Source organism: Salmo salar, chromosome ssa09, assembly GCF_905237065.1.
Source record: "Salmo salar chromosome ssa09, Ssal_v3.1, whole genome shotgun sequence".
In the NCBI taxonomy this organism is placed as follows: Eukaryota; Metazoa; Chordata; class Actinopteri; order Salmoniformes; family Salmonidae; genus Salmo; species Salmo salar.
In genome coordinates this window covers 86775060-86919238 of record NC_059450.1, presented here as the reverse complement: position 1 = coordinate 86919238, position 144179 = coordinate 86775060, and the positions used below count along the sequence as shown (strand labels likewise).

The 144179-nt window shown below is 44.3% G+C and overlaps 3 protein-coding genes, 1 long non-coding RNA gene and 2 pseudogenes across 7 annotated transcripts; all 6 read left to right on the top strand.

Annotated features, from left to right (window-relative positions):
• The first annotated feature begins 6673 nt into the window (after positions 1-6673).
• On the top strand, positions 6674-11629 carry LOC106612209 (ribose-phosphate pyrophosphokinase 1). Of its 2 annotated transcripts, none has more exons than XM_014213175.2 (7): positions 6674-6979; positions 7557-7746; positions 8683-8781; positions 9310-9434; positions 9787-9960; positions 10265-10424; positions 10868-11629. In XM_014213175.2, the coding sequence occupies exons 1-7, from the start codon at positions 6858-6860 to the stop codon at positions 10958-10960; spliced, it is 963 nt and encodes a 320-aa protein (XP_014068650.1). In that variant the 5' UTR covers positions 6674-6857; the 3' UTR covers positions 10961-11629. The 2 variants fall into 2 exon arrangements, with proteins under 2 accessions (XP_014068650.1, XP_014068651.1); XM_014213176.2 differs by having other exon boundaries at positions 7557-7740; positions 10868-11628.
• A 7695-nt stretch (positions 11630-19324) lies between these two features.
• On the top strand, positions 19325-20696 carry LOC106612205 (solute carrier family 25 member 53-like; annotated as a pseudogene).
• A 982-nt stretch (positions 20697-21678) lies between these two features.
• Positions 21679-27201, top strand: tmsb1 (thymosin beta 1). Its single transcript, NM_001140583.1, is given in 3 exon segments — positions 21679-21732; positions 23418-23532; positions 27154-27201. Coding segments are annotated over 2 exon segments (144 nt in total). The 5' UTR covers positions 21679-21732; positions 23418-23429; the 3' UTR covers positions 27195-27201.
• A 23538-nt stretch (positions 27202-50739) lies between these two features.
• On the top strand, positions 50740-77383 carry LOC106612211 (SLAIN motif-containing protein-like; annotated as a pseudogene).
• Positions 77384-77583: 200 nt separating this feature from the next.
• LOC106612210 (zinc finger protein 711) lies at positions 77584-99819 on the top strand. 3 transcript variants are annotated; one of them, XM_045724156.1, is made up of 10 exons: positions 77584-77844; positions 84865-84944; positions 85167-85254; positions 85509-85813; positions 85916-86129; positions 88222-88371; positions 90158-90295; positions 92494-92631; positions 94278-94444; positions 96975-99819. In XM_045724156.1, the coding sequence occupies exons 3-10, from the start codon at positions 85176-85178 to the stop codon at positions 98115-98117; spliced, it is 2334 nt and encodes a 777-aa protein (XP_045580112.1). In that variant the 5' UTR covers positions 77584-77844; positions 84865-84944; positions 85167-85175; the 3' UTR covers positions 98118-99819. The 3 variants fall into 3 exon arrangements, with proteins under 3 accessions (XP_045580112.1, XP_045580111.1, XP_045580113.1); XM_045724155.1 differs by having other exon boundaries at positions 85509-86129; XM_045724157.1 differs by lacking the exon at positions 90158-90295 and having other exon boundaries at positions 85509-86129.
• Positions 99820-110857: 11038 nt separating this feature from the next.
• LOC106612213 (BTB/POZ domain-containing protein KCTD12) lies at positions 110858-117849 on the top strand. The gene is made up of 2 exons (XR_001330257.2): positions 110858-116976; positions 117036-117849. It is a non-coding gene; the product is annotated as a BTB/POZ domain-containing protein KCTD12 (long non-coding RNA).
• The last annotated feature ends 26330 nt before the right edge of the window (positions 117850-144179 follow it).

Genomic DNA, 144179 nt, shown 5'->3' with positions numbered 1-144179 from the left:
GAGATAAAAGCTGTTTTTCAGTCTCTCGGTCCCCGCTTTGATGCACCTGTACTGACCTCGCCTTCTGGATGATAGCGGGGTGAACAGGCAGTGGCTCAGGTGGTTGTTGTCCTTCATGATCTTTTTTGCCTTTCTGTGATATCGGGTGGTGTAGGTGTCCTGGAGAGCAGGTAGTTTGCCCCCAGTGATGCGTTGTGCAGACCTCACTACCCTCTGGAGGGCCTTACGGTTGTGGGCAGAGCAGTTGCCGTACCAGACAGTGATACAGCCCGACAGGATGCTCTCGATTGTGCATCTGTAAAAGTTTGTGAGTATTTTTGGTGACAAGCCACATTTCTTCAGCCTCCTGAGGTTGAAGAGGCGCTGTTGCGCCTTCTTCACCATGCTGTCTGTGTGGGTGGACCATTTCAGTTTGTCCGTGATGTGTACGCCGAGGAACTTAAAACTTTCCACCTTCTCCACTACTATCCTGTCGATGTGGATAGGGGGGTGCACCCTCTGCTGTTTCCTGAAGTCCACGATCATCTCCTTTATTTTGTTGACGTTGAGTGTGAGGTTATTTTCCTGACATCACACTCCGAGGGCCCTCACCTCCTCCCGGTAGGCCGTCTCGTCGTTATTGGTAATCAAGCCTACCACTGTAGTGTCGTCTGCTAACTTGATGATTGAGTTGGAGGCGTGCATGGCCACGCAGTCATGGGTGAACAGGGAGTACAGGAGAGGGCTGAGGACGCACCCTTGTGAGGCCCCAGTGTTGAGGATCAGCGGGGTGGAGATGTTGTTTCCTACCCCCACCACCTGGGGGCGGCCCGTCAGGAAGTCCAGGACCAAGTTGCACAGGGCGGGGTCGAGACCCCGGGTCTCGAGCTTATTGACGAGTTTGGAGGGTACTATGGTGTTAAATGCTGAGCTGTAGTCGATGAACAGCATTCTTACATAGGTATTCCTCTTGTCCAGGTGAGTTAGGGCAGTGTGCAGTGTGATTGCGATTGCGTCGTCTGTGGACCTATTGGGGCGGTAAGCAAATTGGAGTGGGTCTAGGGTGTCAGGTAGGGTGGAAGTGATATGATCCTTTACTAGTCTCCCAAAGCACTTCATGATGACGGAGGTGAGTGCTACGGGGCGATAGTCATTTAGCTCAGTTACCTTAGCTTTCTTGGGAACTGGAACAATGGTGGCCCTCTTGAAGCATGTGGGAACAGCAGACTGGGATAAGGATTGATTGAATATGTCGTAAACACACCAGCCAGCTGGTCTGCGCATGCTCTGAGGACGCGGCTAGGGATGTCGTCTGGGCCGGCAGCCTTGCGAGGGTTAACACGTTTAAATGCTTTACTCACGTTGGCTGCGGTGAAGGAGAGCCCACAGGTTTTGGTAGCGGGCCGTGTCATTGGCACTGTATTGACCTCAAAGCGAGCAAAGAAGTTGTTTAGTTTGTCTGAGAGCAGGACATCGTGGTCCGCGACGGGGCTGGTTTTCTTTTTGTAGTCCGTGATTGACTGTAGACCCTGCCACATTCCTCTCGTGTCTGAGCCGTTGAATTGTGAGTCTACTTTGTCTCTATAGTGACGCTTAGCTTGTTTGATTGCCTTGTGGAGGGAATAGCTACACTGTTTGTATTCGGTCATGTTACCGGTCGCCTTGCCCTGATTAAAAGCAGTGGTTCGCGCTTTCAGTTTTGCACGAATGCTGCCATCAATCCACAGTTTCTAGTTGGGGAAGGTTTTAATAGTTGCTGTGGGTACAACATCACTGATGCACTTGCTAATAAACTCGCTCATCGAATCAGCTTATTCATCAATGTTGTTGTCCGACGCTATGCGGAACATATCCCAGTCCACGTGATCAAAGCAATCTTGAAGTGTGGAATCAGATTGGTTGGACCAGCGTTGAACAGACCTGAGCAAGGGCGTTTCCTGTCTTAGTTTCTGTCTATAGGCTGGGAGCAACAAAATGGAGTCGTGGTCAGATTTTCCAAAAGGAGGGAGGAGCAGGGCTTTGTATGCATCGCGGAAGTTAGAGTAACAATGGTCCAGGATTTTTTCCGCCCGGGTAGCGCATTCGATGTGCTGATAAAATTTAGGGAGTCTTGTTTTCAGATTAGCCTTGTTAAAATCCCCAGCTACAATGAATGCAGCCTCAGGATATGTGGTTTCCAGTTTACATAGAGTCCAATGAAGTTCTTTCAGGGCCATCGATGTGTCTGCTTGGGGGGGATATATACGGCTGTGATTATAATCAAAGAGAATTCTCTTGGTAGATAATGCGGTCGACATTTGATTGTAAGGAATTCTAGGTCAGGTGAGGAAAAGGACTTGAGTTCCTGTATGTTGTTATGATCACACCACGTCTCGTTAATCATAAGGCATACCCCCCCCGCACTTCTTCTTACCAGAGAGATGTTTGTTTCTGTCGGCGCGATGCGTGAAGAAACCAGGTGGCTGTACCGACTCAGTCTTGAGTGATCCATGTTTCTGTGAAACAAAGAGCGTTACAACCTCTGATGTCTCTCTGGAAGGCAACCCTTGCTCGGATTTCGTCTACCTTGTTGTCAAAAGACTGGACGTTGGCGAGTAGTAAACTCAGGAGCGGTGCGCGACGTGCCTGTCTACGGAGCCTGACCAGAAGACCGCTTCTTCTGCCCCTCCTGCGGTGCTGTTGTTTTGGGTCGCTGGCTGGGATCCGATCCATTGTCCTGGGTGGTGGTCCAAACAGAGGATCAGCTTCGGGAAGTCGTATTCCTGGTCGTAATGTTGGTAAGTTGACGTTGCTCTTATATCCAATAGTTCCTCCCAGCTGAATGTGATAAAACTTAAGATTTCCCGGGGTAACAATGTAAGAAATAATACATAAAAAAACAAAACATTGCATAGTTTCCTGAGAACGCGAAGCGAGGCGGCCATCTCTGTCGGCGCCGGAGCCCATGAAAAAAATAAAAAAATATATTTCTAGTTTAAACTGACAGATCTTTATGGGGATTTTTGTATTATGTTACTTAGATTGACGCACTGGTGTGGTTTTTAATGTTCAGACCGATCGTCACGGCTCTTAATAAAACTCCCCCTACAGAAGACATCTTCGTCCAATGACTCTTACAGTATGTTTCGACAAGAAGCGGTGTCTCCTGTATTATTAGTTAGTTAGCTAGCAGGCCACTGTATGTTGGCTGCTTGTTAGACAGCTAGCTAGTCAACTTTACGTACTATAGGACAGGTTGTTGGATGACATTATGAAAATATTCTCCAGTTCTAGTCCCTAGAGAGGAAAACTATGCAGACAGACAGAGAGATAATATTCAGGGCTGTCAAATTGTAGTAAGATGAAGCCTGTTTCTTTGTGATGTCTGTCCTCAGATATGGAGAACTGCAAAAGCCTGTCTGCAGATGAAGAGGTCCCAGTGAATGCCCCAAGAGATTGCTGGCACATTATTGTATACCAAGGGTTGTATGTGTACTGATGTTATCACATGTTGTATATAACAATACAGTTAAAAGTCACATATAATGTAGGCTACAAACTTAATACAACTGTAGTAAGCCAATCCTCCTAGAGGTCTGCTGGGTGTGCAGGCTTATGTTCCAGCCCAGCACTAAGACACCTGATTCAATTTATCAAACCGAATAAGTTGATAATAATGTGTATTATTGCAGGACTGGAATAGATGTCTGCTCACCCATTTAGATCAGGGAGTGGAGCAAGGTTGGACTTTTATGTTCACCAGAAATTATGCTTTAGTAATAATAGCCTACATACTAAGATGTCTATCATTTACAAACAAGTTAGATTCTCTCTATATTGTGAAATTATATTTTGATTCATTCAAGTGAAGTGTTTAACTTGTTTTGATTCATTGAAGTGAAGTGTTTAACTTGTTTTAATTCTTAACTGAAACATTATTCAAGATAAACTAGTGTCAATGTTCATTCATCACAGATCACAATTCTGCAATAAAAAGGTGTAAAAATGGATCTGTCTCTAATTTGTCTGTTTCTGTGTTGCTTTAACTTTTTGTCCAGTTGTGAGCTTTCCAATCGGTTTAATGTGATTGTCATGAAATTTCCTTAAAATTGTTTAGTGCGACTCCAACCCTTGTATTATAGGTAAAGCACTGTACATGAAAATAAGCAGCTGGCAATGGGTAGGCTAATAAAAAATATAAAATAAAAAAAGAATGTGGTGTGGGGAGCATTGTAATTCTACCTTGTTTATTTTCTGAGAATAATTCTAGAATACAGAGACAAAATCAGAAGGTCAACGGCCTGGAGGAGGATTGCAGAGATGTTGGTGTTGATGGTGGGTAAAGATAGATTTGCACAACAATGTTTGCAAGTCAAAGCCACAATTTCCTTTACCCAAAGTAATCATTCATTGCAGGTAGGCCTATGTATTTACAGGAAGTGACCTATAATCATCAGTGTCATGACACCAGTATAATGAAAGAGCCATAAACTACAATATATAGTAGAATGATGTTACGATACCGTAATCCAATTGGTAGCATATTACATTGGAAATTCATGCTTAGTGTATCATGTACAATGTTATGTGTGTTACAGGTGATTTCTACCCTTTGGTGGGAAAATTTCACAATTTAATTTACTCAACACATTCACAAAAGGTGGCTTTGATCACAGTTTTGAGTTTTAGGTTGCTTGATGTTCATAGCTAGCTAGCAGCACAAGCAAACACTGTTGTGCAAATCTCCCTTCACCCACCACCAGCACCAACAATCTCTGCAATCCACCTCCATGCCATTGACCTTATGATTTTGTATCTGTATTCTAGCAAACGCAGAATTGGAAAACCAGACACGGCCATGAATGGCTTTCCTCCATCTTTTTTTGTTTGCGCTTACCCGGAACTAATTACGAGCAGAACAATGTTTCATGACGGGAAAAATTTCACGCAAACATCTGCTCCTCACCTGATTGGTTACCGGCAGCGGTGTCCACGTGCAATGTGCATAAAGCAGAGCAGAGCTGAACTTTTTCTATTGCTCTGCGCCGCTCTCCTTCCCACAATCCCCTGCGCATTGCAACCGTTGAAAATGAATGGGGGTGGAACTTCGTCTGGTGAATTCGGAAGTGGTGGAAACTCTACGTTATGACTAATGTAATGGAACTGAGAGTCATGATCAAGGGCTAGCAACACTAGTCGCATTAGCGTGTCACGTTACAATGCATAATATGCAACCTACCAACCTATGCTGGGTAATTGTAAACCTAAATTCTCGTTGTAGTTATAAACGTATCAATGTGTCAACAACAAATGCATGACCTTCAATCAATAGATAGTCATGTAAGGATAATCAAGTATCCGCAGATAAATCATCATCCTCAGTGCAAGAGCAATATAGTGAGGAGAGAGACTCATTCTAGTCCACACTCGTTTTTTCAGTGCATATCTATTTTTGATTTTTTTGCAGGCCATCTAATAATTTGTTCTGGTAAAAATTTATTTGAACTCACATTTCACTATCTGACAATGGTAGGCAACGTTTTAGGCTTTAAATTAGAGATGTACTATTTGTTCATGTGTTTTCCCATTTCTACGCCTTACTGAATAAAGAGCCGTTTAGGAGTCAAATGAACAGCTCATTTATTTGAATGGAGCCAAATGACCTGGCTCACAAAAAAGATTCGGAATGCCCATCACTTGTGCCGCGTTCAAGATAACTGGGAACTCTGAAAAATACCAGGTCAAGTCAGTGATCTTCAGGTCGGAAAGTCGGAGCTCTAGAGGCCCGAGTTGGAGTGCCGAGTTGGATAACCGTTCAAATCGATTTCTCCAAGTCGGAGCTTGTTTTTTTCCGAGTTCACAGTTGTTTTAAATGCACTGAAGTCGGAAGTCAGAGGATTTCCGAGTTCCCAATTCCCAGATGTTTTGAATGAAGCATTGTAGACTTAAGCAATAAGGAGGTTTGGGGTATATGGGCAATATACCATGGCCAAGGGCTGTTTTTATGCACGACACGGAGTGCCTGGACAAAGCACTTAGCTGTGGTATATTGGCCATATACCGCAAACCCCAGAGGCGCCTTATTGCTATAAACTGGTTACCAACGTAATTAGCGCAGTAAAAATAAATAGTTTGCTGCACTGATGGTAGATTGTCTGATATACCATGGCTGTCAACCAATAAGCATTCATTTTCACAGGATTCATGCATTCAACCAGAGAAAGAGTGGCCAATTTCGGTAGAAAATCTGTCCTCTTCCACAGGTGGCGGTTTCCGTTGTTTCGCCCACCAAGCGAAGAGTTTTTGTGAGGTCAATGAGTTGTGAATTTGGTCAACAACAAAAACGTATGGCTTATTTGCTACGTGAGGTTTATTCTATCGTAATGCATAAGTTATGAGTACACTGCTATAAGTAGGACACGTGACATCCCAGCAACGTTGAGAGAAAAAAAACACTTTATATCGGAATTGTCTCGAGATGGCTATGCATATGCATATTCGTAACACTCGTCGAATATTCAAAATAGGATTAAAACAATGCGATCCACCAATCTAAAGAAATTATAAAAGGGAGCTAGACTGCCCGCCGTGCTGCTTTGTGGACAACGACTCCCGCGGAGAGATATGTAGTATCTTGTCAGTATATCTATTATCTTTGATTGAACAAAATAACGTGAAGTGGGCGGTGCGCGCCATCAGGAAGAAGGACCGGCGCACGCGTGAAGAAGGGAATGATGATGATGATGATGGTGGATAGGTAGGCAACGCATCACGCTTGATGATAGCTGTCGATTTCGAACAGTTCACTAGAGCTAATAGGTCGTACATCACTCAAAGGTACTTGCTGTTACTAGCACTATAGCTAGTTCCCGTTGAACGACATCCTGGAACATAAAAAAATGCCGAACATTAAGATATTTAGCGGTAGCTCGCATCGGGAACTGTCTCACAAAATCGCCGACCGTCTTGGGATGGAACTCGGGAAGGTTGTGACCAAGAAATTCAGCAATCAAGAAACATGGTAAGTGTAAACTTTTAATGTATAAAAAGCTAATCTGTTTAAATCTTATGTTACAGAAAGATGAGTGAGCAACGTTACGTTAGCGTGCTGCTTCTGACGCTGCCTCGCAAAGGTGCTTGGAACTTGTAGTTTGTCACGCATCTCTTGAGGTTAATTTTGGCGCTCAGTTTGTTGTCTTTAGGGCCAACTACACTTCCCCATACATTTCAACAAATTTCTGGATATTGTGAGAGCTGACAACCCATACAGGTTATAACCATGATTGAGTGACACGTTTTGTTAAAAACACACGTGAAACAATTGTTACTTGTAACATTGATGCAACAAGCTGTACACTTCTCATTTTGTGCTGTTCAGTACTTTGCTCATGCCATAGTTGTATTGTCACTGAACATAGCCTACTCACTCAACTTTTCTCTTGTCACTGCACTTCTAAGGCCCCTAACCCTAAACACCTGTAGGCTGTGTTTTCTCTGTCTCATGATTATCCATCATCACTAGTGTCATGCTGTGTTAGCAGAGAGTGTTGTTTACCCTGTCCTCCACTTCACTTTTCCTCTCCACTGGGCCCTAACAGTGTTGAGATCGGAGAGAGTGTCCGTGGAGAGGATGTCTACATCGTACAGAGCGGCTGTGGGGAGATCAATGATAATCTGATGGAGCTGCTGATTATGATCAATGCGTGTAAGATCGCCTCGGCCTCCCGGGTCACAGCCGTCATCCCCTGCTTCCCCTACGCACGGCAGGACAAGAAGGACAAGGTGGGGGTGAGGGACAGACGCCTAGTTACTTTACTGTTACACCACCAACCATTATACCACACCACCATTTCAATTCAGAAAGTAAGCCAAATTCCAAATGTTCTAATTGGAATTTCAGTGTACTTCCTGAATTGAAATGGAATTGACCCCAACCCTCCCATTATACCACGTCACTGCCTAGTGACCCAACCACCCATGTTGTTGCCACTGACTGCATGGATGGACTCCAGCAGGCAGCTACAGCAGATGGATGGGACTGGGAGCATGCCTGGGTTTAGATTCGATTTTATTTCTCACTGTTTTAGTTTTTGCCATCTCCACTGATTTTAAGTTCAACCTCTGTGTGAACTCTGAACCGAGTGAGCAGTCATTGTGGGATCCGTTTGTCACCTGCCTGCCTCCATTCCTCTGATTATTTATATTAGTGCATGTTCTTGTCCTCCCAATATAATGTATTGCATGTTCTATGTATCTGCCAAAAATATACTGTACAAAGTGAACAGTATCACTTTTCTGTAGCAGAGTAGTTTGAAGTTGTTTTTCATTGACTTGAAGTTGTACGTGTGACTGTAGTTTAGAATAGCCTGTCTGTTGATTGTAGTTTAGAATAAATAGCCTGTCTGTTGATTGTAGTTTAGAATAAATAGCCTGTCTGTTGATTGTAGTTTAGAATAAATAGCCTGTCTGTTGACTGTAGTTTAGAATAGCCTGTCTGTTGACCGTAGTTTAGAATAGCCTGTCTGTTGACTGTAGTTTAGAATAGCCTGTCTGTTGACTGTAGTTTAGAATAGCCTGTCTGTTGACTGTAGTTTAGAATAGCCTGTCTGCTGCCCCTTGTGGCTTAGGAAGGAAATGTAGTATGGACCAACTTTTAAGATGGAAGACTCAGCTCATTTCATGTGATGTGAGCACAGCAAATGAGATGTGTGTGTTCGCTTGCAGAGTCGGGCGCCCATCTCAGCCAAGCTCGTGGCTAACATGCTGTCTGTGTCTGGGGCTGACCACATCATCACTATGGACCTGCATGCCTCACAGATCCAGGTAAGGAGGGCACTGGGGTCTGGCAGTAGAGGTCAGGAGTAAGGAGGGCACTGGGGTCTGGCAGTAGAGGTCCGTCCCTCTCTTCGCCCCAACCCGGGCTCGAACCAGGGACCCTTGCACACATCAACAACTGACACCCCACGAAGCATCGTTACCCATCGCGCCACAAAAGCCTTGCAACGCAAGGGGAAACCCTACTTCAAGTCTCAGAGCAAGTGACGTCACTGATTGAAATGCTATTAGCGCGTACCACCGCTAACTAACTAGCCATTTCACATCGGTTACACAGGGAGGACACTGGGGTCTGGCAGGCTATAGAGATACACTGAGTCCGTCAGAAGTAAATTCTTCTTTTGCGCCCCCCCCTAATCCAACAGACAACACAATCAGCAAACACACACCACACATGGAGTTCTATAGGGGTTAAGTGACTGGCTCAAGGGCACAATGACTAGAGATGGTTCCTGGGATGTGAAACGGCTAGATGGCAGCCTCTGACTCCTGTCTGTGTGTGTCTGGTATCTCCAGGGTTTCTTCGACATCCCGGTGGATAACCTGTATGCTGAGCCTGCTGTACTGAAGTGGATCAAGGAGAACATCGCAGAGTGGAAGACCTGCACTATCGTCTCTCCAGACGCAGGGGGTGCCAAGAGGTGAGACAGGACAGAGTAGTCAAAAAGCTTTTGGTCAAAATGTGATGCATCAGAGAGAGGGGGAGGAGACAGAGGGGGAAAGAAAGAGAGAGGAGTACTGTCCACGCTAGACAACCTCTTTAAGGACTTCAACTTTCTCTCTTTTTTTACCTCAGGTGGTTTTACCCTTGAACCATGCCTTTCTTTAACTCTGCCTTATCTGTGGTGAAATGGACTTTACATTCACACGTTTGTGTGTCTAACTGCTCCTTCACACTAACAAATCTTTAAGCGATAACAATGAACCGACTTGGTGACTGTTGTGCCTCTGACTTGGCTTCCTCTTAACACTGTATTGTGTTCTGTCCGACAGAGTGACGTCCATAGCAGACAGGCTCAACGTGGACTTTGCTCTGATTCACAAAGAGAGAAAGAGGGCCAACGAGGTGGATCGCATGGTGCTGGTCGGGGACGTCACGGACCGGGTAGCCATCTTGGTGGATGACATGGCAGACACCTGTGGTACTATCTGCCACGCGGCCGACAAGTAAGTAAAGTCTCACCTTATGACCTTGACATATGTATCTATGCCCAAGTGTCTGGGCTGAATCTTAACCACACAAAAACAAACATTGATTATGATCCTATACATTAAACTGAATCACTGATTTGATGTCAAGACATTCGTATTACAGAGCTGTGGAAATACCCACTACTATTTCGCGTTTCACTTCTCTTTCATCCAAATGAGAGTCCTTGCAGCAAAAATCAGTCTATCCATACAGGTAAATGTGGAGGTTCTATATTCCCCCACACAGTTTTTTAAGGAGATACTGTCCCTTCACCATCAGGCTGATCTCAGCTGGTGCTACCAAGGTGTATGCCATCCTGACCCACGGTATCTTCTCTGGCCCGGCCATCTCCCGCATCAACAACGCCTGCTTCGAGGCCGTGGTCGTCACCAACACTATCCCTCAGGAGGAGAAGATGAAGACCTGTCCTAAGATACAGGTCAGGGGTCACAGCACTGTCCTTGGATACAGGTCAGGGGTCACAGCACTGTCCTTGGATACAGGTCAGGGGTCACAGCACTGTCCTTGGATATAGGTTAGGGGTCAAAGGTTGTATTAATGTCCTAAGTTACAGGTCAGAGGTTATAACAGGGTCATTCACCTTAACATAAGTAGACTGTCATACTGTCCGATAATGTAATGGTAGTTTAAGCTGAAATTCTGTTGTTGCTACTCTGATGATGTTTAACATCTAAGACAACGGCAAGTAGTTTGAATAATCGTATCACCTAAACAGTTTGAATGCTATAATCATTTAAAAAAAGTTCACTCTATAAATGAGAGAAAAACACATGTTTCTGTTTTTAACGGTGAATAGTCTGGCATGTATCTGGAGGTTACCTGAACATAGTTTGTGTTATTAACCATCTGTTTCTCCTCTAGGTGATTGACATCTCTATGATCCTGGCGGAGGCCATCCGCAGGACCCACAACGGGGAATCTGTCTCCTACCTCTTCAGCCACGTCCCCTTGTAACGCCACACACACCGCCTCAAACACACACACACACACACTGAGTCACCTGGGGCACTGTTCAGGAGGACACAACACCACAGAACTTTCAGATAGAACAGACATGGCCATCTCTCATGCAGAATAGGGAATTTGGGGAATAGATATAATCGTCTTTTAGGTAGAATAAGGAATGCAGAGTCGGATCTTCATTCCATTTCTATGCCCAGTATTCTGGAATGTTTTTCATCACTGAATAGAATCCAGCCCTAGTGTTCTGTTATGCCAAACAGAGGAACAGAGGGAATGTCCTATACAAACACCAGGGTTGGGCTCGATTCTATTTCAATACCAGTCAATTCAAGAAGTACACTGACATTCCAATTCTCTTCAATGATTTTGAATTAGGAAAATGTGGAATTGGATTTGGGTTTACTTTCTGAATTGACTGAGATTGAAATGGAATTGTCACCAACCGGGGGAATCACAATAGAGGTCGACCGATTATGATTTTTCAACGCCGATACCGTTTATTGGAGGACCAAAAAAGCCGATTATTTTATTATAATTTTTTTTACAACAATACTGAATGAACACTTATTTTAACTTAATATAATACATCAATAAAATCAATTTAGACTCAAATAAATAATGAAACATGTTCAATTTGGTTTAAATAATGCAAAAACAAAGTGTTGGAGAAGAAAGTCAAAGTGCAATATGTGCCATGTAAGAAAGCTAATGTTTAAGTGCCTTGCTCAGAACATGGGAACATATGAAAGCTGGTGGTTCCTTTTAACATGAGTCTTCAATATTCCCAGGTAAGACGTTTTAGGTTGTAGTTATTATAGGAATATTTCTCTATACGATTTGTATTTCATATACCTTTGACTATTGGATGTTCTTATAGGCACTTTAGTATTGCCAGTGTAACAGTATAGCTTCCGTCCCTCTCCTTGCTCCTACCTGGGCTCGAACCAGGAACACATCGACAAAAGCCACCCTCGAAGCAGCGTTACCCATGCAGAGCAAGGGGAACAACTACTCCAAGTCTCAGAGCGAGTGATGTTTGAAACGCTATTAGCGCGCACCCACTAACTAGCTAGCCATTTCACATCGGTTACACCAGCCTAATCTTGGGAGTAGACAGGCTTGAAGTCATAAACAGCGCAATGCATTGCGAAGAGCTGCTGGCAAAACGCACAAAAGTGCTGTTTGAATGAATGCTTACGAGCCTGCTGCTGCCTACCACCGCTCAGTCAGACTGCTCTATCAAATCATAGACTTAATTATAATATAATAAACACACAGATATACGAGCCTAAGGTCATTAATATGGTCGAATCCGGAAACTATCATCTCGAAAACAAAACGTTTTTTTCTTTCAGTGAAATACGGAACCGGTCCGTATTTTATCTAACGGGTGGCATCCCTAAGTCTAAATATTCCTGTTACATTGCACAACCTTCAATGGTATGTCATAATTACGTAAAATTCTGGCAAATTAGTTCGCAACGAGCCAGGCAATGAACGCAAGAGCAGTGACACAATTTCATGTTAGCAGGCAATATTAACTAAATATGCAGGTTTAAAAATATATACTTGTGTATTGATTTTAAAGAAAGGCATTGATGTTTATGGTTAGGTACATTGGTGCAACGACAGAGCTTTTTTTTCGCAAATGCGCTTGTTAAATCATCACCTGTTTGTCGAAGTAGGCTGTGATTCGATGAGAAATTAACAGGCACCTCATCGATTATATGCAACGCAGGACACGTTAGATAAACTAGTAATATCATCAACCATGTGTAGTTATGTTAAGATTGATAGTTTTTTATAAGATAAGTTTAATGCTAGCTAGCAACTTACCTTGGCTTCTTGCTGCCCTCGTGTAACAGGTAGTCAGCCTGCCATGCAGGCTCCTCGTGGAGTGCAATGTAAGGCAGGTGGTTAGAGCGTTGGACTAGTAACCAGAAGGTTGCAAAAACGAATCCCCCCTGAACAAGGCAGTTAATCCCCGTTTCTAGGCCGTCATTGAAAATAAGAATGTGTTCTTAATCTGACTTGCCTAGTTAAATAAAGGTGTACAATTTTTTTGAAAATCGTCAAATCGGTGGCCAAAAATACAGATTACCGATTTGTTATGAAAACTTGAAATCGGCCCTAATTAATCGGTCGACCTCTAAAACACAACCATTTATATTAGCGACACTCTGCTGCTAATGCTAACAAACCATGTAATAATTACAATTAGTAGGATCAATGATTATTAATAACACGTTCATTTTGAGTCTCTCTCTCTCTCCCCTAAACAGTGGTAGCATCCCAAATGGCACCCTTTTCCTACATATTGTACTTATTTTGACAAGTGCCATACGGGCCCTGGTCAAAAGTAGTGCACTGTATTGGGAGTAGGGTGCAATGTCTATCAGGGGGGTAAAAAGGTAAGCTTTGATTATTTATTTTAAGTGGGTATACATACATACATACATACATACATACATACATACATACATACATACATACACGTCTTTACCTAATGTGAACATTCTCCTCCTCTTCATAATAATGCTGTTACAGTACTTCTGCTATGCTACAAAAAGAGGGTGAGATAGATGATTGGATATTGACTGACTTCAGGTCAGTGGAGGCTGCTGATGGGAGAACGCCTCATAATAATGGCCGGAACGGAACAAATGGAATGGCATCAAACACCTGGAAAACATGTTGGATCTATTTGATACCATTCCACCAATTCCACTCCAGTCATTACCACGAGCCCATCCTCCCCAATTAAGGTGCCACCAACCTCCTGTGCTTCAGGTATTTTATTATTTTGGTCATTTAATTTGATCAGTTTGAAAGATGAGGTCATAGTACGTTAAGTGAATCAGAATGAGCTATAGTTTACAGTGCCACTGATGTTCCTCTGGGTGATTCAACATAGTCTGTAGAGACATAAGTATTTTAAAGGGGCAATCCAGGATTCATACTTCTATTTTTGGTCTTCTACATTAATTATATATAGCCACTGATTCTTGAAGAATATAACGTATAAATGCCTCTTACATGACCTGCATCCCTAGCTCTGTCTAGGAATTTGAGTGGGTAGAGTCATTCAACCCCATCCCTCAGCTGTTAACCTAAACCTTAACCTAAATCGCGGATTGCCTCTCTTAAGACTATTGGGAATCATTCTCTCAGTGTGGGTGCAGAGGAGGCAGGTTTTGCTCTTCGAGGTTGTCGTTTTGAAGTTGTCTAGAAGCTGTTGGTTTTTAGCTGGAGGTTTTAGCTCTGCAGGATGGAGCTTCCTAGAAAACACAAGTCTATCTGCTATTTTACCTTTTATTTACTTCATTTTTTTTCAATAACATTTGTATAATAAACTCTCAAAAAAGTGGTATCTGTCTGACTTTAAAGTTTTATGTATGTGCTTATATTCTGTTTAGCATAAGATGAATCAGTGCACCAAATATCTGATGGCTGAATGTGATCTTATTAAAGAGATGGTGAAAACGAATGAAGCCTGGATTCTGGTTTGTTTATTAGGCGTCTGCTGCTGGTAACATTCCAGTGACTATACAGGCTACAGTTGCATAGTAGGCTATGTGATTCATAACATTTATAACAGTATAGGCTAATTCATAATGACAAGTTATCAATACTGTACACACTTCAGTTGTGGGTGTAGTCTCATACCACAGCTTATTGCTGGTACAGGAGCTCCAGTGGCATATTTAACCAATACGAGTCTAAGGGGGGGGGGGGCTTATAAACTACTGTATACGGAATTGTTTAAAGGTCATACCAAGTATAATTTTTCATTTTAAGACCCCTTGAAGTATACAACAATTTGGCCTTACTGCTAATCTAAAGGAAGTTTGTTCTGAAGTCTGTCCTGGAAGTTTGTTCTGAAGTCTGTCCTGTATCTGAGAGATAAAGATTGGGACACATTATTGTTTTTTAAACATGTATTTTTGGTGCTAAACAGTCTCCATATATAGTATACTTCCATTAGTTTTTTTTAGAACTGGTACCGGGACCTTCAGATGAGTCTTAAAGCAAAACATGTAGGTGTTCGTGAGAGTCTCATCTTTCCATAGAGTGGTCATATTAGTGTGTTGCCCAAATTGTTCGGACACAACAGACGATTTTGTGAGAAGACCTTTTTTCTGGATGTCTCATGGTCTGACACACACCTCCATTGCTCTGTTCACCTTTCACCGCAGATGTGAAAGTGCGACATAGGCGGATGCGGTGGATTTTTTAAATTTATTTCATTTCACCTTTATTTAACCAGGTAGGCCAGTTGAGAACAAGTTCTCATTTACAACTGCGACCTGGCCAAGATAAAGCAAAGCAGTGCGACACAAACAACAACACAGAGTTACACATGGAATAAACAAACACACAGTCAGTAACACAATAGAAAAAGTCTATATACAGTGTGTGCAAATGGCGTGAGGAGGTAAGGCAATAAATAGGCCATAGTAGCGAAGTAATTACAATTTAGCAAATTAACACTGGAGTGATAGATGTGCAGATGATGATGTGCAAGTAGAAATACTGGTGTGCAAAAAAGTAAAAAACAATATTGGAATGAGGTAGGTAGATTGGGTGGGCTATTTACATATGGGCTATGTACAGCTGCAGCGATCAGTAAGCTGCTCAGATAGCTGATGCTTAAAGTTAGTGAGGGAGATATGTCTCCAACTTCAGCGATTTTTGCAATTCGTTCCAGTCATTGGCGCAGAGAACTGGAAGGAAAGGCGGCCAAAGAAGGTGTTGGCATTGGGGATGACCAGTGAGATATACCTGCTGGAGCACGTGCTACGGGTGGGTGTTGCTATGGTGACCAGTGAGCTGAGATAAGGTGGAGCTTTACCTAGCAAAGACTTATAGATGACCTGGAGCCAGTGGGTTTGGCGATGAATATGTAGCGAGGGCCAGCCGACGAGAGCGTACAGGTCGCAGTGGTGGGTGGTATATGGGCTTTGGTGACAAAACGGATGGCACTGTGATAGACTGCATCCAGTTTGCTGAGTAGAGGGTTGGAGGCTATTTTGTAAATGACATCGCTGAAGTCGAGGATCTGTAGGATAGTCAGTTTTACGAGGGTATGTTTGGCAGCGTGAGTGAAGGAGGCTTTGTTGCGAAATAGGAAGCCGATTCTAGATTTCATTTTGGATTGGAGATGTTTAATATGAGTCTGGAAGGAGAGTTTACAGTCTAGCCAGACACTTAGGTATTTGTAGTTGTCCACATATTCTAAGTCAGAACCGTCCAAAGTAGTGATGCTAGTCGTGCGGGCAGCGATCGGTTGAAAAGCATGCATTTAGTTTTACTAGCATTTAGGAGCAGTTGGAGGCCACCGAAGGAGTGTTGTATGGCATTGAAGCTTGTTTGGAGGTTTGTTAAGACAGTGTCCAAAGTAGGACCAGATGTATACAGAATGATGTCGTCTGCGTAGAGGTGGATCAGAGAATCACCCGCAGAAAGAGTGACATCGTTGATATATGCAGAGAAAGTCGGCCCAAGAATTGAACCCTGTGGTACCCCCATAGAGACTGCCAGAGGTCTGGAAAACAGGCCCTCCGATTTGACACACTGAACTCTATCTGAGAAGTAGTTGTTGAACCAGGCGAGGCAGTCATTTGAGAAACCAAGGCTGTTGAGTCTGTCGATAAGAATACGGTGATTGACAGAGTCCAAAGCCTTGGCCAGGTCGATGAAGACGGCTGCACAGTACCATCTTTTATCAATGGCGGTTATGATATCGTTTAGTACCTTGAGCGTGGCTGAAGTGCACCCCTGACCAGCTTTGGAAACCGGATTGCACAGTGGAGAAGGTACGGTGGGATTCGAAATGGTCAGTGATCTGTTTGTTAACTTGGCTTTCGAAGACTTTAGAAAGGCAGGGCGGGATGGATATGGGAGCTTTCTAATCTTCAGGGATCTCGGACCATACGAATTGACGATTGACACACATTCGATGCAAAAACCAAGATATATCTAGTCTAATGGATTTTTATGATGATTTTTGTATTATGCTAATTAGATTTCCGCGGGGAGCGGGCATTGACCTTATTAAGAGATCAGCCAACAATCCGGTTTTCTGTGATAAACGCTCCCTGCCGGACATTGATTGATATGTGATGCTCTCCAATCGACGGAGACCGGTCGAAGAAATTCATTCAATGGTAATTCTAGAAAGGGCGTGAACCCCTCAACCCCGTAATGACAACAGCAGTGCTCCCTACACCGTTATTTCCTGTCGGTGTTGTAATGAATTATTCTTAACCCTATACAACACATATTGTAATTAGTATATAATTTCCATTCATTATCTTAGGCGTAGTCGAGTCGGTTTATACTTGCGTATACCCTCCACTACACCACTGTGTTTTACAAGAAGTGCACTCCTACATGAGTGCGCTGGTATTACGGTTGCTGTCCTTTCAGGATCATGAACTTGGCTGTCACACTCTGAAAGACTATAAATTCGCCACTGAGCAGACATGTCTATAATAAATATAAAGGCTGTTAAGATATTAATGTTTCAAGAAAGGAGTGTATATATTTATCCTGGTGAATCGGTTTGATGCGCTGACTGAATGGAAACTGATCATGTAGAGTTTTTCGAGTCAAGACCGAGACCTTAAGTAAAAATACATTTTCGGGGTATCTGTACATTACTTTGACAATTTTCACTTTTACTTCACTACATTTATAAAGAAAATTATGTACTTTTTACTCCATAAATTTTCCCTTACTTCCAGAATTACTCGTTACATTTTGAATGCTTAGTAGGACATGAAAATGGTCTAATTCACACACTTATCAACCCTGGTCATCACTACTGTCTCTGATCTGGCGAACTCACTAAACGCATGCTTCGTTTGTAAATTATGTCTGAGTGTTGGAGTGTGCCCCTGGCTATCCGTAAATAAAATAAAACCTAGAATATGGTGCTGTCTAGTTTGCTTAATATATGGAATTTGAAACGATTTATACTTTTACTTTTGATACTGAAGTATATTTAAAACCAAGTCGTTTTAGACTTTTACTCAAGTGGGATTGTACTGGGCAACTTTCACTTTTACTTGAGTCGTTTCCTATTATGGTATCTTTACTTTTGCTCTAGAATGACAATTGGATCCTTTTTCCACCACTGGGGGATTTCTTGTAAGTGCTTGTGACGGATTTGCACAGCCTGGTCTCATAGACTAGACATAACATAGTAAATATAAATACGGAAATTCTAATTAGTGTGATGCAGTATGTTACCTTTGGTATGGTTACATAAGACATGGTTACTTAAGGCCAGAACAAAAGTAGGATGGTTGGTCAGTGTGAATGGGTGGGCGCATAAAGCAAATGTTTAGAAACCCAAAGGTTGCGAATTCGAATCTTATCATGCGCAACTTTAGCATTTTAGCTAATTAGCAAATTTAACTACTTACTACTTTTTAGTCATACATTTAACTTGAACACTTTAACCTAATTCCTTAACTTAACCCTAACCCCTAGCCTAGCTAACATTAGCCAGCTAGCTAACATTAGCCACCTAGACACTTAGCTAGAATTCGTAACATATCATACATTTTGAAAATTCGTAACAGAGTATGTATTGCAAATTCGTAACATATTGTAAGTTTCGAAAATTTGTAACATATTGTAATGTAACAGCAGGGAGCAGGTCTCGAACCCTCTGCCTTCTAGCCCGAAGTCCAGAACGCTATCGACTGTGCCCCATAAGCATGCTCAAGAGGCAGAGTCGATATCCGCGCTTATAAACCCCGGGTTGTTACAATATAATACAAATTGTAATTCGTAACATAACATACAGAATGGGTGGTGGAAATCCACAAATGAATACATACCTTATGAAATGTAACATATCATACTAAATGTAATTTCTTGGATATATGTGTACATAATAATACGAAATGCTCTGTGACCAGATTGCACATATCTAACTAGGGCTAGGCTACAAAATGAGATAATCATCTGTAGGCTAATTAAATCCTTTTCGGTGTTCTGGTAAGTAGGTTAAAATGTATTCTTTAAACTGTTTCTCAATGCATGTTTTAATTCTCTTAGGTGTAATTCATCATAGAAGTGATTCATTAGGGCATATAGCTGATGAGCAAGTTGAAAGATTGTCCCACAAGCTATTATTATTGTAAAGGGATTGTTGAATTGTGCAGTGTTATCAAGAGTTTATTAATGTGTTTATTATTCATATATTAAAATAGAATATTATTATAAGCTATATTTTTATGATTGTATTGTCCATTTAACTAGTCTGCATCCAGCTGTCTCTCTATAATATGGTGCTTCTCTCATCTGTCAGAGTGATAGGGCGGGATCCTGGAGATAACCAAGACAACCAAGACAACAGGGAGGACAGAATGGTTTGGCCCCTCAGCTTTCTGCATGGTGGGACTTCCAACCTGGTGTCCACTCTCGACATATTCCCTGTCAACAAGACTGTGTTCCGCCAGCAGTTTCACAGCACCGTAGTCAGTCAGGCTATAGGCCAACTCAGGAAGGAGGGTTTCCTGAAGCTCTACAGGTGGTGGTGCCCATTCTACTGATGAGAACCCTGAACGGGACACTGATATCTGGGCTATATTGCACTTTCCTTCACCCTCTCTCCTTCTCCACCAACCCCTGCAGTGTCATCCCTCTCTCCGCGTTACCAGCTGTGGCTGGGCTCGGCACGGGCGTGGTGGAGGCCTTGGTGTTCACGCCGTTTGAGCGTGTGCAGAATGTGTTGCAGAACGGGGGCAACGACTGCAGCCTGCCCACCCTGAGGAGTGTGCTGGCCCGTCTGGGAGCAGAGAGGCTGGGGATGGGGTACTACAGAGCCTTCATCCCCATACTGGCCCGTAACCCCCTGGGAAGCTGCATCTACTTTGGCTACTTCGGCCTGAAGGACCCCGTCAGTGCTGCTCTGAGGGAGAAGCTTCCTCCTACAGTCTCATCCTTCCTGACAGGAATTGTGATTAGTGTGGTGATCAGCCTGCCCCTGCATCCTCTGTCTATGCTGGTGTTAAACATGCAGGCTGGGCTGGGGGGTGAGGTAGCGGGGGTGAGGCAGAGCTGGAAGGCACTGTGGGAAGGTGGGCTGAAGAGGAGCGTCCATCTGCTGTACCACGGGGGTTCCCTGGTTATCCTCAGGAGCTGTATCAACTGGGGAATCAACACAGCCATCTACGACAAGCTGCAGAGACGCTCCGCAAACTGAAACACCACACCTCATTGCTCCAGTCATGAAAGGGATCACTGCGTCCCAAATGTCACTCTATTCCCTTTGTAGTGCACTACCTTTTAGGGCCTTGAATGCTGATGTCTTCTGGATCTGTTCTGTTCAGGGATGCAGCATGTTCTCAGGGATGCAGCATGTTCTCAGGGATGCAGCATGTTCTCAGGGATGCAGCATGTTCTCAGGGATGGTGCCGTTGTGCACCACTATTAGTCAGACCATACACATTTTATTAAATGTTTAAAAAAGTGAAAAGTACAACTTGACATTTTTATTTTACAGATATGAATTGTATTTTTGAGAAAAGTGAAGAGGGACAGCCATTAAACATTTACTAACATTTGTACTGTATCTCTGATATCAGGTTTTTATGAGTCAAAAGATGACTGTTCAATGATGTTAATGGTTCTATTTCTTTCAGGTGCCTCACTGTTTCCTATTTTTTTTAAAGTCAGGAATGTATCGGAGCCTAGGAGATCCATTTATGTTCACGGTGCTCTGTCAAGGTTCGTCAACAGGTCCTTGATAATATTTCAACCAACAACTGCATATCAATCAAATACGATATGTATCACTCAGTAAAGGTCTACCCTTCTATTGTCTTATACTTCATTGGATACCATTACCAATGTCCGTTTCTCACAAAATGGACTATAAAGTATATCTATTCTATTCTAATTTATTCTATTCTACTCTGAGAGGAATACTTGAATGATAATATTTTGACATCAGAGAACATATACTGTAAGTACCAGACTGTACTACTACTATACAGTGTTGATCCACAAGGCTGCATTATGACATGACATGCCTGAGCATTAATACATGTTTTATCAAACCACACTTGAGTTTCACTTTGCAGGTTATTCTGAATATGTGTATGCACTTTATACTTAAGCAATAAGTTACGAGGGGGTGTGGTATATGGCGAATATACCACGGCTAAGGACTGTTCTTACGCAAGACGCATTGCAGAGTGCCTGGATACAGCCATTAGCCGTGGTATATTGGCAATATACCACAAACCCCAGAGGTGCCTTATTGCTATTATAAAGTGGTTACTAAAGTAATTAGAGCAGTAAAAATACATGTTTTGTCATACCCATGGTATACGGTCTCATATACCACAGCGGTCAGCCAATCAGCATTCAGGACTGGAACCACCCAGTTTATAATGAACTTTATATGATGAAGATTCTTGCATTGCCCTCCACTCAACTCTGGACCTGTGGGCTGTGCTCTATGTATCCACAAGGTGGCGTTGTGGTATCACTGTCGGATTTATCAAATCAACGCTGCACAACATTGTCCCCCTCAACATCTCAACTCATGGATTTAACCTGGCCAATGTTATCCCTCCTCTGGATGGATTGGGCCAATGGCGTAGCTCAGATTGGTGTCTAGTTGGTGTAAAAAAAAGGGTGCGCTTTCCCTATTTAAACCGTTTGTCCTACACATATGCACACTACATACACCCTGACGTAGTACCTGTAACGGACATTCTCACCGCACATCATCGCACCAGGTAAATATTGGTAGATTTAGTATATAAATGAATTAAATTCCATATCGCTGTCTCCCTCTATGTGTTCGTTAGTTTATGGATGCCACCTTATGTTGCCATCATAGCCTAAAAACGTTATTCTGATGGGCGGTCGTGTTATTATGCAATTATAAAAAATAGAAGACGGAAGGAAGGGACGGTTGTATTTGATTGTCAGTAAAGAGTAGACTATATATTATTTGTTATTATTAGGCGATATGATTTAGTGTTAGGCTTTTTAAGGATTGTTTGTTGTTGCTGTGTTGACAGTTCTACAATGCATGCATTTAACGCACCTGCACCCCCTACAGCATTCCTTTGCCAACTAGGCTATTTAACGTGTCTGTGTTTCATTGTTGTATGGTTAGGTTAGACGAATTGTCATCATGGCTCTATCTATATCATAGTTACAGGCCTTGGTGTGATGACATTCCGAGTACATTTCTTGTTTTCAGTTGTCGCACTGTTACCTAAAGCCCAATCAATGCATGTGATGCTGACGGTTGACATGCTTCCAGCCTACAGTCAGCCTTTTGGTTTGGCGGTTCATTGGGGTGCCGTTTATGATTAGAAACATATTCTAACAGTGAGCTCAACATGACAGATCCGTCAAATTAGCGAATTTTACTGCAGATGACGTTGACGCCTATGAATGAATCTGCGGTTGACAGAAAAAAAAACAACGTCACACCCAGCTCTTGCACTCACGGGAACCTAGATAAGGTCTGCCTGCAAGCAGATCATGAGACCGTTTTTGAGTTCTGCGTTTGTGGAAGTATAAATTAAATATTTGTTCAAATAAAGCACCAGTGTGTGGAGGTGGAACATGATACACCATTGGCCCTTGCATGTGAAATCACACTGCAATGTACTGCCCTACCAAGCAAAAAGTCAGTAACTGCTCATAGCGTGGAACTGAGAAAAAGGGCTTTTATTTACCTTGGTTTCGCAGTAACTTTGTGCAGTTACTGCTAACATGACCCCCATTTTCTCCAAAACACAATACAATAGAGGCAGGATACTTGTCCACATGATTAAGCATGTATTTAATGTAGCAAAAATGACATGAACTAATTTTGGACCAAATGAGCAGTTACTGCCTTTTTGCTTGGAAGGGCAGTGTATACTTTATATTAGTATGCTAAGAATTGTATTTGTGTTTCAATGAGTAGACTACAGGTCTAGACAGATCTAAAAGACTGGGAAGTAGCACCTTAACATCCTAATGCATGTAGGTTCATTCATTCACATCCTTTCATAGATTTTGAGAATGCCATTCTTCCATCCCAATATGCTCTTTGTGCAGCCTCTCTCTCTGAACCAGAAAGTACAGTTATGAGTTCCTGTATACTAGAACCAGTGCATTGCAGCAGACCTGAGTGCTTGGGTAACATAACGCCATAAGAACAGCTCTCTCCTGGCTATTTGTTCTCCTTTGTTAGATGGTAAAGTCGTGGGAGTGTGTGTTGATTCAAGTAACTGAATTACGTAACTAGCTAGAGAGTCTGGATTATACGTGTGTGTGTGTATGAGTGTGAGGTAAGGTGGATGTGGCTGGATTCACCTGCATCCACTCACCTGTATTCTAGATTACATATTTGTCTAAGGACTCTCTCTATCTCTCTCTCTCTCTCTTGACATTTACATTCTGACTCTTTCTCCCTCAGACATCATCTAAGATGGGCGACAACAACCCAGTGAAGCAGGGAGTGGAGACCTTTGACAAGAAGTGTCTAAAGAAGACCAATACAGCTGAGAAGAACACCCTGCCAACCAAGGAGGGTATGTCTCTCCTACCCTCCTACCTATCTCATTTTCTGTCTCCTACCCAATCTCCCTTCCTGTCCTGTCTCCTAACCTGTCTCCTCCCCTTATTGCTCATACTCCTACGTCTGCCCCACCCTGTAACTGTTAGTAGTGTGTTTGTGCCCTTCTACTGTAGTGTTAGCAGTGTGTTAGTGCCCTTCAACTGCAGTGTGTTAGTGCCCTTCTACTGTAGTGTTAGCAGTGTGTTAGTGCCCTTCAACTATAGTGTGTTAGTGCCCTTCTACTGTAGTGTTAGCAGTGTGTTAGTGCCCTTCAACTATAGTGTGTTAGTGCCCTTCTACTGTAGTGTTAGTGCCCTTCAACTATAGTGTTAGTAATGTGTAGTTTCTCTTTATTTGACTGTATGTAAAGTAGAGGGTAAATCTTCACCATCCAGCAATAGTACAACACTGTTAAGAACACTTACCGTAGGTTACATTTTTACAGTTACGCCCAGTGCATTCCAGTTATCAAGTACACACTTGTCTGACTGCTATCCAGCTGCGTTGCAGAACCATGATGATATTTTAGTGGCTCTGAGGCCTGGCAGCCACCAGTTATTTCTTTGGTATTAATAACATTATGCAGAGTAGTCATATTAAGCTGGGCTTTCGGGGCCTGTGCATTGAGCATTGCAGTCAAGCTGCATTGGAGACGCAGTCTTAGTGCAGTTAGGAGGAGAGGCTGCCTTCTGGTGCAGAAAGGGAGTGTACTAGTGATGGGTTTAGTGCAAACCTAAAGAGGTCTTAGTTCAGACAGGGTGGACTAGGCTGAAAGCCATAGGTCAGACAGGGTGGACTAGGCTGAAAGCCATAGGTCAGACAGGGTGGACTAGGCTGAAAGCCATAGGTCAGACAGGGTGGACTAGGCTGAAAGCCATAGGTCAGACAGGGTGGACTAGGCTGAAAGCCATAGGTCAGACAGGGAGTGACGTGACAGAGAAGCAGGAAGCGAGGAGTTGAGCGGTCACCATGTCAGCAGCCTCATCAACACAAACGGATTCTTATCACTCCCCTCCATCAGATACTCCCTGATTCCTCCTTTCTCTGGTTGCGTCCCAAATGGAACCCTTATCCCTACATAGTGAGTGCCCAGTTCTGGTCAAAAGTACAGCATTTTAAAGGGAATATGGTGGCATGTGGCCTCTCTGTCCTGATCCAATCCTAACCTGAGATACTGCATGCCCACATCTCAAACTTCATACATTTTGTTTTTTTAATTTTACCTTTATTTAACTAGACAAGTCAGTTAAGAACAAATGATTATTTTCGATGACGGCCTAGGAACGGTGCCTTGTTCAGAGGCAGAACGACATTTTTACCTTGTCAGCTCGGGGATGCAACCTTTTGTAACCTTTCGGTTACTAGTCCAACGCTCTAACCACTAGGCTACCTTCCTCCTCTAACCACTAGGCTACCTGCCTCCTCTAACCACTAGGCTACCTGCCTCCTCTAACCACTAGGCTACCTGCCTCCTCTAACCACTAGGCTACCTGCCCTCCTCTAACCACTAGGCTACCTGCCCTCCTCTAACCACTAGGCTACCTGCCCTCCTCTAACCACTAGGCTACCTGCCCTCCTCTAACCACTAGGCTACCTGCCCTCCTCTAACCACTAGGCTACCTGCCCTCCTCTAACCACTAGGCTACCTGCCCTCCTCTAACCACTAGGCTACCTGCCCTCCTCTAACCACTAGGCTACCTGCCCTCCTCTAACCACTAGGCTACCTGCCCTCCTCTAACCACTAGGCTACCTGCCCTCCTCTAACCACTAGGCTACCTGCCCTCCTCTAACCACTAGGCTACCTGCCCTCCTCTAACCACTAGGCTACCTGCCCTCCTCTAACCACTAGGCTACCTGCCCTCCTCTAACCACTAGGCTACCTGCCCTCCTCTAACCACTAGGCTACCTGCCCTCCTCTAACCACTAGGCTACCTGCCCTCCTCTAACCACTAGGCTACCTGCCCTCCTCTAACCACTAGGCTTCCTGCCGCGCCTCCTCTAACCACTAGGCTTCCTGCCTCCTCTCCTCTAACCACTAGGCTACCTGCCACCACATATCATTGAAGTCAGTGGGAGGAAGATGTTTTGGGTGGATTCTGAAAAGGTCCAACGCAGCCGTTTTATCTCAATATCATTTTTTTTCTTCTGGGCAACCATTAAGTACCTTATTGTGATTGTTTTCAGTTAAAATGGTCAAAAATAGCTTCTTAGCAAAGAGCAATTTCTCAAGCCAGAATTTTGCACGTTTTGAGTGGGGAGCGCAAAACAGAACATTAGCTGTTATTGGCAGAGGGGTTTGGAACTCTCTTTCTTATTGGTCTATTAACTGCATGGTGATGTCACCATGGCAGGCCAAAACTCACTCCCACCAAAACAGGCTTACATTTCAGGTGGTCTTTTCAAACAGCTCTTACACTGAAATGGCATCATCATTTTCACAGTATTATTCCAAACTCAGAGTGTGGAAATGTATATAAATGTTTGTAAGTAGCAGTGTGGTAGGAGGTGTGATTTGGGTGGATATTCAAGTTGTTCACTGTCAGTAGCAGTGTGATTTGGGTGGATATTCAAGTTGTTCTCTGTCAGTAGCAGTGTGATTTGGGTGGATATTCAAGTTGTTCTCTGTCAGTAGCAGTGTGATTTGGGTGGATATTCAAGTTGTTCTCTGTCAGTAGCAGTGTGATTTGGGTGGATATTCAAGTTGTTCTCTGTCAGTAGCAGTGTGGTAAGAGGTGTGATTGGGAGTGCAGTAGTAAGCATCATGCATGTTCACTGCTCTAGAAATATCTGCTGCAATAACCCCCACCCCAGGACAGAGAATACTGCAATGCAGGGAGGAACCTCTAGTAAAGAAATCTTGACCCCCCAATTGAAGTTGGTTGGTTAGGGTGTCTTTTCACTTCTCTATTTACCAGGTATTTACATCAGTATTATATGGTCATAATATTAAAATGACAGTTACTCTGTTACCATGTTCTATTGTGTAGTCTTCCATTTTATTTCTTAAAGCACAATTTCCATAAACCCTGGCAAGTACCAACTTAGACAGGGCTGTACAGTATTACCAGCAGACATACCATATAGCTTCACTCAGACAGCTTCACACACACACCTCTTGAAGATTTACAGTAGAAACCTGACGAGAGGGTTGTTGATAGCACGGTTTATAGTAGAAACCTGACGAGAGGGTTGTTGATAGCAGGGTTTACAGTAGAAACCTGACGACTGACGAGAGGGTTGTTGATAGCACGATAAAAGATGCTTGACTGGTGGTTTTGCCAGCCAGGCTGATAACGAGCCAATGACAGAAGAGGAACCATCTGTCTCAGAAGCAGCCTCTCAGCCAGCCCCCCTCTTTATGAGAGTGGATTCATCCTGTGTTCTATTGCCCAGTGATAGCTCATGATTTTAACGTTCTGTATGATGTACTGCCATTTTCTGATAGTGTCTTCTATTTTGGATGGGTTGCGATGTCCTGTTTTGAAATAGATAAGGTGATTCAAAAATATATATGATAGTTTGATTACTCAATATGCCATGTATCCATCACAACAGTGTTCAAGACATAGACTAAGTCTCTCTCTCGCTCTCACAGATATCGAGCAGGAGAAGAAAGCTGAAGAGGGCTCCAAATGAAACGCCATGATTCCTCTCCTCCAGTCATCCCTCTCTCTTCTCCTTCACTTAAGAAATATGTCTATCGCTTCTGCTTCTTTGCGTATCACCATGTTAGTTAATCACAATGGCATTGACTCTGATGCTGTGGGGTTAGGGGTGCATGATTAGTAAAGGGAAGGCCAATACGATTTTAACTGTGAAATGTTTTGACTTGTGCTTTTTTTTTATGCAGTCTTGGTTGGAAAGGGGTGAACTAAGAAAGATGGATGAGCCAGGGTTGAACAGAAGGAAGAAATGAACATGTGTTTGTGTCAATGAGATATAATAGTCACCGTCTGTTCCACTGTCAACTATGCCCAATGTTCTGCCTATACACAGTGCCATTCTGGATAAGTTCTGGAACAATAACATGAGAGAAGATATTTTTGTTTTAATAAAATTTGTGTTGTACAACTGAATTTGGGTCTTAATTGTTTTGACTTCGGTCAATAAGTGTAATCTTGTGATGTTTTTATCATAATATTGAGTATACAATCCTACTAAGATTCATTAAAATATGTACAGTACATTTGGAAAGTATTCAGACCCCTTGACATTTTCCACATTTTTGTTACGTTACAGCCTTTATTTTAAAATGGCTTCATTTTTTTCCCTTCATCAATCGACACACTATACCCAATAATGACAAAGCAAAACAGGATTTTAGAAATTTAAGAAAATGTATTAAAAATAAAGAACGGAAATATCACATTTACTTAAGTATTCAGACTCAGTAGTTTGAAGCACCATTGGCAGCAATTACAGCCTTGAGTCTTCTTGGGCATGATGCTACAAGCTTGCTACACCTGTATTTAGGGAGTTTCTCCCATTTCTCTGCAGGTTCTGTCAGGTTGGATGGGGAGCGTCGCTGCACAGCTATTTTCAGGTCTCTCCAGGGATGTTTGATTGGGTTCAATTCCGGGCTCTGGCTGGGCCACTCAAGGACGTTCAGAGAATTGTCCCGAAGCCACTCCTGCATTGTCTTGGCTGTGTGATAGGGTTGTAGTCCTGTTGGAAGGTGAACCTTCACCCCAGTCTGAGATCATGAGCTCTGTGGAGCAGGTTTTCATCAAGGATCTCTCTGTACTTTTCTCAGTTTATCTTTCCCTCGAACCTGACAAGTCTCCCAGTCCCTGCCACTGAAAAAAATATCCCCACAGCATGATGCTGCCACCACCACCATGCTTCACTGTAGGGATGGTGCCAGGTTTCCTCCAGATGTGACTATCACGTTTCAGGTAAGACACAGATGCAGACAACGTCGAAGGAACAACAGTTTTGTTTAGGCAAAAAGCAGGTCAAGGCAGGCAGAGGGTGGTAATCCAGATAGGTGGGGCAAAGGTACAGGACGGCAGGCAGGGTCAGGGCAGGCAGAATGGTCAACACTGGGAAAACTAGGAAAACGGGAACAATCGAGGAAACAGGAGACAAAGGGCTGTGAGACATTGGTTTAACTCTGGACACATGAATGGTACGGGGCAACAGCAGAGGGGCTAATGACTTTGGAGATGGGAAATGGCCGATAAACCGGAGGGAGAGTTTGCGGGATTCAACCCGGAGGGGCAGATCCCGGGTGGACAGCAATACCTTCTGTCCTAGCCGATAGTGGGGAGCCGGGGTCCGGTGGCGAACTGCTTGTCGTCGATACCTGGAGGTGGTCTTGAGGAGGGCCGACCGGGCTCTCCTCCAGGTACGACGACAGCGGCGGACAAACATCTGGGCAGAAGGTATGCAGACCTCTTCTTCCTGCTTAGGGAAGAGCGGGGGCTGATACCCCAGGGAACACTCAAAAGGTGATAGAGCAGGGAAGGGTGTTGTGGGCATATTCAACCCACACAAGCTGCTGGCTCCAGGTGGTGGGGTTGGCGGAGACCAGGCAGAGTAGTCTGGTTGGCTTGCTCCGACTGGCCGTTGGACTGGGGGTGGAACCCGGAGGACAGGATGGCCGACGACCCAATGAGGGTGCAGAACGCCTTCCAGTACTGGGAGGAGAACTGAGGACCCCAGTCGGAGACCATGTCTACTGGTAGACCATGGATCTGGAAGACGTGCTGCACCATGAGCTGGGCCATCTCTTTGGCAGAGGGTAGTTTTGGGAGAGGAATAAATTGGGCGGCTTTGGAAAACCGATTCACCACGTTCAAGAGGGCGGAGGAAGACCCGTGACAAAGTCCAGGGAGATGTGAGACCAGGTACGGTGAGGGAAAGGCAGAGGTTGGAGGAGACCAGCCAGAGCTTGCCGAGGAGTGTTGGACTGTGCACAAACCGTGCAAGTGGCGACAAATGCGGACACGTCAGGGAACATGGTAGGACACCAAAAGCGTTGTCGCACAAAAGCCAGGGTCTGACGGGAGCCCGAGTGGCAGGCAAGCCTGGAGGAATGGGCCAACTCCAGTACCACGAGGGGACAGCGTCAGGAATGAACATCCGATTATCAGGGCCCCCCCAGGGTTCAGCTGGGAACGCTGCGCCTCACGGACCTGCTTCCCTATTCCCCAGCTGAGTGCCGTCGCCAGGCGCGAAGTGGGAAGGATGGTCTCGGGTTCCCGGGGTAGTAGTCGTGGAACTATAGCAGTGTGACAGCGCATCCGGCTTGACGTTCTTGGATCCCAGCCGATACGCAAGGGAGAAGTTGAACCGTGTGAACAGCAGGGCCCACCTAGCTTGCCTGGAATTGAGGCACTTGGCGGTGCGGAGATACTCCAGGTACTTGTGGTCAGTCCACACGATGAACGGATGTTCCGCCCCCTCTAGCTAGTGCCCCCATTCCTCCAACGCCATCTTTACCGCGAGAAGCTCACGATTCCCCACATCGTAGTTGTTCTCCATGGCGTTGAGGCAATGGGAGAAGAAGGCGCAGGGATGTAGCTTGAGGTCCAAGGCAGAACGCTGGGACAGGACAGCCCTCTCTGACACCCGAAGCATTGGCATCCACCACGAACTGACGGGATGGGTCAGGATGAATCAAGATGGGAGCTGTGGTGAAGCGATGTTTGAGGTCCCGGAATGCCTGGTCAGCAGCTGGAGACCATGTGAACGGAACCTTGGGCGAGGTGAGTGCAGACAGGGGGGAACCCAGGGTGCTGTAATCCCGGATAAAGCGGCAATAGAAGTTGGCAAACCCCAGGAAACATTGCAGCTGCACCCTGGAATCCACCCTGATCCACTACCGCTCTCACCTTCCTGGGATCCATTGGTACACTCCCTGCAGCGATGATGTAACCCAGAAAATGGATGGTGGAGCGATGGAACTTGCACTTCTCTGCTTTTACAAACAGCTAGTTCTGTCAGATGTGAAGCATGTCATCGAGGTAGACAAAGACGAACCAGTTCAACATGTCGCTGAGAAGATCATTAACCAGAACCTGGAACACAGCAGGGGCGTTGGTAGACATGGTAGCCCCTGGAGCGGCTCGAAGGCCGAGGAGATGAGGGGTAGCGGGTAGAGGTTCTTCACCGTTATGTCGTTGAGAGCCCGGTAGATGATGCATGGTCGCAGGGTCTTGTCCTTCTTCTTCACAAATAAGAACCCTGTGCCGGCGGGAGAGGAAGGACGGATGAATCCTGCAGCTTGGGAGTCCCCAATGTAGGTCTCCATCGCCTTGGTCTCTGGTCCCGATGGAGAGTACAGTCATCCCCGGGGCGCAGTCATATTGTCTGTGCGGCGGAAGCAAAGTGGCCCGGGACTTGTTGAACACCTCCCGGAGGTCCAGGTACTCCGCGGGAATGGCGGAGAGGTCGGGGGCAACTGCCGAGCCCCCAGGTAGACGTCTCGGGGCAGGTTGTGTTGACTTCAGGCAATTGGTGTGGTAGAATGGGCTCAAGCCCATGATGGCACCAGTAGACCAGTTAATGAGAGGATTGTGTCGCTGGAGCCAGGAGAATCCCAATGCCAGGCTCGCCAATATCCAATGGTAGCGCCTGGCGCGAAATACGAAAAACCTTAAAAATGCTATAATTTCAATTTCTCAAACATATGACTATTTTACACCATTTGAAAGATAAGACTCTCCTTTATCTAACCACATTGTCCGATTTCAAAAAGGCTTTACAGCGAAAGCAAAACATTAGATTATGTCAGGAGAGTACCCAGCCAGAAATAATCACACACCCATTTTTCAAGCTAGCATATATGTCACAAAAACCAAAACCACAGCTAAATGCAGCACTAACCTTTGATGATCTTCATCAGATGACACTCCTAGGACATTATGTTATACAATACATGCATGTTTTGTTCAATCAAGTTCATATTTATATCAAAAACAAGCTTTTTACATTAGCATGTTTTGTTCAGAACTAGCATACCCACCGAAAACTTCCGGTGAATTTACTAAATTACTCACGATAAACGTTGACAAAAAACATAACAATTATTTTAAGAATTATAGATACAGAACTCCTTTATGCAATCGCGGTGTCCGATTTTAAAATAGCTTTTCGGTGAAAGCACATTTTGCAATATTCTGAGTACATAGCCCGGCCATCACGGCTAGCTATTTTGACACCCACCAAGTTTGGCCCTCACCAAACTCAGATTTACTATAAGAAAAATTGGATTACCTTTGCTGTTCTTTGTCAGAATGCACTCCCACGACTTCTACTTCAACAACCAATGTTGTTTTAGTTCGAAATAATCCATAGTTATATCCAAATAGCTCCGTTTTGTTCATGCGTTCAAGTCACTATCCGAAGGGTGACGCGCCGGCGCGTTTCGTGACAAAAAAATTCAAAATATTCCCTTACCGTACATCGAAGCATGTCATACGCTGTTTAAAATAAATTTTTATGCGATTTTTCTCATAAAATAGCGATAATATTCCAACCAGGAGACGTTGTATCCGTTCAAACACTGAAAGAAAAACATGGAGACGTCACATGCACGAGCGCTCCAGTGTCATTTTTCTCAGAAGGACCACTCTCCAAAACCCCTGCTGTTTTTCGCCCAGAGACTGCAGAGCTATCATTCCACGTTCTGGCGCCTTCCTAGAGCCAATGAAAGCCTCAGAAAATGTCACGTTACAGCAGAGATCCTGTATTTTTCATAGAGAGGCTACAGAAGGCCAAGAAATGGTCCGACAGGGCACTTCCCATATAGAATCTTCTCAGGTTTTGGCCTGCCATATGAGTTCTGTTATACTCACAGACACCATTCAAACAGTTTTAGAAACTTTAGGGTGTTTTCTATCCAAATCTACTAATTATATGCATATTCTAGTTTCTGGGCAGGAGTAATAACCAGATTAAATCGGGTACGTTTTTTATCCGGCTGTGAAAATACTTCCCCCTATCCCAAACAGGTTAATGAGCAGGAACTGGATAGCCTCGCTGTGGTTCCCTGACACACGTAGGTTGATAGGAGTGGTGTTGTGGGTGACCTGGCCTTTAGAGCACCCGTCCAGCACTCTAACGTCCATGGGAATGGAGAGGGGCTGAGTGGGGATGCCCAGCTCGGAAGCCAGGGAAGAGTCCAAAAAGCTCTCATCGGCCACAGAGTCGGAGAGATTTCGACTGGTTTCCCAACAATGACATGAAATGGAGTGTGAGTAAGGGAAGCAGAAAAGTTCTCCATATGGCCCACCAGAGTACTCGCTCCTACCGGTGAGCCTGGTATTTTAACTGACAAGAGGACACAAAATGACCACGAGTCTTGCAATACAGGCAACTCTTAGTATTGAGATTGTAAAGCCATTCCGCTGGAGACAACCCAGCTCTGCCTAGTTGCATAGGCTCAGGAAATGGTGTCTTGGACGTCTTCGGCGACTCTCAGGGAACCTCGGGTAGCCTCGGGTTCTCTCGGCAATGGGGCCATAGGGGACTTCCGGGATGCCTCGGAGGCGAAGTGGAATCCTTGGACGGGCGAGCGAAATCCAATCTCCTCTCCCTCCTTCGTTCCCGTAGTTGCCCATCGATCCTGATGGCCAAGGCGATGAGGGAATCGAGATCCATCGGTAATTTCCAGGTTGCAAGCTCGTCCTTGACCTCCTTCGAGACATGTTGAATAGTGCTTCCTGGTTCCAGGCACTCTCAGCTGCCAACGTGCATAGTCTGCCACACTGCAGGAGTCCTGCCGAAGCTGGAGTAGCTTCCGGGCAGCCTCTCTCTCGGAGAATGGGGCATCAAATACCTTCTTGAACTCTCCCATGAACTCCTCCAGACTGAAGCATATGGCTATTGCTCCCATACAATTGTAGCACAGGCGAGCACCTGCCCGGACATCAGCGTGATAAGGTACGCTATCTTAGAGCGGTCCGAGGGAAAGGAGGAGGGCTGAAGCTCGAAGATGACGGCACACTGAGCTAGAAACGACTGACTGTTGCCCGGCTCTCCATTGAAGCGTTCCGGGGAAGGTAAGCGGGGCTCCTGGGTAGGCGGAGTGACCGGTGAGGCGGCGCTGCTAACAGCCAAGTTACTGAGGGGCTGTCAGTTTACTGTCGTAGTAGGCTGCCTCCCAGCCAACCCGCGGAATTGGTCCAGCAAAATGTCCAATGCCCGGTCATGGCAGTCGGCCAAGGTGTGGACCCCCTCCATAAGGCCACGAAGCAATTCCTTGTGCCTACCAATGGTGGCTCCTTGGGAGGAGATGGTGTTGCGCAGCTGGTCTGAGTCTGCTGAGTCAGTCATGGCCAGTTCGTACTATCACGTTTCAGGTAAGACCCAGATGCAGACAACGTCGACGTAACAACAGTTTATTAATCAAACAGGGGCAGGCAAAAAGCAGGTCAAGGCAGGCAGAGGGGGGTAATCCAGATAGGTGGGGCAAGGGTACAGAATGGCAGGCAGGGTCAGGGCAGACAGAATGGTCAACACCAGGAAAACTAGGAAAACAGGAACAATCGAGAGACAGGAGCAGAGGGGAAACGCTGGTAGGCTTGATGAAACAAAACGAACTGGCAACAGACAAAAAGAGAACACAGATATAAATAAACAGGGGATAATGGGGAAGATGGGCGACACCTGGAGGGGGGTGGAGACAATCACAAAGAAAGGTGAAACAGATCAGGGTGTGACAGTGACGCTTGTGTAACGGTCTTCGTTGTCCTCAGATGAAGGGGAGGAGAAATCAGACCAAAATGCAGCGTGGTAAGTGTTCGTCATTTTTAATGATAAAACTGAACACTAAATCCGACAAGCAAAACAAAAGAACAACCGAACAGTTCCGTCAGGTGCAAAACACTAAACAGAAATTATCTACCCACAAAAACCAAAGGAAAACAGGCTGCCTAAGTATGACACCCAATCAGCAACAACGATATACAGCTGTCCCTGATTGAGAGCCATACCCGGCCGAAACAAAGAAATACCAAACATAGAAAAAAGGACATAGAATGCCCACCCCTAACTCATGCCCTGACCAACCCAAATAGAGATATAAAAGGATCTCTAAGGTCAGGGCGTGACAGCTTGGCATTCAGGCCAGAGTTCAATCTTGGTTTCATCAGAGCAGAGAATCTTGTTTCTCATGGTCAGAGTCCTTTAGGTGCCTTTTTGAAAACTCCAAGCAGGCTGTGATGTGCCTTTTACTGAGGAGTGGCTTCTGTCTGGCCACTCTACCATAAAGGCCTGATTGGTGGAGTGCTGCAGAGATGGATGTCCTTCTGGAAGGTTCTCCCATCTCCACAGAGGAACTCTGGAGCTCTGTCAGAGTGACCATCGGGTTCTTGGTCACCTCCCTGACCAAGGCCCTTCTCCCCCGATTGCTCAGATTGGCCGGGCGGCCTGCTCTAGGAAGAGTCTTGGTGGTTCCAAACTTCTTCCATTTAAGAATGATGGGTTAGGGTTAGGGTTAGGGCCACTATGTTCTTGGAGACCTTCAATGCTGCAGACATTTTTTCGTACCCTTCCCCAGATCTGTGTCTCGACACAATCATGTCTCGGAGCTCTACAGACAATTCCTTCGACCTCATGGCTTGGTTTTTGCTCTGACATGCACTGTCAACTGTGTGCCTTTCCAAACCATGTCCAATCAATTGAATTTGCCACAGGTGGACTCCAGTGAAGTTGTAGAAACATCTCAAGGATGATTAATGGAAACAGGATGTACCTGAGCTCAATTTCAAGTCACATAGCAAAGGATCTGAATACTTGTGTAAATAAGGTATTTCATTTTTTGTTGTTGTCTAGAAACCTGTTTTCACTTTGTAATTATGGGGTATTGTGTGTAGATTGATGAGGAGAAAAAAATAGTTAATCCATTTTAGAAAAAGGCTGTAACGTAACAAGATGTGGAAAAAGGGAAGGAGCCTGAATACTTTCTGAATGCACTGTATATGAATGGACAAAGCCATCGATCATGTGACACCATTCATTCCTATGTGAAGACTCAATAGCGCATTGAAGCCAAATGAAGTCCGTTAAGATGGCGTCTCATGGAGACATAAGATGCGCAGTTTGAGCTACTCCAGGAAGTGACGTTGATGAAGGCCGCCCAGGGTACTGCAGATGCCATTAGTAACAAAATTATCATAACTTCTTCTGTGTGTGATTTTAAAATAATCAGTTCAAGGACATACATCTGGTGTATTACAATAAAGTATTTGTACCATGATTGTCTTCAAAACATAATTTTATTTACATGAAGATTGATTATGAAGATTACAATTTTTCCATTCACTATAATGGGAGACCCTGTTTTCTGCAAACAACAGCATGGAGTATCGCGGTCAGCCTTGAACTTCCGTGGCTTCAATGAGAGGGGGCAGTCGTTCTCCCCTGATACGGTGCTCTTGTCGGCCCTAAAATGAAAATATTTACATGTCATTGTGTGCTACACAGGTATTGCAATACTATTTAGTCTCAGCCAAGTGTAACATAGCCTGTACCTAGTCAGCCGTTCAACTGATACCCCCAACTCTAACTACAAACTCAAGCAAAGCTGAGGATCCTCCAGTCAAACGTGAAACACCCTTCACTATGATAAAACTATTACAGTGATGCGCCTTCAAACAAAAGTTAAGAGATGTTTTTCATAGGAACAGCATTGCAGCACAACACAGCCCTATTGTATAATCAGAGCTGTACATTTAGTTGGGTGCTTCCTTGAATATTGAAATGCAGGCTCTACCAAGGTTTCTCCCCACACGTTCTGCATTGCTTGTGTAGTGTTTCACTTTTAGGGTTTTACAATATCCAGCCTGGTGTAGTGCCAGTCTCTGTCCCAAATGGTACATTATTCCCTATATAGTGCATTACTTTTGACCAGGGCACTATGGGCCTGGTCAAAAGTAGTGCACTACAAAATGAATAGCCATTTGGGACACGACTGTATCTCTCTCCTCCCTCTGCCTCTGCAGCAGGCCTCAGAATGCCCCTCTCCTACCTCTGCAGCTGGCCCCAGCATGCCCCTTACCTCCCTCTACCTCTGCAGCAGACCCCAGCATGCTCCTCTCCTCAATCTGCCTCAGCAGTGGACCAACAGAGAGTTATGAGTTATGGGTGCTGTATTAGCTGATATATATTGCATTATCTGGGGTCTTCTTCTGCACAATTACCCAACACTTTGTACAATTTATGGCACTGCAAAAAAAGGGGAAGTCAAGATCATCGGACAAAACAGAGATGCTTGTTCTAGGTCCCAAGAAACAAAGAGATCTTCTGTTGAATCTGACAATTAATCTGGATGGTTGTACAGTCGTCTCAAATAAAACTGTGAAGGACCTCGGCGTTACTCTGGACCCTGATCTCTCTTTTGAAGAACATATCAAGACTGTTTCAAGGACAGCTTTTTTCCATCTACGTAACATTGCAAAAATCAGAAACTTTCTGTCCAAAAATGACGCAGAAAAATGTATCCATGCTTTTGTTACTTCTAGGCTGGACTACTGCAATGCTCTACTTTCCGGCTACCCGGATAAAGCACTAAACAAACTTCAGTTAGTGCTAAATACGGCTGCTAGAATCCTGACTAGAACCAAAAAAATTGATCATATTACTCCAGTGCTAGCCTCCCTACACTGGCTTCCTGTTAAGGCAAGGGCTGATTTCAAGGTTTTACTGCTAACCTACAAAGCATTACATGGGCTTGCTCCTACCTATCTTTCCGATTTGGTCCTGCCGTACATACCTACACGTACGCTACGGTCACAAGACGCAGGCCTCCTAATTGTCCCTAGAATTTCTAAGCAAACGGCTGGTGGTAGGGCTTTCTCCTATAGAGCTCCATTTTTATGGAATGGTCTGCCTACCAATGTGAGAGACGCAGACTCAGTCTCAACCTTTAAGTCTTTACTGAAGACTTATCTCTTCAGTAGGTCCTATGATTAAGTATAGTCTGGCCCAGGAGTGTGAAGGTGAACGGAAAGGCTGGAGCAACGAACCGCCCTTGCTGTCTCTGCCTTGCCGGTTCCCCTCTTTCCACTGGGATTCTCTGCCTCCAACCCTATTACAGGGACTGAGTCACTGGCTTACTGGTGTTCTTCCATGCCATCCATGGGAGGGGTGCGTCACTTGAATGGGTTGAGTCACTGACGTGGTCTTCCTGTCTGGGTTGGCGCCCCCCCCTTGGGTTGTGCCATAGCGGAGATCGTTGTGGGCTATACTCGGCCTTGTCTTAGGACGGTAAGTTGGTGGTTGGAGACATCCCTCTAGTGGTGTGGGGGCTGTGCTTTGGCAAAGTGGGTGGGGTTATATCCTGCCTGTTTGGCCCTGTCCGGGGGTATCATCGGATGGGGCCACAGTGTCTTCTGATCCCTCCTGTCTCAGCCTCCAGTATTTATGCTGCAGTAGTTTATGTGTCGGGGGCTAGGGTCAGTCTGTTACATCTGGAGTATTTCTCTTGTCTTATCCGGTGTCCTGTGTGAATTTAAATATGCTCTCTCTAATTCTCTCTTTCTCTCTTTCTGTCTTTCTCTCTGAGGACCTGAGCCCTAGGACCATGCCTCAGGACTACCTGGCATGATGACTCCTTGCTGTCCCCAGTCCACCTGGCCGTGCTGCTGCTCCAGTTTCAACTGTTCTGCCTGCGGCTATGGAACCCTGACCTGTTCACCGGACGTGCTTGTTGCACCCTCGACAACTACTATGATTATTATTATCTGACCATGCTGGTCATTTATGAACATTTTAACATCTTGACCATGTTCTGTTATAATATCCACCCTGCACAGCCAGAAGAGGACTGGCCACCCCTCATAGCCTGGTTCCTCTAGGTTTCTTCCTAGGTTTTTGGCCTTTCTAGGGAGTTTTTCCTAGGGAGTTTTTCCTAGCCACCGTGCTTCTTTCACATGCATTGCTTGCTGTTTGGGGTTTTAGGCTGGGTTTCTGTACAGCACTTTGAGATATCAGCTGATGTACGAAGGGCTATATAAATGCATTTGATTTGATTTGATCATGTTACTAACAGGTCTGTCTGTTCTTATAATTGAGAAAGAGAGGAATCATGTCAATGAATTTAGCAGAGGAGATTTAAAACAACTGGGTGCCAAGAAGGATGTATGTGTTTTAAACCTCCGGTTTTCTATCACACGCTTCCTTTGGATCCTGCTTCCACTCGTGGAATAGACTTGCAAAATATCACAGACACACACCCCACAGTGTGTTTTACCCCACAGTGTGTTTTACCCCACAGTGTGTTTTACCCCACAGCGTGTTTGACACCACAGTGTGTTTGACTCCACAGTGTGTTTTACCCCACAGCGTGTTTGACACCACAGCGTGTTTGACTCCACAGTGTGTTTTACCCCACAGCGTGTTTGACTCCACAGTGTGTTTTACCCCACAGTGTGTTTTACCCCACAGTGTGTTTTACCCCACAGCGTGTTTGACTCCACAGTGTGTTTTACCCCACAGTGTGTTTTACCCCACAGCGTGTTTGACACCACAGTGTGTTTGACTCCACAGTGTGTTTTACCCCACAGTGTGTTTTACCCCACAGCGTGTTTTACACCACAGCGTGTTTGACACCACAGTGTATTTGACTCCACAGTGTGTTTTACCCCACAGCGTGTTTGACTCCACAGTGTGTTTTACCCCACAGTGTGTTTTACCCCACAGTGTGTTTTACCCCACAGCGTGTTTTACCCCACAGTGTGTTTTACCCCACAGCGTGTTTGACTCCACAGTGTGTTTTACCCCACAGTGTGTTTTACCCCACAGTGTGTTTTACACCACAGTGTGTTTGACTCCACAGTGTGTTTTACACCACAGTGTGTTTGACTCCACAGTGTGTTTTACCCCACAGTGTGTTTTACACCACAGTGTGTTTGACTCCACAGTGTGTTTTACACCACAGTGTGTTTGACTCCACAGTGTGTTTTACACCACAGTGTGTTTTACCCCACAGTGTGTTTTACCCCACAGTGTGTTTCTGACATATTACTGTAAGTAAGAGGGAGTTACAATCATAGGACATCATTCATAGATAAACGTCCCAGTATAAACGTCCCATAGATAAACAACCCAGTGACTAGTATAAGGCTGTATTTAACCAATTATCATTTATTTTTATTTCATTTAATTATAATTATCCCATTGTTGTTTTTGTGAGTGGACCACCTTAGCTACAGCCTTTATTCTCGTCACTGGGAGGACGTGTATCTCAGCTATGGGTTAATTGGTTAAATATGGTCTCAAATAGAGAAGGAATCTGCCCTGACAGAGTTCCACATGCCCCCTCCTCACTATCTCTATGGTATCATAAGGATGAACACGTCTCTAGTAGTCTAGTCTAATGCATGACACACGTCATAGAGACCGGTAGTATCTAGGAGGACAAAGACCATACAGTGAGAGAGATCATCAGACTACCAGTATCTCACAACCCATCACCAACCAACTAAGAGTAGGCCTAGGGCCGTGTTCCAAATGGCACCCTATTCCCAATATAGTGCACTACTTTTGACCAGGGCCTTATATGGTAGTGAACTATACAGGGAATATGGAGCCATTTGGGACATAAACTAAGGCACCACACATCCTAAGCCCTCCCTAGCTGTATTGTCATTACGTCTGCAGATCTAATACGATTGTTGTCGCACTTGGATAGTAATCTGTTTAATAGGATTGTAGGTCTTCAGTTTCCTCAATATCTTAAGCCCACAGTGGTGTTATCCTCAGTGATGTGCGTCCTACTGCTGAACGTGCACATACCGTGCCTTCAGAAAGTATTCACACCCCTTTACTTTTTCCACATGTTATTTTATTACAGCCTGAACTTAATTCATTCATTGATTAATTTGAGATGTTGTGTCACTGGCTTACACACAATACCCCATAATGTCAAAGTGGAATTACATTTTAACAAATTAATTAAAAATTAAAAGCTGAAATGTCAAGAGTCAATAAGTATTCAACCCCTTTGTTATAGCAAGCCTAAATAAGTTCAGGATTAAAAATGTGCTTAACAAGTCACATAATAAGTTGTATGGGCTCTGTGTGCCATAATAGTGTTTAACATGAGTTTTGAATGACTACCATCTCTGTACCCGACACATACAGATAATTGTAAGGTCCCTCGGGTCGAGCAGTGAATGTCAAATTCAACCACAAAGACCTGGGAGGGTTTCCAATGCCTCGCAAAGAAGGACACCTATTAAAGCAGACATTGAATATCCATTTGAGTATTGTGAAGTTAATGACACTTTGGATGTTATATCAATACACACAGTCACTACAAAGATACAGGCGTCCTTCCTAACTCAGTTGCCGGAGAGGAATGAAACCGCTCAGGGATTTCACCATGAGGCCAATGGTAACTTTAAAACAGTTACAGAGTTTAAAATCTTTGACTGGAGAAAACTGATGATGGATCAACAACTGTAATTACTCCACAATACAAACCTAATTGACAGAGTGAAAAGAAGGAAGCCTGTAGAGAAAAAAACATATTCCAAAACATGCAATAAGGTTAAACTGCACTAAAGTTAAGCCCTGGTCGGGCTCGACATCCAGCGAAAAATCCTATCGCCATTGGCATAACAAAATGTAATATATATTTTTTTCAAATATAGGACTATGTTATATCGTTTTATAGATACACCTCTCCTGAATCGAACCACGTTGTCCGATTTTGAAAAAGGCTTTACAGCAAAAGCAAAACATTAGATTATGTTAGAGGAGTATATCGTAAAAGTAGCCACATAGCCATTTTCCGACCAACCACATGCATCACAAATAACCAAAAAACAGCTAAATGCAGCGCTAACCTTTGACAATCTTCATCAGATGACACTCCTAGGACATCATGTTACACAATAAATGCATTCTTTTGTTCGATAAAGTTCATATTTATATATAAAAACAGCATTTTACATCGGTGCGTGACGTTGACTAACTATTTTCCCTCAAATGCATCCGGTGAAACAGCGCTACAATTTACTAAATTACTATTTGAAAACATTTTTAAAATGTAATATTGTCATTCTAAGATTTATAGATGAATATCTCTTGAAAGCACCTGTAATGCCAGATTTAAAAATAACTTTACTGGGTAATCACACTTTGCGATAAAAGGGGATGCGATACTCAGAAAAATAGGCTACCGTTACAGGTCAGCGCCATCTTGGAACAATCGCATATCAAATCTACTCTTGTATACTATTGTCAATAATCCCTTACCTTTGATTATCTTCATCAGAAAGCACTTCCTGGAATCCCAGGTCCACAACAAATGTATTTTCGTTCGAAAAAGTTAATCCTTTATGTTCCAATAGCTTGTTCTTGTTAGCACGTTCTGAAGGCTGCTCCAAAAGCTCCGTCTTGCGCAGGACTCCTCTTTCAACAAAATGCATTTTTTTTTATTTAGGTTCGTTCAAACATGTCAAACGTTGTATAACATAAATCTTTAGGGCCTTTTTCAACCAGAGCTCCAATAACATTCAAGGGGGACGATTGCATTGTCTTTCAAAACGTTTCGAAAGGGGAGGGTAGCCAGGGGCGCCGGCGTCATAATGGTGATGGCCCTCCTCATGTGACCACTTTCCACAGCGTCTCATTCAGTCAGTTTTCACAGTAGGAGACTCAAACCACTTTGTAAAGACTGGGGACATCTAGTGGAAGCAATAGGAAGTGCTCAATGAACCATTGCTCACGGTGTGATTTATAGGCAAAGTGATGAAGTTGAGTCCGCAATTCAGAATTCCACTTCCTGTTACGATCTGTCTCGGGGTTTTGACTGCCATATGAGTTCTGTTATACTCACAGACACCATTCAAACAGTTTTAGAAACTTGAGGGTGTTTTCTAACCACAAGTATTAATTCTATGCATATCCTAGCTTCTGAGTTTGAGTAGGAGGCCGTTTAAAATGGGCACTAATTTTTTTCAAAAATCGCTGTAGCACCCCCTATCCTAGGCGACCGTCAAGAGGTTAAACTGCAAAGTTAAACTGCAAAGAAATGTGGCAAAGAAAGTAACTTTATGTCCTGAATACAAAGCATTATGTTAGGGGCAAATCCAACACAATACATCACTGAGTACAACTTTTCATATTGTTTAAGCATGGTGGTTGCTGCATCATGTTATGGGTATGCTTGTCATCGGCAAGGACTAGGTTGTTTTTTAGGATAAAAATAAATGGAATTGACCTATGCTCAGGCAAAATCCTTGAGGAAAACCTGGTTAAGTCTGCTTTCCAACAGACACTGGGAAACAAATTCACCTTTCAGCAGGACAATAACCTAAAACACAAGGCAAAATATACACTGGAGTTGCTTACCAAGACGACATTGAATGTTCCCGAGTGGCCGAGTTACAGTTTTGACTTAAAATCGGCTTTAAATCTATGGCAAGACTTGAAAATGGCTGTCTAGCAATGATCAATAACCAACTTGACAGAGCTTGGAGAATTAAAACATTTTTTTTGCTAAAATTGTAAAATCCAGGTGTGCAAAGCTCTTAGAGACTTACCCAGAAAGAATCACAGCTGTAATCACTGCCAAAGGTGATTCTAACATGTACTGACTCAGGGGTATGAATACTTATCTCATTTACATTTCTGTATTTCCTTATCAATACATTTGCTAAGATTTTGCTAAGCAGATTTTCACTTTGTCATTATGGGGTATTGTGTGTAGATGGATTAGATTTAAAAAAAAATCTATTTAATCCATTTTGAATTCAGGCTGTAACACAACAAAATGTAGAATAATTCAAAGGGTATATATACTTGCTGACTTTTTGTCACATACAGGGTGTTTACAATCACTACAGTAACAAGATCATCCACATGTATCGATCACCTTTTTACTAATACTGTAGAACTTTGTTAATCTATGAACATTTGAACATCTTGGCCATGTTCTGTTATAATCTCCACCCGGCACAGCCAGAAGAGGACTGGCCACCACTCATAGCCTGGTTCCTCTCTAGGTTTCTTCCTAGGTTTTTGCCTTTCTAGGGAGTTTTTCCTAGCCACTGTGCTTCTACACCTGCATTGCTTGCTGTTTGGGGTTTTAGGCTGGGTTTCTGTACAGCACTTTGTGACATCAGCTGATGTAAGAAGGGCTTTATAAATACATTTGATTGATTGATTGATTCTAAAGCTGTATCCATACCCATTGGATGCAGTGATCACAATACAGTGGCTATAACCAGGAAAGCCAAAGTTCCAACAGCTGGGCCTAAAATAGTGTACTGTATAAGAGATCATACAAAAGATTTTGCTGTGACTGTTCTGTGGATGATGTTAAAAATATTTGATTAATGAGGAGCATCCAGACGCTGCACTTGATGAATTTATGAAATTGCTTCTTCCAATTATTGATAAACATGCACCTGTTAAGAAACTGACTGTTAGAACTGTTAAGGCTCCATGTATTGATGAGGAATTGAAAAACTGTATGGTTGAAAGAGATGGGGCAAAAGGAGTGGCTAATAAGTCTGTCTGGACATCTGACTGGCTGACTTACTGCAAATTGAGTAATTATGTGACTAAACTCACCAAAAAGAAGAAGAAACTGTATTATGAAGCCAAGATAAATTATATAAAGAATGATGGAAAAATACTTTGGAGTACTTTAAATTAAATTATGGGCAGAAAGACAAATTCAACTCCATCTTTCATCGAATTAGATGGCTTATTCATCACAAAACCATTTAATGTTGGAAATTATTTTATTAATGATTACTTCATTGGTAAAGTTGGCAAACTTAGGCAGGAAATGCCAACAACGAACAGTGAGCAATTGTATTCATGCATAACAATAAAAAAGTATGAATGAAAAGCATTGTAAGTTTTAATTTTGTAAAGTTAGTGTGGGAGAGGTGGAAAAATTATTGTTATCGATCAATAATGACAAACCTCCTGGAATTGACAACTTAGATGGAAAGCTACTGAGGATGGTAGCTGACTCTATAGCCACCCCTATCTATCATATCTTTAATCTGAGCCTAGAGGAAAGTCTTTGTCCTCAGGCCTGGAGGGAAGCCAAAGTCATTCCGCTACCCAAGAGTGGTAAAGCGACCTTTACTGGTAAAGCAGACCTATAAGCTTGCTGCCAGCTCTTAGCAAACTGAAAAAAATGTGTTTGACCAAATACAATGCTATTTCTCTGTAAACAAATTAACAACAGACTTTCAGCATGCTTATAGAGAAAGTCACTCAACATGTGCTGCACTGACACAAAGGACTGATTATTGGTTGAAAGAAATTGATAATAAGAAGATTGTGGGAGCGATACTGTTAGATTTCAGTGCAGCCTTTGATATTATTGACCATAACCTGTTGTTGAAAAAACTTGTGTTATGGCTTTTCAACCTCTGACATATGATAGATTCAGAGCTATCTATCTAATAGAACTCAAAGGGTTTTCTTTAATGGAAGCTTCTCTAATGTCAAACATGTAAAGTGTGGTGTACCGCAGGGCAGCTCTCTAGGCCCTCTGCTCTTTTCCATTTTTAGCAATGACCTGCCACTGGCATTAAACAAAGCATGTGTGTCCATGTATGGTGATGATTCAACCATATACGCATAAGCAACCACAACTAATGAAGTCACTGAAACCCTTAACAAAGAGTTGCAGTCTGTTTTGGAATGGGTATCCATTAATAAACTGGTCCTGAACATCTCTAAAACTAAGAACATTGTATTTTGTACAAATCATTCCTTAAAACCTGTTGGGGCTAGGGGGCAGTATTTTCACGGCTGGATAAAAAATGTACCCGATTTAAACTGGTTACTACTCTTACCCAGAAACGATAATATGCATATAATTAGTAGATTTGGATAGAAAAAACTCTAAAGTTTCTAAAACTGTTTGAATGGTGTCTGTGAGTATAACAGAACTCATATGGCAGGCCAAAACCTGAGAAGATTCCATGCAGGAAGTGCCCTGTCTGACAATTTGTTGTCCTTCTAGGGCATCTCTATCAAATATACAGCATCTCTGCTGTAACGTGACATTTTCTAAGGCTTCCATTGGCTCTCAGAAGGCGCCAGAAAGTGGAATGAGAGCTCTGCAGTCTCTGGGCGAAAAACAGCAGGAGTTTTTGTGAGTGGTCAGGCAGGGAACACTGACACTGGAGCGCGCATGCACGAGAGGAATCCATGTTTTTCTTTCTCTCTTTGAACGAATACAACGTCGCCCGGTTGGAATATTATCGCTATTTTACGAGAAAAATCGCATAAAAATTGATTTTAAACAGCGTTTGACATGCTTCGAAGTACGGTAATGGAATATTTTTAAATTTTTTGTCACGAAATGCGCCCGCGCGTCACCCTTCGGATAGGGACCTCAACGCACGAACAAAACGGAGCTATTTCAATATAACTATGGATTATTTCGAACCAAAACAACATTGGTTGTTGAAGTAGAAGTCCTGGGAGTGCATTCTGACGAAGAACAGCAAAGGTAATCCAATTTTTCTTATAGTAAATCTGAGTTTGGTGAGGGCCAAACTTGGTGGGTGTCAAATTAGCTAGCCGTGATGGCCGGGCTATCTACTCAGATTATTGCAAAATGTGCTTTCGCCGAAAAGCTATTTTAAAATCTGACACCGCGATTGCATAAAGGAGTTCTGTATCAATAATTCTTAAAATAATTGTTATGTATTTTGTCAACGTTAATCGTGAGTAATTAAGTAAATTCACCGGAAGTTTGAGGTGGGTATGCTAGTTCTGAACATCACATGCTAATGTAAAAAGCTGTTTTTTGATATAAATATGAACTTGATTGAACAAAACATGCATGTATTGTATAACATAATGTCCTAGGAGTGTCATCTGATGAAGATCATCAAAGGTTAGTGCTGCATTTAGCTGTGGTTTTGGTTTTTGTGACATATATGCATGCTTTGAAAATGGCTGTGTGATTATTTTTGGCAGGGTACTCTCCTGACATAATCTAAAGTTTTGCTTTCGCTGTAAAGCCTTTTTGAAATCGGACAGTGTGGTTAGATTAACGAGAGTCGTGTCTTTAAAATGGTGTAAAATAGTCATATGTTTGAGAAATTGAAGTTATAGCATTTATGAGGTATTTGTATTTCGCGCCACACAATTCCACTGGCTGTTGACTAGGTGGGACGTTTGCCCAGGGAGGTTAAGTTCTAGACCTCAGCTGAATCTGGAAATGAATGGTGTGGCTTTTGAACAAGTTGAGGAGACTAAATTACTTGCCGTTACCTATCATGGTCAAAATATATAGATTCAATGGTTGTAAAGATGGGGAGAGGTCTGTCCGTAATAAAGAGATGCTCTGCTTTTTTGACATCACACTCCAAAAAGCAAGTTCTGCAGGCTCTAGTTTTGTCTAATCTTGATTAGTGTCCAGTCATGTGGTCCAGTGCTGCAAGGAAAGACCTAGTTAAGCTGCAGCTGGCCCAGAACAGAGCAGCACGTTTTGCTCTTCATTGTAATCAGAGGGCTGATATAAATACTATGCATGCCAGTCTCTCTTGGCTAAGAGTTGAGGAGAGACTGACTGCATCACTTCTTCTTTTTATAAGAAACAATGTGTTGAAAATCCCAAATTGTTTGCACACAACTTACACACAGCTCTGACACACACACTTACCCCACCAGACATGCCACCAGGGGTCTTTTCACAGTCCCCAAATCAAGAACAAATTCAAGAAAGTGTACAGTATTATAGAACTTCCTCCCATCTCATATTGCTCAAATTAACAGCAAACCTGTTTTCAAAAAACAGATAAAGCAAAACCTCATGGCACAACGCCTCTCCCCCAATGTGTAGTGATGGCAGCAGAATAGGTCAGGCAGGAAGTGTTGTACTTCCTTGTATTTGTTGGAGTAGATGAGTGTTTGTGGTGATGAGACAGATAAGGCATAGGTAATCTTTGATCAAACGGGGAAAAATATACCAGGGAGATATTTCACATATTGTAAACTGACTGTAAGTTGCTCTGAATAAAAATGAGAGATGTAAAATGTAATGTAAATGTTTTCTCTGTGCAGTATTCATAGAGGACATATGATCTTATAAGCAGAAGACAGATGACACACAGAATTGACGATGCACAGAGTAACACATGAACAACAGGGAGCAAATGTAAGTAAGTACTGTAAGTAAATGTAACAAACAAACTCCATGATGATCCTATATTTACTGTGGTTATCTAGCCACAATAAGACTTTTGACTTTACTTTTGAACAGCCCCCACCCGTCTTTACTTTGAATCCAGACCATAACCATAACACAATAACATGTCATGGGGTGCGTGCGCAGTCCCCTCCTGTACTGCCTGTTCACCCACGACTGCATGACCAGGCACGACTCCAACACCATCATTAAGTTTGCAGACGACACAACAGTGGTAGGCCTGATCACTGACAACAACGAGATATCCTATAGGGAGGAGGTCCTGGCCTGGCCGGGTGGTGCCAGAATAACAACCTCTCCCTCAACATGATCAAGACAAAGGAGATGATAGTGGACTACAGGAAAAGGAGGACTGAGCACGCTCCCATTCTCATCGACGGGGTGTAGTGGAGCAGGTTGAGAGCTTCAAGTTCCTTGGTGTCCACATCACCAACAAACTAGAATGGTCCAAACACACTAAGACAGTAGTGAAGAGGGCACGACAAAGCCTATTCCCCTCAGGAAACTAAAAAGATTTGTCATGCAACATCGAGAGCATCCTGACTGGTTGCATCACTGCCTGCTACGGCAACTGCTCGGTCTCCGACCGCAAGGCACTACAGAGGGTACTGCGTACAGCCCAGTACATCACTGGGGCTAAGCTGCCTGCTATCCAGTACCTCTACACCAGGCGGTGTCAGAGGAAGGCACTAAAAATGGTTAAAAAAATTACCCCAGACACCCTAGTCATAGACTGTTCTCTCTACTACGGCATGGCAAGCAGTACCGGAGCGCCAAGTCTAGGACCAAAAGGCTTCTCAACAGCTTCTACCCCAAAGCCATAAGACTCCTGAACAGGCAAACAAATGGCTACCCGGACTATTTGCATCGTGTCCCACCACCCCCCACCCCCTTTTTTTCGCTGCTGTTACTCTCTGTTTATCATATATGCATAGTCACTTTAACTATACCTACATGTACATACTACCTCAATCAGCCCGACTAACCAGTGCCTGAACATAGCCTCGCTACTGTATATAGCCTCGCTACTGTTATTTTCACTGTCTTTTAACTGTTGTTTTTATTTCTTTACTTATCTATTGTTCACCTCATACCTATTTTTTACTTTAAAAATGCACTGTTGGTTAGGGCCTGTAAGTAAGCATTTCACTGTAAGGTCTACACCTGTTGTATTCGGCGCACGTGACAAATAAACTTTGATTTGATATAGTGAAGAATATGGTGGTGTACACACACAGTAACATGTGCATAAGCCTACTTGTTAGTACATGTTCCCGAACCAGCAGAGTTACTATCAAACTGACACTCTCACAGGTTCCACCCTCTCTCTGCCTTCACTTTGGGAACCCAACCCAGTATTCTTCCACTAGGTCAACATCAGATCTAGTCCCTGCCCTGAACTTGTTTCTGGTCGTAGGCTACTACTTACTCATAGCTCTATTATCTACGGATACAATTCAATAAGTGAAGCATGTTTATTGCTGTGAGAATCACCTTTGCAACAGAAGTAAGAGTTCTGCAAAACTTGACCAATGATGTTATGTCTTGGTGTGTTATCTTGGCACAGATAAAGAGAGGTGTGGCATCACAATACTACAGAGGAGTTCTTTTCCTCAGTTAGTTTGTTTTCTTCCCCTTTCACAGCTCATGCAGTTTTGTTATGTTGAAGACAGGTTATTTGGATAATTATAGGTATTGTGGTAGATTACATAACTAGTACAACACCAAACATTCCAATACATCTAATTTACTCTCATGTCGACTGAAATGTTTGTGGCTGTAACTCAAATGCTGTTGAAGAACGGTGCTCAGCATTTTGGGGAAATGTGTCGTTAAGTACAAATAGTTACGCAACGAAGCAAACGTTGAAGCGAACTGAATGCACCCCAAGTGTGCCATTGCGTTGCATGTGTCTTTTTGCGTTCTCCTTGTATTCGGCGACCTCTAGCGCATGAGAAGAGAACGGCATGCAACACCTGAAGTATCCTGCAGGTGGCACCAAATATCGCGGTAATGTCAAGTACGGGGCGGGAGCAATGCCCTGATTGGGTCAACTCGAGTCCCTCAAAAGCTGGCAAAACATAGCCGCTAGTTAGCTAGCTAGCCAATTACAGGCTAACGGGAAAAATGGCTTAGCGTGGTCCCCCCACATTACATCGACAATCATATAGCTGTATTTTTTGTTGTTGATACATATGATTTACGTTTTTAGTATTCCTTGTAAACGTACTTGATTCATGCTAACTCTCGTTCGTTGGATTTAGCAGGCTCATTCGACCATCTTTTGATATCAACACGGCTCAGCTCAACCGGTACAGGTACAGTAGGTTTGTTATGTTTAGCTAACTAACCCAACGGCTCTTTTGAAAATGCATCGATATAACAAAAATTATCTATTGGCTTGCATGAAAAATTATATAAATGCATGTGTGTCTTTTAGAGTCATATTATATAAATGCATGTGTGTGTTAAAGTTATACTTTGATAATTAGCTAATAACAAATGGCAACAAGAAGCTGGACTTATATTGAACTGTAAATGTTGGCGGCATTCGATGAATCTGAACGAGTGTGGGGCTGTTTGTGCGGCTGTTGCTAGCCTGTCATTTGTCAGCCTTTGAGGCTTCGGCCGTTATTTTAGGACGTTTCTTTATTCATCGTGGCGGTATTATTGGTGCTAATCATGGGAGCTTGCTAGTTAATTGACCTAGGCAGAAAATATATTTAACCCCCGTCTATATGGCCTTGGCTTTATTGGCAAGCAAACGTTGCTATGATTAAATTGATTAGCTATCCCCCCACGATTAGCTCGTAGTTTGGTTGTTCGGATGATTTGATTACAAGCTCATCGACTGCTACTCTCACAGCAGTAGTCCAGATCATAATGAGCCATTTTACGCAACGCTGTGACAAAACACCCCCCCCACTGTTTTCAACCATGATCTGTACCTCACTGAGTGTCTGTACCCAATATCTGATGGTTTGTTGTTCCTTGGGCGAGCTGCTGATCGAAACATTTTCTTCCCCTAGCAGACCGGTAGCAACATGGTAGTTCCGGGCAGCGCCAGTGCCGAGCAACCAGCAGACAATGACTGTGCGGAGGGTCTTGTGAAGCCCTCCCAGCCGAGCTACGAGGAGGAGCAGGAGTTAGCAGGGGTGGAGTTGGAGGAGGTACGTAAGCTCCAGGAACTCATTTGAAGACTTGAGGTCCAGAATCAAACACACCGCAACAGGGGAGGCAGTAAGAATCTACATCTCAGAGGAGCGACCACCACAAACAACAGTATCCTCACAACCAGTACCAACATCAATGAGATAATCTCCTGTGAAGGAGTGATCAACACCAACTCCCTTCTCAGGTTGGGGAGCAGTGGAAGTTGTGGAACGGAACTAGGTGGCAGCAGTAGTGACTTGGAGCTGTCCCCTCCTCAGAACAGTAGTAGCAGTGAGGATATGTCCCAGCTCCCTGTACTTAACCGGGAAGAGGAGGATGGTGGACTGTCTGCATGCTTTCTGACCCTGCCATGCTGGAATGAACCAGGACCGGCGCAGACCCAGGGGCTAAGCACAACCCCAGAGAGTCCCTCTCTGGACAGCTATGAGTCTGAGACCCTGGCGGAGAGCGACTCTGGATTGGACCAGTTGGCCCTGGATGAGGTGGATGTTCTGGACCTATGGGAGGACCTTGCAGAGGTGGATGATGAGGACAGATGGTAGGTACCATGGTGAGAGAGAGAGAGAACGGCTGCCTGTGAAATTGCACCCCATTTCCTGTATAGCTAATGCTGTGCTTTTGACCGGGGCCTTCATAGGTCTCTCATCCAGTAGTGCACTGTGTAGCGAATAGAGTGCCATTTCAGATTCAGCCTGGGTCCTCTGCACACTGTCTGGAAGGTCCCTTATCTTTTTATTCGCTATGCTTGGATCATAAAGGTTCTTAGTCCGCCTTAGGCGCGCACCATGTGTGCATGTCAGTGTTTTAGTCTCCTGTCCCTTCCTTTCTGCTGCTATACCTGCAGATACTGCACTCTGTGCTCTGTCGTGAAACAACTGTTCAGATGAAACGTATTCCTAGTAGACAACAGACATTCTGATCACTGCAGATGACAGAGGAACTCGTGTAGACTAACATTCACTAGTCTGTACCCCACATGTTGGAGTGGCGACATCTGTTTACCACTGTCTCCAGAGGTCAGCGTGATGTCATACTGTGTTCACACTCAGGATGATGGAAGGCCCTATAGCCAGATGACTCATTATGGTTCTGTTCTGTTGAACCTTTCACTCCTAGAAGTAGAGAGACTATGACCGCAACCTTTTAGTCATACAAAAATGTACATTTGACCTGGCTTACGACGTCCCAAATGTCATCCTATTCCCTGTAGTGCACTACTTTTGACCAGAGCCCTATGGGCCCTAGTGAACTAGGTAGGGAATAAGGTACTGTTTGGGACGTAGACCTAGGTTGGAGGTGGGTCTCTGCAGTGGCAGTTGGCCTGGTTTCAGTGATACGTAACAACCAGAGGAAACCGTGCAGAAAATAGGCAGATTTTATGCAGCAGAGCTAGTAGGCTACAGCAGCCTTTAGATGGAAATATCGAAGTGCTGCTTCTGCCTTGGAAATGCTCAGCTTTGTGGGCTGTATAAAATGGGCTGTGACAGGCAGTACCTCTGATCACTGAATCTATGTGATTTGGAGAGCGAGAAAAGAGGGGGTAGTGTGGAGAGAGAGGATGGATAGTGACTGAGAGGGAGACCGAAATGGAAAGAGAGAGGGAGCACCGTGCTCTAGAGGGAGAGGGGCACAGGGAGAGAGGCCACTGTTGCTGCTGGGTTAGGGGCAGCCAGCCAATGTGATTTACTCAGTGCAGTCTGTGTGTGTGAGCTCAGCAGCAGTAGTGTTGTCCTTCTCTGATGTGAATACCCAGAGAGGGAAGGAAGCTGGAGGCTTGAGCTCAGAGCCAGAACTAGCGCAGCACAGCTTGGCCTCTCAATGGTCAAGGACACATGGGTCCTATTCAAGAGGCACCAAACCAAATAAAATGGACAAACAGAGAGGGACTACCTGAACTTGTCCAATAAGAAAGGCTTGTGTTAGTTTTTTTTTTTTTTTAAGCATTTTGCTACTGTGGGCCCTAATACATACAGCCATAGGCCCTAATACATACAGCCATAGGCCCTAATACATACAGCCATAGGCCCTAATACATACAGCCATAGGCCCTAATACATACAGCCATAGGCCCTAATACATACAGCCATAGGCCCTAAAACATACAGCCATAGATACTCCAATGGCATGACTTAACTTATTGCTTCTTGGCAAAGTTCAAAAGGACACACGCAGTTACTTATGTGCCCCTGTTAAACTGTGATGATCCAAGGCTGCAGTCAATACAGCATTTTCCACAGCCAGAGAAGTGGAAACTAGGGATGCGCGATATATCGGTGAACATATTGGAATCGGCCGATATTAGCTAAAAATGCCAACATCGGTATTGGCCGATGTCTAGTTTAACGCCCCAATGTGCAAAACCGATGTCAAAGCTGACATGCATAGCTATATAACGTAGGTACATGACATAATGACTCCACGTAAAATGTTGCTCTATATGTGCAACACAGCATTCCTAAACTAGCCCACAATGTCTGCTTGTGTGGATCGAGCAGTCATTTGAAAGAGTAATACAATTTCAGCGAGACAACTCAAAAGTGAAATCCATTAAAGCCAAGATAATGGAATTTATAGCCCTTGACAATCAACCGTTCTCTGTCGTGGGTGATGTTGGCTTTCGCCGACTGGTCAAGCACCGGTACAAACTACCAGGTGTGCTATTTTTCAGATGTTACCTTACACAGTAACAGCATCACTGCTATTAGTGTCACGACATGCATACTATGGAACGCCGTTTGGGTCTTTGCCTGTTGAAAAAGATAGAGTAGCTCTGTCAAAGCTGTACAAAAAAGTCTGCAAACACCGGCCACGAACTATCTGTTTACAATACCGCGTTGATGATAATAAAGCATCATTTGTTTGACTGCAACTTCTGGGGTAGATGGCTTTAGCTTGGTACCTAGTTGGCACCAAAACAACCAGCCTGAAAACAATGACCAGTAGAACCTGCAGTCATTTTCATTATTCTTTCAATGATTTAGGAATCCTTGTGGATAAGTGTTAGTTAGGTTGCCACTTGTTGTTGTTCGCCTATTGAAATTGAACTTCAGTTCATGAAAATAAATAGCTAGCCAGCTACTTAACCCTGTTGCCCAAAGCTAACGTTATAAGCAGCCAGCTAGCTTCATCGGGCTAGTGAGGCTCGACTGCACCAGGTTGTGTTGTGATGCTAGCCACACTAAGGATTAGGCACAATTTTGGAATTTGCGGTTTGCCTTCAAAATAAAAGTATGTAATTGACAGTAATGCAAATGAATACAAATAGTAGTATTATGCCATTATTTTATTTTGAAGGCTAACAGCAAAGGCCACTTGTGGCTAATCCTTATTGTGGCTAGCTTCACATTGATCGGTCTGACCACAATTAACCAAATAAGAGCCCGTGTGGCTCAGTTGGTAGAGCATGGTGTTTGCAAAGCCAGGGTTGTGGGTTCAATTCCCACAGGGGACCAGTACGGAGAAATGCTAAATGACTCAAATGTAAATGTAAAATGTTATAAATTACGGTTATTTTTAGATGACACCTAGCTATATATGAAACAGATGTGTTATTTGACACATCTTTTTTGACACACAAAGACCCAAACGGGGTTCCATAGCAATCCTGGTTGAGAATGAAACGACTGAACAATGAAACAGCACAGCAAGTAAGTGAAAGAAATAGGTTTTGATTATGTTTTACTGGTAATGGGGACATACATAAATGCCAACAAAATAACTTTTGTGTGTGTGTGTGTAACCTTTATTTAACTAGTCAAGTCGGTTAAGAACAAATTCTTATTTACAATGACAGCCCTGACGACACTGGGCCAATTGTGCGCCGTACTATAGGACTCCCAATCACAACCGGATGTGATACAGCCTGGATTCAAACCAGACTGTAGTGACGCCTTCTGCACTGAGGTGTGTGTGTGTGTGTGTAAACTATTGAACTGTACTGGATTGCTTAAAAAGCCACTAAAATTGTAAATATCGGATATTGGTATTGGCCAAAAATGTCATATTGGTGCATCACTAGTGGAAACAAGGCGTTAGTTGTCCTCTGTTTATCCCACATGCAGAGCTCCTAGTTCAGTCACTACTCCGGGCTTCTACTGCTGGCAAAGTCCTGGAAGTCAGTACCATATTTTGCATCATTCAAATTAATGTCAGCCCTGTACTGTTGTTACTGTGTGTCTGTGTCTAGTCTGGGTTCTTCTGTTGTGGAGAAGCTTGGCTTGTTTACCAGAATTTAATTAACACGATTGGATTACCTCAACGTTTGTAATGGCAGATTGCTAATTCCCAAATAATCCATTTTAATTTAATTTTCCCTCTGTACACCACAAGGTTCATCTAGGCCTGTGGGTTGTGTGTGTTTGCCAAGTCCAAGGTGTTTTTTTAAAACCCATTATGTGTTTGTTTATCTGTCCCATTTTGTACAGTATTGTACGACGCAAACAAATGGGTAGCTACTTTAGCAGCTGATCTGGGGATTAACAATCCAAAGCAGCAAGGCCTTGTTCTCTCTACCACATCATTAACCAGTCTGTATGAGGCCTTGTTCTCTCTACCACATCATTAACCAGTCTGTATGAGGCCTTGTTCTCACTACCACATCATTAACCAGTCTGTATGAGGCCTTGTTCTCTCTACCACATCATTAACCAGTCTGTATGAGGCCTTGTTCTCACTACCACATCATTAACCAGTCTGTATGAGGCCTTGTTCTCACTACCACATCATTAACCAGTCTGTATGAGGCCTTGTTCTCTCTACCACATCATTAACCAGTCTGTATGAGGCCTTGTTCTCACTACCACATCATTAACCAGTCTGTATGAGGCCTTGTTCTCTCTACCACATCATTAACCAGTCTGTATGAGGCCTTGTTCTCACTACCACATCATTAACCAGTCTGTATGAGGCCTTGTTCTCTCTACCACATCATTAACCAGTCTGTATGAGGCCTTGTTCTCTCTACCACATCATTAACCAGTCTGTATGAGGCCTTGTTCTCACTACCACATCATTAACCAGTCTGTATGAGTCCCAGGAGGTTCTCTCTACCACATCATTAACCAGTCTGTATGAGTCCTTGTTCTCTCTACCACATCATTAACCAGTCTGTATGAGGCCTTGTTCTCACTACCACATCATTAACCAGTCTGTATGAGGCCTTGTTCTCACTACCACATCATTAACCAGTCTGTATGAGGCCTTGTTCTCTCTACCACATCATTAACCAGTCTGTATGAGTCCCAGGAGTTCTCTCTACCACATCATTAACCAGTCTGTATGAGTCCTTGTTCTCTCTACCACATCATTAACCAGTCTGTATGAGGCCTTGTTCTCACTACCACATCATTAACCAGTCTGTATGAGGCCTTGTTCTCACTACCACATCATTAACCAGTCTGTATGAGGCCTTGTTCTCTCTACCACATCATTAACCAGTCTGTATGAGGCCTTGTTCTCACTACCACATCATTAACCAGTCTGTATGAGGCCTTGTTCTCACTACCACATCATTAACCAGTCTGTATGAGGCCTTGTTCTCTCTACCACATCATTAACCAGTCTGTATGAGGCCTTGTTCTCACTACCACATCATTAACCAGTCTGTATGAGGCCTTGTTCTCACTACCACATCATTAACCAGTCTGTATGAGGCCTTGTTCTCACTACCACATCATTAACCAGTCTGTATGAGGCCTTGTTCTCACTACCACATCATTAACCAGTCTGTATGAGGCCTTGTTCTCTCTACCACATCATTAACCAGTCTGTATGAGGCCTTGTTCTCACTACCACATCATTAACCAGTCTGTATGAGGCCTTGTTCTCTCTACCACATCATTAACCAGTCTGTATGAGGCCTTGTTCTCACTACCACATCATTAACCAGTCTGTATGAGGCCTTGTTCTCTCTACCACATCATTAACCAGTCTGTATGAGTCCCAGGAGGTTCTCTCTACCACATCATTAACCAGTCTGTATGAGGCCTTGTTCTCTCTACCACATCATTAACCAGTCTGTATGAGGCCTTGTTCTCTCTACCACATCATTAACCAGTCTGTATGAGGCCTTGTTCTCTCTACCACATCATTAACCAGTCTGTATGAGTCCCAGGAGGTTCTCTCTACCACATCATTAACCAGTCTGTATGAGTCCCATGAGGTTCTCACTACCACATCATTAACCAGTCTGTATGAGTCCTTGTTCTCTCTACCACATCATTAACCAGTCTGTATGAGGCCTTGTTCTCTCTACCACATCATTAACCAGTCTGTATGAGGCCTTGTTCTCTCTACCACATCATTAACCAGTCTGTATGAGGCCTTGTTCTCTCTACCACATCATTAACCAGTCTGTATGAGGCCTTGTTCTCTCTACCACATCATTAACCAGTCTGTATGAGGCCCTGTTCTCACTACCACATCATTAACCAGTCTGTATGAGGCCCATGTTCTCTCTACCACATCATTAACCAGTCTGTATGAGTCCTTGGAGGTTCTCTCTACCACATCATTAACCAGTCTGTATGAGTCCTTGGAGGTTCTCTCTACCACATCATTAACCAGTCTGTATGAGGCCTTGTTCTCTCTACCACATCATTAACCAGTCTGTATGAGGCCTTGTTCTCTCTACCACATCATTAACCAGTCTGTATGAGGCCTTGTTCTCTCTACCACATCATTAACCAGTCTGTATGAGGCCTTGTTCTCACTACCACATCATTAACCAGTCTGTATGAGGCCTTGTTCTCTCTACCACATCATTAACCAGTCTGTATGAGTCCCAGGAGGTTCTCTCTACCACATCATTAACCAGTCTGTATGAGTCCCAGGAGGTTCTCACTACCACATCATTAACCAGTCTGTATGAGTCCCAGGAGGTTCTCTCTACCACATCATTAACCAGTCTGTATGAGTCCCAGGAGGTTCTCTCTACCACATCATTAACCAGTCTGTATGAGTCCCAGGAGGTTCTCTCTACCACATCATTAACCAGTCTGTATGAGGCCTTGTTCTCTCTACCACATCATTAACCAGTCTGTATGAGGCCTTGTTCTCTCTACCACATCATTAACCAGTCTGTATGAGGCCTTGTTCTCTCTACCACATCATTAACCAGTCTGTATGAGGCCTTGTTCTCTCTACCACATCATTAACCAGTCTGTATGAGGCCTTGTTCTCTCTACCACATCATTAACCAGTCTGTATGAGGCCTTGTTCTCTCTACCACATCATTAACCAGTCTGTATGAGTCCCAGGAGGTTCTCACTACCACATCATTAACCAGTCTGTATGAGTCCCAGGAGGTTCTCTCTACCACATCATTAACCAGTCTGTATGAGTCCCAGGAGGTTCTCACTACCACATCATTAACCAGTCTGTATGAGTCCCAGGAGGTTCTCACTACCACATCATTAACCAGTCTGTATGAGTCCCAGGAGGTTCTCACTACCACAACATTCAATAAATAATCTTCCCAGGTATGGACCCCCAAGCTGCTTTGGGCTGGAGGCTAGGGCTCAGGGTTACATCCCAAATGTACTATATAGGGTACCATTTGGGCTGGGGGCCGGGTGGATGCTGCTGGGGGCCGGGTGGATGCTGCTGGGGGCTAAACTGCTTTGGGGGACTTAGGCAGCATGTGATCCATCATAGACCTTCTGCTACTTAAAACATTTACTGGGAAGTTTGGAGAAATCCTAGTAATCTGAGGCTTGAAGTAACCCCGCTGTGCAAGGAACCTGCCAAGAAACGGCACACCAGCTAAGGAGCAAAAAAGTGTGCAGGTGATGGCGCGAGAGCTTTGTTTTGTGTGCGGGTGATGGCGCGAGAGCTTTGTTTTGTGTGCGGGTGATGGCGCGAGAGCTTTGTTTTGTGTGCGGGTGATGGCGCGAGAGCTTTGTTTTGTGTGCGGGTGATGGCGCGAGAGCTTTGTTTTGTGTGCGGGTGATGGCGCGAGAGCTTTGTTTTGTGTGCGGGTGATGGCGCGAGAGCTTTGTTTTGTTTGCGGGTGATGGTGTACCTACTGGTATTTCTATCTCTATGTAAAATCCCAAATGGTCCATTTACCAAATGATCTGCCCTTAGTGCCTCTACACTTCAACTGTAGCTCTGAGTATCAAATGATCTGACTGTTAAACAACTGGCCTAGCTAACTAGGCCTACTCCTTAGCATCAGCCAGTGCTGGTCAGCTCTTCCAATAGCTGGTAAATGGTTCCAGGATCAAGTTGTCTGACTTTAGAGCCCTGACTGACTACTCTAACAGCTGTCCTGTATGTGAGAGTGACATGGATCATTCTTTCTGTGTTGTTGCTGGTCCCAGTGGAATAGAGGGGTTGTGTTTGTCCAATGGGAAGATGAGCCCAAGTTGATTACTCAAAAACCAGTTAGCGTGTGTGTGTGTGTGTGTGTGTGTGTGGTGGCTCAACGCATTCCCCATGTGACCCGGATCAAACGTCCTAACGGACTTGGCAGTCCCTCAACTCAAACACTCACCGCCACTTAGCTAGACTTCACATGTACTCTAGAAACGGTCAAAGCAATGCAAGACTATCAGGCCGATCACTGATGTTAAATATAGATGTGAGGTGGTTGTGTAGTAGACTAGGCATATTGTCTACAGTAGGCAAGACGTGGTGTCGGCAGACAACTCAGGCAGTAGAAGGTAATGCATAGTGATGGCTGGGAGAGGACAGTACAGTAGAAGGTAATGCATAGTGGTGGCTGGGAGAGGACAGTACAGTAGAAGGTAATGCATAGTGATGGCTGGGAGAGGACAGTACAGTAGAAGGTAATGCATAGTGGTGGCTGGGAGAGGACAGTACAGTAGAAGGTAATGCATAGTGGTGGCTGGGAGAGGACAGTACAGTAGAAGGTAATGCATAGTGGTGGCTGGGAGAGGACAGTACAGTAGAGCCCTCATTGGGAGATGGGGCCATGCACAGGCTACTGTGGAGGGAAGAGGTCAGGGATGGTCTGAGAACACACAGCACTACAACTACTGTGGAATGTGGATATTGCCTGGGAAAATAGGATGGGCTAGAATGGGCAGAACTAAATGGGTCGGGATGGTGTGTGTGTGTGTGTGTGTGTGTGTGTGTGTGTGTGTGTGTGTGTGTGTGTGTGTGTGTGTGTGTGGTTACTGTCTAGGTTTGAATAATTGGATGGGTTTTGGTCAAATGACTGGCCTGACTGTACTTCAAGTATACTGGAGCCTTGTCCTCCTGCTGCGCTGTAGCCTTGTCCTCCTGCTGCGCTGTGGCTTATGTATACAACCAAGACATGCTGCTGTATTTTTTTTAAGAATAAACTCCCTGTAAACGGTAATGTTCAGCCACATACCTCTTTACCTCCACCTACAGCCACATGCCTCTTTACCTCCACCTACAGCCACATGCCTCTTTACCTCCACCTACAGCCACATGCCTCTTTACCTCCACCTACAGCCACATGCCTCTTTACCTCCACCTACAGCCACATGCCTCTTTACCTCCACAGGGAGTTGAGTGTAGCACGGTGTTGTTCCCTCCTCCAAGAGGTGTATGTAACAGCTAGCCTATTTCTAGTAGTAGATGATTAGTGTTATGAAGGATACTGAGTTTGTGCCTCTGTGTGTGGTTGTGTTCCACCATGCGTAAAAGACGAAGGCATGCCTCTTGCAGACATTCCCACATACTAAAGGTTATTAAATGCATACCTCACAGGCCAGCGAACCATTTAATACTGTGTTCTTATCCCACTGTTCTGCTGTTTGCTTGGCTGCAGGCAGGCTGGATAAACAGGCTTTGAGGCTTTGCAAAATGTAAATTGCCTCTCCCTCTCTCCATCCACCTCACTTTCTCATCCTCTTCCTTTCATCACTCCCTGCCTCTTTATCTACCACATCGCTCTCCTCTGTTTTCCATCCCCATCTGCCTGCCTCATCTCTTCTCTCTCTGTCTCTGCAGGTTGTATGTCCCCCCTATGAAGCAGGTAGTTGCTGAGCCCAGACCTGAGTCTCCTCTGAAGTGGTGTCGGAAGGTTCTGGACCACCCCAGCCCAGAGACGGAGATGGCCTGTCGCACCCTACTCAACCGTCTCGACCAGAGTACGCACCGACCTCGTAACCTTTATTAATTACCTTACGATGACCTTACTAACAACCCTAAAGTAACTATACTATAGTAACCTTACACTAACCATGTACAATAACCTTATAGTAATCCTATAACTTAATAATAATCATACAACATTTTGATAACCTTACAATAACATAACTGTTTAGGAATCGTTCCATACAGCAACCTTATAAAACCACCAACCTGTCCTACACCCAATAACCTCATAACAAGCAATAAACTAATACAAAAAATGTAGTTTGTCACTGACCACCAGTGAATGCAGTCATAACGCAGTATCTGGAAATAGCCAGTATAGCCTCCTATCCAATAACTGTTATGACTAGATCTATTGTTCCCTGAAGGAGGGAAACTAAGTACACCATACTATGGGGAGTCGCACTCTCACGACTTCAGTCGAAGGATTTACAATCACTCCTGACATGGTCAATGAAGTCTGCACCTCGCTGGAAGCCCCGCGTTCCACAAGTGATAAGCGTGGGGCTCGGATTCATTCCTTCAATTTCATAACGCTCTTCACCGAGCCCAGGAACAGGCGGTGTAGGGCCAACGTTGTTTCCTGTCCTTCAGGGAACAGTAGTTAGTCATAACGTTAGGGCCAACGTCGTTTCCTGTCCTTCAGGGAACAGTAGTTAGTCATAACGTTAGGCCAATGTTGTTTCCCGTCCTTCAGGGAACAGTAGTTAGTCATAACGTTAGGGCCAACGTTGTTTCCCGTCCTTCAGGGAACAGTAGTTAGCCATAACGTTAGGGCCAACGTTGTTTCCCGTCCTTCAGGGAACAGTAGTTAGCCATAACGTTAGGGCCAACGTTGTTTCCCGTCCTTCAGGGAACAGTAGTTAGTCATAACGTTAGGGCCAACGTTGTTTCCTGTCCTTCAGGGAACAGTAGTTAGTCATAACGTTAGGGCCAACGTTGTTTCCTGTCCTTCAGGGAACAGTAGTTAGTCATAACGTTAGGGCCAACGTTGTTTCCTGTCCTTCAGGGAACAGTAGTTAGTCATAACGTTAGGGCCAATGTTGTTTCCTGTCCTTCAGGGAACAGTAGTTAGTCATAACGTTAGGGCCAACGTCGTTTCCCGTCCTTCAGGGAACAGTAGTTAGTCATAACGTTAGGGCCAACGTCGTTTCCCGTCCTTCAGGGAACAGTAGTTAGTCATAACGTTAGGGCCAACGTTGTTTCCCGTCCTTCAGGGAACAGTAGTTAGTCATAACGTTAGGGCCAACGTTGTTTCCCGTCCTTCAGGGAACAGTAGTTAGTCATAACGTTAGGGCCAACGTTGTTTCCTGTCCTTCAGGGAACAGTAGTTAGTCATAACGTTAGGGCCAACGTCGTTTCCCGTCCTTCAGGGAACAGTAGTTAGTCATAACGTTACGTTCCCTTTGTCAGTCAACCACATTACATTTACATTTAAGTCATTTAGCAGACGCTCTTATCCAGAGCGACTTACAAATTGGGGAAGTATAATCATGCCCCAAGTCGACCCCAATGGATCCTGAGTTAAATGGCCCATGGCAGACCACCCAGACCTGACCGCATTAGATGCTGCAGTCTGGGTATTGCATGCTAGCTGTTGACTTTCCCCTGTCCCAGCAGTCAGCACCCTGTGGGCTACACCGGGAGCCGTAACAAGCTATAAAACCTCACAAAAAGTGTGTGGTGATGCCCAACTCACCACGGCAGAAATATCTCCTATTGTCAACCCGTGAAAATACGCTACCAAACCCCTGGTAGAGTGGGCACTAGGTAACCCTTGCTGCTATATGCCAGGGAGATGCAATCCAGTGGGAGAGACACTGCCGCGATCTGGATTAGCCGACACAGACAAAAAGCTGGGCACATAACCGGATATCCCGGGTCCATTCTATGTATGTGCATAAAGCTTACACCAGACACAGGGCATGCAGAAGCAAAAGGAGGAGGTGAAAAGGGAAATGGCTCAAAGTCCTTTCTTGGCACCAGTGCTCAAACGCTTGCCACTTACACGCATAGACTGAATGGTAGCGATGACATTCGGAGGTAAACCCCTAGCCATCAGATTGGCCCTCTCGGGCCATAGGAACCAAATCTCTGGCCTCTTGTACCAAACCTGTCCTTGCGCTTGGGACGATCGGTCCCTGCGCAACTGGAGTTGCCACGGGTCCCTGCCTAAAAGGTGAATGATCTCTGCGAACCAAAGCTGCCTGGGACAACTGGGATACACACAAATGTATGATTAGCCCTCCCAGCGCATCCTCTCTAACGTGGGTGGAATCAGAACCACTGGCGGCAACGCGTAAAGGAGGTTCCAAGGCCACTGGTGCGCCAGAGCGTCCCTGGGGAAGAGGTTCCCCCTGGATAGCAGATCCTCAACCGAATTGAGGCAACCGGGAACATGCACCGCCTGATGTGTGAGCAAATATGCACTGCTCCACAGTAACAGGGAGCAAGGTGAGGAGGGGTACCCCCACAGTCTGATGTATTCCACCATCATGTCAGCACATGCCGGCCCAACAAACGTGGGAGGAGGAGCCTGAGCGCTAAGTACAGTTAGAATTTCCAGGTAATTGATATGCTGGGTTTACTGTGACACCGCCCATAGTCCCCGAATTGAGTAATCCTCACACAGGGGACACGTCTGTTGTGACAACACAACATGAGAACACCCGGCCCATGAGAACCCCTTGCGACAGCAGCCAGGGTCCCTCCACTGGCTAGTGCCCAAAGGCATGTAGGGGACACTTGACCGGTTTAGGTGGCCAGATGCAGCCAAGCGTGTGGCTATCACCCAGCAGTGGAACGGCCGCATCAATAATAGTGACAGGAGAATGACCACTATCATAGAAGACATTATCCCCATACTGTGCGCCCCAATCAACATTTGGCCAAGCAGAGCTGGACCCCATTTCCAGGGATAAGCGTGCCTGTAACTCGAGCCCCAGGAATGGAATGTGCTGCTATGGGGTTAGACAGCTCTTTTTCTGATTTACAATAAAACGTAGACCTGAACATGAGACACCGGCCTGGATGGATGTATGTAACCGCTTGTTACCGTGACTCCTCTGCTATCAGCCAATCGTCCAGATAGGCCAATACCCTCAGCCCCTGGCCCCTTATGGTTGCCAGAGCTGCCTCCACCACCTTTTGAAAAGACGAGTTGAGAGGGACAAGCCGAATGGGAGTACCAACAACTCATAGGCTATTGCCTCGTAATGGATTCTCAGGAACTTTCTGTGACTAGCGTACATGGGCACATGAAAGTATGCATCCTTTAGGATGATGGTGGCGAACCAGTCGCCGAGACGCACGGATCGTAACAGCCGTTGCTTTGTGAGCATATTGAATTTGCAAACTCTGAGATGTTTGCTCAGGTCACGCATGTCTAGAATGGGGCGTCCCTTTTCGGAACCAGGAAATACCAGCCGTCCTGGCTTCCGACAGAGGAACCACTCATGTTGCGTGTTTCTGGAGCATGGAGGATAATTCCTCTCTTTAATACTGGTGCTGAGGCCAGGGGACCAGTCGACGTGATGGCATTGCGAAAAGGTTGGGGGCCTACAACAAATTGTAGCCTGTACCCGACGTCACTGTTTGCATTACCCAGAGCGACACTGTCTCCCATTAAGGGGGCATGACGCCACCTCGTGGAGTGGGAGAAATAGTTTATTTTATCTCCACCACTCTTGACAACCTTGTCAGAATGTGGAGGAGGGAATAGGGTGCTATTTGGGACACAGACAATGACAATTGCTAAGTCAACACCTTTGCCATGGTCAATTTCAGTGGAACTTTCCTACGGTTTATCCATCTTCCCCAACCCTCTGTAGTCTTGTTTACTGCTCGTTTTGTGTGTAGGGCTCTAAAATGCGCCAAAGTATTTTGCTACGCGACCAGGAGTTTTATTTTGTACGGAAGGAAGTCTAGAGAGGACATTATAATACTTTTTTTTTTTTTAAATAGCAATCATAAGATAATTTTCTGGTGATCAAGACATAACAAAAGTTGTTTTGGCGATCACGAGAAATTCTATAAAAAAGGAGTGGGTGTATTGAGGATAGATTGACAGCAGCTGGAGCTTTGATAAGAAGACCCAGGTCTACGCAGCAGCACATGGCTACTTATGGCATATGTGGTCTAATCAAAGGTCTTTGATCTTTGTAGAGTCTGACTGCTTCTGGTGCACTATGACACTGCTGTCAACTTGTCCTCAAATACATCCACCCCTAATGTAGACAGTGTCCTCAAATACATCCACCCCTAATGTAGACAGTGTCCTCAAATACATCCACCCCTAATGTAGACAGTGTCCTCAAATACATCCACCCCTAATGTAGACAGTGTCCTCAAATACATCCACCCCTAATGTAGACAGTGTCCTCAAATACATCCACCCCTAATGTAGACAGTGTCCTCAAATACATCCACCCCTAATGTAGACAGTGTCCTCAAATACATCCACCCCTAATGTAGACAGTTTATCTCGTAATCTTGACAAAACAATTTTATGATGGATTACCTTGCCCTGGGTCAGTCTTATAGCACCAGAACACAGCTGTCTGTTAGGGCATGAAACTACCCACTTTAGAAGGGAAACGTTGACATGCACACCACCGTGCTACTTTCATGTGTGGTACAGGAGACTACAGCTCCAGAGTTTACTCCTACATTCACTGCATTACATCACCTACCCACTGGCAGCGGGAAAATATAGAAAGTCATTCACTAGGCTATAACCTACCCCATAGTTATGAGTCATGTTATAGCAGTATGATATTGGACAGTTTCACCCTGCTAAACTTGTGTTGTTGTGGCCCATTGGCTCAATGACTGACCGAGCCAATGGCAGACAGTGAATAGCAAACAATACTGCTTCCTGGATGAAATAAAACATAAGAACCAGTGCCTTAGGAATAATGACCTGCCATAGCCTCATTGCTACCTCTCATAGCCTATAAGGGTGATCTAGATCAGTTACACCCCTCCCAAACTTGTGTTGTGGCCCATTTGGCACCTGCAATGAGTCTGAATGGAGGTAGTAGCTGACAATGATGCTGTGTGAAGTCAGTAAAAATATAGACACCAATGGAGCTGAATAGAATGACGGTAGTGTCAAACAGTGTATATCAGCAAACAATGACACTTGATGAAGTAAGAGAACATTTATATAGAACCCATTGCCCTAGGAATGAATGCCCTGTCATAGGCTCCATTGTTAGCTCTTATGTAAGTATTGATATAGGACAGTAAGTTCTAAAAGCTGTTGGAAAACCAATGACTCTTGTCTCACAGCTCAAAATGAACCAGCCACGGCCATTTAGAAACTCAAAGTTGTACTTTCTCTCTGATCAGGAATTACTTTTTAAAGTTCTTGTTCACTTTAGACTCGGTATCTAAAGGAATCCTGAACACATACTCACTCCCACCCCAAGGTTTTTTTGGTTTTTTTTGCCTACAAGGCACGGATGTTGGCCAAAAAAGTCCTAACATGCTCTAGTGAAGTAGACACTCTTTTGGCACGATACAGGCTGCCTTAAACTGTGCCTTGACTCTGTTTTATGTAACTGTACGAGTCCTCTCCTGTCTGTTCTCCTGTGTGCCTTTTTAGCGTCTCGCTGGAGGAACATCTACAGCAGCTCTGGTCAGACGGAGGAGGCTGGCTCCTCTGGCCTCCTCTCTCCTGGGTACCACAACAAATCCACTAACAAAACCCTACTAGCCAGTGGTGGCTCAGGTATGCATGGTATTAATACACCACATGCTTTATATTCATCTCATCTGTGTTTTTTATGTTGGTGGAACTCAAGATAAAGTAGTATCAGATTTTAAAAAAAAACTTGAATTCTTAAAGATGCGCTCCATCTATTTTCAAACTTTTCCTGTTGGAAAAACAATACCCCATGTATAAATACAGTAATCTGGACACCTGGACCACCTAATGGGATGGGCGTTTTAAATACAACAGGTGATGAATGAGCTGAAAGGGAGACTGGAGTAGGACTTTGAAAGTAAGAAGTTTGTAAGGAGTTTTTAATATTTGAAATGTTTGCTGTTATCTGCAACGTTTCTTCAAAGGGTTGTTCTCAACTCAACGACGTAAAGGGTCAAAGGTTGGATCTATTGTGTATATTGGCCTACTACAGCCAAGATGCTGAATGGTATCTTGTATTATGCATTGATCATTATTTTACGAAAACAAATGCAATTTACAGGCTTGCTTTGCAGAGTGGTGTGGATATCAAATACTTTGACCCTTAGCGATACTGGGAAAACAAACATTTTAACTTCTCAATGTGAGGGGTGGCGCTATATAAACCAACACAATGCTTATGTTGTTATTATAAACACAGACTGTAAATAACACTCCTTTGCATGAAGTATGTGAATGTTTTGCTTGCTGGTGACCCCTCCTAATCCCACATCTGTTATATAACCAAACACCCTGGATGCTGCTGTTGCCTCTGTGTGTCAGTTTGAATGAAGGATGTGTGTGTTCCAGTTTGGGGGGGGGGGGGGGTGTCAGATGATGGCCCTGCTGATGCCTAGTAGACACCTCATGCTTCCAGCTATCCTCAGCACTGTGTCTAGACTAATCCAGTAGGACAGACAGGGAAGTCAGGACTTCTAAATATCTCCTCTCATAATGCAGGCCTGATCCAGAAACATTGTTACTGGACCAGCCCTCAGTCTATGATTGGAGACTAATACAGATGGACTACTGTATAGCTGTGTATGGATAATGTATAGTTGCATGTCCTTGGTTTTAAGGTTGTATTATTGTCCTTATTTTTATCTCTCAAGGGGCAGGTGTGTGTGTGTGTGTGTGTGTGTGTTAACTGTGGTGGATTCTGAAGTAGTGTGTGTGTGTGATCTAAATCATGGTTGTGTTATTGTAATTTCAGGCTACGTGAGTGTGCACTCTGCTCTGAGTTCCCAGTCTTCTGTAGACAGTGAGCTGAGTACCTCAGACGACTCCATCACCATGGGTTACAAGCTACAGGACCTCACTGACGTCCAGATCATGGCCCGCCTACAGGAAGAGAGTGAGTGGTGTTGCCTAGAATAATGACTACTGTGATCATGCGTTTCAGGAAGACGGAGTGGCGTTGTCTAGAATACTGTGTTACCAAAGTCTAAAGGGTTACACCATTGTTATTGTCAATATGCTGAAAATATAGAAGACTGAGCATATGCTGACTCTTTGTGGTAGTGCGTGCTTAGGGCAGGACTGTGTTTGTAATGTGTGGGTGGGTGTGTCCATGTCTTTCAGGATTATTGTCCATGTAGATACTAGATATACACTTAAGTGATAATGCCTGAGAAGCCAGTGTTACCCGTGCCAATATATCCTCCAAACACTGGCTTCGAGAGCATTATCGCTTTTTATACAAGTTACCAACACATTCAAATAATGATTGACATATTTTTGTTAAACTTTAAAAGTGAGGAATTTATTCATACAATTTCATCCTTCCACGAGATATAGTCCTGACACAAATCTAGGGTTGCTAGCTAGCCATCTACAGCTAATTTACAGTCACATCAAACAGTGCAGCCAGAATAACAACAAAGTAGCTGCATTTAGCTAATGATGTTAGCTAATGATGCGCAAATTCACTTGGTATAGAGAAATGTGCTCTCTCGTCAGGACACTGTTGTATGAGAGCTAGCCAACAACACAGCTAACACAATAACTTCAAACTGAAGCTGGAAAGACTGCAAACTAGCTGCACTTTGTTTCATTTGACCCGTTTTCTATTAATAGTTCTTTGTATACAGTGCCTTCGGAAAGTATTCAGACCCACTGACTTTTTCCACATTTTGTTATGTTACAGCCTTATTCTAAAATGGATTAAAGAAAAAAAATCCTAAACAATCTACACACACTACCCCATAATGACAAAGCAAAAACGGGTTTTTAGAAATACCTTATTTACATAAATATTCAGACCCTTTGCTATGAGAATCGAAAGTGAGCTCCGGTGCATCCTGTTTCCATTGATCATCCTTGAAGTTTCTACAACTTGATTGGAGTCCACCTGTGGTAAATTCAATTGCTTGGACATGATTTGGAAAGGCTGTCTCTATAAGGTCCCACAGTTGACAGTGCATGTCAGAGCAAAAGCCAAGCCATGAGGTTGAATGAATTGCCCGTAGAGCTCCGACACAGAATTTTGTTGAAACACAGATCTGGGGAAGGATACCGAAAAATGTCTGCAGCATTGAAGGTCCCCAAGAACACTGGTCTGCATCAATAAGAGCACCTCCTCCCAGCTGCTCACTGCACTGAGGATAGGAAACACTGTCACCACCGATAATCTACCATAATCGGTTTGGCCATGCTTTCCTCCTGGCTACCCCCCCCCCCTCCTTCACCCAAATCCAAACAGCTGATGTTCTGAAAGAGCTACACAATCTGGGTCCCTACAAATCAGCTGGACTAGACAATCTGGACCCTCTCGTTCTAAAATGATCCGCCGAAATTGTTGCAACCCCTATTACTAGCCTAATCAACCTCTTATTGTCTGAGATCCCCAAAGATTGGAAATCAGCTGCAATCATCCCCCTCTTCAAAGGGGGAGACACCTTAGACCCAAACTGTTATAGATCTATATCCATCCTGTCCTGCCTTTCTAAAATCTTTGAAAGCCAAGTTAACAAACAGATCACCGACCATTTCGAATCCCACCGTACCTTCTCCACTATGCAATCTGGTTTCCGAGCTGGTCATGGGTGCACTTCAGCCACGCTCAAAGTTCTAAACGATATCATAACCGCCATCGATAAAAGACAGTACTGTGCAGCCGTCTTCATCGACCTGGCCAAGGCTTTGGACTCTGTCAATCACCGTATTCTTATCGACAGACTCAACAGACTTGGTTTCTCAAATGACTGCCTCGCCTGGTTCACCAACTACTTCTCAGAGTTCAGTGTGTCAAATCGGAGGGCCTGTTGTCCGGACCTCTGGCAGTCTCTATGGGGTGCCACAGGGTTCAATTCTCGGGCCGACTCTCTTCTCTGTATATATCAATGATGTCGCTCTTGCTGCGGGTGATTCTTTGATCCACCGCTATGCAGACGACACCATTCTGTATACATCTGGGCCTTCTTTGGACACTGTTAGCAAACCTCAAAACGAGCTTCAACGCCATACAACACTCCTTCCGTGGCCTCCAACTGCTTTTAAATGCTAGTAAAACTAAGTGCATGCTATTCAACCGATTGCTGCCCGCATCCTCCTACCCGACTAGCATCACTACTCTGGACGGTTCTGACCTAGAATATGTGGACAACTACAAATACCTAGGTGTCTGGCTAGACTGTAAACTCTCCTTCCAGATTCACATTAAGCATCTCCAATCCAAAATTAAATCTAGAATCGGCTTCCTATTTCGCAACAAAGCCTCCTTCACGCATGCCGCCAAACATACCCTCGTAAAACTGACTATCCTACCGATCCTTGACTTTGGCGATGTCATTTACAAAATAGCCCCCAACACTCTACTCAGCAAACTGGATGTAGTCTATCATAGTGCCACTCCAGCAGGTATATTTCACTGGTCATCCCCAAAGCCAACACTTCCTTTGGCCGCCTTCCAGTTCTCTGCTGCCAATGACTGGAACGAATTGCAAAAATCACTGAAGCTGGAAACTCATATCTCCCTCTAACTTCAAGCATCAGCTGTCAGAGCAGCTTACTGATCACTGTACCTGTACACAGCCAATCTGTAAATAGCCCACCCAACTACCTCATCCCCATATTATTACTTACCCACTTGCTCTTTTGCACCCCAGTATCTCTACTTGCACATCATCTGCACATCTATTACTCCAGTATTAATGTTAAATTGTAATTATTTTCGCCTCTAGGGCCTATTTATTGCCTACCTCCCTACTCTTCTACATTTGCACACACTGTACATAGATCTTTCTATTTTTCTATTGTGTTATTGACTGTACGTTTGTTTATCCCATGTGTAACTCTGTTGTTTTTGTCGCATTGCTATGCTTTATCTTGGCCAGGTTGCAGTTGTAAATGAGAACTTATTCTCAACTGGCCTGCCTGGTTAAATAAAGGTAAAATAAAATTCTTAAATGGAAGAAGTTTGGAACCACCAAGACTCTTCCTAGAGCAGGCCACCCAGCCAAACTGAGCAATAGGGGGAGAAGGGCCTTGGTCAAGGAGGTGATAAAATACAGTAGACCCTTGTTCTTTCATGTGTATGTCCTCACCTGAGGGAGTGTCCAGGGCCTGTAACTCTCGCCCTCTCTCTCAGGTCTGAGACAGGACTATGCCTCCAGCTCTGCCTCAGTGTCTCGTCGTAGTTCCTCTGCCTCCCTCCAGTCTCTACGTCGGGGTGGGACCTACAGCGACCAGGAGTTTGATACCTACAGCCTGGAGGATGAGGAGGATGAGTGTTGCTCTCTGCCCCAGCGACGTCTCCGCTACTCCCCCTCTCCCCTGAGCTCGCCCCGCTGCCTCTCCCCCTCCACGGGTTCCCAGGGCCAAGCAGAGTACAGCAGGCTGGGGCCCCCCCGACAACGTGTTCCACGGCGATCGCTACAGGGGCCCGGGCCCGAGCTGCTAAAGTTCGCCAAGACCGAGGGTAGGAGACTGGAGAGGAGTGTTCCTGTATCACACATAGCAGTGTCTGTACACAGTCAGAACTACAGGGAATTCAGTTAGATGTACTCTGTATTGTTTGAAGACATGACTTATAAATGGATTAAATGTAAAAAATGATTAGTGCAATAGAACAGTGCTTCCCAAACTCAGTCCTTGGGCCCCCCCCCCAGGTTTTTGTCCTAGACCTACACAGCTATTTCAAGTAACCAACTCATCACTAAGCTTTGATTATTTGAATTAGCTGTGTAGTGCTAGGGCAAAACCCAAAATATGCACCCAGGGAGGGCCCCAGGACCAACTTTGGGAGATCCTGCTATAGAATGCAGTTTCAGTTTGGTCTTTCTCCAACTTTAGCCTTTTGTGTGTGGTTCTAGAAGAGGTGAGGCACAGCATGCCTAACCTGGCCCCCCGCACCAGCCTGCGTTCCCTGGAGGCGGTCAGGAATAGCCGCAGCATGGAGGCTAACCTCCAGAGCTCTGGTAACCGCATAGCCCACCTACCCTACTCCTCCTCAGGTAACCCTTACCTACACCTCCCCCCTCCTCGGGTAACCCTTACCTACACCTCCCCCCCCCTCCTCGGGTAACCCTTACCTACACCTCCCCCCCCCTCCTCGGGTAACCCTTACCTACACCTCCCACCTCCTAGGGTAACCCTTACCTACACCTCAGTTCCACTAATATTATTCTGGTTACAGGCATCTGGCCTACAACTCCTCCCTCAGTACTGTCCCTCCCTCCCTGGTTATTCACGTTAGTTTATTTTTTATTTCACCTTTATTTAACCAGGTAGGCTCGTTGAGAGCAAGTTCTCATTTACAACTGCGACCTGGCCAGGATAAAGCATAGCAGTTAGACGCATACAACACAGAGTTACACATGGAATAAACAAAACATAGTCAATAATACAGAAGAAAAAAAAGAAAACAAAGTCTATATACAGTGAGTGCAAATTAGGTAAAATAAGGGAATTAAGGCAATAAATAGGCCATGGTGGCAAAGTAATTACAGTATGGCAATTAAACACTGGAATGGTAGATGTGCAAGTAGAGATACTGGGGTGCAAATGGAGCGGAATGAATGAATGAATAAATAAAAACAGTATGGGGATGAGGTAGATAGATGGGCTATGTACAGGTGGTGATCTGTGAGCTGCTCTGACAGCTGGTGCTTAAAGCTAGTGAGGGAGATATGAGTCTCCAGCTTCCGAGATTTTTGCAGTTCATTCCAGTCATTGGCAGCAGAGAACTGGAAGGAAAGGCGACCAAAGGAGGAATTGGCTTTGGGGGTGACCAGTGAGATATACCTGCTGGAGCGCGTGCTACGAGTGGGTGCTGCTATGGTGACCAGCGAGCTAAGGTGGGGCTTTACCTAGCAGAGACTTGTAGATAACCTGTAGCCAGTGGGTTTGGCGACGAGTATGAAGCGAGGGCAAACCAACGAGAGCGTACAGGTCGCAGTGGTGGGTAGTGTATGGGGCTTTGGTGACAAAACGGATGGCACTGTGATAGACTGCATCCAGTTTGTTGAGTAGAGTGTTGGAGGCTATTTTATAGATGACATCGCCGAAGTCGAGGATCGGTAGGATGGTCAGTTTTACCAGGGTATGTTTGGCAGCATGAGTGAAGGATGCTTTGTTGCGAAATAGGAAGCCGATTATAGATTTAATTTTGGATTGGAGATGCTTAATATGAGTCTGGAAGGAGAGTTTACAGTCTAGCCAGACACCCAGGTATTTGTAGTTATCCACGTATTCTAAGTCAGAGCCGTCCAGAGTAGTGATGCTGGATGGTCGGGCAGGTGCGGGCAATGATCGGTTGAATAGCATGCATTTAGTTTTATTTGCGTTTAAGAGCAGTTGGAGGCCACGGAAGGAGAGTTGTATGGCATTGAAGCTCGTCTGAAGGTTAGTCAACACAGTGTCCAAAGGGCCAGAAGTATACAGAATGGCGTCGTCTGCGTAGAGGTGGATCAGAGAATCACCAGCAGCAAGAGCGACATCATTGATGTATACAGAGAAGAGAGTCGGCCCGAGAATTGAACCCTGTGGCACCCCCATAGAGACTGCCAGAGGTCCGGACAACAGGCCCTCCGATTTGACACACTGAACTCTATCAGAGAAGTAGTTGGTGAACCAGGCGAGACAATCATTTGAGAAACCAAGGCTGTTGAGTCTGCCAATAAGAATGTGGTGATTGACAGAGTCGAAAGCCTTGGCCAGGTCGATGAATACAGCTGCACAGTAATGTCTCTTATCGATAGCGGTTATGATATCGTTAAGGACCTTGATCGTGGCTGAGGTGCACCCATGACCGGCTCTGAAACCAGATTGCATAGCGGAGAAGGTACGGTGTGATTCAAAATGGTCGGTTATCTGTTTGTTAACTTGGCTTTCGAAGACCTTCGAGATGCAGGGTAGGATAGATATAGGTCTGTAGCAGTTTGGGTCTAGAGTGTCTCCCCCTTTTGAAGAGGGGGATGACCGCAGCAGCTTTCCAATCTTTGGGAATCTCAGACGATACGAAAGAGGTTGAACAGGCTAGTAATAGGGGTTGCAACAATTTCGGCAGATAATTTTAGAAAGAGAGGGTCCAGATTGTCTAGCCCAGCTGATTTGTAGGGGTCCAGATTTTGCTGCTCTTTCAGAACATCAGCTAACTGGATATGGGTGAAGGAGAAATGGTGGGGGCTTGGGCGGGTTGCTGTGGAGGGTGCCGGGCAGTTGACCAGCGTAGGGGTAGCCAGGTGGATTGCATGGCCAGCCGTAGAGAAATGCTCATTGAAATTCTCAATTATAGTGGATTTATCGGGTGTAACAGTGTTTCCTAACCTCAGAGCAGTGGGTAGCTGGGAGGAGGTGCTCTTATTCTCCATGGACTTTAGTGTCCCAGAACTTTTTTGAGTTTGTACTGCAGGATGCAAATTTCTGTTTAAAAAAGCTATCCTTAGCTTTCCTGACTGCCAGTGTATATTGGTTCCTAACTGCCTGTGTATATTGGTTCCTAACTTCCCTGAAAAGTTGCATATCACGGGGCTATTCGATGCTAATGCAGAATGCCACAGGATGTTTTTGTGCTGGTCAAGGGCAGACAGGTCTGGAGTGAACCAAGGTCTATATCTATTCCTGGTTCTACATTTTTTGAATGGGGCATGCTTATTTAAGATGGTGAGGAAGGCACTTTTAAAGAACAACCATGCATCCTCTACTGTCAGGATGAGGTCAATATCCTTCCAGGATACCCCGGCCAGGTCGATTAGAAAGGCCTGCTCGCAGAAGTGTTTTAGGGAGCGTTTGACAGTGATGAGGGGTGGTTGTTTGATCGCAGACCCATTACGGATGCAGGCAGTGATCGCTGAGATCTTGGTTGAAAACAGCAGAGGTGTATTTGGAGGGCGAGTTAGTTAGGATGATATCTATGAGGGTGCCCATGTTTACGGATTTGGGGTTATATCTGGTAGGTTCATTGATAAGTTGTGTGAGGTTGAGGGCATCAAGCTTCGATTGTAGGATGGCCGGGGTGTTAAGCATGTCCCAATATTCCTGTAGGTACATGCATCTAGTCTACAACTTTTTGCTGCCACAATTCCTGATGTCAAGTATACAGAGAATGTGCTCTTCTCTCATGTATTGTACTGTCATCAGAGCATTGGCATATGAACATGAAATAAGTGAAAGACTGCATGTAAACTTTTTGTGTACTACTTTGCAGTGTGTGAGTGTGGATAGTGCTCTCCTAAACCCATCTCATCATGCCCATCACCCCCAGGTATGTCATCCAGTCGGATGCGAGGCAGTGGTCAGTCCCATCTGTCCATGCGGGTCCCTGTCAAAGCCATGGGCTCCATGCCAGGGGCCCGCCAGCCCTCCAGGGGCCTGCCTGTAGTCCAGAGTGGACCCAATGGAGGGGTACGGAGGGTCCAGTCCCCAGGGCCTGCCAATGTGGGAGCCTACACAGCCGGGAGAGCCTCTACTGGGGGTGGGAGGCAAGCAGCAGCCCCATCCTCAAGGAGTAGACTGGCCCATCCACATAGGTGATTATTTGCTTGATTGATTGATCATTTACAAATACACATTTAGCATTATGACTTGGGATTATTACTCAGTGAGTTGATACGTGTGACTTTCAATACAGTCATTCCGTTGGTTAAAGGTGACAGAAAAAAATAAAATGTATGAAATGTATGCATTCACTACTGTAAGTCGCTCTGGATAAGAGCGTCTGCTAAATGACTAAAATGTTAAAAAAAATGTGATTACTCCTTATCAGTGGAGGGCACAAACCGTTTGAATGGCATTCTTACAAGTATCAAAACGTATGTCATTGTTGTCTTTGTTTGTTAGGTCTATGGGGATGACTAGAACGAATGGCCCAATCTCAAATGAGTCGTGGCGAGACGGCTGCTACTGAGGCAACAAGGAAACTTCCTCCACCTCTCTCCTATACCTCACGTTTATGTATAAACACCAACTTAATTGCCTCTGAACGTACCCCTGTAGGCAACACCAACTTGTCTCTGACCATACCGCAGGCCTATGAACATACCTCTGTACGCTGGACCACTGTAGATGAACAGAGCTTCCCTGGCATGGAGAACCCTCTCACCCCACGGATACACTGGAGACACAGGACCTAGACGGAGCTTCCCTGGCATGGAGAACCCTCTCACCCCACGGATACACTGGAGACACAGGACCTAGACAGAGCTTCCCTGGCATGGAGAACCCTCTCACCCCACGGATACACTGGAGACACAGGACCTAGACAGAGCTTCCCTGGCATGGAGAACCCTCTCACCCCACGGATACACTGGAGACAGGACCTAGACAGAGCTTCCAGAGTACAGAAGATGTTGTTTATAACATGTCGATTCAAATTCCAGTCTATATTTTATGATAGTTGAGAGAAGACAAAGGGTTGTTATTTGTTTACGTTCTGTAGATTTACAAATTATTGAAGACTTTGGATGGGCTGTTTGTTCTAATGTGTGAAGTTGAACTCTGATTTGAAGGTGATCACATCTGTTACTTGGGTGTTGCATGATGTTTTTGTTTAGTTTTCTTTTCTCGGAGGACAAAGAAATGTTTGTTATATAATAGCCTTAGAAATAATAAGTTTGTTCTTCCAAGGAACAACCCTCATCTTGATGCGTGTGGGAAGGTTTTTTGAATGTTTGTGAGGGATTAGTTGTGATTCCTGTATAATTGTGTTTTGCTGACTAACGCAACAGCTCTAGACCACACTGCCCTTCCATCAACACCCCCCTTAAGAACTTAATTTTTTATTATTATTTAAAAAAAATGTTATTGTTGGGATAAATTCTTTGTGGCAAGGTGCATATGTTGCTGCAGCATTGTTTCTAAAAATCCAATGAACTACTACTTGTATGTATACATTGATTTACCACAGTTGTTTTTACTGCATATCGGTTGGTGAATCTGAGTGTTGGTTTTTTAATACTACTGTACTAATAAAACAAACTGTTGACGCACGAAGTAAAGGCCTTATGCTCTTTCTAAGAGACAACCAGCTATGCACCCTCATGCGGAGTGCCTCTGAAAATCAGGAACTGTAATGAAAATGAAGAAGAAAACCTACCCAGAACTTGAATATTTACTTTGCTGCTCATGTAGATGCTCTACCTCTCTGCATGCACCAGATATTGATGTGCTGTAGGCTGGAACAAATTCTGGTGAATAAAAATCTGTTCTGTTTTTGAAACTCAATCTAAGAATAATCCTACTGTTATGTCTTATTGAACCAGTCAATAAATGTCTATTCCAAAACGTGTAGTGTCATTGTAGTAAGGGAGAACTTTTTATTAGGAACTATGAATGTCTATGCATATGATAACTTCAATGCACTGCTGTCCTCTATTCAATGTTGAACCTTGCTTGATAATCACACACATAAAAAGTATGTTTTTATTTAATCAACTGCTGTAACAATCCTGATCAATAGGTAAATAGTCCGTTGTCTATCAACTTGACAACATGGATTTGGACTCGAAGCTCTCCCCTGCGTGACGCAAATAGACAGGGATCAGCGCTAAACGAGGCCACGCATTGTCTGCCCTCCCTTGGTTGCAAGCGAGCAACGTGATTGGCCCAGGCCTCGGAAAGAGTGCCCGGGGATCCAAATGTATAGGCCGCATTTAGCTTAGTGTCGAAAAATATACCCAAACAATAACAGACAAAACCGAGAAAGAAGAAATAACGACGATATATTTGAAGGAGTCCATAATCAGGTAAAAGCATTCGAAACGATTGAAATTGCATATCGTATATGAGACTAGGGCCCAGTCGGCTGTTGCGGGCCTTCAGTCCCTCGGAAAAGAACATGGTTGATTATGCCGCATGCGCCAGCTAACATGCTAGGCTAGCTAGCTAAGGTCCCTTCGCAATTAAAAATCCATCGATAAATGTTGTGAATAGACACGTCGCTTGTGTTTACATTGTATCGATTGCGTGTCAAGTTGTTCATTTAGCACCAATCGTTGATTTGTGGAGGTTTCTGGAGTTTTAAAAACACTAACAAGCTATCTAACCAAAATGGCGGAATCGAAATTGGCTAACGTTGTGGGCGCAACGTTTCAGAAATATACCGTAAAGAACAGCCATTAAGCACCACACACACAGTTCAACGACATATGACTGTTCTATATACATCTCCTTTCTTTGCAGTATTGCACAACGTTGCGTTTGTGGAATTTCCCCCCAGATGTCGGCATCCGCAGCAAAACGTCTGCACAGCGCCAAACAACCTTGTTTAGCTAGGTAGCTTATCTAGTTATTAGCTAGCTGACTAGCCCGTTACATATATCCCACCCAATGAATGTGGATTGACTAACATGTTTGCAAGTGTTACCACGGACATTTGGCATTCAGGTGGATGTAGTAACACTAGCTAGTTGGTTATCTTGATTTCTTTTAAATAGCGAGTGCTTGCTAGCCTGCCCTGCTTCAGACGCATAATCCAGGCAACCATGAAATTGGGCAATGAACGGTGGGCGTGTGTGGGACAGCGCAAATCATTACAATTAAGAAGCAGGAAAAACAACATATCCGTTCTATGTCCTTTTCGACATTTTAAAACTGGAACGGTCTCATAATAGAAATATATGGCACAATATCATTATTCATTTATATTAGTTATGAGCTAGGACTGACTCAAATGCCATCAACAAGTGTTAACTTATCAACACTTTCCACTGCAGCACCAGTTGAGTATGTGGTCATATTTTTTCCAGACATTAATTATGGAAAGACAGACACCAGCAGCTAGAATACTGCAGTTTCAACATCCTTATCATCATAAAATAGCTTACACAGAGGATATCTTGTCAAAGACTCCAGCCACACTAGTCATAGACTGTTCTCTCTGCTACTGCATGGCAAGCGATACTGAAGCACCATGTCTAGGTCCAAAAGGCTTCTTAATGTTGAGGACAGGTGGAACGCCTAGCCAACATCCAATGGAACAGCAGGGTGCGAAATACAAAACATCAAAAATCTAATAATTTCAATTTCTCAAACATACAACTATTTTACACCATTTTAAAGATACACTTCTCCTTAATGTAACCACATTGTCCGATTTCAAAAAGGATTTACAGCGTGATGTTCAGAAAATGTATTCCCACCAAAACTTCAGGTGAATGAGCACATCATTTTACAAAAATACTCATCATAAACGTTGACAAAATACATAACAATTATTTAAAGAATTATAGATACACTACTTGATGCAACCGCTGTGTCAGATTTTAAAATAGTTTTACTGAGAAAGTACATTTTTCAATATTCTGAGTACATAGCTCGCCATCAAAGCAAGCTATACAGACACCCGCCAAGTCCTGGGGTCAACTAAACTCAGAATTAGTATTATAAATATTATCTTACCTTTGCTGATCTTCGTCAGAATGCACTCCCAGGACTGCTACTTCCACAAGAAATGTTATTTTTGTTCGAAATAATCCATATTTATGTCCAAATACCTCCGTTTTGTTTGTGCGTTCAGATCACTATCCAAAGGCATAATGCGCGAGCGCAGTACCAGAGACGAAAAGTCAAATAGTTCCATTACCGTTCGTAGAAACATGTCAAATGTTGTTTACTATCAATCTTTAGGGTATTTTTAACCTGTTAGGGACAGATGTTCCGCTAGCGGAACGCCTCACCAATATCCAATGGTATAGAGTGGCGCGAATTACAAATACCTAAAAAATGCAAAAACTTCAATTTTTCAAACATATGACTATTTTACACCATTTTAAAGACGAGACTCTCCTTTATCTAACCACATTGTCCGATTTCAAAAAGGCTTTACAACGAAAGCAAAACATTAGATTATGTCAGGAGAATACCCAGCCAGAAATAATCACACACCCATTTTTCAAGCTAGCATATATGTCACAAAAACCAAAACCACAGCTAAATGCAGCACTAACCTTTGATGATCTTCATCAGATGACACTCCTAGGACATTATGTTATACAATACATGCATGTTTTGTTCAATCAAGTTCATATTTGTATCAAAAACCAGCTTTTTACATTAGCATGTGATGTTCAGAACTAGCATACCCACCGAAAACTTCCGGTGAATTTACTAAATAACTCACGATAAACGTTGACAAAAAAAACATAACAATTCTTTTAAGAATTATAGATACAGAACTCCTTTATGCAATCGCGGTGTCCGATTTTAAAATAGCTTTTCGGTGAAAGCACATTTTGCAATGTTCTGAGTAGATAGCCCGGCCATCATGGCTAGCTATTTTGACACCCACCAAGTTTGGCACTCACCAAACTCAGATTTACTATAAGAAAAATTGGATTACCTTTGCTGTTCTTCGTCAGAATGCACTCCCAGGACTTCTACTTCAACACCCAATGTTGTTTTGGTTCCAAATAATCCATAGTTATATCCAAATAGTTGCGTTTTGTTCGTGCGTTCAAATCACTATCCGAAGGGTGACACGCCGGCGCGTTTCGTGACAAAACATTTCTAAATATTCCATTACCGTACTTCAAAGCATGTCAAACGTTGTTTAAAATCAATTTTTATGCGATTTTTCTCAAAAAATAGCGATAATATTCCAACCGGGAGACGTTGTATCCGTTCAAACACTGAAAAAAGAAAAATGGAGTCGTCACATGCACGCGCACACCAGTGTCATTGTTCTCAGAAGTACCACTCTCAAACCCCTACTGTTTTTCGCCCAGAGACTGCAGAGTTATCATTCAACGTTCTGGCGCCTTCTGAGAGCCAATGAAAGCCTTAGAAAATGTCACGTTACAGCAGAGATCCTGTATTTTCGATAAAGAGGCTACAGAAGGCCAAGAAATGGTCAGACAGGGCACTTCCCATATAGAATCTTCTCAGGTTTTGGCCTGCCATATGAGTTCTGTTATACTCATAGACACCATTCAAACAGTTTTAGAAACCTTAGGGTGTTTTCTATCCAAATCTACTAATTATATGCATATTCTAGTTTCTTGGCAGGAGTAATAACCAGATTAAATCGGGTACGTTTTTTTACCCGGCCGTGAAAATACTGCCCCCTATCCCAAACAGGTTAACGTAAAAATGCGATAATATTCCAACCGGACAATAGCGTATTCATTCCAGGAGAAAAAGAAGGAACGGCGTGCTCGCGGGCTCGCGCATCACCAAGCCCTTTGTCCTCAGGCAGTCCACTCATTGACTGAGCTACTATTTTCTGCCCAGTAACTGGAGAAGGATGAAAAAACTTTCTGAAGGCTGTTGACAGCCAATGGAAGCCTTAGGAAGTGCAACGTGACCCCACAGACACTGTAGTTTCGATAGGGATTCAAAAGAAGAACTACAATTCTCAGATTTCCCACTTCCTGGTTGGATTTTTCTTAGGTTTTTGCCTGAGTTTTTCTCAGGTTTTTTTTTTTTTACCTGAGAAAAATCCAAGTGGGAAATCTGAGAATTGTAGTTCTTCTTTTGAATCCCTATCGAAACTACAGTGTCTGTGGGGTCACGATGCACTTCCTAAGGCTTCCATTGGCTGTCAACCGCCTTCAGAAAGTTTTTTTCATCCTTCTTTTTGCACTATTTTCACGGCCGGATGAAAAACGTACCCAAATTAAACTGCCTCCTACTCACACTCAGAAGGTAGGATATGCATATTATTAGTATATTTGGATAGAAAACGCTCTGAAGTTTCTAAAACTGTTTGAATGATGTCTGTGAGTATAACAGAACTCATATGGCAGGCAAAAACCTGAGAAAAATCCAACCAGGAAGTTTGACCTCACATGGTTGTAGTCATTTCAAATGATGTTCTATCTAAACTACAGTGTCTGTGATGTCATATTGCACTTCCTAAGGGCTTCCACTAGATGTCATTAGAACCTTTGTTTGAGGCTTCTACAATGCAATTTGATTGAATAATACCCGGAATAGTAAGTGGTCGACCTGGTTTCATTGACTTACCTCGTGCGCACTCCCGCAGGGCTAGCCATTTTTATTTTTCTTCTGTAATGAATCTGCTATTGTCCGGTTGGAATATTATCGAAATTCTACGTTAAAAACACCCTAAAGATTGATTGTGAACATGGTTTGACATGTTTCTACAAACGCTGAGGGAACTTTATAACTTTTCGTCGACGGTGGATAGATGCATTTTGGAATGGTGATCTGGACGCGCCATCAAAATGGATTTATTTTGACATAAATTATGGACTTTATCGAACAAATGAACATTTCTTGTGGAAGTGGGAGACCTTCTGAGTGCATTCAGCTGAAGATCAGCAAAGGTAAGATAATGTTTTGTGGATACCGTGGCTGGACGGCTAACTGAATAGCTTGGGGCTCGGTACTCAGAATATTGAACAATGTGCTTTCTCCGTGAAGTTATTTTAAAATCTGACAAAGCGTTTGCATAAAGGAATAGTTCATCTATACGTCTTTAATTAATACACTGCTCAAAAAAATAAAGGGAACACTTAAACAACACAATGTAACTCCAAGTCAATCACACTTCTGTGAAATCAAACTGTCCACTTAGGAAGCAACACTGATTGACAATACATTTCACATGCTGTTGTGCAAATGGAATAGACAACAGGTGGAAATTATAGGCAATTAGCAAGACACCCCCAATAAAGGAGTGGTTCTGCAGGTGGGGACCACAGACCACTTCTCAGTTCCTATGCTTCCTGGCTGATGTTTTGGTCACTTTTGAATGCTGGCGGTGCTTTCACTCTAATGGTAGCATGAGACGGAGTCTACAACCCACAAAAGTGGCTCAGGTAGTGCAGCTCATCCAGGATGGCACATCAATGCGAGCTGTGGCAAGAAGGTTTGCTGTGTCTGTCAGCGTAGTGTCCAGAGCATGGAGGTGCTACCAGGAGACAGGCCAGTACATCAGGAGACGTGGAGGAGGCCGTAGGAGGGCAACAACCCAGCAGCAGGACCGCTACCTCCGCCTTTGTGCAAGGAGGAACAGGAGAAGCACTGCCAGAGCCCTGCAAAATGACCTCCAGCAGGCCACAAATGTGCATGTGTCTGCTCAAACGGTCAGAAACAGACTCCATGAGGGTGGTATGAGGGCCCGACGTCCACAGGTGGGGGTTGTGCTTACAGCCCAACGCTGTGCAGGACTTTTGGCATTTGCCAGAGAACACCAAGATTGGCAAATTCGCCACTGGCGCCCTGTGCTCTTCACAGATGAAAGGTTCACACTGAGCACGTGACAGACGTGACAGAGTCTGGAGAAGCCGTGGAGATCGTTCTGCTGCCTGCAACATCCTCCAGCATGACCGGTTTGGCGGTGGGTCAGTCATGGTGTGGGGTGGCATTTCTTTGGGGGGCCGCACAGCCCTCCATGTGCTCGCCAGAGGTAGCCTGACTGCCATTAGGTACCGAGATGAGATCCTCAGACCCCTTGTGAGACCATATGCTGGTGCGGTTGGCCCTGGGTTCCTCCTAATGCAAGACAATGCTAGACCTCATGTGACTGGAGTGTGTCAGCAGTTCCTGCAAGAGGAAGGCATTGATGCTATGGACTGGCCCACCCGTTCCCCAGACCTGAATCCAATTGAGCACATCTGGGACATCATGTTTCGCTCCATCCACCAACGCCACATTGCACCACAGACTGTCCAGGAGTTGGCGGATGCTTTAGTCCAGGTCTAGGAGGAGATCCCTCAGGAGACCATCCGCCACCTCATCAGGAGCATACCCAGGCGTTGTAGGGAGGTCATACAGGCACGTGGAGGCCACACACACTACTGAGCCTCATTTTGACTTGTTTTAAGGACATTACATCAAAGTTGGATCAGCCTGTAGTGTGGTTTTCCACTTTAATTTTGAGTGTGACTCCAAATCCAGACCTCCATGGGTTGATAAATTGGATTTCCATTGATTATTTTTGTGTGATTTTGTTGTCAGCACATTCAACTATGTAAAGAAAAAAGTATTTAATAAGATTATTTCTTTCATTCAGATCTAGGATGTGTTGTTTAAGTGTATTTTTTTTTTTTACCAGTATATATTTTGTCAACGTTTATGATGAGCATTTCTGTAAATTATGGTGTACATTCACCGGAAATTTTGGGGTGAATACATTTTCTGACCGTCACGCGCCAATGTAAAATGGGTTTTTTGGATATAAATATGAACTTGATGGAACAAAAAATGCATGTATTGTCTAACATAATGTCCTAGGAGTGTCATCTGATGAAGATCGTCAAAGGTTAGTGCATAATTTTAGCTGGTTTTGTGCTTTTGGACGGCTACCCTTGCTTGGAAAATGGCTGTCCTTGCTAGGAAAATGGCTGTGTTGTTTTTTTGCTGCGTTGGTATCCTAACATAATCTAAAGTTTTGCTTTCACTGTAAAGCCTTTTTGAAATCGGACAACGTGGTTGGATTCAGGAGAGGTGTATCTTTAAAATGGTGTAAAATAGTTGTATGTTTGAGAAATTTGAATTGTGGTATTTGAGTTTTTTGGTATTTCGCGCCATGCGATCCCATTGGCTGTTGGCTAGGGGTTCCGCTAGCGGAACGCCTAGATGTAAGAAGTTAACTGCATTGTTGGTTAGGGGCTCGTAAGTAAGCATTTCACTGTAAGGTCTACACTTGTATTCTGCACGTGACAAATAACATTTGATTTGATCTACCAGGTATGTGATGTCATCAGCCTTTCCCACATTTCCTCTCATGGTACATGGATGAAAGATCAATGTTTTCAGTGGCATCTTTCTCACAGCTTATGTTGTCCCTTCCTTTGTAGGGTTCTCTCCCCCGATGGAAGGAAGAAACACCAGCAACACACTGTTCTTATTTTAGAGAGCATTGGCATCAAATGTGAAGGTAATACACACTGACACTAATCAATATCCAGGGCCTGTATCCACAAAGTGTCTCCCGAGTAGGAGTGCTGGTCTAGGACCTGTCCATGTAATATTATTCATTATGATCTAAAGGCCAAACTGATCCTAGTTCAGCACTCTGAGATGCTTTGTGTAACGAATATAGAACCTCTGAAATGATGTGTAGGCCTAACATGAATCATTTTATTTATGCCTTTTTCAGATCAAAGAGATGGACCACGGCGGAGGGATCCTGGAGCTACACTCACAGGAGTTAAAGATGCCTCACACCATGATCATGCAAGACTTTGGTAGGTCAATTTGGCCTTTTGATAATGTGTATGTTGTTTTCATTAGTCTTCACTTGAGAGCCCAATGCCTCATGCAAAGTTAGATGCTGACCACACTACAGCAATGTCTTGTGTAGCTGTATCTTATGTCTTACAGTCCTTTTTTGGGTGTTTTTCCACTAAGAGGAAAGCCTGGAAAAGCCTCTGTCCAAACCAGGGCTGCAGTGGAAACTTTCCTGTAATAATATTCCCCCTCTTACTGTTTCCCTGTACAGTGGCAGGAATGAGGGGCCTGGCCCACATCGAAGGGGATCACATTGTGGTGTCCATGCCAGAGGGCATGCTCTTGTCTGACGTCATGACGGACGAAGGCATTCTGCTGGAGCACGGCCTGGAGGTGGAGGGCCTCGAGACGGAGGTGGAGGGCCTCGAGACGGAGGTGGAGGGCCTCGAGACGGAGGTGGAGGGCCTCGAGACGGAGGTGGAAGGCTTTGGAGAGGAGGTGGTGGAGCTGGAGACACAGATGGTCGAGGTCCTCGAGGCGGAGGTCGAGGGCCTCGAGGAAGACCTAGAGACGGAGGTGATTGAAGGCCCTGACATCGGCCACGAGCACTTGCTGGGCACCGAAGTGGCTATGGACTCTCACCACCTTCACCATGTTCTAACCTCAGACCTCATTCAGGGCTCAGTCCACCACCACATGCCAGACCAGCTCTTTGTGGAGCACCAGGAGGAGGACGGGGTGGAGAGCTTGGACCAGGAGGTGCTGGTTGGGGAGGAGGTGGGGCAGGAGGAGACAGTGATCCAGGCCCACGAGGGGCTGGAGGTGGAGGCTATCTCTCTGCAGACTGACGAGGATGAGAAGAGCACCTCGGAGGACTACCTCATGATCTCCTGTGAGTCAACTAACCAACTAGCCCTACAACCTACACTGAACAAAAATGTAAAAGCAACATGTAAAGAGTTGGTCCCGTGTTTCATGAGCTGAAAAAAAAGATCCCAGAAATGTTCCATAAGCACAAAAAGCTTATTTCTCTCAAGTTTTGTGCACACATTTATTTACGTCCCTGTTAGTGAGCGTTTCTGCTTTGCAAAGATAATCCATCCACCTGACAGGTGTGGCATATCAAGAAGCTGGTTAAACAGCATGATCATTACACAGGTGCACCTTGCGCTGGGGACAAAAGGCCACTCTAAAATGTGCAATTTTGTCACAGCACAATGCCACAGATGTCTCAAGTTTTGAGGGAGTGTGCAATTGGATTGCTGACTGCAGGAATGTCCACCAGAGCTGTTGCCAGGGAATTGAATGTTCATTTCTCTACCATAAGCCACCTCTAATGTCATTTTAGAGAATTAGGCAGTATGTCCAACCGGCCTCACAACCGCAGACCATGTGTATGGCGTCGTGTAGACGAGCGGTTTGCTGTTGTGAACGGAGTGCCCCATGGTGGTAATCGTATGGGCAGGCATAAGCTACAGACAACAAACACAATTGCATTTTATTGATGGCAATTTGAATGCACAGAGATACTACGACGAGCTCCTGACGCCCATTGTCGTGCCATTCATCCACCCGCCATCACCTCATGTTTCAGTATGTTAATGCACGGACCCATGTCACAAGGATCTGTACACAATTACTGGAAGCTGATGATGTCCCTGTTCTTCCATGACCTTCATGGCGCAGCGGTCTAAGGCACTGCATCTCAGTGCTAGAGACGTCACTACAAATGCCCTGGTTCAAATCCAGGCTGTATCACAACCGGCCGTGTTTGAAGTCCCATAGGGCGGCGCACAATTGGCCCAGCGTCGTCCGGGTTTGGCCGGTGTAGGCCGTCATTGTAAATAAGAATTTGTTCTTAAATGACTTGCCTGGTTAAATAAAATAAAAAACATGTTTGGGATGCTCTGGATCGACCTGTATGACTGCGTGTTCCAGTTCCCGCCAATATCCAGCAACTTCGCACAGCCATTGAAGAGGAGTTGGACAACATTCCACAGGCCACAATCAACCGCCTGATCAACTCTCAACTCGTGCTGCATGAAGCAAATGGTGGTCACACAAGCTACTGACTGGTTTTCTGATCCACGCCCCCACCTTTTTTTGATAAGTTGTCTGTGACCAGCAGATGTATATCTCTATTCCCAGCCATGTGCAATCCATAGATTAGGACCTAATGAATTTATTTAAATTGACTGATTTCTGTATATGAACTGTAACTCAGTAATATCTTTGAAGTTGTTGCATATTGCGTTTATTTTTGTTCAGCGTATAAAAAGGCTTGATTTCATTGAATGATTTGCTATGATTAGTGCTCTATGGTGTGGGGTTATTGTGTATTTTTAATCATTGTTTACAACTACTGCAAATGAATAGGCTAGAATACATCTGAAGGATTGTTTGGAGAGAATTTCATGAGTTAGGCTAGAATACATCTGAAGGACTGTTTGGAGAGCATTTCATGAGTTAGGCTAGAATACATCTGAAGGATTGTTTGGAGAGCATTTCATGAGTTAGGCTAGAATACATCTGAAGGATTGTTTGGAGAGCATTTCATGAGTTAGGCTAGAATACATCTGAAGGACTGTTTGGAGAGCATTTCATGAGTTAGGCTAGAATACATCTGAAGGATTGTTTGGAGAGCATTTCATGAGTTAGGCTAGAATACATCTGAAGGATTGTTTGGAGAGCATTTCATGAGTTAGGCTAGAATACATCTGAAGGACTGTTTGGAGAGCATTTCATGAGTTAGTCCTTCAGATGTATTCTAGCCTAACTCATGAAATGCTCTCCAAACAGTCCTTCAGATGTATTCTAGCCTGTTTGGAGAGCATTTCATGAGTTAGGCTAGAATACATCTGAAGGATTGTTTGGAGAGCATTTCATGAGTTCTTCTGGACATTTTTGCCTCCCAAGTCCTTGTTGTTGTCCTACCCTGCGGTGCGGTAAAAGCTAACTGTGATGTGTTTGTTGTGTCCATCCAGTGGATGACGTTGGTGAGAAACTGGACATAGGAGACACTCCTCTAGAGATCACGACTGAGGTGATGCAGGACGACAGCTCCAACAAGGAGGGGTCAGAGGTCATCAAAGTCTACATTTTCAAAGCAGAGGCCGATGACGATGTGGAGATAGGTGAGTGGTACTTCTGTCACGTTCAAAACAACTGGGAACTCGGAAATCTCAGACTTCAGTGCGTTCAAGACGACTGGGAACGCAGAAAAAAACTACCTCCGACTGGGTAAAATCGTTTTGAACGGTCGTCCACCTTGGAATCCCTACTCGGAAACGCTGACATCTTTCTTGAGTGTTCATGTAGTGAATAAAAATCTCAAGGTCAATGTGTTTCCATTTGTAACTCTACCTATAGTTTTGTCACAAACTGTTGCGTTAAATGTCAGATGTGCCTACACTGGTCTTGACACAACAGCTCACGTAAACGGTAAGGATAGACTAGTCTACACGTTGAGATTATTATGGATAAAAGCCTGAATATTTTTATTTGTCAAACGGAAGTCAAGCATCGATCATCATGTCACCAGAATAAGACCATCGATATTTATTGGAAAGGAGCAACAAGATCACCATTACCCTTTCACCACCTTGTGAAGTTTATCTGGGGGCGGCAGGGTAGCCTAGTGGTTAGAGCAACCGAAAGGTTGCAAGTTCGAATCCCTGAGCTGACAAGGTACAAATCTGTCGTTCTGCCCCTGAACAAGGCCGTTAACCCACTGTTCCTAGGCCGTCATTGTAAATAAGAATTTGTTCTTAACTGACTTGCCTCGTTAAATAAAGGTAAAGATTTAACTTTCCATCTGTAGTCTAATAAACTGCTTTCCTGATTCATAGTGAGAGGACCACACACACCATGTCACGTGACTCGTAAGTTTACTTCCATATGATGCTTATTATATTAATATTTGCGTATAAAGACCGCCATTTCTCGCATAATTAACTTTACTGACACAAAGATCCCACCATGTCGAATGAACACATTATCTGTCGACATTTATCAAATTTTACCGAAATTTCCATCACAGCTGTTGTGATTTAAAAATAAATGTATTTACAGTATGACTTTACTCACATAAAAACTGTATGGGAGAATGGTTACTGTCTGTATCTGTAGGTGGGACAGAGGTGGTGTCTGAGAATGACTTCCATAACGGCCACCATGCTGTACGGGAGTCTGGGGGAGGAGCCAGACATGGCCGGGGGGAGTCTGGGGGAGGGGCCAGACATGGCCGGGGGAGTCTGGGGGACGGGCCAGACATGGCCGGGGGAGTCTGGGGGAGGAGCCAGACATGGCCGGGGGGAGTCTGGGGAGGGGCCAGACATGGCCGGGGGGAGTCTGGGGACGGGCCAGACATGGCCGGGGGGAGTCTGGGGGAGGAGCCAGACATGGCCGGGGGGAGTCTGGGGGAGGGGCCAGACATGGCCGGGGGGAGGAGCCAGACATGGCCGGGGGGAGTCTGGGGGAGGAGCCAGACATGGCCGGGGGGAGTCTGGGGAGGAGCCAGACATGGCCGGGGGGAGTCTGGGGAGGAGCCAGACATGGCCGGGGGAGTCTGGGGAGGGGCCAGACATGGCCGGGGGGAGTCTGGGGGAGGAGCACGTCCAGTCAGGAAGATATCACTGAGTAAACACTCTTCTTTAAAGAAATAACTCCTCTCACATGACTACAGCTGTGAAGGTTTTTTAGTGGAACCCTTCATTTCACCTGTCCAATCATGTGATCAAACGCGACTGGATAGGTTAACAACAACAAAAAGGTTCCAACAAATAGCTTTCACAGGTGCACTTCAAAAGGATTTGAACAGGGCTACATGTCCTGTAACTGACTGTCTCTGTTTTCCAGACCGGGCTGACATGGCTGAGCAGGTGTAGGTTACTGAATCTGTCTGTCTCTGTGTGTTTACAGATGTGTCAGACATGGCAGAGCAGGTGTACATGGAGGTGATTGTAGGAGAGGAGGAGACCTCAGCAGTCCAGGAGAACCAGCTAGATGACTCTCCAAACAGCAAGATGTTTGTCCCGGTCTCCTGGGCTGCTGCCTACGGTGAGGAATAAGGATTCACAACTGATTTTATATTCAGTAATAACAGCTTCAGCTGGATATAACACACAACTATGGGCTCTATTAAAACCAACCTAATGAAATGGTAAATCCACGCGCTGGCGGTACCACTATCGGTTCAGGGGCGTGTCAGAAATATCTTTGCTATTTTCACAACCCCAAATGATCATCACAGTGCTGGCGGTGGCACAAAGGGCCGGGTTTTGATGAATAAACAAATTGTGGGTGTGTTAAGGCCTCTCACTGGCCAATCACAACATGCTCCATGACTAAATATGTGGTTGCTTCAAGTTGTGTGTTTACGGTATTTTATGTATTGTCTTGAAATCAACTCCAATTCCAATGTTAGTCCATGTTTAGTTCATTAAACATCTTACACTAACAAAATGCAGACCTATCCCATCTTTGCTAAGTATGTTAACTTGAACCTGTTTGCAGTCCACACTGTTCTACACTGAACAAAAAATATAAACACAACAGGTAAAGTGTGTTTCATGAGCTGAATAAAAGTTCCCTAGACATTTTCCATACACACAAAGTTTATCTCTCAAATGTTGTGCACAAATTTGTTTACATCCCTGTTAGTGAACGTTTCTCCTTTGCCAAGATAATCCATCCACCTGACAGGTGTGGCATATCAAGAAGCTGATTAAACAGCATGATCATTTTGTATTTATTTAACCTTTATTTAACTAGGCAAGTCAGTTAAGAACAAATTATAATTTTCAATGACGGCCTAGGAACAGTGGGTTAACTGCCTTGTTCAGGGGCAGAACGACAGATTTGTACCTTGTCAGCTCGGGGATTCGAACTTGCAACCTTTCGGTTACTAGTCCAACGCTCTAACCACTAGGCTACTCTGTTGCCCCATCATTACACAGGTGCACCTTGTGCTGGGAACAATAAAAAGCCACTCGCAAATGTGCAGTTTTGTTGTCACACAACACAATGCCAGAGATGATTTGGAAAGGCACACACCTGTCTATATAAGGTCCCACAGTTGATAGCGCATGTCAGAGCAAAAACCAAGCCATGAGGTTGAATCAGTCATCCATAGAGCTCAGAGACAGGATTGTATTGGGGCACAGCTCTGGGGAAGGGTATCAAAACATTTCTGCAGCATTGAATGTGCCCAAGAACACAGTGGCTTCCATGATTCTTAAATAGAAGAACTTTGGAACCACCAAGACTCTTCCTAGAGCTGGCCACCTGGCCAAACTGAGCAATCGGGGGTGAAGGGCCTTGGTTAGAGAGGTGACCAAGAACCTGATTGTTCCTCTGTGGAGATGGGAGAACCTTCCAAAAGGACAATCATCTCTGCAGCACACCACCAATCGGGCCTTTATGGTAGAGTGGCCAGACGGAAGCCACTCCTCAGTAAAAGACACATGACAGCCCACTTGGAGTTTGCCAAAAGGCACCTAAAGGACTCTCAAAACATGAGAAACAAGAAACTGGTCTGATGAAACCAAGATTGAACTCTTTGGCCTGAATGCCAAGCATCACTTCTGGAGGAAACCTGGCACCATCCCTACGGTGAAGCATGGTGGTGGCAGCATCATGGGAGACTAGTCAGGATCGAGGGAAAGATGAACAGGGCAAAGTACAGAGAGATCCTTTATGAAATCTGCTCCAGAGTGCTCAGCACCTCACACTGGAGGGAAGTTCACCATACAACAGGACAATGACCCTAAGCTCACAGCCAAACGCAGGAGTGGCTTCGGGACAAGTCTCTATGTCCTTGAGTGGCCCAGCCAGAGCCCAGACTTGAACCCGATCGAACATCTCTGGAGAGAGCTGAAAATAGCTGCAGCAACGTTCCCCATCCAACCTGACAGAGCTTGAGAGGACCTGCAGAGAATAATGGGAGAAACTCCCAAAAGTACTGGTGTGCCAAGCTTGTAGCGTCATACCCAAGAAGACTGTAATCACTGCCAAAGGTGCTTCAACAAAGTACTGATTAAAGGGTCTGAATACTTATGTAAATGTGATATTTGTTTTATTTTTTATACATTTTCTAAAAATCCGTTTTTTTGCTTTGTCATTATGGGGTATTGTGTGTAGATTGAGGAAAACAACTATTGAATCCATTTTAGAATAAGGCTGTAACTAAATGTGGAACAAGCCAGTGTTTGAATACTTTCTGAAGTAGGTTTCTCCCCCCTGCTGTTTATATGTAGATAACAGTGTGGACACAGTGAAGAATGGAGGGACCAGGCCATACCTTCAGATCAGAGACAGTCAGGGCACCAACAGAGCCCTCAAACAGAAGATCAAGAAGAAGAAGAGGAAGGGAGAGACACGGCAGTGCCAGACCGGTACAGACATTACATTAACACGGCAGTGCCAGACCGGTACAGACATTACATTAACACGGCAGTGCCAGACCGGTACAGACATTACATTAACACGGCAGTGCCAGACCGGTACAGACATTACATTAACACGGCAGTGCCAGACCGGTACAGACAGACATTACATTAACACGGCAGTGCCAGACCGGTACAGACAGACATTACATTAACACGGCAGTGCCAGACCGGTACAGACAGACATTACATTATCACGGCAGTGCCAGACCGGTACAGACAGACATTACATTAACACGGCAGTGCCAGACCGGTACAGACAGACATTACATTATCACGGCAGTGCCAGACCGGTACAGACAGACATTACATTAACACGGCAGTGCCAGACCGTACAGACAGACATTACATTAACACGGCAGTGCCAGACCGGTACAGACAGACATTACATTAACACGGCAGTGCCAGACCGGTACAGACAGACATTACATTATCACGGCAGTGCCAGACCGGTACAGACAGACATTACATTAACACGGCAGTGCCAGACCGGTACAGACAGACATTACATTATCACGGCAGTGCCAGACCGGTACAGACAGACATTACATTAACACGGCAGTGCCAGACCGGTACAGACAGACATTACATTATCACGGCAGTGCCAGACCGGTACAGACAGACATTACATTAACACGGCAGTGCCAGACCGGTACAGACAGACATTACATTAACACGGCAGTGCCAGACCGGTACAGACAGACATTACATTATCACGGCAGTGCCAGACCGGTACAGACAGACATTACATTAACACGGCGGTGCCAGACCGGTACAGACAGACATTACATTATCACGGCAGTGCCAGACCGGTACAGACAGACATTACATTAACACGGCAGTGCCAGACCGGTACAGACAGACATTACATTATCACGGCAGTGCCAGACCGTACGGACAGACAGACATTACATTATCACGGCAGTGCCAGACCGGTACAGACAGACATTACATTAACACGGCAGTGCCAGACCGGTACAGACAGACATTACATTATCACGGCAGTGCCAGACCGGTACAGACAGACATTACATTATCACGGCAGTGCCAGACCGGTACAGACAGACATTACATTATCACGGCAGTGCCAGACCGGTACAGACAGACATTACATTATCACGGCAGTGCCAGACCGGTACAGACAGACATTACATTATCACGGCAGTGCCAGACCGGTACAGACAGACATTACATTAACACGGCAGTGCCAGACCGGTACAGACAGACATTACATTAACACGGCAGTGCCAGACCGGTACAGACAGACATTACATTATCACGGCAGTGCCAGACCGGTACAGACAGACATTACATTATCACGGCAGTGCCAGACCGGTACAGACAGACATTACATTAACACGGCAGTGCCAGACCGGTACAGACAGACATTACATTATCCCTTCGGCTGACATGAGCCCAAAGAACATACATTCAGGAGATATAACTAGTATCAAATTATCAGAGGGGTGAAAACATAGCAGCAATTCCCTTTTGCTTTCTCTTTGTGGCTTGAAATTCAGCTTATTGGTAGATCTTGTAGTGAGTTTTTTGATCTAGTCCTCAGTAATATACAGTATCTCTCTGTCTCATCCCAGCTGTGATCATCGGTCCAGACGGCATGCCCCTGACCGTCTACCCCTGTCACATCTGTGGTAAGAAGTTCAGGTCACAAGGCTTCCTCAAGTGCCACATGAAGAACCATCCTGACCACCACGTTAAGAAGTACCAGTGTACCGACTGTGACTTCACCACCAACAAGAAGGTCTCTGTCGTCTCTCATATCTCTGATGTTCCCGTCATTGGACCTTTTGTTACTCCTCTTTTTTTCTCCCCTTCACACTCTCTATTATTTTATGTTATTTAAGCAATAATGCCTGAGAACCCGGGAATTATCATATGACAACTTCTGACAAGGTCTGTTCTGAGGCCCAAGGTGAAGCCAAGGGCCGGGATACAGCCCCTGGAGGGAGTTGTACCACTATAATTCCCAGGTTCGAGGGCATTATTGCTTTAATGAAACGGTTGCCAACATATTTATAAAAAATATGACTTACATTTTATAATTATAAAATGTTTTTTTTAATGAGTACATTTGTTTTTGCGTTCTGAAGTTTCTACCCAAGCAGGCTGGTCGTTAGTTATTTTCTCATGTTTTGACCCAGTCGTTCATTCAAATTATTCTATTCATTTGACTTTGCAATGCTATACAAATCATTTGCATGTATAGTTGAAGTCGGAAGTTTACATACACCTTAGCGAAATGCATTTAAACTCAGTTTTTCACAATTCCTGACATTTAATCCTAGTAACAATTCCCTGTCTTAGGTCAGTTAGGATCACCACTTTATTATAAGAATGTGAAATGTCAGAATAATAGTAGAGAGAATTATTCATTTCAGCTTTTATTTCTTTCATCACATTCCCAGTGGGTCAGACGTTTACATACACTCAATTAGTATTTAGTAGCATTGCCTTTAAATTGTTTAACTTGGCTCTAACATTTCGGGTAGCCTTACACAAGCTTCCCACAATAACTTGGGTGAATTTTGGCCCATTCCTCCTGACAGAGCTGGTGTAACTGAGTCAAGTTTGTAAGCCTCCTTGCTCACACACACTTTTTCAGTTCTACCCAGAATTTTTCTATGGGATTGAGGTCAGGGCTTTGTCATGGCCACTCCAATACCTTGACTTTGTTGTGCTTAAGCCATTTTGCCACAACTTTGGAAGTATGCTTGGGGTCATTGTCCATTTGGAAGACCCATTTGCAACCAAGCTTTAACTTCCTAACTGATGTCTTGAGATGTTGCTTCAATATATCCACATAGTGCACCAGTCCCTCCTGCAGCAAAGCACCCCCACAAAATGATGCTGTCACCCCCATGCTTCACGGTTGGGATGGTGTTCTTCGACTTGCAAACCTCCCCCTTTTTCCTCCCCTTTTTCCTCCTTTATGGCGGTTTTGGAGCAGTGGCTTCTTCCTTGCTGAGCGGCCTTTCAGGTTATGTCGATATAGGACTCGTTTTACTGTGGATATAGATACTTTTGTACCTGTTTCCTCCAGCATCTTCACATGGTCCTTTGCTGTTGTTCTGGGATTGGTTTGCACTTTTCGTACCAAAGTACATTCATCTCTAGGAGACAGAACGCGTCTTCTTCCTGAGCGGTATGCCGACTGCGTGGTCCCATGGTGGTTATACTTGCGTACTATTGTACAGATGAACATGGTACTTTCAGGCATTTGGAAATTGCTCCCAAGGATGAACCAGACTTGTGGAGGTCTACAATTTATTTTCTGAGGTCTTGGCTGATTTCTTTTGATTTTCCCATGATGTCAAGCAAAGAGGCACTGAGTTTGAAGGTAGGCCTTGAAATACATCCACAGGTACACCTCCAATTGACTCAAACGATGTCAATTAGCATATCAGAATGTTCTAAAGCCATGACATAATTTTCTGGAATATTCCATGCTTTTTAAAGGCCCAGTCAACTTAGTGTATGTAAACTTCTGACCCACTGGAATTGTGATACAGTGAATTATAAGTGAAATAATCTGTCTGTAAACAATTGTTGTTAAAATTACTTGTGTCATGCACAAAGTAGATGTCCTAACTGACTTGCCAAAACTATAGTTTGCTATCAAGAAATTTGTGGAGTGGTTGAAAAACAAGTTTTAATGACTCCAAACTAAGTGTATGTAAACTTCCGACTTCAACTCTAGCTAGCTAGCAGAGATTAAATGATGACGAGAGACAAAATATTTTTATAAGTAATTATTTGAATACATATCCACATAGGCCACACTGCACTGGTGAATGAATGAATGGAATTCTGAGTGTTTACTGTTTCCATGGTGAATAATTAGTTTCACGTTCACTCTTGGGCTAGCTAGCCTATTGGCACAGGAGAGATCGCATTTGTAAAAGGTCGTAGGTCGCACAGGTCGTAGAGGCATACAGGTAAGCTTATTCAACTCCCAAATGTTGCAAACCAAGTGGTAGCATTGAAATAATTATGTGTAGATGCTTTTTTCCCTTGGGAGATAAAGTTTATGAATTCCCTGCCTGGGCTGAGGGACAGTGGAATAATGAGATGAATACTTCATGGTATTTTGCAGGAGTTGTTGTCCCACAACTCCCATATATCAACCAATCAGCCTCCAGGATCGAAACAACCTGTTTTACATTATTACGTTGTTGTGATTGTTTCCCTTCCTACTTTGCCCTGTTAAGTGTGTTGCTCTTGTGACATGTCTGTGAAACGCTCTATAAATAAATTCTGTTTTGTTTTTCAAGGTCAACTTCCACAACCACCTGGAGTCCCACAAGCTACTGGTCCATCGCAGTGACAGAGACAGAACCTCTTCCCCAGAGTACCCAGAATACAACAGGACCACCCCAGAGTACCCAGAATACAACAGGACCACCCCAGAGTACCCAGAATACAACAGGACCTACACAGAATACACCCGGCGTTACCACGAAGACAGCCAGCTTGGATCTAACAAGCTGATCCTGAGGGACAAGGAGTCCAAACTGCACCACTGTAAGTACTGTGACTATGAGACTGCAGAGCAGGGGCTCCTCAACCGCCACCTATTGGCTGTTCACAGTAGGAACTTCGCCCACGTGTGCGTGGAGTGCGCTAAAGGCTTCCGTCACCCGTCAGAGCTCAAGAAGCACATGCGGACCCACACGGGCGAGAAGCCGTACTGCTGCCCGCACTGTGACTTTCGCTGTGCAGACCAGTCCAACCTAAAGACTCACATCAAGAGCAAGCACGGTGCCGACCTTCCTTTTAAGTGTGGCCACTGCCCCCAGGCCTACGCAGACGAGGGGGAGCTGCAGCGGCACACAGAGATGGTGCAGGGCCACAAGACCCACCAGTGTCCCCACTGTGAACACAAGAGCACCAACTCCTCTGATCTAAAACGACACATTATATCTGTTCACACTAAAGACTTCCCTCACCAGTGTGACGTGTGTGAGAAGGGCTTCCACCGGCCCTCTGAGCTGAAGAAACACTCAGAGATGCACAAGGGCAACAAGGTGCACCAGTGCAGGCACTGTAACTTCACGACCTCTGAACCTTTCACCCTCAGCAGACACATCCTGTCCGTTCACACCAAGGACCTCCCCTTTAAGTGTAAACGCTGCCGGCGAGGGTTCCGCCAGTCCACGGAGCTGAAGAAACACATGAAGACCCACAGCGGGAGGAAGGTGTACCAGTGTCAGTACTGCGAGTACAACAGCCCGGACGCTTCAGGATTCAAACGCCACGTGATCTCCATCCACACCAAGGAATACCCCCACTGCTGTGACTACTGTTGTAAAGGCTTCAGAAGGCCCTCGGAGAAGAGCCAGCACATAGCCAGGCATCACAAAGATATGCTGACGGAACGATGTGAATACAGTGACGACACAATGTTACCTGGATAGAAACGGATAGAAACAGATTGCACACACACTACTCAGTCTATGTAGACCTGTTTCACATGACAAAGGGGGAACGCGTTTAGGCAGTTGATAAGGATGGAATGGTACATTTAGACTGCTAGCGACGATAACATTCTGACTGACTGCTTCTCTTTTTCTACTGGTTGTATAGAGTAGGAATAGATCTCACCAGAAGCCCTCTCCTCCAGGTGTAATCAAACTAAGCATATTGTGGAAGTTGGGAGAAGTTTAAATCCAGGAATGTAGTCTTTATGTATGTATTTATCTGCAGAGAGAGGATTCACCATATGATGAACATTTATTCAGGGTCTCAAATTAAGTCTATTTTTATACATGTTGAAACTCTGAGGTGGGAAAAAAGACGGTTATTTGAGAACATTCAGGCCTGTTCTTCTCTCTCTCACCAGACTGTATCAAACTAGTGCTCTCCACTCTACCAACTAGTATCTCCAAACCTGGGTTCAAATCGTTTAGCAATTATTTCTTATGTTTTAGCGTTTGCTTTGTCCTGCCTACAGTTCAAGGGGTTTGGACTTTTGCAAATCTGTTGGTTCCATTGTGCCAGGCAAGCACAGCTAAAGTATGTATTTGAAATAGTTTTTGAACCCAGGTCTCAGTATCCTACAATAACCTGCTTTTTACCATAGTACCGTTGGTTTTAAAGGCAATCTGAATCACAATCATGTAATTATTATGAATCTGAGTAACATGAGTGGCCCGTTTGGGTGGTCCACCTGTGACGTCAGAGTGGAACAATGTTTACACAAGCACCTTAACCGATGAGCTACGAAACCAACTCATTTTTTTAAAACAAACAACTTTTGTTTCGTTTCTTAACAGTGCCGACTATTATTAATTAAACTTGTTGAATGTTTTGATGTCATGTTAGGTGGACAGATGGTTCCGTTCTGTGTTTGGTAAAAACTCCAGCAGTTGTCACTCTTTTTTGGACCTTGTTGTGAATGCCACTGTAAGATTTGTATATGATGTGTACGTGTCATCACATAGAACACAGATGGGGTCAGACACACAGATGGGGTCAGACAAGCCAAACATCCGATGGTCACGTCTTATGTTCTGTTTCTCCTCATGCACTGAGCTCTGCTAAAACAGAAATCTGAAAAGTAAAGTGATTTTAAGTCTCAAACGTACGCCACGTAAAGTACCATTCTCTAAGAGATTATGTGTGTCTGTTTTGAGTCGGTAGAAAGCACTTTATTATTTTGTTAATTTTACATGTATGCAAAGGGTGTATATTTTATATTCCCAGAATATAAGAGACAATATGAGTGGTGGAGAGAGAGTTTGGGGTATTTCAGGACCTTGTATAGGTGGGACGGTAGCGACCGGTATTCATATAAAGACAGCTGCGCTGTTCTGTATTGATAGCTCATAGGTAATTGGTTGGTCTTTCTGGTAAGAGTTCTGCTCACTGGTATCCAGCAACCCCACAGTGACTGGGCTATACCTTGAATACAATGGTTGAGAGATTGGCATTGGATTCTTAAAGTATGCACATAATATGCTGTCCATGGAATTAATTGTGGTTAAAAATTGTATGCATTTTCTTGTACTTTTGTTGTCAAATTTTCTTGTCTGATTGTTCAGAAACTACTGTTGAGGACGAACCGAAATTAACAGAACTACTGTTGAGGACGAACCGAAATAAACAGTTCACTTTTTAGTTTCTGCTGCCTTTTTGGGGGGGATAACTGAATCCCAAATGGCACCCTATTCCCTAAAGGCCTTTAATTCTCTGGTGAAAAGTAGTGCACGACTAGGGAATAGGATTTATCTTTACTTGCTCAGTAATCACCACAAGATGGTGGTCTAACTCCATGGAAATGTAGAAAAATGAATGACTAGTATGACAACATAAATTACCAGATGAGATAAAATACCTAGTCATTAACTTGTCTAGAGTGGGTTATCATTTTGAAAATGGGGAAGGACTTCTTTGCTATGTGTCCAAAATGGTACCCTATTTCCTATAAAGCTACGGGTGATTAGTCCTGTAGTTCAACCCAGATGGAGAGGGTGGACACTGGGGGGATTTGTCCTGTAGTTGAACCCAGATGGAGAGGGTGGACACTGGGGGGGATTTGTCCTGTAGTTGAACCCAGATGGAGAGGGTGGACACTGGGGGGATTTGTCCTGTAGTTGAACCCAGATGGAGAGGGTGGACACTGGGGGGATTTGTCCTGTAGTTGAACCCAGATGGAAAGGGTGGACACTGGGGGGATTTGTCCTGTAGTTGAACCCAGATGGAGAGGGTGGACACTGGGGGGATTTGTCCTGTAGTTGAACCCAGATGGAGAGGGTGGACACTGGGGGGATTTGTCCTGTAGTTGAACCCAGATGGAGAGGGTGGACACTGGGGGGGATTTGTCCTGTAGTTGAACCCAGATGGAGAGGGTGGACACAAGGGGGGATTTGTCCTGTAGTTGAACCCAGATGGAGAGGGTGGACACTGGGGGGATTTCTCCTGTAGTTGAACCCAGATGGAGAGGGTGGACACTGGGGGGGATTTGTCCTGTAGTTGAACCCAGATGGAAAGGGTGGACACTGGGGGGATTAAAATCAAATGGTAATAGTCACATGCGCCGAATACAACAGGTGTTGACCTTTACAGTGAAATGCTTACTTACGAGCCCCTAACCAACAATGCAGTTTAAAAAAATATGAATAAGAAATAAAAGTAACAAGTAATTAAAGAGCAGCAGTGAAATAACAATAGTGAGACTATACAGGGGGGTACCAGTTAGTTGAGGTAATATCTACATGTAGGTAGAGTTATTAAAGTGACTATGCATAGATGATAACAGCAGAGAGTAGCAGCAATGTAAAAGGGTGGTGGTGATGCAAATAGTCTGGGTAACCATTTGATTAGGTGTTCAGGAGTCTTATGGATTGGGGGTAGAAGCTGTTCAGAAGCCTCTTGGACCTACACTCGGCGCTCCGGTACCGCTTGCCATGTGGTAGCAGAGAGAACAGTCTATGACTTGGGTGCCTGGAGTCGGACAATTTTCAGGGCCTTCCTCTGACACCGCCTGGTATAGAGGTCCTGGATGGCAGGAAGCTTGACCCAAGTGATGTACCCTCTCTAGTGCCTTGCGGTCGGAGGCCGAGCAGTTGCCATACCAGGCAGTGACGCAACCAGTCAGGATGCTCTCGATGGTGCAGCTGTAGAACCTTTTTAGGGTCTGAGAACCCATCCCAAATCTTTTCAGTCTCCTAAGGGGGAATAGGTTTTGTTGTGCCTTCTTCACGACTGTCTTGGTGTGCTTGGACCATATTAGTTTGTTGGTGATGTGGAAACCAAGGAACTTGAAGCTCTCAGACCTGCTCCACTGCAGCCCCGTCGAAGAGAATGGGAGTGGGTCTAGGGTTTCTGGGATAATGGTGTTGGTCATGGCTCACATCAGTCTTTCAAAACACTTCATGGCTACAGATGTGAGTGCTATGGGTCAGTAGTCATTTAGGCAGGTTACCTTAGTGTTCTTGGGCACAGGCACTATGGTGATCTGATTAGAACATGTTGGTATTACAGACTCGGACAGGGAGAGGTTGAAAATGTCAGTGAAGACACTTGCCAGTTGGTCAGCGCATGCTCGCAGTACAAGTCCTGGTAATCCGTCTGGCCCTGCAGCCTTGTGAATGTTGACCTGTTTAAAGGTCTTACTCACATTGGCTGCGGAGAGAGTGAACACAGTCTTCCGGAACAGCTGGTGCTCTCATGCATGTTTCAGTGTTATTTGCCTCAAAGTGAGCATAGAAGTAGTTTAGCTCGTGTCACTGGGCAGCTCTCGGCTGTGCTTCCCTTTTGTAGTCTGTAATGGTCTGCAAGCCCTGCCACATCTGACAAGCGTCAGAGCCGATGTAGTACGATTCGATCTCAGTCCTGTATTGACGCTTTGCCTGTTTGATGGTTCGTCAGAGGGCATAGCGGGGTTTCTTATAAGCTTCCGGGTTAGAGTCCCGGTCCTTGAAAGTGGCAGCTCTAGCCTTTAGTTCAGTGAGGATGTTGCCTGTAATCCATGGCTTCTGGTTGGGGTATGTACGTACGGCCACTGTGGGGACGACGTCATTGATGCACTTATTGATGAAGCCAATGATTGATGTGGTGTACTCCTCAATGCCATCAGCGGAATCCCAGAACATATTCCAGTGTGTGCTAGCAAAACAGTACTGTAGCTTAGCATCTGCTTCATCTGACCACTTTTTTATTGATCTAGACACTGGTGCTTCCTGCTTGAATATTTGCTTGTAAGCAGGAATCAGGAGGATAGGATTATGGTCAGATTTGCCAAATGGAGGGTGAGGGAGAACTTCGTATGCGTCTCTGTGTGATGAGTAAAGGTGGTCCATAGTTTTCTTTCCTTTGGTGGCACATTTAACATGCTGACATGGTAAAATGGATTTAAGTTTCCCTGCATTAAAGTCCCCGGCTACTAGGAGCGCCGCCTCTGGGTGAGCGTTTTCGTGTTTGCTTATGGCGATATACAGCTCAGTGAGCGGTTTTAGTGCTGTCATCGGTCTGTGGTGGTATGTAGACAGCTTTGAAATATACAGATGAAAACTCTCTAGGTAGATAGTGTTGTCTACAGCTTATCATGAGATACTCTACCTCAGGCGAGCATTAGCTCGAGACTTCCTTGCACCAGCTGCTATTTACAAAAATACATTGTCCGCCACCCTTTAGTTGAGAAAATGCTGCCTGTGCTGCATCAAGTAGGCCAGCCTACATAATATTCTGTAGAAGGGATTTTTATTTAATCACATAAGAACAAATTTGTTTACAGTGACGGCCTACCTCGGCCATACCCTAACCCGGACGACGCTGTGCCAATTGTGCGCCGCCCAATGGGACTCCCAATCATAGCTGGTTGTGATATAGCCTGGAATCGAACCAGGGTCTGTAGTGACGCCTCTAGCATTGAGATGTACTGCCTTAGACTGCTGTGCCACGCAAGAGCCCGAAAGGGATGCATCAAGTAGTCCAGCCAAATTCATATTCAGTAAAAGGTATGCATGAAGTATTCCAGCCTAATTTATATTCAGTAGAAGTGATGCTCTGAGCTGCATCAAGTAGACCAGACTTAATTAATATTCAGTAGAAGGGATGGTAAAATGTTAAAAATAATTTCCCGACAATTTGTGAATTAGGCCTTTGTTATTCCTGTATGAGCAGAGAAAAATACTCAGCGGTAGTTTAAATCAACATATTGTAGACCAGCAGTAGACTAAATCAACATAATGTAGACCAGCAGTAGACTAAATCAACATAATGTAGACCCAACAGTAGACTAAATCTACATAATGTAGACCAGCAGTAGGTTAAATCAACATAATGTAGACCCAACAGTAGACTAAATCAACATATTGTAGACTAAATCAACATAATGTAGACTAAATCAACATAATGTAGACCAGCAGTAGACTAAATCAACATAATGTAGACCTGCAGTAGATTAAATCAACATAATGTAGACCCAACAGTAGACTAAATCAACATAATGTAGACCAGCAATAGACTAAATCAATGTAATGTAGACCAGCTGTAGACTAAATCAACATATTGTAGACTAAATCAACATACTGTAGACTAAATCAACATACTGTAGAATAAATCAACATAATGTAGACCAGCAGTAGACTAAATCAACATAATGTAGACCAACAGTAGACTAAATCAACATAATGTAGACCAGCAGGAGACTAAATCAACAATGTAGATTTAGCAGTAGACTAAATCAACATACTGTAGACCAGCAGTAGACTAAATCAACATAATGTAGACCAGCAGTAGACTAAATCAACATAATGTAGACCAGCAGTAGACTAAATCAACATACTGTAGACCAGCAGTAGACTAAATCAACATAATGTAGACTAAATCAACATAATGTAGACTAAATCAACATAATGTAGACCCCAGCAGTAGATTAAATCAACATATTGTAGGCCAGCTGTAGACTAAATCAACATAATGTAGACTAAATCGACATAATGTAGACTAAATCAACATAATGTAGAACCAGCAGTAGACTAAATCAACATAATGTAGACTAAATCAACATACTGTAGACTAAATCAACATACTGTAGAATAAATCAACATAATGTAGACCAGCAGTAGACTAAATCAACATAATGTAGACCAACAGTAGACTAAATCAACATAATGTAGGCCAGCTGTAGACTAAATCAACATAATGTAGAACCAGCAGTAGACTAAATCAACATAATGTAGACTAAATCAACATAATGAAGACCAGCAGTAGACTAAATCAACATAATGTAGACCAGCAGTAGACTAAATCAACATAATGTAGACCAACAGTAGACTAAATCAACATAATGTAGGCCAGCTGTAGACTAAATCAACATAATGTAGACCAGCAGTAGACTAAATCAACATAATGTAGACCCAACAGTAGACTAAATCAACATAATGTAGACTAAATCAACATAATGAAGACCAGCAGTAGACTAAATCAACATAATGTAGACCAGCAGTAGACTAAATCAACATAATGTAGACCCAACAGTAGACTAAATCAACATACTGTAGACCAACAGTAGACTAAATCAACATAATGTAGACCAGCAGTAGACTAAATCAACATACTGTAGACCAGCAGTAGACTAAATCAACATATTGTAGACTAAATCAGCATATTGTAGACTAAATCAACATAATGTAGACTAGCAGTAGACTAAATCAACATATTGTAGACTAAATCAACATAATGTAGACCCCAGCAGTAGATTAAATCAACGTATTGTAGGCCAGCTGTAGACTAAATAAACATAATGTAGACTAAATCAACATAATGTAGACCAGCAGTAGACTAAATCAACATAATGTAGACTAAATCAACATAATGTAGACCAGCAGTAGACTAAATCAACATAATGTAGACTAGCAGTAGACTAAATCAACATATTGTAGACTGAATCAACATAATGTAGACACCAGCAGTAGATTAAATCAACATAATGTCGACCAGCAGTAGACTAAATCAACATACTGTAGACCAGCAGTAGACTAAATCAACATAATGTAGACCAACAGTAGACTAAATCAACATATTGTCGACCAGCAGTAGACTAAATCAACATGCTGTAGACCAGCAGTAGACTAAATCAACATATTGTAGACCAGCAGTAGACTAAATCAACATGTTGTAGACCAGCAGTAGACTAAATCAACATGTTGTAGACCAACAGTAGACTAAATCAACATGTTGTAGACCAGCAGTAGACTAAATCAACATAATGTAGACCAGCAGTAGACTAAATTAACATAATGTAGACCAGCAAGATTAAATCAACATATTGTAGACCAGCAGTAGACTAAATCAACATATTGTAGACTAGCAGTAGCTTAAATCAACATAATGTAGACCCAACAGTAGACTAAATCAACATACTGTAGACCAGCAGTAGACTAAATCAACATACTGTAGACCAGCAGTAGACTAAATCAACATATTGTAGACCAGCAGTAGACTAAATCAACATATTGTAGACCAGCAGTAGACTAAATCAACATATTGTAGACCAGCAGTAGACTAAATCAACATACTGAATCAACAAAAGAGCTCTTCCCCTGCTTTTTGTAACCTCTCTCTGGAGACACTGCTGATGGATGATGCATCTCACAGGAGGGACATGGAATGAAACAGGTGGGTTCACATGGTTGCTATGGGCACGGGGAGTGGAAGAGGAATCCATCATGTTCCCATGGATGATGCACTGAATATGTCACATCACTCACTAAATATCTGGTAAAACTGCTGACAACAGTGAGATCAATAAGAAAAGGCCTTAAATGACTCTTACTGCAGTAGTCAATAGAAATGACTCCTCCCTCTTACTGCAGTAGTCAATAGAAATGACTCCTCCCTCTTACTGCAGTAGTCAATAGAAATGACTCCTCTCTCTTACTGCAGTAGTCAATAGAAATGACTCATCCCTCTTACTGCAGTAGTCAATAGAAATGACTCCTCTCTTCTCTCACTGCAGTAGTCAATGGACATGACTATATCTCTCTCTTACTGCAGTAGTCAATTGACATGACATGACCTCACTCTTACTGCAGTAGTCAATAGACATGATTCCTCTCTTCTCTTACTATAATAGTCAATAGACATGACTCTCTCTCTCTCTTACTGCAGTAGTCAATATACATGACTCCTCACTCTTACTGCAGTAGTCAATAGACATGAATCCACTCTCTCTCTTACTGCAGTAGTCAATAGACATGACTCCTCTCTCACTGCAGTAGTCAATAGACATGACTCCTCTCTCACTGCAGTAGTCAATGGACATGACTCCTCTCTCACTGCAGTAGTCAATAGACATGACTCCTCTCTTACTGCAGTAGTCAATAGACATTACTCCTCTCTCACTGCAGTAGTCAATAGACATTACTCCTCTCTCACTGCAGTAGTCAATGGACATGACTCCTCTCTCACTGCAGTAGTCAATAGACATGACTCCTCTCTCACTGCAGTAGTCAATAGACATGACTCCTCTCACTGCAGTAGTCAATGGACATTACTCCTCTCACTGCAGTAATCAATGGACATTACTCCTCTCTCACTGCAGTAGTCAATGGACATTACTCCTCTCTCACTGCAGTAGTCAATGGACATGACATGACTTCTAACTCACTGCAGTAGTCAATAGACATGACTCCTCTCTTACTGCAGTAGTCAATGGACATGACATGACTTCTAATTCTTACTGCAGTAGTCAATTGACATGACTCCTCTCTGTCTCTCAGTTGTCAATATACATGACTCCTCTCTCTCTTCTCTTACTGCAGTAGTCAATTGACATGACTCCTCTGTCTCTCAGTTGTCAATATACATGACTCCTCTCTCTCTTCTCTTACTGCAGTAGTCAATTGACATGACTCCTCTCTGTCTCTCAGTTGTCAATATACATGACTCCTCTCTCTCTTCTCTTACTGCAGTAGTCAATTGACATGACTCCTCTGTCTCTCAGTTGTCAATATACATGACTCCTCTCTCTCTTTTCTTACTGCAGTAGTCAATAGACATGACTCTTCTCTTTCTGCAGTAGTCAATAGACATGACTCCTCTCTCTCTCAGTAGTCAATAGACATGACTCTTCTCTTTCTGCAGTAGTCAATAGACATGACTCCTCTCTCTCACTGCAGTAGTCAATGGGCATTACTCCTCTCTCACTGCAGTAGTCAATGGACATTACTCCTCTCTCACTGCAGTAGTCAATGGACATGACATGACTTCTAACTCACTGCAGTAGTCAATAGACATGACTCCTCACTCTTACTGCAGTAGTCAATAGACATGAATCCACTCTCTCTCTTACTGCAGTAGTCAATATACATGACTCCTCACTCTTACTGCAGTAGTCAATAGACATGAATCCACTCTCTCTCTTACTGCAGTAGTCAATAGACATGACTCCTCTCTCTCACTGCAGTAGTCAATAGACATGACTCCTCTCTCTCACTGCAGTAGTCAATAGACATGACTCTTCTCTTTCTGCAGTAGTCAATAGACATGACTCCTCTCTCACTGCAGTAGTCAATAGACATGACTCCTCTCTCACTGCAGTAGTCAATGGACATTACTCCTCTCACTGCAGTAGTCAATGGACATTACTCCTCTCTCACTGCAGTAGTCAATGGACATTACTCCTCTCTCACTGCAGTAGTCAATGGACATGACATGACTTCTAACTCACTGCAGTAGTCAATAGACATGACTCCTCTCTTACTGCAGTAGTCAATGGACATGACATGACTTCTAATTCTTACTGCAGTAGTCAATTGACATGACTCCTCTCTGTCTCTCAGTTGTCAATATACATGACTCCTCTCTCTCTTCTCTTACTGCAGTAGTCAATTGACATGACTCCTCTGTCTCTCAGTTGTCAATATACATGACTCCTCTCTCTCTTCTCTTACTGCAGTAGTCAATAGACATGACTCTTCTCTTTCTGCAGTAGTCAATAGACATGACTCCTCTCTCTCTCAGTAGTCAATAGACATGACTCCTCTCTCTCAGTAGTCAATAGACATGACTCTTCTCTTTCTGCAGTAGTCAATAGACATGACTCCTCTCTTTCTGCAGTAGTCAATAGACATGACTTCTCTCTCACTGCAGTAGTCAATAGACATGACTCCTCTCTCTCTCAGTAGTCAATAGACATGACTCCTCTCTCTCTCAGTAGTCAATAGACATGACTCCTCTCTCTCTCAGTAGTCAATAGACATGACTCCTCTCTCTCTCAGTAGTCAATAGACATGACTCCTCTCTCTCTCAGTAGTCAATAGACATGACTCCTCTCTCTCTCTCAGTAGTCAATAGACATGACTCCTCTCTCACTGCAGTAGTCAATAGACATGACTCCTCTCTCTCTCAGTAGTCAATAGACATGACTCCTCTCTCTCTCAGTAGTCAATAGACATGACTCTTCTCTTACTGCAGTAGTCAATAGACATGACTCCTCTCTCTCTCAGTAGTCAATAGACATGACTCCTCTCTCTCTCAGTAGTCAATAGACATGACTCCTCTCTCTCTCAGTAGTCAATAGACATGACTCTTTTCTCTCTTTCTGCAGTGTCAACCGTCACTTCTGGAGGAAACTTGGCACCATCCCTACGGTGAAGTATGTTGGTGGCATCATCATGCTGTGGAGATGTTTTTCAGCGGCAGGGACTGGGAGACTAGTCAGGATCGAGGAAAAGATGAACGGAGCGAGAGATCCTTGATGAAAACCTGCTCCAGGGCGCTCAGGACCTCAGAATGTGGCGAAGGTTCACCTTCCAACAGGACAACGCCCCTAAGCACACAGCCAAGACGACGCAGGAGTGGCTTGGGGACAAGTCTCTGAATGTCCTTGAGTGGCCCAGCCAGAGCCCGGACTTGAACCCAATCCAACATCTCTGGAGTTAATACATTTGCCAAAATTTCCCCAACTCTTTTTTTTGTGTGTGTGTGTAGATCGTTAAGGGAAAAAAACTATTAAATCCATTTTAAAATAAGGCTGTAACGTCACAAAATGTGAGTAAAGTCAAGGGGTCTGAATACTTTCTGAATGCACTGTACATACACACTGTTTCATTGAACAATGGGCAGATCTAGGTGTTGTGGGGCAGGGTGCGTATTGGATCCAATGAGAGAGGTCCTCAGGAAAATCAGGGAACTGATTGGTGAGAGAAAGAACTAATGATTCAGATGGACTGTGTGTGCATGTGTGAGAGACAGCGCGAGAGAGGGGATTCAACTGTCCACTTCCACTACCCTCCTGACACATTTTCTCCCCCCTGGAACACTGGTGTGTCAGGAGTACTCCTGTAGGAGCTGGAACACTGGTGTGTCAGGAGGGACTCCTGTAGGAGCTGGAACACTGGTGTGTCAGGAGGGACTCCTGTAGAAGCTGGAACACTGGTGTGTCAGGAGGGACTCCTGTAGGAGCTGGAACACTGGTGTGTCAGGAGGGACTCCTGTAGGAGCTGGAACACTGGTGTGTCAGGAGGGACTCCTGTAGGAGCTGGAACACTGGTGTGTCAGGAGGGACTCCTGTAGGAGCTGGAACACTGGTGTGTCAGGAGGGACTCCTGTAGGAGCTGGAACACTGGTGTGTCAGGAGGGACTCTTGTAGAAGTGATTGGAATACTCCCTGTTCTAATAGGGTGCCTTAATCATCAACCAGGCAACATCTTATTGACCAGCAGTTTATTCTAAGGTGCAATTGCAAATCAAATATCTTATAAACAAGGCACGTGAATGTGGCTCAAATCTTGTGTTGTTCTAACCGCTAGGCTAGCTGCCAGGTAGGCAGGTAACCTAGTGGTTGGAAAGGCGAGCGCATGTAGCCTAGTGGTAAGAGAGGCGAGCCAGCAGCAGGAGGGTTACCTGTTCTAATCCCGGATCAGACAGGAAAATTCTGTCGGGAAGTGAGCAGGCTACCAAACAAAGGGTTGCTGGTATCAAATCCTAGATACCATTGCTTGCTTTTGTGCCCTTGAACAAGGCACTTAACCCCCCACTACAAAAACTCCCTGGGCACCCAGTCTGGCAGCCCCCGCACCTCTCCCCCAAAAACGGTATATGTGTGTGTGTCTTTCAGAGGGGTTGGGTTAATAGCGTAAGTAAAATGTTGGTTGGACCTTGTGTGCAATCGACCAATAAAGTGATCTTAATTACAATGCAATTTAGAAATTATTCTTTTTTATTTGGAATTCAAATTATATCTAACGTTTTTACGGAGTGCTAAATGTTTTGTATTTAGTCTTGGGTATTTGCCATTGTTGTAGTTATATCCGATAGGTGTCGCTGCCGTCCTCTGTTTTATTATAGGGATCTGAGTTTTATTATAAGGACTGTTAATGACAATTCTAAGGACCCCTAGTTGGTCATTTACACCCCTGTTTACTATACTATTCACAGTTGATGTTCAAAAAAGGACAAATTCATTGAAATTGACATTGCAAATCAAATTGGCATCTCAATTGCTTTGCTATATGGCTCATGACAGCAATGATATGACACCAAATGATGAAGCATCTCCACAATTCCATTTGATGAATCATCTAAACAATCATAGATCTGCCTTTGTGTTTATAGCTGTAAGTGAAACTGTTAGTTTTGCATAATATAAACACTGACCGGGCCGGGGCAAAGCTAGAGCGCGTCACCGGCAGGTAGGTGGGGTTTAACGGGGCTGATTATTTACGGTACTTTTTGCAGCAGCAGAGCTCTCCGGGATGGCATAAGAGAGTGGCTATTGCTACGGGAGGAGAAAACCTACAGAACGAAAGACAGATAGCGTCGTCCCCTCGGCGATGGCACGGCTAGAGGTGTTTTTGTTCACGGCTCTAGCTCGCATTTCGTCTGAGAATTCTGCTTCCTTTATTAGCTATTCCTGATCCGTACTCAAACCGACACCCCCAATTATGGATTGTACTGAAGTTCCACCTTCTGTATTTTTGAGTCAAGACAATCGAGCGAAATAAGAGGAAACGATCAAGGACGGCTGTGGGCTATTATCCATTCCGGACTGTTCTCCATATATAGACAAGAGTCGTTGAGATGCATGCGTGAAAGATTTTGGTAGGCTATTTTGTTTCAATCCTCGGGTGCAATATTCAGGATATTCCATTGGTTTACGCGTAAAGAACATGGACACAAGGTGTTTTAGCTACCAGAAACTATCCCTGTAGTTAGAATAGATTTCTTCGTGTTGTCAAATTTTGCTATTAACGGCCTGAGATGATATAACTGCAGTTTAGATGATTGCTTTGCTCTGTTAGGAATAATGCGCTGCTGTAGATAAGCCCTTTTTTAACAGCTGATCACCTTTTAGGGTTTCAGAAATACCCTTTTGTTAATTTTGACAACAGAAAACTATTTTTTAATTTTATTCAAATGTATTTCATATGAACGCAAGTAACCTATTCTGAGCTGCTGTGTACAGTTGTAGGCTATAACTTGGAAACAAATCTCCCCACCTCACTAGCAAGGTGACAGTAGGAGTAGGGTTGCAGAGTTCTCTGTAACAGAACGACAGAACGACAATAGTCATGGCTCTGCCAGATAACACCCCCAGCATTCCATTAGGGGAAGAAGTAATCTTCCCTGAGATAGTAGAGCTGAATGTGGGTGGCCAGGTGTACATCACTCGCTACTCAACCCTTATCAGCGTACCAGACTCTCTCCTGTGGGAGATGTTTAACAGGAAATCCACCAAAGGTCTGGCGAGGGACACCAAGGGCCGTTTCTTTGTGGACCGGGATGGTTTCTTGTTCCGGTATATTCTGGACTACATGAGAGATCAGCAGCTGGTGCTCCCAGACCACTTCCCAGAGCGGGGTCGCCTGCAGCGGGAGGCTGAGTTCTTCATCCTACCTGAGCTCGTAAAGATTCTGGCGCCCAAATTCAGCAAGCAGAACTCGCTAGGCGACGAGGGGTGTCAGAGCGACCCGGAGGACTCCTCGCCGGGCATTGAAACCGGGCGCAACCTGGCCTCGCTGGGCACTGCCGCCTGCGCCAGTCTGGTCCCCAGTGGAGACGGTAAACGCTCGGGATTCATCACCATCGGTTATCGCGGCTCTTATACATTGGGGCGCGACAGCCAGACCGATGCCAAGTTCAGACGTGTTGCTCGCATTATGGTCTGTGGCAAGACGTCGCTGGCTAAAGAGGTGTTTGGGGAGACGCTGAACGAGAGCCGGGACCCAGACCGACCCCCAGAGCGCTACACGTCACGATACTACCTCAAATTCACCTTCCTGGAGCAGGCCTTTGACAGGCTGGCGGACGCCGGGTTTCACATGGTGGCCTGTAACTCCACGGGGACCTGCGCCTTCGCTCACGAGCAGACGGACGACAAGATCTGGACCAGCTACACTGAATACGTGTTCTACCGTGAGTGAGACCATCATCATCATCCCTGGTCCCCGGTCCCGCTAGTGGTCCCCAGCATCCAGCCTCCTCTACCCTTGTCTCCCTGGATCCAGCCCTGGGTCCCCTTGCCTCCCTGGATCCAGCCCTGGGTCCCCTTGCCTCCCTGTATCCAGTCCTGGGCCCCCTTGCATCCCTGGATCCATCAATTATTCCCTTGCCTCCTGGACCCCAGCCTCCAGCCCCTGCCCCCCAGCACCTGCCCCCTGGCTTGTTGGCCCCCTTAGTGCTCCCTAGCCTCCAGCCCTTGCCCCCCCCCCGCCACCAGCCCTGGATTCCTGCTTCGAGCAGGAATCCAGAACCATCCTGAACCATCGCCCCCGCACCAAGCCTCAGAGACCCAACCACAGCCCCCCTAACCATCCTACAGAGACTGCCCCCCCACCCTCCATGTACTGTCCTTCCTCCTGTATATAGTATTTGCCTTGGTGAAGGACAATGCTGTGTGTAAAAGAGCTTGTTTAGTCCAGTTCAGGCCCTGCCTGGTCTGTGTATAACTAACTTTAGCAGGCTGGAGGGGCCAATCGGAAAAGGGCCTAGATTGAAGTACTATTTTGTTCTGAACCTCTGCTGCTGCTTACTCCAACAGACCCTCCTACTCCTCTGAACTAAAATGGCCAAATAATGTGACATCTAAGCAGCCTAGAGGAATGAGAGAGAGAGTGGCCAGCCCGGCACAAACAAGAGCAAAGTGTCACACAATACGAAAGTCTTTCATTTCCTCCTTCCCCTCTTCTTATTTTCCTTATGATATGTCTGAGACCAAACTGTTGGGAAAGGGGCCATTCTCTTTTACTAGTCAAATGGGGCGGCAGGTAGCCTAGTGGTTAGAGCGTCGGACTAGCAACCGAAAGGTTGCAAGATCGAATCCCCAAGGTCGAATCCCCGAGCTGACAAGGTAAATATCTGTCGTTCTGCCCCTGAACAAGGCAGTTAACCCACTGTACCTAGGCCGTCAATGAAAATAAGAACTTGTTCTTAACTGACTTTCCTAGTTAAATAAAGGTAAAATAAAAAAATGAATTATCATCTTTTTCTTGTAAAGATAACGTCTCACCTTTTTGTTAAGTCTCTGCTTGTAAAGACAACCAGCTAACATGATTGCCATCTTGTCTCAGAAAAAAAGCACAGTGAACTCCTTATAAGGGAAAAGAGGACCTATATGGACCAACAATATCCTCTCGAGCTGTTCACGTATGTCTTCTTTAGGACAACCCAGGTATTTGCATTCTAGAGGGGATTCTTAATGTTAGAAAAACAACGCTGGGTCTTGTCCGAGAGTCAAAGCTAACAAACAAGGGAGGAAAAATGCGAGAAAAGATTGTATTTGACTGCAAGAAAGAGAAATAAGTGGTTTTAGTACAGAGTGGTTGTAGTACAGGTTGAGGGTTTGTCGGAAATGGCACCCTATCCTCTATGTAGTGCACTACTTTTGACCAAAGCCCTATGCAGGTCCTGGTCAAAACTAGTGCACTACATGGGGAATAGGGTGCTTGAAGTGTGTTATTTGATTGTTCGATGGAGTGTTGAGAATTCTAATTGCCCATGGCCCATGCCTGGAAGACCAGAGGAGATGTGAAGTGTTACATCACAATGTCCACAAAACCTCTCCTTCTACTCATCCTCATACTCTTCCTCCTCCTCTCATCTTGGTTTAAATACCAACTCTCTGTTTTTTACTTTCTTCAAACAGTAACATTTTTACAGGGATACGTTTGTTAATGAATGCCCACAGTGTTTTGGCTCTTAGCCCTCTTCTGAAACTGTGGTTTACATTTATGAAGGACAATCATTTTTCTCATTGGAGTGTGTTTTTACTCTATCTATCCCAAGCTCTTCTATTCAGTTCAGTATTACAGTTTTAAGCTCTTTGATATTTGGTAGCTTTCATTGACTGTAATGTGTATACCCATGAGAAGGAGATAGGTTTATGCCATTACCAGCCAAAGAATGACATTCTCTCAAAAATCTAGCAGCTAAACAACAGGACAGGACTTTGGATAGGACATGGATATTGTGCATATTTTTGGGGAATGTTGTAGTACAGTTGATTCCTGATAAGTACACCTCTTATAAGTGCTAAATCACTGGTTAAGTGCACGTCGTCAGTACAGTCACACCAGTTGTATTTTAGAATTTGACTGTAGTTGGACTGAACAGTAATTGTTCCCACAGCAACTATAACCACAGTAACAGGAGAAAGTGTGAATGGTTAAAGGTTAAGCGGAGTTAAGTGGTAGGGGTCATTTTCAGGTATAGCCTCAGGACAAGTCTGCTTATCAACAACAACTTCACAACTTGAACCTACAGTACCTCAGTAGGTAAAATAAAGCTTAGAATCCTCTCCAAATACCAAGGAACACTAATTATCTGAAAAGGCAAGACTTGTACCAGTAATAATCAATGGATCATCTAGTAATATGACTTGTAAAGTACAGAATATTCACCCTGATAAAGAGAAACTCTTGTTGAAGAAACTGCCTTGACGGTTCGGTAGACAGTGATTTTAATTTGAGTGAAGGTGTGAACAAGACATTCTGAATGGCTGACAGAAGATAAATGTTTTATTGGATATCGCTAGAGTATGATAGTACAGTGTTGACAGCAGCATTGAGTCAACAGTGTCAGCTTCAGTGTCGATGTCACAAGTCAAACATAGACCAAACAGCAATGGGGGAAAAAAAACATGTTTGTCATACAGTAGGTATACAATACACCCTGTAAAATGTTGGTTGCTATACCTACTAAATGTTTAGGAACATAATTAGTGTGTGACTTTCTTTTCATAGCTTACTCTCCGTTAATCAGAACCTCTACGAAACAGTTTTTGGGTGTGCGTCAGCTTATTCCTTTTGTTATACAGCAGGCAAAAGGAAAATGTAATCTGTCAATTCAAATGTGTTATTTATCTTCTATTACACTTGCATTGTACATCCTTTTATGACTTGTTTAGTAACTAAGCTGGTAAAGTAGGGTGACATATTTCAGTAGAGTTGTGTACGCTCTCATTGATATTATTAGTGTTGTAACTGAAAAGTGTTAAAAGAATATAAAATATTTCACAAGTAAATCCTTTCAAATGTTTTTACTGAAGGGACCACAGGCCTATAAATGTAATTGTATACTTCCAAGACGTTGCACCTCTTTCTGTCTCTATCTCTCTTTCTTAATTAGACATGAATATACTGTAGTAGCCTAGTATGTCAGTCACCATACATTACTACTGTAGTAACCTAGTATCAGTCAGTCACCAGACATTACTACTGTAGTAACCTAGTATCAGTCACCAGACATTACTACTGTAGTAACCTAGTATCAGTCAGTCACCAGACATTACTACTGTAGTAACCTAGTATCAGTCAGTCACCAGACATTACTACTGTAGTAACCTAGTATCAGTCAGTCACCAGACATTACTACTGTAGTAACCTAGTATCAGTCACCAGACATTACTACTGTAGTAACCTAGTATCAGTCAGTCACCAGACATTACTACTGTAGTAACCTAGTATCAGTCAGTCACCAGACATTACTACTGTAGTAACCTAGTATCAGTCAGTCACCAGACATTACTACTGTAGTAACCTAGTATCAGTCAGTCACCAGACATTACTACTGTAGTAACCTAGTATCAGTCACCAGACATTACTACTGTAGTAACCTAGTATCAGTCAGTCACCAGACATTACTAAACATAGTTGTTGTTGAGCAATAGCCAGGTCAGGTAGATTGCAAACAGGGATCACTGGTTTCCATCGAAACAGAGAAAACAAAGTCTCTGTTTTAAGCCAAAGGAGTATTTTTCTCCCATTGCCCTCTCTGGTGCTCAAACAGTAAGACGTACCATTTGTGGGCGATGGTGCAGACAGGTCGTTCTTCATTGGCGTCAAAATTGGACAACAATCCATGTCCTGAGTACGTTGGGAAATGACTTCAAAACCAGCCACTAGGGACAAAGTGAGTGCTATTATCATCAAGTAGGCTTGGGTAATCCCTTGACTCTGGATCAGAAGGTTGGGTGTTTGATTCCAGTTGTGGACACTGGTTTTTATTTCTGGTTTCAACCCTTTCCCAAACCTTAACCATTTGGAATGAGTGCCTAAACTTAACCTTTAACTTTGAAAGTTGACGTTTGGAAAAATGGAACGATACAGAGCAGCAGGAGAACGTGGCTGAACATCTAATTTTGCTGTGAGACTGAGACCTTGTTGGATGGTGTTGACTTGTGTGTGATGTGTAAAAAATATATAGATATTTTTTGAACAATTAAGTATGAATCCACTCAACACATCATGTCCTTGTTATGTAAAGTGAGGTGAGTGAGTCTATTAAGTATGAATCAAGTCAATGAATCATAACCTTATATAAAGTGAGGTGAGTGAGTCTATTAAGTATGAATCAAGTCAATGAATCATAACCTTATATAAAGTGAGTAAGTCATAAATGTTTAAATGGCTTAGACGTCGGAAGCTCTCAAAATATTCTCAGTCTGGCACTCGCACGCACGCACACACACACACACACGTTAAAATCGTTATGTGCTGCGTCTTTCTCTTCTAGATCTGTCTATTTTGGGATGATGGCAGTGGAATCCTCTATAGTGTGTTGTCACAGTGCCTGGAATGTTTTTCCGACCAATCCAAACTGAGTCTGGAGTTAATGAGGTGGTGGTATGAGTGTGGGTTTTGTCTCGTCAGTGAGTGACTGCACATCCACATCGTAGTGTAAAACGCCATAGCAAGCCATTAGCTGCGAGGTGTAGAAGCACATTGAGGGAATTTCAGAAGGTAGTGTCCATGCTACAGGTCTATACCTCTGTGGTTAACTATGAGGCTCAGCATTCAACAGTAATTACTTTGCCACCATTGGCCTATTTATTGCCTTACCTCCTTACTCCATTTCCACACACTGTATATTTTTCTATAGTGTTATTGACTGTACGTTTGTTTATCCCATGTGTAACTCTGTGTTGTTGTTTTTGTCGCACTGCTTTGCTTTATCTTGGCCAGGTCGCAGTTGTAAATGACAACTTGTTCTCAACTGGCCTACCTGGTTACATAAAGGTGAAATTAAAATAAGAAAAAAACACTGATGTAAGAGTATCACGTAGATACGCTGAAGCTATCCCGGATGGTCATCTAAACCTGGTTTGAAAAGTCTAGCATGTTTGGTTGTGAGCCATATAGCGAGCAGGTGTAAACCAGAATACCATGTTGTGATCGTACAATAAAGACATTTTATCATGAATGGTTCTTATCTACCTTTTTTAATATGCTGTCCAGAGTCTTGTACGGCAAGACAGTTCCACTAAGCATGCATTCATAACACTGTGTCATCTACAGTACCTCCTCTTTCTGTTATCATATTTGTCACCCTCTGGGTCTTCACATGTCCTTCAGAACACAACATGTGAGAGAGGGAGTATTGTGGAGTGTTCTGGAATCTACTGGAATGTAGCTATAGAGTGCTCCGGAGTGTTCTAGAATCTAGAGTGTTGCTACTAGAGCCCTCTAGCACCAGGCAAATTAGGACTGGTGCTCTATGTGTGGACTGGAGAGTGGAGTAGAGAGAGCCAGGGACACAGTAGGCCTTATACTGTAGCTTAGCCTTGAAAGTCCCTGAGCCAGAGAGAGATAAGGCCCCGTGCATCTTCAGGACAACATGCCTTCAGCAGTCAGCTTCAATCTCTCAGTGTTTGCGTAACAAATTACACCCTGTTCCCTATGTCGTTCCCATATAGTTCTGGTCAAAGGTAGTGCACTAAATATGGAATAGGGTGCCATTTGGCATACAGGCAGTGGGATCCTCCTCATTTCCCCTGCCAGATAAGCCACTGTTAGGAGCGAAAGAGAGAGAAGGAAAGAGGGAATACACAGAAATAGGTATACACAGAGGGAATAGATATACACATAGAGGGAATAGATATACACAGAGAGGGAATAGATATACACAGAGAGGGAATAGATATACACATAGAGGGAATAGATATACACAGAGAGGGAATAGATATACACATAGAGGGAATAGATATACACAGAGAGGGAATAGATATACACAGAGAGGGAATAGATATACACACAGAGGGAATAGATATACAGTGGGGAGAACAAGTATTTGATACACTGCCGATTTTGCAGGTTTTCCTACTTACAAAGCATGTAGAGGTCTGTAATTTTTATCATAGTTACACTTCAACTGTGAGAGACGGAATCTAAAACAAAGATCCAGAAAATCACATTGTATGATTTTTAAGTAATTAATTTGCATTTTATTGCATGACATAAGTATTTGATCACCTCCCAACCAGTAACAATTCCGGCTCTCACAGACCTGTTAGTTTTTCTTTAAGAAGCCCTCCTGTTCTCCACTCATTACCTATATTAACTGCACCTGTTTGAACTCGTTACCTGTATAAAAGACACCTGTCCACACACTCAATCAAACAGACTCCAACCTCTCCACAATGGCCAAGACCAGAGAGCTGTGTAAGGACATCAGGGAAAAAATTGTAGACCTGCACAAGGCTGGGATGGGTTACAGGACAATAGGCAAACAGCTTGGTGAGAAGGCAACAACTGTTGGCTCAATTATTAGAAAATGGAAGAAGTTCAAGATGACGGTCAGTCACCCTCGGTCTGGGGCTCCATGCAAGATCTCACCTCGTGGGGCATCAATGATCATGAGGAAGGTGAGGGATCATTAGTAACACACTACGCCGTCATGGATTAAAATCCTGCAGCGCACACAAGGTCCCCCTGCTCAAGCCAGCGCATGTCCAGGCCCGTCTGAAGTTTGCCAATGACCATCTGGATGATCCAGAGGAGGAATGGGAGAAGGTCATGTGGTCTGATGAGACAAAAATAGAGCTTTTTGGTCTAAACTCCACTCGCCGTGTTTGGAGGAAGAAGAAGGATGAGTACAACCCCAAGAACACCATCCCAACCGTGAAGCATGGAGGTGGAAACATTCTTTGGGGATGCTTTTCTGCAAAGGGGACAGGACGACTGCACCGTATTAAGGGGAGGATGGATGGGGCCATGTATCGCGAGATCTTGGCCAACAACCTCCTTCCCTCAGTAAGAGCATTGAAGATGGGTCGTGACTGGGTCTTCCAGCATGACAACGACCCTAAACACACAGCGAGGGCAACTAAGGAGTGGCTCCGTAAGAAGCATCTCAAGGTCCTGGAGTGGCCTAGCCAGTCTCCAGACCTGAACCCAATAGAACATGTTTGGAGGGAGCTGAAAGTCCGTATTTCCCAGCGACAGCCCCGAAACCTGAAGGATCTGGAGAAGGTCTGTATGGAGGAGTGGGCCAAAATCCCTGCTGCAGTGTATGCAAACCTGGTCAAGAACTACAGGAAACGTATGATCTCTGTAATTGCAAACAAAGGTTTCTGTACCAAATATTAAGTTCTGCTTTTCTGATGTATCAAATACTTATGTCATGCAATAAAATGCAAATGAATTACTTAAAAATCATACAATGTGATTTTGGGGATTTTTGTTTTAGATTCCGTCTCTCACAGTTGAAGTGTACTATGATAAAAATTACAGACCTCTACATGCTTTGTAAGTAGGAAAACCTGAAAAATCGGCACAGAGGGAGAACGAGAGGCAGGGAAATACAGAGAGAGGGACAGAGGGAGGGACAGAGGGAAATACAGAGAGAGGAACAGAGGGAAATACAGAGAGAGGGACAGAGAGAGGGACAGAGGGAGGCACAGAGAGAAGGACAGAGGGAAATACAGAGGGAGGCACAGAGAGAGGGACAGAGGGAAAGGACAGAGGGAAATACAGAGGGAGGGACAGAGGGAAATACAGAGGAAAGGACAGAGGGAAATACAGAGAGAGACAGAGAGAGAAAAATACAGAGAGCGAGAGAGAGACAGAGAGAGGAGAGGGAATATCAACAACACTGTTTCGGTTTCTAATCTAATCTAATCTTCCTCTGAGCCTCTTGGATGAATCCTTTCAGTGGCCACTTATTAAGATTCTGCTGTATTCTGCTGGCAAACAGTTATAGTAGCTCTGTGCTGTGTAGCTCTGTGTAGCTCTGTGCTGTGTAGTTCTGTGTAGCACTGTGCTGTGTAGCTCTGTGCTGTGTAGTTCTGTGTAGCACTGTGCTGTGTAGCTCCGTATAGCTTTCTGTCCCAGTCAACACACACAAAGAGATTCCAGCTCAGCATTTAACACCATAGTACCCTCCAAACTCGTCAATAAGCTTGAGACCCTGGGTCTCGACCCCGCCCTGTGCAACTGGGTCCTGGACTTTCTGACGGGACGCCCCCAGGTGGAGCCCTATGTAGTGCACTACTATAGACCAGAGCCCTATATATTGCACTACTTTAGACCAGAGCGTTTTCTTCTGTCAGACCACATAGGGTAGATGTTTATTAAAAAAGACAAATAGCTACACTCTATCCCCTTCCAGGGTAATATTATATCTACTCTCTATCCCCTTCCAGGGTAATATTATATCTACTCTCTCATTCTCCTACCAGGGTAATATTATATCTACTCTCTATCCCCTTCCAGGGTAATATTATATCTCCTACCAGGGTAATATTATATCTACTCTCTATCCCCTTCCAGGGTAATATTATGGCTACTCTCTATCTCCTTCCAGGGTAATATTATATCTACTCTCTATCCCCTTCCAGGGTAATATTATGTCTACTCTCTATCCCCTTCCAGGGTAATATTATATCTACTCTCTATCCCCTTCCAGGGTAATATTATAGCTACTCTCTATCCCCTTCCAGGGTAATATTATAGCTACTCTCCATCTCCTTCCAGGGTAATATTATAGCTACTCTCTATCCCCTTCCAGGGTAATATTATATCTCCTTCCAGGGTAATATTATGTCTACTCTCTATCTCCTTCCAGGGTAATATTATAGCTACTCTCTATCCCCTTCCAGGGTAATATTATAGCTACTCTCTATCCCCTTCCAGGGTAATATTATAGCTACTCTCCATCTCCTTCCAGGGTAATGTTATAGCTACTCTCTATCCCCTTCCAGGGTAATATTATATCTCCTTCCAGGGTAATATTATGTCTACTCTCTATCTCCTTCCAGGGTAATATTATAGCTACTCTCTATCTCCTACCAGGGTAATATTATATCTACTCTCTCTATCTCCTACCAGGGTAATATTATATCTACTCTCTATCCCCTTCCAGGGTAATATTATATCTCCTACCAGGGTAATATTATATCTACTCTCTATCCTCTTCCAGGGTAATATTATAGCTACTCTTTATCCCCTTCCAGGGTAATATTATATCTCCTACCAGGGTAATATTATATCTACTCTCTATCCTCTTCCAGGGTAATATTATAGCTACTCTTTATCCCCTTCCAGGGTAATATTAAATGGAGTTGTTGTTGTCCATTTGAAGTCAGCCAGGCCATAGACTGGAGAGGCATGGCTGTGTGTGATACTGATTCTTGATAATCATGTCAATGAGGTCGCTCAGTCAGTGTTTGGTTCTAGGCTGATATTACTGCCACAGAGTAGCCTACTGCAGACCTGCACAGCACACACACACACACACACACACACACACACACACCCCTCTCAGTCAACATACGTACACTAGTAGTGGTCAGGAATAGCCTCAGTGGATAAAGACTGAAGACTGCATGTGGGGTTAACGAAGCTTCAAGATCTAAGGCTAATCTCATCTAATTGGTCACTTATTTTCTCTCTCTCTTTCTTCTCTCCTCTCTCTCTTTCTTCTCGTCTTTTATCTTTTAAGGCCAGACCACTTAGAAATGCATTAGCAAACAAACAAACAATCTATTTGACTCCTCCCTCACTTCCTCTCTCTCTCTCACTTCTCTCTCTCACACAGACTGACACTCCTCTAGTGGCAGGGTGGAGGTTTCTGAGCTGTCACAGAACATATTGGTCTTATAACACACTGGGGACACTGACATGCAAGGTCAGGGGTTTTAGAGAGAGAGAGAGAGGCTGCTCATTAAACATCACTGACTGATAAATCAGTTTGTGTTTGCGGTCCAGTAACACCAGATGTTAGAATGCTGAATGTCATTCTGGTGACAGCTTTCCCTCTCTCTGATTTTATCTTTCCATCTCCCCTCTGTCTCTCCTTCCCTCCATCTCTCACTTTTTCTCTCTCCCCACTCTCTCTTAGATACGGTAGTTGTGGCCAGGAGTGCGACCCATCATGGATTTGTGCCAGTACAAAGCGTAGAGACATAATTAAAGAGCATCCATAAGTGCTGTGATTACACCTCTGAAACCTAACAGATACATCACACAGACATGGATGGAGAGAGAGAAATGAAGAGATACTGTGAGGGCAAGGGTACTGTGAGGGCAGGATACTGTGAGGGCAGCATACTGTGAGGACAGGGTACTGTGAGGACAGGGTACTGTGAGGACAGAATACTGTGAAAGCATGGTACTGTGAGGGCAGGGTACTGTGAGGGCAGGATACTGTGAGGGCGGGATAATGTGAGGGCAGGATACTGTGTACTAAATGTCTTCCATATTATACTATAATAGAGCGTTAGTGTTCAAATCTAGGAGGAGAGTAGTGGGGTTGGATACTGAACTGTATTAGTAGAACAGTAGGCTTGGGCAGAAGTTAGCTGAGCTCCTGAGAGAGACATAGGATCCACTGTAGGAGTAGAACAACGGCCTCATATAAAATAAAATGTTATTAGTCACATGGGCCGAATACAAAAGGTGTAGACCTTACAGTGAAATGCTTACTTATGAGCCCCTAACCAACAATGCAGTTTAAAAAAATACAGATAAGAATAAGATATAAAAGTAACAAGTAATTAAAGAGCAGCAGTGAAATAACAACGGCAAGACTATATACAGGAGGGTACCGGTACAGAGTCAATGTGCGGGGGCACCGGTTATTTGAGGTAGTATGTACATGTAGGTAGAGTTATTAAAGTGACTATGCATAGATGATAACAACAGAGAATAGCAGTGGTGTAAAGAGGGGGTGAGGGGCATTGCAAATAATCTGGGTAGCCATTTGACTAGATGATCAGGAGTCTTAAGGCTTGGGGGTAGAAGCTGTTTAGATGCCTCTTGGACCTAGACTTGGCGCTCTGGTACCGCTTGCCATGCGGTAGCAGAGAGATCAATCTATGACTAGGGTGGCTGGAGTCTGACGATTTTTAGGGCCTCCCTCTGACACCGCCTGGTATAGAGGTCCTGGATGGCAGGAAGCTTGGCCTCAGTGATGTACTGGGCTGTTCGCATTACCCTCTGTAGTGCCTTGCGGTCGGAGGCCGAGCAGTTGCCATACCCGGCAGTGATGCAACCAGTCAGGATGCTCTCGATGGTGCAGCTGTAGAACCTTTTGAGGATCTGAGGACCTGAGATTGTTGTCCTGGCACCACACGGCCAGGTCTCTGACCTCCTCCCTATAGGCTGTCTCGTCGTTGTCGGTGATCAGTGACTGTTGTGTCATCGGCAAACTTAATGATGGTGTTGGAGTCGTGCCTGGACGTGCAGTCATGAGTGAACAGGGAGTACAGGCAGGGACTGAGCAAGCACGCCTGAAGTGCCCCTGTGTTGAGGATCAGCGAATGTGTTGTTACCTACCCTTACCACCTGGGGGCGGCCCGTGAGGAAGTCCAGGATCCAGTTGCGAAGGAAGGTGTTTAGTCCCAGGGTCCTTAGCTTATTGATGAGCTTTAAGGGCACTATGGTGTTGAATACTGAGCTGTAGTCAATGAATAGCATTATCACATAGGTGTTCCTTTTGTCCAGGTGGGAAAGGGCAGTGTGGAGTGCAATGGAGATTGCATCATCTGTGGATCTGTTGGGGCGGTATGAAAATTGGAGTGGGTCTAGGGTTTCTGGGAGGATGGTGTTGATGTGAGCCATGACCAGCCTTTCAAGGCACTTCATGGCTAGAGACGTGAGTGCTACAGGTCAGTAGTCATTTAGGCAGGTTACCTTAGTGTTCGTTGGCACAGGGACTATGGTGGTCTGCTAAAAACATGTTGGTATTACAGACTCGGACAGAGAGAGGTTGAAAATGTCAGTGAAGATGCCAGTTGGTCAGCGCATGCTCGCTGTACACATCCTGGTAATCCGTCTGGCCCAGCGGCCTTGTGAATGTTAACCTGTTTAAAGGTCTTAGTTACATCGGCTGCGGAGAGCGTGATCACACAGTCTTCCGGAACAGCTGGAGCTCTCATGCATGTTTCAGTGTTATTTGCCTCGAAGCAAGCATAGAAGTCGGTTAGCTCGTCTGGTAGGCTTGTGTCACTGGGCAGCTCTCAGCTGTGATTCCCCTTGTAGTCTGTAATGGTTTGCAAGCCCTGCCACATCTGACGAGCGTCAGAGCCGGTGTAGTACGATTCGATCTTAGTCCTGTATTGACGCTTTGCCTGTTTGATGGTTCATTGGAGGGCACAGCGGGAGTTCTTATAAGCTTCCTGGTTAGAGTCCTGCTCCTTGAAAGCGGCAGCTCTAGCCTTTAGCTCAGTGAGGATGTTGCCTGTAATCCATAGCTTCTGGTTGGGGTATGTACGTACGGCCACTGTGGGGACGACGTCGTTGATGCACTTATTGATGAAGCCAATGATTGATGTGGTGTACTCCTCAATGCCATTGGAGGAATCCCAGAACATATCCCAGTCTGTGCTAGCAAAACAGTCCTGTAGCTTAGCATCTGCTTCATTTGACCACTTTTTTATTGATCTAGTCACTGGTGCTTCCTGCTTTAATTTTTGCTTGTAAGCAGGAATCAGGAGGATAGAATTATGGTCATATTTTCCAAATGGAGGGCGAGGGAGAACTTTGTATGCGTCTCTGTGTGATGAGTAAAAGTGGTCCAGAGTTATTTTTCCTCTGGTTGCACATTTAACATGCTGATAGAAATTTGGTGAAACTGATTTAAGTTTCCCTGCATTTAAAGTCCCCGGCTACTAGAAGCGCCGCCTCTGGCTGAGAGTTTTCTTGTTTGCTTATGGCGGACTACAGCTCATTCAATGCTGTCTTAGTGCCAGCCTCTGACTGTGGTGGCATGTAAACAGCTACAAAGAATACAGATGAGATACAGAAGAAAACTCTCTAGGTAGGTAGTGCTGTCTACAACTTATCATGATAAACTCTACCTCAGGTGAGCAATTGCGCGAGACTTCCTTAGATATCGTGCACCAGCTGTTGTTTACAAAAATGTATAGACCACCACCCTTTGTCTTACCAGACGGCTCTGCCGGTACATCTCATAACCAGCCAGCTAGATGTTGTCGTCGTTCAGCCACGACTCCGTGAATCATAAGATGTTACAGTTTTTAATGTCCCGTTGGCAGTTTAATCTTCAGTGTAACTCGTCGATTTTATTGTCCAAACATTGCATGTTTGCTAGCAGAATGGAGGGAAGTGGGGGTTTATTCAATCGCCTGCGAATTCTCACAAGGCAGCCGGACCTTCGGCCCCTCTTTCGTATCCTCCTCTTCACGCAGATCCCGGGGATCAGGGCCTGTTCCCGAGGAAGCTGCATATCCTCAGCATCGGGCTTGTCAGAGTCGTGAAAGGACAAAGGGATTCTGCTAGTCCGTGGTGAGTAATCGCAGTCCTGATGTCTAGAAGTTATTTTTGGTCATAAGAGATGATAAAGGCAACATTATGTACAAAATAAGTAAAACAATAATTTACAAACAACTGCAAATAAGCGAACAAAAAACCCAAATCGGCTGGGGGCACGTAAAACGTCTGCCATCTTCTCCTGCGCCATTTTATATACTCTCTCTCTCTCGTTAACATTGCCAAAGCAAGTGAAGTAGATAAACAAAAGTGAAATAAACAATAAAAATTAACAGTAAACATTACTCACAGAAGTTCCAAAATAATAGACATTACAAATGTCATATTATGTATATATACAGTGTTGTAACGATGTGCAAATGGTTAAAGTACAAAAGGGAAAATAAATTAACATAAATATGGGTTGTATTTACAAATCTTGCTGCTGTGATGGCACACTGTGGTATTTCACCCAGTAGATATGGGAGTTTATCAAAATCAGGTTTGTTTTCAAATTCTTGGTGGATCTGTGTAATCTGAGGGAAATATGTGTAGGCAGGAGGATAGGAGGTTAGCCTGTCTTCTCCTGAGAGCCAGGTCTGCCTACGGCGGCCTTTCTCAATAGCAAGGCTATGCTCACTGAGTCTGTACATAGTCAAAGCTTAATTTTGGTTCAGTCACAGTGGTCAGGTATTCTGCCACTGTGTACTCTCCGTTTAGGGCCAAATAGCATTCAAGTTGTCTAGTAATTATCTTTTTGTTTTCTCATGATTTGGTTGGGTCTAAATGTGTTGCTGTCCTGGGGTTCTGTGGGGTCTGTTTGTGTTTGTGAACAGAGCCCCAGGACCAGCTTGCTGAGGGGACTCTTCTCCAGGTTAATCTCTGTAGGTGATGGATTTTTGTTATGGAAGATTGGGAATCACTTATTTTTAGGTGGTTGTAGAATTTAACGGCTCTATTCTGGATTTTGATAATTAGCGGGTATCGGCCTAATTCTGCTCTGCATGCATTATTTGGTGTTTTTTATCGTACACTGCGGACATTTTTACAGAATTCTGCATTGTCAATTTGTGGTTGGTGAGCGGACCCCAGACCTCACAACCACAGAGGGCAATGGGTTCTATAGCTGATTCAAATATTTGGTATTGGTATGTGGAATTTTAAGTTCCTTATGATGGTATAGAAGGCCCTTGGGGCTTAAGCTGCAGGGTAAATAGAGGACAAATATACTGTTTAGGTTTTCTACTGCCAAGTTTACACCTTCCCTATTACAGTGAAACCTTTTGTCCAGGAAATAGTCTGGAAGGGATTCAATTTGTTGTTGCCTAATTGTTTTTTGGTAGATTTCCATGCTATTTTCCTTCCATCTATAGCATGTCTAAATATTACTTAGTTCCTTTGGTTTTAATGCCTCATGATTGAGCATAGCTCTGTTCAAGTAGAGTTTTCTGTGATCTGATAGGGGTGTCAGTGGACTGACTGTGAACGCTCTGAGAGACTCTGGGTTGAGGTCAGTGATAAAGTAGTCTACAGTACTACTGCCAAGAGATGAGCTATAGGTGTACCTATCATAGGAGTCCCCTCGAAGCCTACCAATGACTATGTACATACCCAGCGTGCGACAGAGCTGCAGGAGTTGTGACCCGTTTTTGTTGGTTATGTTGTCATAGTTGTGCCTAGGGGGGCATATGGGGGAGGGAATGCTGTCACCTCCAGGTAGGTGTTTGTCCCCCTGTGTATTGAGGGTCAGGTTCTTGTCCATTCTGGCATTTAGGTCACCACAGACTAGTACATGTCCCTGAGCCTGGAAATTGTTGATCTCCACAGAAGCTGTCATCGTTAAAGTATGGGGATTATATTGGGGGGATATAGGTAGCACACATGAGGACATTTTTCTCTGTTGAGATAATTTACTTATTAATTTCTAGCCAGGTGTAAAATGTTCCTGTGTTGACTAATTTAATAGAGTGAGTTAGGTCTGCTCTTTACCAAATTAGCATACCCCCTGAGTCTCTTCCCTGTGTCACATCTGGTAGTTTGGTGGATGGGACTACCAGCTCTCTGTAACCTAGAGGGCAACCAGTGGGTCTGTCTCCTTTATACCATGTTTCTTGTAGGATGACAATATCTGTATTTCCAATTTCTTAGATTAAATCTGGGTTCCTGCTCTTTAGGCCAAAGGCAGATGACCTCAGACCTTGTATATTTCAGGATGAGATAGTAAAAGCTTGTCTAGTGTTGTCTTTGTGTGGTTTAAGCCCGAACCATCACAGTAGGTGTGAGCAGAGCATGTTGAGCATCTGATACATACCTCTTAGGTTGCAGGATGGGGCTTGGGTGGGTGTAATAGTGGGGGTTGGGCCTGTTGCTCTGCTCACAGCCTGGGCATATGTCCCTCTGTCATGTTGAGGTCCTTGCTGCAGGGGCAGTGGGCAGGAGGCATGGGGTTGGCAGAAGGGGCATAGGTCTGATATGGTGGGGCCTATATAGAGTGTGGCCAGGGTTTGCTTGGGGTGGTTTTATCTGGTTGGGGTGTGGTTGGTGATGCTGTGGTCTGGGTGTAGGTCCTCTTGGCGTGGGTTCTCTCAGTGCAGGTCCTTCAGGAGGGGGTCTTACAGGTCTGGGAGGGTGTCTCGCTGGTCTGGGTGGGGGGTCCGTTACTCTGTTGCTCCTGTGTGACGTGCTGGGGTTGTGGTTGAGGGTGGCGTCCTTCAGGGTCCTGGCAAAAGTTGGGATTGCTGCCTTGTAGAGGTGGACCTGGTCGTAAAGGCTGTTCAAGTCCAGAGTGGAGTGGTGGGCCAGGTAGACATTAGGTTTTGAGGCATAGTCTTGTGAAATGCTTGCATTCACCCGCTGTATGGTGGCAGGGTGAAAGTATGTTCGTGGTAGCAGGGTGGAGAAAGTTGGGGAAAGTGGAAGATGCTTTTTCAATCATTTCCTGCTGGGCCCTCAGGTCGTTTGGCCCGTGTGAATTATGATGTGGCTGGGGGACCCTAGTCTGTCCTCTGACAACAGCTCCAGGACATCCCTAGTGTTTGTCCTCTGACAACAGCTCCAGGACATGCCTAGGGTTTGGGCAACAGAGTTTAGCCACTTTGTGTTTGGGAAAAAGTTTATCCTCTTGAATGTATTTGCCATTTGAGTTAACGAGGAGCACAGTCTCTGGCTTTTGTTTGTCCTCAGTGGATGTCGGGGGGTTGTCAGGAGGGCTGTTAGGAGGGGTGGGGTCTGTTGGGTTGGTGGGTCTTGTGTTGTCTGTCCCATTGTGGTGTTGAGGTTAGATGGATGGTAGGACTGGATGGATGGAAGGACTGGATGGGTGGATGGACTGATGGTAGGACTGGATGGATGGACTGATGGTAGGACTGGATGGATGGACGAACGGTAGGACTGGATGGATGAATGAACGGTAGGACTGGATGGATGAATGGACGGTAGGACTGGATGGATGAATGGACGAATGGACGAATGGACTGGATGGACGAATGGACGGTAGGACTGGATGGACGGAGAGATGGTAGGACTGGATGGATGGATGGACTGGACGGTAGGACTGGATGGATGGACTGATGGTAGGACTGGATGGATGGACTGATGGTAGGACTGGATGAATGGACGGTAGGACTGGATGGACGGATGGTAGGACTGGATGGACGGATGGTAGGACTGGATGGACGGATGGTAGAACTGGATGGACGGATGGTAGAACTGGATGGACGGATGGTAGGACTAGATCGATGGATGGATGGTAGGACTTTATGGATGGATGGAAGGACTGGATGAATGGATGGATGGATGGATGGATGGGGATGGATGGATAGACCGGACAGATGGCATGGATGGATGGAGGACGGACTGGATGGATGGATGAGTGGGGATGGATGGATAGACCGGACGGACGGCATGGATGGATGGAGGACGGACTGGATGGATGGATGAGTGGGGATGGATGGATAGACCGGACGGACGGCATGTATGGATGGATAGGCATGATGGATGAATGAATGGATGGATGGAGCAAATTCTATTGGTCATGATAGCTTAGCTAGTTAACAGTTCATTTCACATGAAAGATGCTTCATATCTGAACTGAATTATGGGTAATTAGATTAAAAACTGTGCTGTTGTGGAAGCTATGTAGCATGTACTAGCGTGTAGCGTGATCTCCCTTTTGAATGTGCAGGATGTGACCATTATGCACCAATACACCCCCAGGAGAAAAAAACACTACTCAATCCAAAGAGCCATTAGTTACTATGAAACGTCTTTCCCCATATCACAGCGTTACCATGGATACAAAATACTCCCTGTGTTTTGGTGTAGTTCTTCATTCTTGGGGTCAGTTCATCAGTACAGAATGACAGCAGATCAGACAACCTCAAATTCACCAATATCTGAATATATTCATTTAATACATTAACCATACTCAGGATCTATAGATCTAGGGACTGTGTAGACTGTTAGCAATGTAATGCATTCTTTCTATATATTACTGTTCTGTAGCTAAAGAAATGTTATGTACAGTTGGAGTAGAAGAGGAGAGATGATGGTGGATTAATATGAACTATGTGCTGGGTGCAGTAGAAATTAGTTGACATGAGGTGCTAAGCCCTGGCAATGGTGACACATTAGAGCTGCTAATGGCTCTGATGGTGGAAACACAGAGAGGTGTCACAACGAGCAGATTGGTGAGAGAGTGGGAGAGAAAAGGAGAGAGAGGGAGAGGGAGAAAGAGATACAAACAGAGAAATATACTGTATTTACACAGCAGTATGTGGACACCCCTTCAAATTTGTGGATTCAGCTATTTCAGCCACACCCACTGCTAACAGGTGTAAAAAAATGGAGCACATTGCCATGCAATCTCCATAGACAAACATTGGAAGCAGAATGGCCTTACTGAAGAACTCAGTGACTTTGATCGTGGCACTGTCATAGGATGCCTCCTTTCCAACAAGTCAGTTCGTCAAATTTCTGCACTGCTAGAGCTGCCCCTGTCAACTGTAAATACTGTTATTGTGAAGTGGAAACGTCTAGGAGCAACGACGGCTCAGCTGAGAAGTGGTAGGCCACACAAGCTCACAGAACGAGACAGCTGTCTGTCCTCAGTTGCAACACTCTCTACCGAGTTCCAAACTGCATCTGGAAGCAATGTTAGCACAATAAAAGGTTCATGAAATGGATTTCCATGGCTGAGCAGCTGCACACAAGCCTAAGATCACCATGCGCAATGCCAAGCGTTGGCTGGAGTGGTGTAAAGCTCGCCAGCACAGGACTCTGGAGCAGTGGAAATGCGTTCTCTGGAGTGATGAATCACGCGTTACCATCTGGTAGGTGCCAGGAGAACGCTATCTGCCCCAATGCATATAGTGTCAACTAAAGTTTGGTGGAGGAGGAATAATGGTTTGGGGATGTTTTTCATGGTTCAGGCTACGTTCCTGTGTTCCAGTGAAAGGAAATCTTAACGCTGCAGCATACAATGACATTCTAGACTATTCTGTGCTTCCAACTTTGTGGCAACAGCACTTTCCTGTATCAGCATGATAATGCTCCCATAAACAAAGCGAGGTCCAAACAGAAATGGTTTGTCGAGATTGGTGTGGAAGAACTTGACTGGCCTGCACAGAGCCCTGACCTCATCCCCATCTAACACCTTTGGGATAAATTGGAACGCCGATTGCGAGCCAGGCCTAATTGCCCAACATCAGTGCCCAACCTCACTAATGCTCTTGTGGCTGAGTGGCAGCAAGTCCCCATAGCAAATTTCCCACATCTAGTGGGAAAGCTAGCATAGCATCCCTCTCTGTTGAGCTGGATGTTTGAGTAACGTCACAAAGCCCTGACCTCAATCCTATAGAAAATGTGTGGGCAGAGCTGAAAAAGCGTGTACGAGCAAGGAGGCCTACAAACCTGACTCAGTTACACCAGCTCTGTCAGGAGGAATGGGCCAAAATTCACCCAACTTATTGTGGGAAGCGTGTGGAAGGCTACCCGAAACGTTTGACCCAATGTCACGTCCTGACCAGTAAAAGAGGTTGTTTGTTATTGTAGTTTGGTCAGGGCGTGGCAGGGGGTGTTTGTTTTGTGTTTCGGGGGTTTTGGATTATGTTCTATGTTAGTATATTTCTATGTCCGTGTCTAGTTTTTCTATTTCTATGTTTAGGGTTTTTGTTTGAACTTCAATTGGAGGCAAATGTTTCTTGTTGCCTCAGATTGGAGGTCCTATTTAGTAGAGGTTTTTCAGCTTGTGTTTGTGGGTGGTTGTTTTCAGTCTAGTGTTTTGTACCTGACGGAACTGTTCAGCTGTCGTTCGTTTCTTGTTTTGTTTTCGTGTTCAATAAAAGTTAAAAATGAGCACTCAACCCGCTGCGCCTTGGTCTACTCCCTTCGAAGGCTGTTACACCCAAGTTAAACAATTTAAAGGCAATGCTACCAAATACTAATTGAGTGTATGTAAACATCTGACCCACTTGGAATGTGATGAAAGAAATAAAAGCTGAAATGAATAATTCTCTCTACTATTCTCTCTGACATTTCACATTCTTAAAATAAAGTGGTGATCCTAACTGACCTAAGAACAGGAATTTTTACTCTGAATAAACGTCAGGAATTGCAAAAAAATGAATTTAAATGTATTTAGCTAAGCTGTATGTAAACTTCCGACTTCAACTGTATGTTCAGATATATTGCATAGAAACAGACACATTACATAGATACAGAAACATTACATAGATACATCACACAGACACAGACACATTACATACTTACAGACACAGACACATTACATACTTACATTACATAGATACATATACAGTTGAAGTCGGAAGTTTACATACACAGGTTGGAGTCATTAAAACTCATTTTTCAACCACTCCACAAATTTCTTCTTAACAAACTATAGTTTTGACAATTCGGTTAGGACATCTACTTTGTGCATGACAAAATACATTTTTCCAACAATTGTTTACAGACAGATTATTTCACTTTTAATTCACTGTATCACAATTCCAGTGGGTCAGAAGTTTACATACACTAAGTGGCTGTGCCTTTAAACAGCTTGGAAAATTCCAGAAAATGTCATGGCTTTAGAAGCTTCTGATAGGCTAATTGACATCATTTGAGTCAATTGAGGTGTACCTGTGGATGTATTTCAAGGCCTATATTCAAACTCAGTGCCTCTTTGCTTGACATCATGAGCAAATCAAAAGAAATCAGCCATGACCTCCATCTTTGGGGAGCGATTTCCAAACGCCTGAAGGTACCACGTTCATCTGTACAAACAATAGTACGCAAGTATAAACACCATGGGACCACGCAGCCATCATACCGCTCAGGAAGGAGACACGTTCTGTCTCCTAGAGATGAACTTACTTTGGTGCGAAAAGTGCAAATCAATCCCAGAACAATCGCAAAGGACCTTGTGAAGATGCTAGAGGAAACAGGTACAAAAGTATTGTCGTGTCTTTGGGGGTACCATTAAACTGAAGATATGTTTATCAATTAGCTCCCTGTAATTATTATCACGCGATTAAACTGATTAATCGTTTAATTGTAATTAACTAGGAGATAGGGGCACCAAGGAGAATATTCAGATTACAAAGCTATAATTTTCCTAATATAACTTTCCTGTACTATAATATTATATTCTATTATAGTATAGGCCGATTATCTTCTGGTTTAAATGGTGTATTTTACCTCGAGTCCAGTCTCATTCCAAACGTCGTAAATTGTTGTATCTGCACGAACCCAGTCTTTACTAAAATCATCCATACATCAATTGTCTTAAAATCATTTATTTACTACACTAAGTAATTAACAAAAAACATACAAACAGTAATTATCGTCACAAAGGATTGGTAGAGGAATGTGCCCTTGTGGGCTAAACAGGCAGGTCGGCCTGTTGAACAATGGATCATAAAAGGTCAGCTGTGGCACACAGAGTTCATTAATATTAACAATTGAAGGCTCGCTCATTCGGGAACAATTGCAATCAATATATATTTACGCTCATGTGTCGTCGAGATCCTTGTTCGAGCGTCGTTCTGATGGAGAGTCTCTCTCTCGGTTAGAATGGATCTTTCAAAGCGACATTCATTAATGTCGTTATAGAATGGTTGTTTCGTTGGTCTTCGCGTTCGATGATATAATTTACTTAGCTGCAGACTAATAATTCATATCGAAGACTTGTTCTTATTCTGTCGGTATCAATAGTCTAAAAGTTAACCACGTGGTATGGTTCACTTTCAGTAGAGGAATTGGATGGTAAAACCTATTGGCCATCGAGTGGAGGCCTGGTCTGAAGAAATGTAAATCAGGGGGTGTTTTATAGTGACCCTTGAACAGGCTTGTCAAATGACGCCTGGTCCTGTATGGGTCCCTGGGGGCGTGCCCATGACTGAGCTAGACTTGGTTACAGAAATACAATTCTATCACATTACATCAGTACAACAGCATCTCAATGTCTTACAAAAGCTTTATCCTTATTAATACATTCTATACAACCATTATGATGCAAGTCTCAAGCTGATGCTATTATATAAACCGTTTTATGGTAATATGGCTATATTGTCTCTTCTGAGTATCACAAAATTGTACCAAGCGGATCAGTTCGTAGCTGGATTCTTCACCAATCTTCCATACCTTCTCCAGCACACACATGTCGCTCGGTTCTCCAATTCTATGAGTTGGAAGAATTTCCTTTGTCTCTCTATGGGCCATGTGGCCAGAGACTCTCCTGGAATTTTAGAGTTTTTACAACCCTTTACACACAGGGCCTGGGTTGGGGGTGGTAGGTTGGGTGGTGGTGCAAAAGGGAGTGGGTCAACTGTCCTCCCTGTACCAAAAGAGGCCAACGTCATGACACTATCTATATCCACAGTAAAACGAGTCCTATATCGACATAACCTGAAAGCCCGCTCAGCAAGGAAGAAGCCACTGCTCCAAAACCGCCATAAAAAGCCAGACTACGGTTTGCAACTGCACATGGGGACAAAGGTCGTACTTTTTGGAGAAATGTCCTCTGGTCTGATGAAACAAAAATAGAACTGTTTGGCCATAATGACCATCGTTATGTTTGGAGGAAAAAGGGGGAGGCTTGCAAGTTGAAGAACGCCATCCCAACCATGAAGCATGGGGGTGGCAGCATCATGTTGTGGGGGTGCTTTGCTGCAGGAGGGACTGGTGCACTTCACAAAATAGATGGCATCATGAGGAAGGGAAATTATGTAGATATATTGAAGCAACATCTCAAGACATCAGTCAGGAAGTTAAAGCTTGGTCGCAAATCGGTCTTCCAAATGGACAATGACCCCAAGCATTCTTCCAAAGTTGTGGCAAAATGGCTCAAGGACAACAAAGTCAAGGTATTGGAGTGGCCATCACAAAGCCCTAACCTCAATCCTATAGAAAATTTGTGGGCAGAACTGAAAAACCGTGTACGAGCAAGGAGGCTTACAAACCTGACTCAGTTACACCAGCTCTGTCAGGAGGAATGGCCCTGACCACACTATAATAACAAACAACCCCTTTTACTGGTCAGGACGTGACAGACCCAAGTTAAACCATTTAAAGGCAGTGCTACCAAATACTAATTGAGTGTATGTAAACTTCTGACCCACTGGGAATGTGATGAAAGAAATAAAAGCTGAAATAAATCACTCTCAACTATTATTATGACATTTCACATTCTTAAAATAAAGTGGTGATCCTAACTGACCTAAGAGAGGGAATTTTTACTCTGAGTAAATGTCAGGAATTGTGAAAAACTGAGTTTAAATGTATTTGGCTAAGGTGTATGTAAACTTCCGACTTCAACTGTACATTACATAGATACAGATACATTACATAGATACAGACACATTATATAGATACAGACACATTACATAGAAACAGACAAAACAAAGGTTATACTGTTCACACATTAGCCAGCTTTTGACATTCTTTTAAAAGTGGTTATGGTTGGTAGGGCCACTCAACAGTGCAAGAATATGAAAATGTATTCTTACCAGATAGACTCTTGAAACAGTGAATATTAGAGTCTCTGGCTATGGTTTTATGATGGTGGATATCTCTATCAAATGAAACATATTTGGATAGGTACCTGGGGGCTGAGTCCGTGATAATTCTGTGGACCAGACCAAGTTGAATTAATACTACTATTTGTTCCACAGGTAGCAAATCAAGCTGCTTAAAATGCTCAAGGGGGAAGTTGAAGAACAGTTCTTCCCAGCTTGTTTTGGCTGTTCTGTAGCTTATTCTTTAGATGTTTGGGGACGCTGATGAACCATGATGTACAGGCATAACCAAAGTAACACTGGATGAGCTCACTTGCCACAGTCTTTAAGGTGTCTATAGCTAGGTTCCCATCCAATTGGTGACAGATTTTCATGTGACTATTCTAAAATCTGTAGGAAAACAATGTGAATTTTCCCATCAGAGTTGTGTTACGATCAAACCGACTTGTTGCTGGTAAAATATACGTAAATACATCATAAAAATAACTTTTGCGGTTAAATTCCCACACAAGTTAAATGGGTTTCCATCACATTTTCAACACTAGGTGTACTGATGGTTTTGTCACTGAAGATGTTGCGTGGGTATAGCGAATGCCTGTGCCCATGTGCCCACTCTGGTATTGGCACATGCCCTCGGGTAGTCTACATGAGATTATTATGGACAAAAAAGTGCAAGATTATTTTTGTGTGTCAAGCGGAAGCCAAGCATCGATCATCATGTCTCCAGAATAAGACCCTCAATATTTATTGAAAGCTCTTCACTGTGCACTTCTTTCACCACCCTGTTAAGTTCATCACAACATTATAACTATCGTCTAGCCTAATGAACTTCATGCTTTTTCATGACGTCTTGACCTTTTTTATCCCACATATACTTTACTCGCATAAAAAGTTTGGATGGAAACCTGGTAAATGTCAAGCCATTTTGAGGATGATGGAAAATTTTGGACGAATGTGCGCATGCCTACATGAGACTTTTGAAGTAGCCTAATTAAATTAAGACATTGTGACTGGTTGTATTTATCCCACATATAAAAAAGGTTAAATGGCAAATATTTAGGATATATTGATGCGTTAGGTTCAAGGTGCGCAAGGAATAGTAGCTCAGAATGAAGAGGAGGCAGTGCGCGAGCTTTCCTGAATAACTGGGCCTGCTTATCAAAGACTCCAGCCACCTTAGTCATAGACTGTTCTCTCTGCCACCGCACGGCAAGCGGTACCGGAGTGTCAAGTCTAGGTCCAAGAGGCTTCTACCCCCAATCCATAAAACTCCTGAACACCTAATCAAATGGCTACCCAGACTATTTGCATTGCCCCCCTCCCCCCTCTTTTACATTGCTGCTACTCTCTGTTGTTATCATCTATGCATAGTCACTTCAATAACTCTACCTTCATGTACATATTACCTCAACTAACCGGTGCCCCTGCACATTGACTCTGTACTGGTACCCCCCTGTATATAGTCTCGCTATTGTTATTTTACTGCTGCTCTTTAATTACTTGTTACTTTTATTTCTTATTTCTTATCCATATTTTTTTTAACTGCATTGTTGGTTAGGGGCTCGTAAGTAAGCATTTCACTGTAAGTACCTGTTGTATTCGGTGCATGTGACTAATAAAATGTGATATGTGGCCACGTTATTAAAGGAGGACTTCAGAGAATGATGATCTGTAACAGACAGCAGCATCTCAGTATCAGAAGAAAAAAATACATCAAACTGGTCTGCTATGGTGCCTTTCTAGACCTTATAAACTGTCCAGAGTAGACCCACAACTGATCCAAATGGAATGAAACATTTCAATCACGGGCTTTTATTCAAATGACAGCCTAGAATAGAATGTTGTATTCACTTGAAAACAATATTGCATTGCGGTGTTGTAGTCTAGGCAGGATCATTGTATTGTCCCTAGACAAGATCAATAGGAGAGCTTTTTACGAGCAAAAATTAAAGCAGGAAGCAAACTCCCAATGGGTCATTAAAAACTGTAACATCTTATGCTACGTGGCTGAACATCAACAACATACAGCTGGCTGGTTATACGATGTACCAGCTGCATAGAACAGCGGCGTCTGGTAAGACAAAGGGCGGCGGTCTATGTATTTTTGTAAACAACAGCTGGTGCACGACATCTAAGGAAGTCTCGAGCTATTGCTCGCCTGAAGTAGAGTTTCTTATGATAAGCTGTAGACCACACTACCTAACGAGAGAGTTTTCATCTGTATTCTTTGTAGCTGTTTACATACCACCACAATCAGAGTCTGGCACTAAGACAGCATTGAATGAGCTGCATTCTGCCATAAGCAAACAAGAAAACGCTCACCCAGGGGAGGCGCTCCTAGTAGCCGGGGACTTTAATGCAGGGAAACTTAAATCAGTTTTACCAAATTTCAATCAGCATGTTAAATGTTCAACCAGAGAGAAAACAACTCAGGACCAGCTATACTCCTCACACAGAGACGCGTACAAAGCTCTCCCTTGCCCTCCATTTGTCAAATCTAACCATAATTCCATCCTCCTTATTCCTGCTTACAAGCAAAAATTAAAGCAGGAAGCACCAGTGACTAGATCAATAAAAAAGTGGTCAAATGAAGCAGATGCTAAGCTACAGGACTGTTTTTCTAGCACACACTGGAATATGTTCCGGGATTCCTCCAATGGCATTGAGGAGTACACCACATCTGTCATTGGCTTCATCAATAAGTGCACCGATGACGTCATCCCCACAGTTACCGTCCGTACATACCCCAACCAGAAGCCATGGATTACAGGCAGCATCTACACTGAGCTAAAGGCTAGTGCTGCCGCTTCCAAGGAATGGGACTCTAACCCGGAAGCTTATAAGAAACCCTGCTATGTCCTCCGACGAACCATCAAACAGGCAAAGCATCAATACAGGACTAAGATCGTCGGATGTGGCAGGGCCTGCAAACCATTACAGACTACAAAGGGAAACACAGGCGAGAGCTGTCCAGTGACACGAGCCTACCAGACAAGCTGAACTACTTCTATGCTCGCTTCGAGGCAAATAACACTAAAACATGCATGAGAGCTCCAGCTGTACCGGAAGACTGTGTGATCACGCTCTCCGCAGCCGATGTGAGTAAGACCTTTAGACAGGTCAACATTCACAAGGACTCAGGAAGGGATGGATTACCAGGACGTGTACTGTGAGCATGCGCTCACCAACTAGCAAGTGTCTTCACTGACATTTTCAACCTCTCCCTGTCCGAGTCTGTAATACCAACATGTTTTAAGCAGACCACCATAGTGATTGTGCCCAAGAACACTAAGGTTACCTGCCTAAATGACTACCGACCCATAGCACTCACGTCTGTAGCCACGAAGTGCTTCGAAAGGACGGTTCATGGCTCACATCAACACCATCATCCCAGAAACCCTAGACCCACTCCAATTTTCATACCGCCACAACAGATCCACAGGTGATGCAGTCTCCATTGCACTCCACACTGCCCTTTCCCACCTGGACAAAAGGAACATCTATGTGATAATGCTATTCATTGATTACAGCTCAGCGTTCAACACCATAGTGCCCTTAAAGCTCATCAAGAAGCTATGGACCCTGGGACTAAACACCTCCCGTCGCAACTGGATCCTGGACTTCCTGACGGGCTGCCCCCAAGTGGTAAGGGTAGGTAACAACACATCCGCCACTCTGATCCTCAACACAGGGGCCCCTCACGGGTGGGTGCTCAGTCCCCGCCTGTACTCCCTGTTCACTCATAACTGCACATCCAGGCACGACTCCAACACCATCATTAAATTTACAGATGACACAACAGTGGTAGGCCTGATCACCGACAACGAGACAGCCTATAGGAAGGAGGTCAGAGACCTGGCCGGGTGGTGCAAGGACAACAACCTCTCCCTCAACGTGATCAAGACAAAGGAGGTGATTGTGGACTACAAGAAAAAGAGGACCGAGCATGCCCCCATTCACATCGAATGGGCTGGTTCGACAGTGGAGCAGGTTGAGAGCTTCAAGTTCCTTGGTGTCCACATCACCAACAAACTAACATGATCCAAGCACACCATGACCGTCGTGAAGCAAGCATGACAATACCTATTCCCCCTCAGGAGACTGAAAAGATTTGGCATGGGTCCTCAGATCCTCAAAAGGTTCTACAGCTGCACCATCAAGAGCACCATGACTGGTTGCATCACTGCCTGGTATGGCAACTACTCGGCCTCTGACCGCAAGGCACTACAGAGGGTAGTGCGAACGGCCCAGTAGTGCGAACGGCCCGGCTCATGTGATACAATTTGATTGGATTTGATTTGAGGAGCATTCAGGCAGATGAGGCTAGGATGGAAGACATTAGATAGTAAAACCTGCAAATGAGTGCAAGTAAACCAGGGAAAAAACCCACTACTCCCCTGTGCCCAATAAAAACCCACTACCCTACCCTGTGCCCAACAAAAACCCACTACCCTCCCCTGTGCCCAATAAAAACCCACTACCCTCCCCTGTGCCCAATAAAAAAAACACTACCCTCCCCTGTGCCCAATAAAAACCGACTACCCTCCCGTGTCCAATAAAAACCCACTAACCTCCCCTGTGCCCAATAAAAACCCACTACCCTCCCCTGTGCCCAATAAAAACCCACTACCCTCCCCTGTGCCCAATAAAAACCCACTACCCTCCCCTGTGCCCAATAAAAACCCACTACCCTCCCCTGTGCCCAATAAACACCCACTACCCTCTCCTGTGACCAATAAAAACCCACTACCCTCCCCTGTGCCCAATAAAAAACCACTACCCTCCCCTGTGACCAATCAAAACCCACTACCCTCCCCTGTGCCCAATAAAAACCCACTACCCTCCCCTGTGCCCAATAAAAAACCACTACCCACCCCTGTGCCCAATAAAAACCCACTACCCTCCCCTGTGCCCAATAAAAAAACCACTACCCACCCCTGTGCCCAATAAAAACCATACTACCCTCCCATGTGACCAATAAAAACCATACTACCCTCCCCTGTGACCAATAAAAACCCACTACCCTCCCCTGTGACCAATAAAAACCATACTACCCTCCCATGTGACCAATAAAAACCATACTACCCTCCCCTGTACCCAATAAAAAAAACACCCAACCCTCCATAAAGCAACCCCGCCAGGGAGGGAAAATTTTCCCTAATTTCCTCCCTAAGCCTCTATGATGGAGAGAGAGAGAGAGACGCTGCCCGTCCCCCAGTGGATTATTCCTCTAACACTCATAAACCCACATCTAAACCCACACACACACACTCCTAAACCCACCCACACATTCCTAAACCCACACATACACAAATTCCTAAACCCACACACACACACACACACACACACACACACACACACACACACACACACACACACATTCCTAAACCCACACACACATTCCTAAACCCACACACACGCACACATTCCTAAACCCACACACACACACACACACATTCCTAACCCCCCCCCACACACATTCCTAAACCCCCCCACACGAGCACACACACACACACACACACACACACATTCCTAAATACACACACACACACACATTCCTAAACCCACACACACACACACACATTCCTAAACCCCCCCCCACACACACACATAAATTCCTAAACACACACACACACACACACACACACACACACACACACACTCCTAAACCCCCCGGCCCCCCCCACACACACACACATTCCTAAACCCACACACACACACACACACACATACACATTCCTAACCCCCCCCCACACACACACACACACACACACATTCCTAAACCCACACACACAAATTCCTAAACCCACACACACATTCCTAAACCACCAATTGTGCAAGTTCTACCACTTAAAAAGATGAGAGAGGCCTGTAATTTTCATCATAGGTACATGTCAACTATGACAGACAAAATGAGAGAGAAAAAAATCCAGAAAATCACATTGTAGGATTTTTAATGAATATATTTGCAAATTATGGTGGAAAATAAGTATTGTTCTGTGAGCTCACAATGACTCGTCAAGCCACGGAGCAGGAGGGGAGGACCGAGCCGGCCGGGAGGATAGCATCAAAGAATGCAGAAAGGGAGGAGAGGAGGATTGAGGAGGCAGAATCAGGAGATTGGTTGGAGAAGGATTGAGCAGAGGGAAGAGATGATAGGGTAGAAGAGGAGAGAGTAGCAGGAGAGAGAGAGCGAAGGTTGCGACGGCGCAATACCATCTGAGTAGGGGCAGAGTGAGTAGTGTTGGAGGAGAGCGAGAGGGAAAAGGATACAAGGTAGTGGTCGGAAACTTGGAGGGGAGTTGCAGTGAGATTAGTAGAAGAAAAGCATCTAGTAAAGATGAGGTCAAGCCTACTGCAATAACATGGAAGGTTAGCATTTGGGGGGGGGGGGAGTATGATATGTGTGTCTAATTTTCTCACTCATTAATATTCACGATTCATTCAGGACTATCTGTAATCATGGTAGCATCCACATTAATACAGAAGTGTTTAGAAATACACACACATATATACATATACACACACATATATATATATATATATATACACTGCTCAAAAAAATAAAGGGAACACTAAAATAACACATCCTAGATCTGAATGAATGAAATAATCTTATTAAATTCTTTTTTCTTTACATAGTTGAATGTGCTGACAACAAAATCACACAAAAATAATCAATGGAAATCCAATTTATCAACCCATGGAGCTCTGGATTTGGAGTCACACTCAAAATTAAAGTGGAAAACAGGCTGATCCAATTTTGATGTAATGTCCTTAAAACAAGTCAAAATGAGGCTCAGTAGTGTGTGTGGCCTCCACGTGCCTGTATGACCTCCCTACAACGCCTGGGCATGCTCCTGATGAGGTGGCGGATGGTCTCCTGAGGGATCTCCTCACAGACCTGGACTAAAGCATCCGCCAACTCCTAGACAGTCTGTGGTGCAACGTGGCGTTGGTGGATGGAGCGAGACATGATGTCCCAGATGTGCTCAATTGGTTTCATGTCTGGGGAACGGGCGGGCCAGTCCATAGCATCAATGCTTCCTCTTGCAGGAACTGCTGACACACTCCAGCCACATGAGGTCTAGCATTGTCTTGCATTAGGAGGAACCCAGGGCCAACCGCACCAGCATATGGTCTCACAAGGGGTCTGAGGATCTCATCTCGGTACCTAATGGCAGTCAGGCTACCTCTGGCGAGCACATGGAGGGCTGTGCGGCCCCCCAAAGAAATGCCACCCCACACCATGACTGACCCACCGCCAAACCGGTCATGCTGGAGGATGTTGCAGGCAGCAGAATGTTCTCCACGGCGTCTCCAGACTCTGTCACGTCTGTCACGTGCTCAGTGTGAACCTTCTTTCATCTGTGAAGAGCACAGGGCGCCAGTGGCGAATTTGCCAATCTTGGTGTTCTCTGGCAAATGCCAAACGTCCTGCACGGTGTTGGGCTGTAAGCACAACCCCCACCTGTGGACGTCGGGCCCTCATACCACCCTCATGGAGTCTGTTTCTGACCGTTTGAGCAGACACATGCACATTTGTGGCCTGCTGGAGGTCATTTTGCAGGGCTCTGGCAGTGCTCCTCCTTGCACAAAGGCGGAGGTAGCGGTCCTGCTGCTGTGTTGTTGCCCTCCTACAGCCTCCTCCACGTCTCCTGATGTACTGGCCTGACTCCTGGTAGCACCTCCATGCTCTGGACACTACGCTGACAGACACAGCAAACCTTCTTGCTACAGCTCGCATTGATGTGCCATCCTGGATGAGCTGCACTACCTGAGCCACTTGTGTGGGTTGTAGACTCCGTCTCATGCTACCACTAGAGTGAAAGCAACGCCAGCATTCAAAAGTGACCAAAACATCAGCCAGGAAGCATAAGAACTGAGAAGTGGTCTGTGGTTAACACCTGCAGAACCACTCCTTTATTGGGGGTGTCTTGCTAATTGCCTATAATTTCCACCTGTTGTCTATTCCATTTGCACAACAGCATGTGAAATTTATTGTCAATCAGTGTTGCTTCCTAAGTGG

Excerpts from the sequence above, each read along its gene's own strand:
- LOC106612210 (XM_045724155.1), top strand. The coding sequence starts at position 85,176 with ATGGACCACGGCGGAGGGATCCTGGAGCTACACTCACAGGAGTTAAAG. Across the intron at positions 86,130-88,221 it reads GGACTACCTCATGATCTCCT|TGGATGACGTTGGTGAGAAA; the intron begins GTGAGTCAACTA and ends GTGTCCATCCAG. Across the intron at positions 88,372-90,157 it reads CGATGACGATGTGGAGATAG|ATGTGTCAGACATGGCAGAG; the intron begins GTGAGTGGTACT and ends GTGTGTTTACAG.
- LOC106612209 (XM_014213175.2), top strand. The coding sequence starts at position 6,858 with ATGCCGAACATTAAGATATTTAGCGGTAGCTCGCATCGGGAACTGTCT. Across the intron at positions 7,747-8,682 it reads ACAAGAAGGACAAGGTGGGG|AGTCGGGCGCCCATCTCAGC; the intron begins GTGAGGGACAGA and ends GTTCGCTTGCAG. Across the intron at positions 9,961-10,264 it reads ATCTGCCACGCGGCCGACAA|GCTGATCTCAGCTGGTGCTA; the intron begins GTAAGTAAAGTC and ends CTTCACCATCAG.